The sequence below is a fragment of the Ailuropoda melanoleuca genome, chromosome 14 (assembly GCF_002007445.2).
Source record: "Ailuropoda melanoleuca isolate Jingjing chromosome 14, ASM200744v2, whole genome shotgun sequence".
In the NCBI taxonomy this organism is placed as follows: Eukaryota; Metazoa; Chordata; class Mammalia; order Carnivora; family Ursidae; genus Ailuropoda; species Ailuropoda melanoleuca.
In genome coordinates, this window is record NC_048231.1 from 101759014 (window position 1) to 101903192 (window position 144179).

At 44.7% G+C, this 144179-nt stretch overlaps 2 protein-coding genes across 3 annotated transcripts; one reads left to right on the forward strand and one right to left on the reverse strand.

Moving 5' to 3' along the window:
* Positions 1 to 44973: 44973 nt before the first annotated feature.
* Positions 44974 to 96626, reverse strand: FBXO15 (F-box protein 15). Of its 2 annotated transcripts, XM_019801800.2 has the most exons (10): positions 96376 to 96626; positions 89245 to 89352; positions 86449 to 86553; positions 82889 to 83131; positions 82142 to 82351; positions 78603 to 78729; positions 77098 to 77180; positions 76017 to 76159; positions 51333 to 51457; positions 44974 to 45343 (listed from the first exon to the last, which is right to left on the reverse strand). In XM_019801800.2, the coding sequence occupies exons 1-10, from the start codon at positions 96489 to 96491 to the stop codon at positions 45077 to 45079; spliced, it is 1527 nt and encodes a 508-aa protein (XP_019657359.2). In that variant the 5' UTR covers positions 96492 to 96626; the 3' UTR covers positions 44974 to 45076. The 2 variants fall into 2 exon arrangements, with proteins under 2 accessions (XP_019657359.2, XP_034498325.1); XM_034642434.1 differs by lacking the exon at positions 82889 to 83131.
* Positions 96627 to 96660: 34 nt separating this feature from the next.
* Positions 96661 to 103147, forward strand: TIMM21 (translocase of inner mitochondrial membrane 21). Its single transcript, XM_002921220.4, has 6 exons — positions 96661 to 97734; positions 100233 to 100295; positions 100396 to 100493; positions 102290 to 102363; positions 102450 to 102555; positions 102642 to 103147. The coding sequence occupies exons 1-6, from the start codon at positions 97437 to 97439 to the stop codon at positions 102735 to 102737; spliced, it is 735 nt and encodes a 244-aa protein (XP_002921266.1). The 5' UTR covers positions 96661 to 97436; the 3' UTR covers positions 102738 to 103147.
* The last annotated feature ends 41032 nt before the right edge of the window (positions 103148 to 144179 follow it).

Genomic DNA, 144179 nt, shown 5'->3' on the forward strand with positions numbered 1-144179 from the left:
TCCAACATTGTTCATTCCCAGTGACCCCCCAAAATGTTTGTTTCCATGTACAATTATAAGTTCAGAGTGGTCTCGGTGACAAGATGCAGACAAGAGCCGGAGACCCTGTGGAAACTACCACCATGCTGGTCTTTCTAGGTCCACGTAGTGAGCGTTGATTCACCTTTACAGCTATAATTTTTGGTTATTTTCCAGAGAAGTCTTCATTAACAGTAAAATATCATCTCCTGGCCATTAGAAATCTCATCTTTTTTTGGGAAAATGTCATTCTTTGGATACAGTCATCTCATAACAACCTCTTGAGTAAGAAGAAAAATTGCTCTTAGATCCATAAGGGAGGAAAGCACACAGATAGGATTTAATTTCCCAAGCGTCAACCTGCAGGTCAGTGGTAATATTTAAAATAGAGACTGAGTGTCCGACACCCCATTGCTGCCCCATCCATTAAATGATGCCAGTTCCCTTGGTAAGCATTAGCCTTCAGTTCTCACTCAGAAGAAGTGGAGCTTTTATACACTTCATCTAGTCTTCTTGACAGGAGCTTATACTGGTAGAATCAATATTTTAAAGCTGAAAGAAGCTTTAGAAATCACCTTCATCCAATCTCTCCCATCTTAAATATGTCAAAGACAAAACAGAGAAAATGGCATTCCTAAAACCACACACCTATTTAGCTGTAAAACAAAAGCAAGAATCCTGGGGGCACCTAGATGGCTCAGTCGGTTAAGCACCTGTAAGAGAACACGTTGGTTCTCTGGACCAGTCTGCAGACCTGAATAAGTAGCAGTTAATGAGGGAGATGGGGCATTCCAGGATTCCTCTCCAGTGGAGAAATACTACATGACCAAAGAAAAGAAATATGAGTTTGTATTACTGATATGAATAAAATGATGTGCAAAATCAACAAAGCTCAGAAAAAACAAAAACAAAAAATATGAACATGGTGATGCTATGCCAGTTGCATATAAAAACTTAAAAAAAAAAGATGCCACGTAGAGAAAATAAGGAACTATTATTTATTGGGCACTTTCTAGGTGGGCATCATACTGGCCACTTTATAGACCTTGTCTTACTTCTCATAAGGTCTTACTAGTCTTTTTCTTTTCAAGTTTTTATTTAAATTCTAGCTAGTTGACATACAGTACAATGTTGGTTTCAGGAGTAGAATTCAGTGATTCATCACTTACATACAACACCCAGTGTTCATCCTAACAAGTGCCCACCTTAATACCCTTCACCCATGTATCCCATCCCCCCCACTCACCTCCTTCCATCAACCCTCAGTTTGTTCTCATGAGTCTCTTATGGTTTGTTCCCTCCCTCTTTTCTCTTTTTCCTCCCTTCCCATATATTCATCCGTTTTGTTTCTTAAATTCCATGTATGAGTGAGATCATATGATAATTGCCTTTCTCTGGGTTGTTTTGCTTCGCATAATACTGTCTAGTTCCATCCATGTCATTGCAGATGGTAAGATTTCATTTTTTGATGGCTGAGTAATATTCCATTATGTATATATATACCACATTTTCTTTATCCATTCATCCGTTGATGGACATTTGGGCTCTTTCCATAGTTTGGTTATTGTTGATAATGCTGCTATAAACATTGGGATGCATGTATCCCTTCAAATCTGTATTTTTGTATCCTTTGGGTAAATATCATAAGGTCGTGTTAATATCCTCACTCAGCATATGAAGTAACTGTGGCTTTGCAAACATAACTAACCAGCCCAAATAAAGTAAATAACAGCGTTGTGATTCAAACCCTATTATAACACCCTATACATGCAATTATAATTTGGTGTAGTGAGGGTTTTTGTTTTTTGTTTTTGATGACAATGTAGAAATTCAGTGTAAGTATGAAGGAGACAGAAAGTATACAGATATATATAGAGATATAGATATCTATAAATGTATAATCACACCACCTCCAGAAAACTGTTTTTTTTTTTAATTCGGTGTACGTTGCATTGGATAGTACCCAAAGATGGCTGCTATCATTCCTTTCACCCTGAAAGTGCATATGCTCCACCCTCCTCTCGAATTTGGCCTCGTGATGTGATTCCTCTTGACCAACAGAATGGGCAGAGGCCATGCAATATCAACTTTCAGTGTAGCCTTCAAAGATCTGGCAGTTTCTGCCTTATCCCTGAGGAGAAGCTGGCCGCCATGTAAAAAGCCCAACTACTCCAGATCCCCTTGCTGTAGGAAGCCGTAGCTAGGCACATGGATGGGCCCCATGGAGGAACACTGAAGCCCCAGGCCTGGGAGTGAAGCCTTCTTGGACCTACCAGCCAAGCCCAACCTCCAGAGAAATAGAGCATTGTGAGGGACCCCAGCCAAACCCAGAAGCAGAGGAACCCCAACCCAACCACCAGTGAAGCCTAGCCAAGCTACAGGATCATGAGAAATAATGGATTATTGCTATTTTACAGCAAAAGACAACTGGGACTTGATCCTTAGAGATAATTTCTGTATGCATGAAGGTACGTTTATATGCATATTCAAAACCTATTTTGTACTCTGCCTTTGTCACTTAGAAACACTTTCCATTTTCACTAAATAGTCACATTCTTCCGTAATGTGATTTTTTAATGGCTACACAGCATCTCCGTGTGTGGCTCTCTGTGGTTTGTGTGAGGATTCTTGTACTGCTGAGCAAGCAGGTGGCTTCTCCATTTTCACTAGTATATGCAACATCCAGAGTGAGAGGGCCTGTATACAAATCTGTGCCCAAATAGTTCACTTCCTTTGGATGAATTCTGGATATGGAATTAGAGCCTCCAAGAATTAAATGTTTTCTTACAGTTCTGGGCAAACTACCTTGAACAAAACTCATCCCAATTATACCAGTACCAGCTGTGAAAGAGGATGGCCATGTCTGTGCCTACGATCTCACACCACCAGGCACTCTGTTTATTACTCACTACCAATTCGGTAGATGAAAGACGGTCGGGCTCTCGTTTTAATTTCTTTCATTAATAGAGGGTCAGACCTTTCTTCCTGGGTGTGAGATGCCCATGCCTGGCGTGCTCTGCTGCCCCAACCGCGTGATAATGTCAAACACAATGTCTGACACTCAAGGGTAAATCGACAAGGCTACCAGGAAAAGTACATGATGGAAAGAATATTTTTAATACATGAATGACAGGAATAATTTTGTAGTAGGGCCTAAAGAGTCATAATCAATTTTTCTGACAGAAGAATTTCACAATCCATTGATTTAAAATCACATGGATGGATGAGGACATTTCTAAAGCATTTGTACCTGCCACTTGCACTCGTTACCTATGTTTATAGAAAACTGTAAATCACTTCTTGGGCAAGCCATTAATTGAGAAAATACATTTCAACCCGATAAAACCTCTAAAGCCATTATTTTATACGATAAACTTGCAGCAGTAGGAACTAATTCTCAAATTCCTCTTCTACACAAGTTAATTTTTAAGTAAATAAAATACTGCTAGCCTTCAGAAGTCATATGTGAAAAGTTTTATGTGAAACGTTACTCTTGGCACTGAAGATAAGCAAATATAATCAAATAAAAAGCAGATCTGAGCAAACATCCTTTATAACATGGCATGCTACATAAACAGAATTTTTCAAAATTACTTTGTCAAAATTTTCTTTAGCTTTACTTATTTGAAATACAATAAATAGAGAATAAAAAATTTAAAAAATCTAAATAATTAAATTTGACCTGAAGTTTAGGAGAATGCCACAAATACAACTTTAGAGTTATGCTGCATTTTCACATTATTATTAAAAAGAAAAGCAACTCGGTTTTTGCTAGCATCACTCCTATCTTTCTGTTTTTTCTCGGACACTCTCCCCCGCCCATTAAACATCACCCTGGGTTCCATTTCTTCCCTCCCATTCACAGCGTGTGTGCTGTGTGCTCATTATTGGCCTGAGCTCCAGGCAGGCGTCAGCTTTTACAGGTGTTTACTGGTCACAAGAGCTAGAGGCGAGGAGTAGTAGCCTCAGCTGACAAACGGGGAAACTCAAAGTTAGAGGTTAAGATACTTGCCCCAGTCACAAAAACATTGTCTCCCTGAGAATATTCTCTCAGTGTCATCAGCTCATTCCAGTACCACAGTGATGCCAGAGAGTTCCCAGGTCTGTATCTTTAGTCCCAAGTTCCCTGTGTGCCGAACCATCTAGCAAGCCTCTTGATCATCACATCCACCTCCATGTCCCCCAGGCAGCACTGCCCACATGACACATCGGACGCACGACCGTGGTCTTTCTTCCTGAGCCTGCTGCTCACTCTACATGCCCTCGTGCTGGGGGGCGGGGCATTACTGGCCACTCAGTGACCCCCCGGGAGCCCCGGAGCCCCCTGACCACCCAGCTGTCCTCCTGCACACTCGTGCCTACAATCACTCTGCACAGGGGCCTCCAGCCAGGCCCGGGGCAAGACCTTGAAGATAAAACAGTGGACAAGACTCTGCAATCACAGACTCTGCCACACTCACGTTCCAGTGGGAAGACAGAAGAGTCCAGTGAAATTCAAACGGAAGTCATTATCGCCATATTAAATGGCATAAAATGATAGGGCAGGATATGAACCGAGGTCAGCTGGGGCATGGTGGGAATATGAGGTGTCCAAGAAGGCAGGAACGGAGAGGTGTGGAAAGCCGGACTAGATGGAACAGAATGCGCAGGAGGGAAGGGCAGAGAGGAAGGCAGAGTGCATGCTTACAGGAGGGAGTGGCAGAAAGAAACAAGGGAGCAGAAGCCAGATTTTGAAACTCTGTCTACTCCACTTCCAAAATATCTCCCAAATCTTCTGTCCCCTCTCAGTCTGCAATATGGCCACAGCCTGCCCACTTGGTTCTCCCCTTCCATTCTCTCCTTTAATCACCCTCAACACTGCTGAAGGAGTCCTTTTCTTAAACAGCACATCTGATCATGCCAGTCCCTGATCAAGGCCTTCAGCAGCTCCCCATCCCCTTCAGCTCAGGGGTGACCTCCGCTGGCCCAGCCGCTGCTCCAGGCAAATGGGTCACACCAGCCCATTCCATCCTGGAATGCCCCTCCTGGCCCTTGAGGTTTTCCTTAGAGTTGCCCGCAGAGTCGTGCTGCCTTTCCACTCATCTTACTCCCCACCAGGAGCACTTCTCTCTAGTTACCGGTGACTTGGGCATGCGTCATTTCAGAAAAGAATACACGTAGTACCTAGTCTGTCAACAATCCTTGATGCCAAGAAGCCAGAGACCCTCCTTGGACCTGTTGGAAGCTGAAGGACCTACTGCGTGGGTGGAATGAAGAGAAGCCCCACCCAGGGCTTGGAGCCAGCCGCCAGCCACCTCTTGCCTTTGCAGCCAGTGCCTCCTGCTGGATGGTGAACACGCGGGCGGGGCACCCAGCAACCTGCCCCCCCCCCAGCGCCGGAAACCACAGAGGTTAAGTCTTCACCATCACAAAAAACTGATCATAACACAGGAGTTTTTAAATGGACAAGGATTTAAACCCTGCTCTCAGTGCCTGCCTGGGAGAGTGCATGTTGTAAAGGAACTTGATGCCCTGGTGCCCGCTTTAGAAACACAGCTGCCCAGGGGCAGGGCAGTCAGTCAGGTCATCCTTTCCCTGGACAATCCCGGGTAGATGCTGCGCACTTCTGGTGAGCTCGTCTCTTCTAGCCTCTCTTCCACTTATTCAGAAAGAGAGAAAGAGTGGGAACACAGCATGGCGCAGGAGAAGGGGCTCTATCCCAGCCCACCGCATTTCAATAGCAGTCCCTTGGCTCTCAGATGTGTCCTAAGAGGGCTTAAAGAGTGAGCACAGGTTTGGGGGTGGGGGAGATGCGGCCGCACACCTGCTCAAGCAGAGCAGCTGCAGGGAGATCTGATCCCGGGGAAGAGGAGGAGTGGTTGTTGCCTTTCCATGGTGCTCCCTGGCCAGCCACCTCGCAGACCCCCGTACCCCCTCCGGGTGCTGCAGGCCATGGGACACTCAGTCCCCCATGGTATCCAGAGTTTGCCAGCACCCTCCTTCTCTCCTTCTCCCGTCTCTGGGTCAGTAAAGGAAGGCAGGGCTTTACCATCTCCCTGCTCATGGAGAACAGGGTCTTGCTACCACCAGAGGCTTCTCCCAGCATCTTCTGGAACCATGATACCATGACTCCTCGAAGGCTGATGTTAGTCTCCCCTTTGAGGTGGGGTGTCACAAGATGTGAGAACAGGTCTGTATGCCCCCCTGTCACAGGAAAGATGCCCCAAACTGTGCTGGAAGAGGCAGGTTTTGTTACTAGGATAAGGGCAATTTCAAAGGAAAAGTACAGCATAGCAGGGACGTTGGCACTCATACAAAAAGGACACAGAATAGAGGCTTCTTTGGAACACTCGTGCTCACACACACACACACACACAGATATGACTCACCTGCCCACAGATTTTTGCACAAATGCTTAAAGCCCCCATTACCTGTCCCCCAGGAAGAGATCCCACTCCGAGACCCTTCCCAAGTCCTGTGCCATGGAGTGCTTCAGCCCCAGCTCCTTCGGGTGTTTGTGGCCTGTCTCTGCTCCTGCTAGGTGAGCCATAAGGGGATGGAAGGTGGATTCCGGGCCCGCAGGCAACTCTGGCGCAGCGTCTTCTGCATGGGAGCCCCTATTCTGTGTTCTCACCAGTGAACCGTTTCTGCAGACCCTTCACTGGCTCACCCCCAACGTCAGCATGAGGAGGGGAGAGTGCTGCCTAACTACTGTGGCCTGGGTTCTGTCCCAGCGCCGCATGCAGCCTCACGGCTACACCGAGTCCTGCAATGTCCCTGAAGGGCTCCACTAGCTGCTAACGTCTAGAGGCTGCTTTGTTACAGGAGAGGCTCGCAGCTCAGGTTAGGTCTTTCTAAGAAGGAGAGGGTTTGGGATTGGGGGTGCAGAATGCCCACACCGCCTGTCCTGTCTGTTTTACACCATACTTTGTGTACTGGTGTGAGAGCACGTGTTGACCTAAGTGAGACTGCAATTCCTTAGTGACTAATTATAACTGTAAGGGGCAGAGGCAGAGGAATGTTCCAGAAGGCAGAGGCTGGCCTCTGGTGTCAGATCACCTGAGTGTCACACACGCTCTGTCATTATCAGCCATGTGACCTTCAGTTGTCTCATTAGTAAAAGTGGGAAGAGCGGTACCTACTTTCCAGGGGTGCTGTGAGGACAAACCGCATAATCTGAACACATCTACCCAGGGCCTGGCATGCAATCCACGGTGCCTTCTGTTCTTCCCTAAGCCTAACGATTGGGTCAATAACAAAGAGAATTCTAAAGTCACTCAGTCATTCCAAAAAGCAAGTTGTTGTAAAAACCTTCAAAAAGAGGCAGTTTTAACTCCCATATAATTTAAAGCAGACTGGGGGTGGGGAGAAGCAGGCACATTTTCAAAAGCATCCAATATGCCCGCAATGGGAGGAAACACTGAATCATCTCTAGACCGTAGACTTTCATACAGTTCTTATGTGTTCTAATAACTCACTTTTACAGAGAGATCAAGTTACCGTTGAAGGAAATGATATCCTGTTAATGTCTTATTAATAACAATTACATTCTTCAGAAATTGATACCGAAGACAGAATTCAGTTGGTTCAAAAGGATACAACTTCAACTGTATCATTTGGTTGGAAGTGTTCCGGTCACAAAATGTCCATAATTACTGTTATTCTTTTCATTATTTGGGCCTGAAATTACAGTGCTGACATCCCCTTAGTGACAAAAGCACTTTTCACAGCCAAGAAATTTAGCTCTGGCTTGTAAGTCTCTTTTGATGGGAACTCTGTTGGATGCAGCTGCAGTATTTCTGAGTTAAGCTACGTTCGTATGTTCTCGTTCCGGCTGGAACATTTCAGCCTCTGTTGTTTTGATTGCAGTATTGTCCAGCAGGCTGGGCTTATGAATGATTCACGTTATTAAGATGACTAATGCTCCTTTCAGACGGCAGTTGAGAATCCACCGCAGGAAGAGCTGAAACACCGATTTGACTACAGATTCAGGAGGGGTGGAGGTTACGTTTTTTTCTCCTTCTGTAGTTCAGCAATATTTAAGCAGGATGCACTTAACATCTTATAGGCCTCTGTGGTTTCTTGAGGACCGTAAGTGGACAGCAAGTGGAGCCCTAATTGTGGAGTTCCCAGGGGGAGCAGGATGAATGCCCAAACACAATCAGTCACTGCTGAGATAAGTATCCTGGGGTCCCAGGAGGAAGTCAGAGGTAGGACTTTTGTAAAAACACATCGGAGATGCCGGGTTAGCCCATCCCTTCTTTAAAATACCACCTGCATTCTGTATTGGGGGTGGCTCTAGGAGATAGGTAGCATCGTGCCAGAATGGGCACCTGACCCAGGGGGTGCTAACGGGATTTTATTGTCACCTGAACAGTTTGAATTGAAAGTTAAAAAGCATCCATCCGGAGTGGATCATGCTGGGCATTGACCACGTAAGCTCACATAGAGGTGGGGACACATCTTCTCTCAAAAGCCGCTTGCTTATTGATGTTATGAACGGGCAAGAGCTAAAAGTCCCCAGGGAAACCAGTCTACAGAAACAGCATAAAGCAGATGTACATGAGAAACGAACCCTTGGGGGAGAGAGGGCACAGAACACTTACCAACACCCCCAAAGGCCTCCTGCTGGGAGGAGGAGCCCCCTAGCTGGGAGCTATAAGACTCTGTTATATCACCACCATAGGTCCTCACCTACCACCAAATCAGGACACGTGGGAAACCCCAAGTACCAAAGCCCAGGCCCACCACTGCCCCTCCCACAACCAGCACAGGGACAGGGCTGATGGGCACAGGGGTGGGGTGTGCGGGGAAGGGAGACCTGTCCTACTATGACTCTAATAGGACCTTCACAAATCCCTCTGGCAGCTTAGGGTATAACTGAACCAAGATCTGAATCATGATTCTTTTTTTTAAGTTGGGTGTTCTTGCTCTATCTTAAAATATAATTCTTTCTCCAACTTGCTTACTCTACATAACGCAAAAATATGAAATTGGAATCAGAACACGCGGGCTCAACTCCTGGCTTTATTACCTCCTGTCTGTGTATGGTGGGAAATTATTTAATCTCCCTGAATCTATCTTTTCTCCTTTAAAAAACAGAGATGATAGTAGTATCTGTCAACTATTTCTATTTCACTTCCTTTACAAAGCTTCTCTAATTGCCCAAGAAGGAATTCATTGGGATGGAACCTGGCTTACATCTCTATAACAACAGTGGACACTGTGATAGCTAACTTTATATGTCACCTGGACTGCGTCAGGAGGTGCAAAGACACTTGGTCAAATGTGATTCTGGTGTGTCTGTAGGGCTATTTCTGGATAAGATGCACATTAAAATCAGTACACTCAGTAAAGTAGACTGCCCTTCCCACATGGGTGGGCCTCATCCAATCAGTTGAAGTCCTGAAAACAACAAAAAGAATGACTCTGGAGAGAACTCCCCCTGCCTGCATGCCTTCAAACTGAGACACTGGTTTTTTCCTGCCTTCAGACTCAAACTAAAACATGGCTATTCCTAAGTCTCGAGCCTGTTGGACTCAGACTAGAACCACATCATCAGCCCTTCTGGGTCTCCAGTTTGCTGACAGCAGATCTTGGGATATCTCAGCCTCCATAATCGTGTGAGTCAATTCCTTGTAATAAATCTCCTTCTATATAGATGCACATCTTATCGGTTCTGTTTCTCTGGAGAACTTACTAACATAGACATATTATATCACAGTTCTCTGTGTATATTGTTTTCTCCATCATACTTTGACACCTTTGGTTGCGCAACACATAGCACAACATCGGACAGAGTAAGTGCTCAATAAATGTTGAGTGAAAGAATGTCTGCCTTTGAGACTGGCTTTTGTGACTGTTAAGAGACATAAATAAAATGTGTGAGTACTTGAAAATGACCCAACTCCATACAGAAATTAGGTATTTCTCCATAGTCATCCCCAAACCCAATCATATGGGAGAAAATCAAATCAAACTAGGACTCGAGTGTTTCTAACCTCTCCGTTTTCCATGAACCGTGATTAGCTTTAAATGTAATCAAGCATTGTCTCTTGTGTGTGTGGCACCGTTCTTGGCCCTGAGGACAAACGACATAGACAGGTCCCCAAGCTTCCATTCTAGTGGAGGTGGGGGCAAACTTTGAACAAGTAAATGCATAACAAGCAAGCTGATCACCATTAATGATGAAAACAGAGAGGAGAACCAAGCAGGGTCATCCTGGAGCAGGGGCTACATTAAATTGCACCACCTTCCCCACTAGGAGATTGCCCCACTCTTGTCTTTTTCCAGTATCTTCTTCAGTCATTTTCAGTCTCTCCCACCTTAGGAAGGAGCTGTAAACAAACTCTGAATTCATTTAAATTAATTTTCTTAAAACAGAATTTTATCACATCATTTTCTTGCTTAAAAGACTGTGTTGTTTTCTAACTTCCTACAAAGTAATGTCCAAAGGACCTCCTGGTGCCCAGGGCCTCTGGGGTCGGCTCTCAACCCGTACACATCTTCCCATCTTGTTAATCCACGGCTGTGCCTGCTCACTCCCCAGTTCACCAGCAGGCCGTGCCCCACCTCCACCCCTGCCTTCTTCCACTCCGCCCCCCTGGGAAGTCCCCTCTTCACGTCCTCTGACCATCATATGTGCACAGCCCATCCAGTACACGGAGAAAGGATTGGGGCTCATGGTACCTGCTTAATAAATATTAGTTCCTTCCTTCCTCGCTAGAAGAAAATGCTTGCTCCCCCAAGTCTTACAGCGCTTGGTCCAAAACTCCCGTCAGCCACCGATCTGGCTCCGCCTCGTGTTTTCATTCTTTAGGAACGTGTCACATCTCCATCTGGGTTATTATTTCCTTAGGAGAAGAAAGTGTCTCACTCAAGTACATTTTTCCTATAGCCCAGTGCAAAACAGTGTTTGATAACTGTTTGCCAAGTGGGTGAGTTTGGTGAATAAACAAATGGCCCAGCAAGTAAAATAAGGAGGAAGCCCAAATTTTTCAGTTTCTACCTGGACGACTAGTGTCATATTCACAGTAAATCTCATAGAGATACATTCGTCATTCCTTATGGACTTGGGTGATACCAGTCACCACAAAAGTTTGGAAAGTGAGAAAAATTTCTTTTTACCAAGAGTGACCATCTTGGTGACAAATCAGAAAATCACATGCTAGGTATAATTATGAACTATTTCCAACAATTGAAAAATAAGTAATTTTTAACTTTTCTTTTACAGAAAATTCTAAGGTTTTGAGTCAGTTGACTCTAGTACACAATCATGGTGACAATTCTGGCGGCAGGACACCCACGGACGGGCCCTCACAGTAGCGTCAGGGCTTGGAAATCCTGCTGGAACATGCAGCCCAGTGGATGGTCGGCATAATCGTGAGGCTGCCTTATACCATCCAGCCCCAGGGGAGCCACAGATGACGCGGCCACACAAGGGGCCCTCGGTGAGACCAGACTGCTCAGTCAGAGGCCTGTCCCACAGAATCGTGAGCAAGTAAAACAGCTGTTGTAAGGCACAAACTTCCAAGCGTTTTGTCACGTAACGTAATTGATGTGCTGTCTATCACTGGGGGAATAAATAAGAAATATGTGGGAAAATACATATTTGTGGATCATGACACTCTAGTTAAAAGCAACAAACTAGGTAAATATTCAGTAGTATGAACAGATGACCAAAAAAAGTGGAGAGAAAACAAGTAAGAAAGAGAGTGAGGTTTATAGATCTGCACCATGTCGGGAAATCAACAGCACTGACCATCACTATCACCGTGCATCTGACAAGGGTGTATGTACCCAGGGGTAATCTACACACACGGGTATCCGTGGCGGAGGCAACAGGAGTGGCCGCTGGTATTGTACCATACCCCACGATGTAGCATGGTTCCCACAACCGCCCCGCAGAGTGAAACCAAAGGGCCCTGCAGAGACCGTGACGAGTCAGTTACAACCTGGGGTGTTAAGTGAATCTAAGGCTCTGCAACTAATCAAAAGTCGTGTTGTTCTTTGAGGGACTCTGAGCTCAGATTCCTTTGCAAGTGTCTTTAATTCTCGATCCACATTAAACAAATCAAAACTAAAACTCATAGATGGTGAAACACATTTGTGGTTTGTGCAAGAAAGATGACACAGCATAATAAGCTATACTCAAAGAATAGACTGACCCGATATCAAAGGACTGGCAGGGCACCTGGGCCACGCAGCTGGGTGAGCGTCCGACTCTTGGTTTCGGCTCAGGTTGTGCTCAGGGTGGTGGGGTCGCGACCTGGTTTGGGCTCCACGCTGAGTGCAGAGTCTAAGACTCTCTCTCCCTGTCCCTCTGCCCCTCCCTCTCTGCCCTCGATCTCTCTCTCTCCTCAAATAAAAAAATCTTTTTTTAAAAAAGTCTTAAAAAAGACTAGCAACTGAAAGTACATATTGCTTTAAAATAAAATATTTAGAATATGCATGCAAACATGTCTTACAATTCCCCCCATTTAACTGATTTTTTTCAATTCCCTATCCAAATCTGGGGTTACTTCAGATTGCAGGCTGCTTCTGTATGTGACATTATACTGCTCAGACTTATTTCTGTCACGGGAGCCAGTCTCCAACATGCAGAAACGGGTATCCCTACTCTCAGTCATCCTGAAGTGGGAGAAGGAAGTTGACCGTACACAGGCTGGGTCTGCAGGAAACAGGGTGGCAGGCGTCCCACTGGAAGCCGGTCTGCCCAAGAACCAGAGCTGGAGCAGCCATGTGATGCCCCAGGAGTGCTGAGGACAGACACTGGGGGCTGTGATCTGAATGTGTGCCCCCCTCCCAAATTCATATATCGGAATCCCAGCCCGCAAGGGTGATGGTGTTAGGAGGTGGGGCCTTTGGGAGGTGATTGGTCATGGGGATGGAGCCCTCGTGATAGCATTAATAGTATCCTTATAAAAGAGATGCTACACAGCTCCCTAGTTCCTTCCCCTTGTGAGGCCACGAGAAGCAGGACCCAGAAGGGGACCCTCACTGGACCACGCTGGCCCCCTGTTCTCGGACTTCCAGCCCGCAGAACCGTGAACAGATTTCCGCAGCTCTGTGTCACAGCCTCCCCGGAGGCACTGAGACGCTGCGCCGCATGCCCGGTGAATGTGAGCCCTTCCGGAGTGGGACAGTTTCAGAGGCAAACAGGCAGAGCGTGTGCCCAGGGACCCTCGCCCACTGGCCAAGAAGGGGAAGAAGAGCACAGAGAGTAGACAAAGGAACAGGTATGTGTATGATTGTTGCCGGGATTCAGGTTACACAGGTGACTGAGTGACAACATGGACAGCTTAATGACACTGGAAGAAGTTTTAGGACTTCAAGTTCCCAGAGGGGGGCACGCTGCACCCCACGGGGGCGCCTGGGAAGCACCAGGGGCAGTCAGGAGGCAGAAGGAGCGAAGGAGGAAGCACAGACCGGAGTGTTCACCGTGCTTTCCAGAGGAAGAACTGGGCCAGGCAGGGTAGGTAAGTTTAGGATTGGATGGTTTGAATAATGCTGGCAGGCTTTGAGCTATGGGGGTGGTCTCCAGTTGTCCAGAACCTGGTCCTGGGGGAGGCAGGGGCAGGGGAAGTACTGGCGAGGGTGTGAGAGGTCACAGGTGGTTGGGGTGTGGGATTCTCGAGAAATCAGGAGCCCTGGGAAGGGGCGGTCTCTCCACATCTAGCAAGGCTCCCACGACCTCAAAGCACCATAAAATACAGAAAACAAAAATGTGACTAATAACAGTATGGAAGTCTATCAAATGTGTCCTCAGAGTTTATTCACGTGATTACCTGGGTATGTGTGGGTTTTCCTTTCACTAACTGATATGACACAACATGCAAACATATTTCTTAATACTTAAAAAAAAAGTTCATTCTCAAAAATAAAAGTGAAAATAAAACATGTCCTGCTTCATGTACGTAATGTCTTCAGGCATGCCCTCCTGTTCTAAGCTCTAAATGTCACCGTGCCACTACCCTACTTAAATCTCTCACGTGGCACCCCCAGAAGCCAAATTCCTTCAGAGGACTCACCCCGGCCCCCCAGCACCCGGCCCAGTGCAGATATCCAGCTCCCAGACCCGCGACTAAGAAGGCCAAACCGTTCACATTTTATCTACATACGACAGCATTAAAAAGCCTTCACACTATCACTTAGTGTGTCCCAGGCACTCCACTAAGCATTTGCATGTATGATTTATTTAATCCAACAATATCCCCATTTTATACACTAGCAAGTTGAACCTCACAGCTTAAGTAACTTGGCCCAGGTCAGGCATTTAGGAAGCGGTGGAGGAGAAAGTGAAGAGAACCTGTGGCTTTCAGGTTCCTCTGGGCCTTTGTGCCTCATGGTTCTTCTCATGGCTGTCCTTCCCTGCCCTCCCCACTGTCACCGACAGTCCCCTCCACCCAGTTAAATTCTGACAGTTTTCCTCCCAACTCTAGCCCCTGACCTCCCTTTCCTGAGAGCATTTACTGCAGAAAACTTGTCATTGTAAATTCTTCGTCTGCCCCTCTGAGAAGTAAATCTTCTCCCAGCCACAGTCCAGGAATGTCTTTCTCAAGGACCTGGTAGCCAGCTCTTTGANTAAATTCTGACAGTTTTCCTCCCAACTCTAGCCCCTGACCTCCCTTTCCTGAGAGCATTTACTGCAGAAAACTTGTCATTGTAAATTCTTCGTCTGCCCCTCTGAGAAGTAAATCTTCTCCCAGCCACAGTCCAGGAATGTCTTTCTCAAGGACCTGGTAGCCAGCTCTTTGAAATGTGACCTCCAGGAGCCTACCTTCCTGGAAGTGCCGATTACCAAGTGAAAATGGCCTGATCGTTTCGGCCACCTTCCCCCAGAACCTTCCACCGCTTAAAAGCCTTCAGTCTCTCTCCTCCACGGCAACAGTCTCCAAGTCTTCCTGGCCATTTTCAACAAGCCCTGCTGCCACTTCTCTCTCCCGTAGAGCTCCCCACCAGCAGGGGCAGAAGACCCTCCTTGGGGCGCCTGGGTGGCACAGCGGTTAAGCGTCTGCCTTCGGCTCAGGGCGTGATCCCGGCGTTATGGGATCGAGCCCCACGTCAGGCTCCTCTGCTATGAGCCTGCTCCTTCCTCTCCCACTCCCCCTGCTCGTGTTCCCTCTCTCGCTGGCTGTCTCTATCTCTGTCGAATAAATAATAAAATCTTTAAAAAAAAAAAAAAANCTGTGAGCTCCCCACCAGCAGGGGCAGAACCCTCCTTGTCATGGAGTCCCTCTCACTCCACACTGAGATCACATGCAGATCACATGCTTCCGTGAGTGCATCCCCGTCCATCAGGGCACCTCCAGAGGCCAGGGTTTTGCCTTGTTCATCTTGGTATTTCTCCTCCTCTTTTTTCCAGGCCTCTGGTGTCCAGAACACAGCACGCTACTCAGGAAGCACTCAGTAAGTGCTAGTGGAAATAACCAAATGAATGAAGCAAACAAATTTTTAAATGATGACTTATTTTAAATCAGAAGGCATGCAAAATAAGAGAAAAGCATGCATTTTATATGGATCACACCAGCAGTTGCCAAATTTTAGAATGAGGTTGCTTTCAGCTTCCCAAGCCTCTGTTATCCGAATTTTCCCAATTCTGCTCACTGTCTGCATTCTAGCCTGTGTCAATGTGGTGCACAGCCAAGTCATGATCCACAGACACAATTCACTGTGATACGACGCCCCGTGTAACGCAAATAATAACTGTATTAGTCAGACATTTATTACGGGCCAGGTTCTTCCCATCTCATTGAATGCAGCAATCCTGTGAAGAATCTGTTGTCATTATACAGATGACATTTTACAAATGACAAAAGTGAGACTCAGAGAATTAAATCACATGCACAAGGTTGCTCAGTGAAGGGTAGGCAGAGCGGAGATGCCAAAACCAATGCTTCGACCATTCCACCAGCCTGCTTGCCTCCATGTCGAAGGTCACTTGCAATGAAAACCAAACTTGAATAACTATTGGTGATTTCTCCCAAACGTGACAGATATTCCTTAACTTTATCTTTTTTATTTTTTTTAAAGATTTTATTTATTTATTCGACAGAGATAGAGACAGCCAGCGAGAGAGGGAACACAAGCAGAGGAGCCTGATGCGGGGCTCGATCCCACAACGCCGGGATCACGCCCTGAGCCGAAGGCAGATGCTTAACCGCTGTGCCACCCAGGCGCCCCAATATTCCTCAACTTTAAAACTTATCTGATCTCTATTACAATTTTTTCTCCATTCTGTTCTATTTAGATCAGTATACCAAGACCCCAAAATAAACAGGTATCTTTAAAAAATTAAATTAAAAAAACCTCTTTTCTAAAAACTTAGGGAGAAAATGTTTGGTGAGAAGACCACAGAATGTTTTCAATTTTATCACGTTGCCTTTTCTCGGATTTATATACCCGCTTCTCGTCTCCAAAGTCATCAGTGTGTCCCCTATCACACACGCGCACACAGAGTTATCCTTCCTCCTTGTCGTCACTGTATGTCTTCTCCTTCATTAGCGCAATAGATGTCTCCATATTTTCCCTTTCTTATCTTGTAAGAAGAAATAAGAAGCACTACACCAGACAATGATAGGCAGACCACTCTAAACACCCCCATATAAGCAGCAGTCATAATATGTATTTTAAGAAATGCAGTCTCATGAAATATGCCTCCTACAATCCTCAGTGTGCTCATTACAGAGTGTGGTGTCACTAGGCTGTTGTGTGATGCAGCCCCACAAAGGCACAGGACCCCCAGCATGCCCGGAGCCTGGGGGCCCACAGGAGTCATGGCTGCCTCCTGCACCTGTCCTGACCCAGGCAGACTGGCTGTGGCATCCACACCACACAGCAGAGACAGAACCTACACGTCCAGCACAGAGAAAAAAAATCACAGCGCCATCAGCTTCCGTTTCAATATAACTGAGAAAGCCAAAGTAAACTTTAAAAGTGCACCCCTCCACTCTTCCATCACAGAAACGCACACAACTCATCCGAATGGGAAGCCGTCCACCCAACCCTGGGTAGTCAGCAGGTCAAAAGGGCCTTAGCTCCCCCTTTACGTTGCCTTTTGGCCTCACATCCATTCGGATTTCCTAATGTCCCCGTGGAAGAGCAGAGGAACAGCTGGAGAGCAGGCACCTCCCACAGGTGCCTTACTCACATGCCACATGCCGGCAGGACAGTGATTCACGCCCATGCGGCAGGGGTTGTCTCCATTTGGTAGATGATGACCCCGGGATGGGAGAAGCGAAGGATGTGGCCCCGATCACACCCAGGGACCTGACAAGGTTATGATTTGACCCCGGATTTGTTGAACTCCACGGTGTTCCCACTTTCCACTTCATCCTCCTAGTTTTATGTGTTTATAAAGTGCACTTTCTTAATGAAATGCAGATTTTTAAAGTGACTTATTTCAATATACGCAACAGACATAGGTAAAATGCAAAGGCTGGGGGGTGGGGGTGGTGAAGACCGTTTCCTTTGAGGTGCAAAGTTTCTCAATTTGGACCCTTCAGTTGTAATCTTTCCCTTCTGTCCCTGCTTCCAGCTGACCCCCCCGCCCCACTCCATGTCTGGCCCCAGTGGAAGGCCCTTCTCTTCCCCATGCCTGCCATTTGCAGGGCTTGGTAACCAAAAGCAAATGATGGTGATTCTCCATTTCGTGCAGCTACTAATAAAATGCGTGACCCAAATTATAAAGCTAAAAACTTTCACTTATAAAATGTCTTCATCTTCTCCAAAGCACCTGCCCGTTAGAGACATCATTGTATTTATTCTTTCCAGGTTCTTTAGGGCCTTCTGATGGACACTGAGCAAAACCATGGTCAGCCTAAAAGGACAAGTCAAAGAATAAAATGGGGACATGGGATAATAAGGCTATAAATGCAAAGCCTCAGACTGTCCTCCACTATCCATGACATCTATTTGCTTTTCAAATATTAAATAGCAATTACCTCCTTGATCTCCACAAAGCATAAGAGTGTTACAGAACTTGCCGAGCTTCGTAAAACAGGCCGCAGTGTGTTCAGAAATAAAAGCCACTAACGTGTTACTCACTGAACCAAGTCAGGCTGATGGCAGACTAATAATGGATTTGCATTCATCATTAAGTAAATTACATTTGTATTGGGTATTGACTGTGTGCCAGGCACTGTGGTTTATCAGTGCTCTAGGAAGGAAAGGAGCCCAAACAGCCTGCGTGCCTCCACTTGTCAGCATCACCCTTCATCCAAGAGGACCGAACCTCCCAGCTGTACCCAGAAATAGATGTGGTGAACACCTCTCCCTGGGGGGCCGGCCAGTATCAGCTTGTGCTGTGTTTGCAGTGGGATGCACTGGTGACTCAGAGAAGAATCTTTGGGAGCTTTAGAAAGCTAGTAGCAGATATTAGGTTCGGTGTGTTCCAACATTTTCACCTGAATTTCCATCTTTCTGCTGCAAGGTGGCACAGTCCTATTTTCAGGTGTCTTTTTTGAGAGTCCAAAGTTGACGCTAGTGCCCTTGAAGAACATTTCCGACAAGAGAGCAGCAGGACATGAGCCATGGTGCAGGGTTCACCACAAGCCCACTTGACTTGCCCATCACCTAAAATGACTTTGCAAATTGGTACATAATCACGATCAGCCCCACGGTGACTCAAGGGCCGTAATTGTCGTAATAAGATTTTGCAGTTCCTCCCAGTCAAATCTGGAAGGGACAGCACAGCTCTGATGACGAGAATTAAGGACTCCGCGGTGCTTCCCTGGTTCCTTGCTCAGAGCAGAGCCTGCTTCTTGCTTTGTGGCGGATCAAAGGTACACAGAGTAGTTCTCTTCAAAGCAAGGAATAAGTGACTACTAACTAGTATAGCCTCATGTGTGGTAATCCAATGTACGAAGAAACAGACGTCAAAGCAAGTGATGGAAATGTTTGCAACCCCACTGTTCTCTCCTTGGTCTGATAAATATGTATCTTAAAACTCAAATCACACTTTCTCAACCCAGTTTTTACAGTGATACCTCGTTTTATTGCACTTCACTTCCTTGCATTTCACAGATACTGCACTTTTTTTTTTACAAACTGAATGTTTGTGGCAGCCCTGCCTCGAGCAAGTCAATTAGCACCATCTTTCCAACAGCATTTGCTCACCTCACGTCTCTGGGTCACAGTTTGGTAATTCTAGCAACACTCCAAACTTGTTTGTTATTATCATCTTTGTTACGGTGATCTGTGATCACTGACCTCTGATGTTGCTATTGTAATGGTCTGGGGGCGCCATGAACCAAACCCACGTAAGATGAAGAACTTGACGAATCTTGTGTGTGTTCTGACTGCTCTATCAACCCGTCGTTCCCACTGTCTGTCTCCCTCTGCTCAGGCCTCCCTATTCCCTGAGACACAACAATACTGAAGTTAGAACAATCAATAACTCTACAATGGCCACCGAGTGTTCAAGTGAAAGGAAGAGTCACACATCTCTCACTTTAAATCAAAGCTAGAAATCAGTAAGCTTGGTGAGGAAGGCATGTTAGAAGCTGAGACAGGCTGAAAGCCAGGCCCCTTGCACCAAAAGTAACCCAGGTGTGAACGCAAAGGCAAAGTTCTTGAAAGAAACTAAAAGTGCTACTCCAGGGAGCAGAGGAATGGGAAAGGCAAACAGCTTTATTGCTGAGAGGGAGAAAGTTGGATAGAAGATCAAACCAGCCACGACAGTCCCTTAAGCCAGAGCCTAATCCAGAGAGAGGCCCTGACTCTCTTCAGTTCTGTGAGGGCTGAGAGGTGCAGAAGCCGCAGCAGAAAAGTTGGAAGCTAGCAGAGGTTGGTTCCTGAGGCTTAAAAACTGTCTCCATAACATAAAAAAGTACAAGGGGAAGCATCAAGTGCCGCTGTAGAAGCTGCCGCGAGCTCTCCCAAGACCGAGCTGAGGTCATTACGGAAGGTGACTACAGCAAACAGATTTTCAACGTAGATGAAAACAGCCTTCTGCTGGAAGAAGATGCCACCTAGGAATTTCCTAGATGAAGAGGAGAAGTCAACACTTGGCTTCAAACTTCAAAGGACAGGCTGACTTGTTAGGGGTTAATGCAGCTGTGACTTTAAACTGAAGCCAAAGCTCATTTACCATTCCAAAAATCCTAGGGCCCTAAGAATTATGCTAGACCTACTCTGCCTGTGCTCTGTAAATGGGAAAACAAAGCCTGGATGATGGCACATCTGCTTACAATATGGTTTACTGATTATTTTAAGCCCACTGTTGAGCACTATTGCTCAGAAAAAAAAGATTCCTTTCGAAATTTTACTGCTCATTGACAGTGCACCTGCTTACTTAAGAGCTCTGATGGAAACGTACAACAAGATGAATGCCGTGTCCACGCTGCTAGCACGACATTCATTCGGGAGCCCATTGATCAAGGAGTAATTTCGATTTTCAAGTCTTATTATTTAAGAAAAACATTTCAGGGGGTGCCTGGGTGGCACAGCAGTTAAGCGTCTGCCTTCGGCTCAGGGCGTGATCCCGGCATTATGGGATCGAGCCCCACATCAGGCTCCTCCGCTATGAGCCTGCTTCTTCCTCTCCCACTCCCCCTGCTTGTGTTCCCTCTCTCGCTGGCTGTCTCTATCTCTGTCAAATAAATAAATAAAATCTTCAAAAAAAAAAAAAAAGAAAGCAAAACATTTCAGAAGGCTACAACTGCCATAGATGGTGAGTCCTCTGATGGATTTGGGCAAAGTAAATGGAAAAATTTCTGGAAAGGATTCACCAGTCTAGATGCCTTTAAGAACATTTGTGATTGGGGCACCTGGGTGGCTCAGTCAGTTAAGGATCCAACTCTTGATTTTGGCTCAGGTCATGATCTCAGGGTCAAGAGAATGAGCCCCATGTCAGGCTCCTTGTTGAGCGTGGAGCCTGCTTATGATTCTCTCTCTCCCTCTCCCTCTGCCCCTTCGCCCACCCCCACCACCCCAAGAAACTCATGCTTTCTCTCTCTCTCTTAAAAAAAAAAAATTGTGATTCATGGGAAGAGGTCAAACTGTCAACATCAATGAGAGTTTGGAAGAAGTTGATTCCTACCCTCATGGATGACCTTGAGGGGTTCAAGACTTGAGTGGAGGAAGTCACTGCAGATGTGGTGGAAGCAGCAAGAGAACTAGAATTAGAAGCGGAGCCTGAAGCTGGGACTGAATTGCTGCAAGTTCATGATAAAACTTGAACGGGTGAGGAATTGCTTCATTTGGATGAGCAAAGAAAGTGATTTCTTGAAACGGAATCTACTCCTGGTGAAGGTGCTGTGAAGATTGTTGAAATGACAACAAAGGATTTAGAATATCCCTTAAACTTAGTTGATAAAGCAGCAGGGTTTGAGAGGATTGACTCCAATTCTGAAAGAAGTAATATGGATAAAATGCTATCAAAGAGCACCACCTGCTACAGAGAAATTGTTCATGAAACGAAGAGCTGATCAAAACAGCAAACTTAATGGCTATTTTAAGAAATTGCCACTGTCACCCAACCTTCACTAACCCCCACCCTGATCAGTCAGCAGCCATCAACTTGAGGCAAGACCCTCCACCAGCAAAAACATTACAACCCACTGAAAACTCAGATAATGGTTAGCAATTTTTAGCAATAAATATTTTTAAATTAAGGTAGGTACATTGGTTTTTTAGATATACTTCTATTGCATACTTAACTAGACTCTAGTGTAAACATAACTTTTTTATGTACTGGAAAGCCAAAAAATTCATTTGACTCATTTTGTCATGATGCCCAACTTATTAAGGTGGTCTGGAACTGAACCGCAACATCTCTGAGGTGTGCCTGTATATTTGAGGGTTCATTTAGGCCCAACAATCCTCTGTACAGACCTTCAGGTATGGGGAATTGGCATGAAAGGGCTGGGTTAGGAAGAGATTGTATGCAAGTCAGAGGTAGCAACCTCCACCCACTTTTTGTTCTTTCCTGGTGTTCTTGAGAATTGCTAACCGATGCAGTGAAAGAGATTGTAGGTGTATCTATATGTGTATATTACAAAGATTTCTAAAAATTTAAATAAAACCAAACTTTAGATACATTAAAGTATAATTGGGAAATCACTTTTTAATACAAGTCTATGAATATGTAATGTCCTTACTCAGGAACACTAAAGATCTTAAAATGTAACATAGATGATAGATAGATAGATAGATAGATAGATAGATAGATAGATAGATAGATAGATGATAGATAGATAGATAGAGATGGATAGATAGGTGGATGGTGGGTGGATGGGTGCATGGGTAGATGGATGTATAGATGGAGATATAACACATACTGATGACGACTTCAACTTCCGTACAAAATATTTCAAACATACCTTTACATATCACTTAGTCACTTAATATTTTGCCAATATTGGCTTCATATCAGTTAAGTATTCTTAGTCCCTTTACCTTCTCTTCTTCCCGCTCTAACCACTCACCTGAATTGAAGGGTATCTTTCCCATGAATATTTTTAATGTCTTAAATATACTTTCTGTAAATGTATATTTCCATAAAATATATGGGAGTTGGCTTGGAAGGTGTTAAACCTTATACAAACTGTATCATACTATAATACTAGGTTTTTGAGATTTATCCACATTCACGCGTGTACCTCTGGTTCGTTCATTTAAACTGCTGTATAATATTAATGTTTCATAAATATTCCACAACTTTAAAATTCATTTTCTTGTTGATGAACATACAAGAATTTTCCAATTTCTTGCTATCACCAACAACAGTGTTAAAACATATCTCTCCTTGTACACATGTGCACATATCTCTCCCTGATACACACTTAGAAATAAAATTGCTAGATTGTGGAGTATGCCAATTTTCACCTTATTGGAGAACACAAATTTGTTTTCCAAAGTGACTATACCAATTTTTACCCAAACCAGCAGGACAAATGAGTTTCTAGGCTCCACATTCTGACCAAAACTTGGAATTGTCAGATCTTTACATTTTTTCCAGTTGAAGAGTGGGAAATGGTATTTCAGGTTTTAATCTGCTCTTCTCTGATGACCACTGAGGTAGACTGTTTAGTGCCCATCCATCCGTCCTGTCCTGAGCCTTGTCTGTTCATATCCTGCGTCATTTTCCTAGCAAGTTTCTAGTCTTCAGCTTATTGCTTTCAAGGAGTTTTAATATATTCTAGATATTAATCATCCACCAGTTATATGTTTTACAAACATCTCTCAGTCCATGGTTTGTCTTTTCACTTGTTTAAGAATTTCCTTTACATCTAGTCAACTTGATGTGCATTTTCTTCTGTTGTTTTGTCTTTTTATTTAAAATCCCACCCTACGCTGAGGTTAGATATTCTCTGATGTTTTCATTTCAAATGTGAGATTTTGTTTATGTCTTTGTCTACCTAGAATGTATTTTTGTGCATGTGTGAAGTAGGGGGTCTAATTTTATTTTATTTTATAAAAATTTTTTTACTTAAATTTGATTTAGTTAACATAAATAATGTATTATTCGTTTCAGAGGTAGAATTTAGTGATTCTTCAGTTACATATAACACGCAGTGTTCATTACTCCAGTGCCCTCCTTAATGCTCATCACCTAATTACCCCATCCCTCCACCCACCCCCTCCAGCAACCCTCAGTTTGTTTCCTATAGTTGAGTCTCTTATGGTTTGCCTCCCTCTCTTTACTTATTTTATTTTTCCTTCCCTTCCCCTATGTTCTTCTGTTTTGTTTCTTAAATTCCACATATGAGTGAAATTATATGGTATTTGTCTTTCTCTGACTTATTTGGCTTAGCATAATACCCTCTAGTTCCATTCACATTATTGCAAATGGCAAGATTTCATTCTTTATTGATGGCTGAATAATATTCCATGGTATGTATGGAATTTATCCATTCATTAGTTGATGGGCATCTGGACGCTTTTCATATTTTGGCTATCGTGGACATTGCTGTTATAAACATTGGGGTGTATGTGCCCCTTCAAATCACCATTTTTGTGTCCTTTGGATAAATACTTAGTAGTGCAATTGCTGGGTCATGGGGTAGTTCTATTTTTAACTTTTTGAGGAACCTCCATATTGTTTTCCAGAGTGGCTGTACCAGTTTCCATTCCCACCAACAGTGTAAGAGGGTTCCCCTTTCTCTGCATCCTTGCCAACATCTGTTGTTTCCTGACTTGTTCATTTCAGCCATTCCGACTGGTGTCAGGTGGTATCTCATTGTGGTTTTGATTTGTATTTCCCTGATACCAAGTGATGTTGAGCATATTTTCATGTGTCATCTGTATGTTAGCCATCTGTATGTCTTCTTTGGAGAAATGTCTGTTCATGTCTTCTGCCCAGTTCTTAACTGGATATTTTCGTTGTTGGGTGTTGAGTTTGATAAGTTCCTTATAGATTTTGGATACTAGTCTTTATCTGATAAGACATTTGCAAATATCTTCTCCCATTCCATAGGTTATCTTTTGGTTTTGTCGACTATTTCCTTTGCTGTGCAAAAGCTTTTTATCCTGATGAACTCCCAATAGTTTATTTTTACTTTTGTTTCCCTTGTCTCTGGAGACATGTCAAACGAAAATTTGCTAACAGCCAAGGTCAAAGGGGTTGCTGCTTGTGTTCTCCTCTAGGATTTTGATGGATTCCTGCCTCATATTTAGGTCTTTCATCCATTTTGAGGTAATTTTTGTATATGGTGTAAGAAAATGGTCCAGTTTCAAGCCCCACATCGGGCTCTCTGCTCAGTGGGGAGCCTACTTCTCCTTCTTCCTCTGCCTTCCACTCCCCCTGCTTGTGCTCTCTCTGTGTATACCATCTTAGAAAAGAAAAGAAAAGAAAAGAAAAGAAAAGAAAAGAAAAGAAAAGAAAAGAAAAAGAAAAGAAAATGGTCCAGTTTCATTTTTCTTCATGTAGCTGTCCAGTTTTCCCACCATCATTTGTTGAAGAGACTGTCTTTTTTTTTCCATTGGATATTCTTTCCTGCTTTGTCAAAGTTAGTTGACCATAGAGCTGAGGGTCCATTTCTGGGGTCTCGATACTGTTCCATTGATCTATGTCTGCTTTTGTGCCAGTACCATACTCTCTGGATGATTACAGCTTTGTAATACAGCTTGAAGTCCAGAATTGTGATGGCTTCAGCTTTGGTTTTCTTTTTCAACATTACTTTGACCATTTGGGGTCTTTTCTGGTTCCATACAAATTTTAGAATTGTTTGTTCCAGCTCTGTGAAAAATGCCAGTGTTATTTTGATAGGGATCTCATTGAATGTGTAGACTGCTTTGGGTAGTATAGACATGCTTCCAACCCATGACCATGGAATGTTTTTCCATTTCTTTGTGTCTTCCTCAATTTCTTTCATAAGTGTTCTATAGTTTTCAGAGTACAGATCTTTTACCTCTTTGGTTAGCTTTATATCTAGGTATCCTATGGTTTTTGCTGCAATTGTTAGCAGGATCAATTTCTTGATTTCTCTTTCTGCAGCTTCATTGTTAGTGTATAGAAATGAAACCGATTTCTGTGCATTGATTTCATATCCTGCAACTTTGCCAAATTCCTGTACCAGTTCTAGCAATTTTTTGGTAGAGTCTCTCAGGTTTTCTACATAGAATATAATGTCATCTGCGAAGAACGAAAGTTTGACTTCTTTGCTAATTCGGATGCCTTTTGTTTCTTTTTGTTGTCTCATTGCTGAGGCTAGGACTTCCAGGACTATGTTGAACAAGAGCGGTGAGAATGGACATCTCTGTCATGTTCCTGACCTTAGGGGAAGAGCTCTCAATTTTTCCCTGTTGAGGATGATATTTGCTGTGGGTGTTTCATATATGGCTTTTATGATGTTGAGGTGTGTTCCCTCTATCCCTACATTGTGGAGGGTTTTTATCAAGAAAGGATGTTGTATTTTGTCAAATGCTTTTTCTGCATCTATTGAGAGGATCATATGGTTCTTATCCTTTCTTTTATTAATGTGGTGTATCATGTTGATTGATTTGCGGATGTTGAACCATCCTTGCAGCCCAGAAATAAATCCCACTTGGTCATTGTGAATAATCCTTCTAATGTACTGTTGGATCATATTAGCTAGTATCTTGGTGGGAATTTTTGCATTCATATTCATCAGGGATATTGGTCTGTAATTCTCCTTCTGAGTGGGGTTTTTGTTTGGTTTTGGGATCAAGGTAATGTTGGCCTCATAGAATGAGTTTGGAAGTTTTCCTTCCATTTCTATTTTTTTGGAACAGTTTCAGAAGAATAGGTACTAATTCTTTAAAAGTTTGGTAGAACTCCCCTGGAAAGCCATCTGGCCCTGGACTCTTGTTTGTTGGGAGATTTTTGACTACTGATTCCTTTCTTTGCTAGTTGTGGGTCTGTTCAGGTTTTCTATTTCTTCCTGTTCCAGTTTGGTAGTTTACATGTTTCTAGGAATTTATCCATTTCTTACAGATTGCCTAATTTGTTGGCATATAATTATATTATTGTAATTGTATTTCTTTGGTGTTGGTTGTAACCTTTCCTCTTTCATTCACGATTTTATTTGGATCCTTTCTCCCAAATAGGGAGTCTAATTTTAATCTTTTGCATAAAGGTCTCCAATGGTCCTAACACCATTTATTGAAGAGTCCATCATTTCCCATCTGAATTACAATTCTACCTTACCATAAATTGTTTCCATTATGCATGATTTTGTTTCTGGGTTCCCAACTTTGTGTGTTTGTAAATCAATATTCTACCTTTGAGCTAATTTAACACTCTTTTAATTACTTTGGCTACAAAATAAGTCTTAAAAGTATGTCTGCTAGTTTCTTCCTCAAAATTGTCTTCTCCATTCTTAGTCCTACAGATTTCCATATGTCTTTTTAATGTCTTATTAAGTATGAAATATTTTTGCAATGAGGTTGCATTTAGATTGCATCTGTAGATTAACTTACTGGGAACTGACATTGTTAGAGTAAGTCTTTCCATCTACAAAAATGGAAAAATCTAATTATTTACAGGTTTTAATGTCTTTTGAGAAAGTTGTATGTTTTCTCCATAAAGGTCTTATATATCCTTTGTTGAGTTTGTTCCCAAGGGCCATAGAGTTGTTTGTTTTGGTTTTGGGTGGATTTTTTTTGACAATTACAAATAATACATTATTTAATTAAACTTCACACATGGATATTTTATCCAGAAGCTTTGATGAAGTCTCTAATTTTAATACTCTTCCAATGGGTTAGTTTGGGGGTTTGATGTAGAAAATCATATCATCTGCAAATAACAGTTTGAGTATTCCTTTCTAGTCTTTTGTTCCCCTTTTTCCAGCTTTCCCGCACTACCTTAGACTTTTGTCTAAAACAGTTATACAAAGTTCACTAATGGACAAAATTAAGGCATTTAGGAATGCATACTTAGATTATTAAAGTATGGAGAAAAATAAGGATGTGATAATCTAAAAGTCAGGGTAGTGGTAGTCTTTAGAGAAAAGACAGAGAGTTTTTATTGGGAAGGAACCTGGGGACCTGTGGGGTGAGGGCAGTACTGGGTGGGGGTTATGCAGGGTTTTGAATCATAGTAGTTCATCAGTCTGTACCCTTTTCCTTCATGCAATTTTTCTATATGTGTTATAATTTACAATTTTAAGAAGATTTTTAAATTGTTTAAAAATGAATTGGAGAACATTCTGTTTTCACATGCTCCAGAACAGTTGGCAAAATGTTGGTATTATCTGGTCCTTACTGAACATAAAGTGAAAAATCAGTTTTAAATTCTTTAAACTTAGTGAGGGTTTTTTAATATATGGGTTTTTGAGTATTGAATCTCTTTAATGATTTTATTTCATTACATGTTCCATTTCTTATTAAATAAATTTTTGTTCTAAAAAATCATTAGTTTTCTTTGTTTTCCATTGAATAAATTTGTTCATAATCTTCGCATATTTTTAATCTCTGCCACATCAGTACTTTTGTCCTTTTTTGTTCATTGTTAATATCATTTATATATACACCCTTTGAAGGTAATTTTTATTTTCCCGGTTGTACTTCGTTTTGTACTTACAAGAAACATGCATTGCTTTTATACTCCATGACAATCTAAGAAGTCTATTTCAATTTGGGGAGGAAAAAATAAGGCCTCTAGGCATTCTTTCATAAGGTGAAGTGGCACTGGATGGGGCAGCAGTCTCTCCCTCATGTCCTAACTAACTGTCAAGCATGTCGCAAGTCAAGCTTGCTAACATGTATGTCAGTACAAGAAAATGGATGTCACACAGCACTTTTTAAAATAAAAACAATGCTTATATAGGGATAATTATCAGAGCAAACAGATTCGCCTTCGCATGTGCACTTTGCCCTAGGGAAGCCCCAATCCTATGTTGTCTCCAGTTTGGGAAGGGAAGTGCATTTATGCCAAATCCTTGCTCTCATAGTCTCCTGAAAGCAGGTGTTTCATTGTTTCCGTGACCACTGGCTATTGGAATGAAATTTTTGCCAACAGCCACAGAAAGGTCACTTCCCTCAACAGGAAGAAAGTAGACAAAGCTATTTTCACCAAACCCTAAAATTCTAAGAGAATGCAGGAATACAACGCATTAGGGAAATTATCTCATTAGCTTTCCAAGCAGGAGTCATTTATCAATTACTTGACTTCATATTTGTCATGCCCCTTAGCTGCTTCTTAGCTTTTGTTTTAAATAGTAGCACTGCATAATCTCAATTTATCTTTATCTTTTATCTTAAGCTATGGACTGTAATAAGTGAAAAGGTCATCCTCATAGGTCAGTGTTTAACTACCCATTTCTTTTTTACTTCTCAGAGACAGACAAACTCTCCCAACTTCTAATCTCATCCTCCCTATGCCACAAGGTCTGCAGAGCTGGTAGGCTAAGAGGTAATTCTGCAAATGACAGGGGCAGTGATTTATCATTTGTAGGGTTCACAGATTGCTAAAGGAGGACTTATCCCAATGTTTCTTAGGTGAATTCCATCCCAATCACGTGTACCTCCCAGAGGCTGACTCTGGCTGAAGAATTTCACAAAAGCTACATTTCTAAAACTGTAGCTATTAACTTCTCCGGACACACAACCATAAAATGTGCTGTGAGCAGAGACTTGGGCACAATTTCCAGTATTCATTTCCCTCTAAAAATAACTTCCCTGATCACATAAAGAAAGCACCATTTCTCTAACGGATATTAGCAGCTCAATTATTTGCATCAAGTCAGGAAGACACGCATAATTGCACTCACTTCGATGAACTAACTCACTGGGGTTGGACATTTGTTGACTGCCTACCATGTGAAGGATGACATCAGTTGGTTACTGTCATCTCTTTGGCAAACTTTAATGAAGAATGAAGCTTCATCAATTCAACAAGTCCCCTCTGTGGGCTTTATTTAGCATGCTATCTCGGTCAGCAAGATTCCCTTCTAAAGGACATCCTAGAGGTCACTGAGAAAGTGAACCACAGAGTGAGGACCCAGGCGCATCCACGCCTTAGATGCCCAGATGGTTATGGTAAGCGCTCTAACCTCGGCGCAATCTCAATGCTCCTCACTTTCTAAAATTGAACGTTTTCAGCTGCATCCTGCCTTCCTCATCCACACATTAATGTCTTCCTTCAGAGGCGCTCACAGTTTAGCTGCTGAGGAGGAGGGAGAGAACTGCGCCGCAGCCGTCCAGACCATCTGCAGCTGGCTGCTATATATACCGGATTTCCGATCCCAGGATGGGCACAACTGACTTCCTTTCATATGGAACAAATTCTCTAAGATTCCAATACCGCAAGTGGAAACCAGAGTTATGAACCCATTTTTAATTCAAGGGGACTTTCAATTTCCTCACTGACAGGTGTCCAGGAACTTTAACTTGAACTCTGAAATTTTAGGCGTATCTTCAAGTTAAACCGACACTGAAGGTTGAAAACAGGGCAATTACTGTTGAATCATAGACAAATTTTATTACAGACTTTGGTAGAGTAAATGTTGTAGAGACAGGTAATAATTTGTACCTGCTATGTACTCAGTAAATATTTGTCATACTGGATTTAATAACCTGAGAAGGAGCCCGAATCCAATAGGCTCCCTTCCCTCTATCATAGCCCGTAGCCGTGGCTTCTCCTGTGTTGCTCCGAATCGGACCCTGTCCTCTACTCGACTTTCTGAGGGCATCCATGAGCTCCACAAGGAATTTCTCCTCTCATTACCATGTGATTTTTCATACTCCACATTGCACCAGTGGGACAGTAAGATCGCAGCTATCTACCTGAGGCTGAATTCCTGGTGGCCTTGATTTATGATTCACAACTCTGAGGGAATATTTTCACGGGAAACGAATGCTGTTAATGTGTCTGGTGGAAAGGGAGGGGAGAGGGAGGGTGCGGTAAGAGCTGCATTATGTGTTTGTCATTGCGAGCCACTGACTCCACACCTACCTCAGCCTCCCATCAAATTTACACAGGGACGACGTCTGTCACATTGCATTGTGCCTGGACTACACCAGATGCTTTGACTTCCAGCACTCAGCTACTGCTTTGGAGAACCCCATTCTGATTATACACGGCATGCTGATTCTCACCAACCCGAACGTGTACAATGGCCCACTCAAAGAACAATGTATATTCATTATGGGATGACTGAGAGAACAGCTTTAACCTCTTGGCATCAAGCACCATGGATGTTTACTTCCAGCCTCTGCCCCCCAATGAGACAGCACATTCCCTACTCCGGGATGGCCCGCGAGGGTAGCCAGTGCTGCTCTATCAAACTGTAAACAGGTAAGCAGACTTCTTGGCTCAGCTAGAGCACCGACTCTCCCTCCTTTGAGATTACAGATCCCAAGAGATGCCCTGGCTAGGCTGTGCATGTTTTGAAGACAAGGACGGACAGGAATATCCCCTGCATATACAGAATGATGTCTCCCATGTGCTAGGAGCTTATTGAGTGAATGAATGAGTGAATGAATGAATGAATGAATGAATGAATGAATACCTCTGAGCTTCCTTCTGCTAGCAGCAGTTTCTCAGGGAGAAATGTACAAATATCACCTGATAGATTCAGGGCAGATACGAGAAGGAAAATTCTTTCTTCCCTAACCGGATATTATTACATAGGAGTCTGACATCTGGTCATGACTTTTGAGAGGGACCTTGTATGTCTATTCAGTGTGCACTTACTGAGTCCTGATGAGCTAGAATAATGAACAAAAAGACGCACCGGCCCTGCCCCAGAGGGAAAATCAGCTATTCCAAGGCTCTACTTCTCTTTTCTTAGGCCTTCCTAGCATTGCCCCATGCTAGGTCTCCCCCATCGCTCCCTCACCCCCCATCTTCTTGACCATCACCCTCTCCACCCCCTCACTCTATCCCTGAATGAAGAAAGAGTTCTTTCCTGTCCTCTGCTGTGGTTCCTGTCCTCTCGTGACATGGTCAGCTATGTGTGGCTGACTGGAGACTGGCCAGGGGTTCTCCAAGTGGGGTCCTGGGAGCAGCAGCCTTGGTCTCACCTGGGAGCCCATTAGAAATGCAGATTCATGGCCCCCACTCCAGGTGTTGTGAATCAGAAACTCTGGGAGTGAGGCCCAGAAACTGGAGTTTTAATGAGTCTCCCCTGATTCAGACGTGAGCTACACTGTGTGTGCCCCCATTTGCATCTAATCCTGAGGCCCTCCTGGGTAGGAAATGTGATTCTAAACAAGAAGGGCAGCTCCAGGGCCCAGGACTAGCCCTCGGGAGGCTGTATGTCTGAGTGGGGGGCTGCAGTGGGGCTGACAGCATGGGGGACACGTGATGGGCATCAAGCAGCAAGAGGAAGAAAGGATGACAGAGAAAGGAGAAGCCCCAGCCAGTGGGTAGTGGGGATGGTGTGTCAGTCAGGGATCACCAGAGAAACAGAACCAATAGGAGATAGGCCTATTTGTGACTGAACTTAAGAAATGGCTCACTCCTCTGTGAGGGCTGGCCCGCAGACGGGAAAGTCAGACAGGGTCTGTGGATGTGCAGTCTTGAGGCCGAATTCCTTCTCCTCTGGGGACCCTCAGTTTTTACTTGCAAGTGACATATGAGGCCCACAGAGACAATGGAGGGCAACCTCCTTTACTCAGAGTCCAATGACCATAGGTGTTGACCACCTCTACAAAATCCCTTCACGGCGGCACCAAGCTTAGCGTTCCAGCCTGGCCAGTGTGACGGGTAAGACGCCCCACCACGGACCCCAAGGAGACATCTCACTTGTACGGAGATTTTCCAAGGACCATTAGGAGATGAGATAGTGCCATCGAAGACTGCAGTTCCCAGGGGACCAGAGTCCCAGCGGAGGCAGAAAACCTGCCCTTTCAGCGTAAGATCCCAGCCCAGAGATCACACAGCTAGACGGTAATGTCAGGTAAGATCGATTCTGCCACCCACACTTGTAATTGAGGTCAACAAATACTTACTGAGCAGCTCCTAAAGACACAAAATTAGGCATCTTTTCCACTAGCGGCCAGACCTCATCTCCCAGCCCTTCCTGGCTTGGAGCCAGGCCTGGGCGAGCTGTGCGATCAGCTTTATCAGGTAGTGAGCGTATCTTGTCATCTTGGTAACCACAGCACCCAGGTCCGGGCCCTGCGCTGAGCCGGTGCACAATACGTGTTTGGATCATTGGTCATTGCTGAGGGGGGAAAAGCTTCCTATCTGTGGCTTAGAATGAGTGCCATAAAGTATGAGCAAGAACTCGCCCCTTAAATGTGACATACTCGCTGGAGCTCAAGCAGAACTGACACGTCGAAACTCCGCAGGGCTCACACTGAAGTCTGAAACATGGAGTTTACATTCATCTGCTACACAATAATCTCGCCGCTTTCACAGAGTCCAACACGTTTTAAAGAACTGAAGGCAACCCTCAGTATTCCGTCCAAGTTTCAAGCCCTTACAGAATGTTAAGGGAACGATTTCCTCACCTAGCTCAGCATCTACAGATTGGAGGGAAGGATGCCATACACAGAAGTAATGCTCTCTGTTGCTATTCGGTTTTTAACATCAATCATAGTGATTAAAATGCATGCCTACACTTCCAAATTTAATAATACCCTTGAGGAATAAATGTGAATGGTAACATAAATCCATGAGATTACATTACACTCTCTGCCTCTGGAATGAAACTTTTAACCTTTTCCTATTACCGTGTGGAAGGTTTTCCATTTTGCTCCCCTGCCCCCCTCCCGATGAAACAAAGTTTTGCCATCTGGGGACTTTTTCCTGTGGAGAGCTTTGAGGATCTCTGTAAAAAATAGTTATAAATGGACCATAATTATCTCCTTGTGAAAGAAGAGAAGAGTCTACAATTTATGGTCGGGCATCACGCGGGCCTATTTTAGCTGCACACAGAGCGCGTAGTAAATAGAAACATCAGCATAGCCATTTTAGAGAGCCGCTTCAGAAACAGATCTCTCTTGCATGACCACTCATTGCACTTGAGCAGAACAAATAATAGGGCAAATTAGCAATTTAGTTGTGGAACAGTGGCCAACAGAATCTTATTACAGAAAGAAAGTATCGTGTTCTGGGAAAATGGGTGGCCAGGGTTTATAAATCTGTAAGAGATACCACTTAGCATCTCATTCCATGACAACTGCAATTTCTTGTGCCCTAATCAAAGGCCAGAAATCAGTCTGTATTGGAAAAGCACGAGAACCAGGGGCAACAGAGGACTCCCGGGGTGTCGGCCGGATGTGAATAAAAGATCAAATAATTTCTATTGCAGGCTCCAGAGTCTAGTTACATCAGAATTTAACAGAGTTCATGCAGCCGCAAACTAAATTTCAGATTTTATAAATATTTTATTACATTACAGCGACATTAATAGAATTACACATAAAATGTACTCATAATTCCATGACTTCAACAAATCGAATTGCATATATTTGTCCATTTTTCCATCTAGTCCCTGTTACAAAAAAATATATAATTTTTGCTGAGCTTAAAGCACACTGCAGCTAAGAAGTCCTTGACGTTTTAAATCAATACAGAAGGTCTTTAACCCCACCATTTCGACCCTGAGGATGTTTAGTCTCTATTTATCAATAAAAACATTTTCCTCAGAAGTACAGCAACAATAAAGGCCATTAAACCAACAGAGCCCTTTGCTGGGCTCTCCAGACCACGTAAGTGAACTGTGCACACCAGTCCCTCTTCATAGCGCCAAACCCTTTCCGTGTACAGTTCACAACACAAATCTGACTCACTGGTTTGTTTTTTTTGTTTTTTTGTTTTTTTTTTTTGGCGGTCCCTATCAAATTTTACAAATTAACATTTTTGCCACTAAGCATTTTCTTAAGTGCTCATTACTTCTTCCAGGTGCGCTATTTTTATGTGAAGTTTCGGCGACCGTTTGGGCTTACTGTTTGCACCAAGGCCAACTTTCCCTAAGAATGTACGCAACCGAAACATCCCTGCAGCTAAAATCGTAGAGTCCACACATCCTGCTTTATTTACACAGGCATAGTAAGACTTTCTTTTGTTTTTCGTAGGCACAACCGTCCATGACTGACTAAAATCCCCTAAACAGACCTGACAGAGATCATTCCACCCGCTCTGCTGATGTTTTAGGACCTGCCTCAGCTTCCGTTTAACAACAATGGAGGTGGAGCCAAGTGGGATCGGAGTACACGAGGCACCGCCCAGTCAGGGGAACCATGGCCCAGGAGTCACATTTTGTTTTGACAGTTATTTAGTCACAGGTGTTGGCACAACATGGAGAGGAATACTCAGCAAGAGTTATTAAAATGGGGGTGGGGGCACCTGGGTGACCCAGTCAATTAACCACCAGACTCTTGGTTTGGTTTCACCTCAGGTCGTGATCTCAGGATCATGAGATCAAGCCCCATGTCAGGCTCTGGGTTCAGCGGGGAGCCTGCTTGAGATTCTCTCTCCCTCTCCCTCTGCCCCACCTGTTCATGCTCTAAGATAAATAAATCAATCTTTAAAAAAAAAAAAAAAAGAGTTACCAAGAGAGCACGACTTTTCCTAACAAGAGAAGATCCTGTTTCTAAAAGAATAAAAGAATAGTGTCTGGGGCACCTGGGTGGCTCAGTTGGTTAAGTGGCCAACTCTAGATTTTGGCTCAGGTCAAGATCTCAGGGTCCTGGGGTCACACCCCGGGTCAGGCTCCACACTTAGCAGGGAGTCTGCTTGAGGATTTTCCTCTCTCTCTCCATCCCTCTGACCTTCCCCCTGCTCACATGTACTCTCTCTAAAATAAATAAAAATAAATCTTAAAAAAAAAAAGAACAGTGCCTGAATTGAGTGCCTATCAGAGATGCTGCCACATGGAAATACTACCCATGTTGTCTTTTTTTCAATTGTGGTGAGAACACTTAACATAAGATCTACCCTCTTAACAAATGTTTAAGTATACAATATTGTAAAATATAGACACCATGTTGTACAGATCTCTCAAGTTTATTCGTCTTGTATAACTAGAATTTCATACCCACTGAACATCTCCCCCATCTCCCTCTCCCCCAGCTCCTGACAGCTGCTCCACTCTCTTCTCTGAGCTTGACTATTTTAGACACTTCATATAAGTGGAATCATCAGTATTTGTCCTTTTAGGACTTGCTTACTTCACTTAACATAATGTCTCGAACATTCTTCCACGTATAGCAGGATTTCCTTCTGTTTTAACGCTGAAAAATATTCCATTTTCTGTATACACCACATTTTCTCTATCCATTCATCTGTCTATGGAGAGATAGCATCCATATCTTGGCTGTTGTAATGAACATGGGGGTGCAGAAACCTCTTTGAGATCTTTATTTCAATGCCTTTGCATATATACCCAGAAGTGGGATTATGATAGCTCTGAATCATATGGTAGTTCTATTTTTAATTCCTTCAGGAGCCTCCATCCTGTCTTCCCCAGTGGCTGCACCGTGTTACAGTCCCGCCAACAGAGCACGCGGGCTCCCGTTTCTCTGCAGATTCACCAACACTTGCTATTTTGTTGGTTTTTTATTTCAGCCATCCTTCCAGGTGTGAGGTGGTCCCTCACTGTGGCTTTGACTCGCATTTCCCTAGTGATTGGGGATACTGACCACCTTTTCATATACCTGTTGGCCATATGCCTATCAAGTCTTTTGCACATTTTTAAAAATTTTTAAAGTTATTTTTGCTATTGAGTTGTAAGACACTTTATTGTCTTCCAGGAACCTTATTTTGCTTTTCCCAAAGTAAGTGCCACAGACGTGCAGCTGTCCTCAGCAACAGTTAGGCACGGGCTTCCAAGATAGGAGAATCCTAGCTCTGTTACCACATGTGCACCTCTGGGCATTTAACCCCTCTGAACCTCAGCTCCTCATCCTACAATGTTGTTAGCACACCACTTACCCCACAGGGGTTTTGAGGATTTCTTTTTTTTAAATAGGCTCCATGCCCAGTGTGGAGCCCAATGTGGGGCTCAAACTCATGACCCTGAGATCAAGACCTGAACTGAGATTAAGAGTCAGATGCTTAACCGATGAGCCACCCAGGCGCCCCGGGTTTCTAAGGATTTTAAAGATACAGGTAAGTCTTGTTACACAGCGCCTGGCACACAGTAAGCTCTCAATTTTTAAAAATGAAAGTTATTATTTCATGGTGAATTTCTCACTTTCTCCCCAACCAACAGCAAGTCAGTATGAGATCATAGGTATTTCATCTCAAGTGTATGGGTACTTTTCTGAATTAGACACATAAAAATGAATGTACTTTTTATACCCATTTCGCTGTGATTCAATCATATGACTATATGTCAACCAGTTAACAAACATCTGCCTTTGGGGCAATTTCCAGAGCTCAGTTTATAACCCCCAAGAGGCCAGAAGGTAAATGAGAGGGTTAACTAAGGTCAGCTGTCCAGGCTGGGGCTGAACCAGTTTGGTAAGACTCTAAAATCTGACTACAGGTAAATGTGACTGTGACACATTTCTCAGAGCACAAACGCATTCCTGTGCATCATTTTCAGGAACAAAACATAATTTTACGTACACCTGAAATGATGGGTGTGTGAGGCTGAGTCCCTGCCGAAGTCCCCTTGTTTCTCCTGTTCTGCTGAAGGCGGCCCACCGCTATTTGGAGCTGTGCCCAACCAGCCCTTTCCTCCCCGACCTTGCCCAGAGGTGCCTTCAGCTGCTCCTCCTTTCTCCAGGCCCCCTGCTGTCCCCTTTTCTTTCCCTGTGCTTAATCCTACTGAGCTGCGCTCAGCTCAGATGGCTTTCAGCCCCAGGGGCTTCTGCAGCCCAGCTCTTGCCTCTCAGAAGCTCAAGGAAAATCCAGATGTTACTCCATGAAGCCGCAGGAGGCTACAAAAGACATCCTATGCTGAAGTTGATGTGATGTTCCACATGCAAAATGTACCCCGGTGTGTAGGCCCCACACCTTTACGTCGGTTCTTTAAAGGCACATTCTCTACACTACAGGCGTTAGAAAACATTTTGCAGAATGATTTTCTCATGTGAGCGTTTTCTTTCTGCAGTAGTTACTATCAGACTTATCAGAGGTTAATGACAATGAGACAACAGTTAGGTCACATGTAAAAATCATCTTTAAGAAGGCTGGTCAGACCTTTGGTCTGCTTTCAAGTCAGGCAAGAGTTTGCATCTGGAGTACACCTGAAATACAAAGATGTCCCTTTTATTCTCCACTAGTGGTAGGTATGCTTTCCTGGGTGTAGCTCACACTTGTTTCCTTTGCCAACTGCATAATTAAGAGTTTGCACCTGTTACTTTTCTTGAATTGATTTAACTCCGTGAGCCTCCATCCTCATTGTATTTAAGACAACCAGCATAATTCCTCTTGCTTTATAGTCAAAAGGCTTCCTCTCAAAGGAGTATGATGAGTAAAGAATTTTATCTTATGTGTCTGACAACTTAATGTCACAACATATGATACTAAGATGTCCAGCCCCCTAAAAGGTTTATTATTTAGGTTGGGCATAATGTGTGAGCATTTATGACACACACTAATATATCTTAACCCTTGAGCAACGTCTGCCCTTCCCCCACTGTTGATTCCTACAGCCATGAAGTCGGGTCCAACGAGGTGGGCACCTGCAGTGGGTGGGGTGGGGGATCCACACTCTTCAGGCAGGATGCGGAGGCCTCCTCACTTGAAGCAGCCCGGTGAGGGAGAACAGGCTAAGGAGGGCAGTGAGGACATCCATGCAGAGGAGTGGCTGTAATATGGTTGGCTTTGATTTGGTTTGGGGCTTCTCTTACTGCTGGCCCGAGCCAGTCTTGAGGCTGGAAGCAGGTCAGTCCCCTTCCTAAGTGGCTAAGTCCACACCCCACCCAGCTCCCCTCCCTGTCCCTGGGCACAACTCCTTGCATGGCCCTGCCTCCCTTATATGGAGCTGCCTTTCATCTATCCGAGCATTGGTATGTTGTGTCCCAGCATCAAAAGATTCTTGAAATCTTATAAAATGGTGGCCCTACTGTGATGTTTCTGGGCCCACATGGGGAGAGGAGGCTGCAGATGCAGGAGTGGAGGACACCAAGACATGATTTGTTGGGGCCCTGGCAGGGTGAGAAGGGTCTCCTCATGGCAGAGTGTGCAATCACGGTGTGCCAAGGTGAGGAGGTGGCATCTGGCCAGAAGGGAGCAGTGGAAGAATGCGCTGTCTCCCCAGGTCCCTCCACTGTGAACACACTATTCTGTCCTCTGTGACAGCAAGTACCTTGTGGCAACACACTCTGGGGCTGTGTCCCTATCTTGTTTCTTTTTTTTTTTTTAATGATTTTTTATTATATTATGTTAGTCACCATACAGTACATCCCCGGCTTCTGATGTAAAGCTCGATGATTTCATTAGTTGCGTATAACACCCACTGCACCATGCAATACGTGCCCTCCTTACTACCCATCACCCGGTCTATCCCATTCCCCCACCCCTCTCACTTCTGAGGCCCCCAGTTGGTTTCTCATAGTCCATAGTCTCTCATGTTTCATTCCCCCTTCTGATTACCCCCCCCTTTCTTTATCCCTTTGGATACAACCTTTAAGAATAATATAGTGCCCTTCTGTGTCCCTAACTATAATCCTTAGTTTAAAATCCAAACTATCTGATATAAGAATTGCCACCCCAGCTTTCTTTTGAGGTCCATTTGCATGAAAGATGGTACCCCATCCCTTTACTGGCAGTCTGAATGTATCTTTGGGTTCAAAATGAGTCTCTTGTAGGCAGCAAATGGATGGGTCGTTTCTTCTTATCCAATCTGCAATCCTGTGGCGTTTTATGGGAGCATTCAAGCCATTTAGATTGATAGAGATTATTGAGAGATATGATTTTAATGATGCCATGTTGCCAGTAAAGTCTTTGTATCGGTTGTGACTTTCTGCTCTGTATCACTCTTGGGGCCTTTTTGCCTTCATAGAACCCCCCTTAATATCTCCTGTAGGGCTGGTTTCGTGGTTGCGAAATTGGTTAATGACTGGCAATTCTGGAACGTCTTTATTTCTCCATCAATTCTGAATGACAGTTTTGCTGGATGAAGGATTGTTGGCTGCATGTTTTTCTCTGAAAGATCTTTAAAAATGCCCCCCCCCCAACACTTTCTCTCATTCCAGGTCTGTGTAGACAGGTCTGACGTGATTTTGATACCTTTGCCTTGGTACATGAGAAATTTCTTTTCCCTGGCCGCTTTCAATACTGTATCCTTGGATCTAATATTTGCAAATTGCACTATGACATGACGTGGCGTAGGTTTGTCATGGTTGAGCTTGGGTGGGGTCCTCTCTGCCTCTGGACATGAATGTTTGTTTCCCTTGCTAGATTAGGGAAGTTTTCAGCTACAATTTGTTCAAATATCTCTTCTAGACCTCTGTTTTTCTCCACCCCCTCAGGGATGCCGATGATTCTGACATTGGATCGTTTCATAGTCAGTAATCTCCTGTAATCTACATTCGTGGGCGTGGATTTTTTTAAGACCAGCTTCTATTTTCGTTTTTTCTTCTATAACCCATCCTCCAACTCGCTAATGCGTTCCTCTGTCTCGGTGACCCTGGCCGTCAGAGCCTCTAGTTTTGACTGCATTTGGCTCATAGAATTTTTAATTTCTGTCAGATTCACTCTCATTTCCACCCTTAGGGATTCTATATTCTCAGTAACATTTTCGTTAATACTTTTTTCAAGTCTACTCATCATCTTGACCTTTGTTACTCTGAATTCCATTTCTGATAATTTGGTTGCATCCATATCTATTATTTCTATGGCAGAGGCCACAGACTCATTGTCTTTTCTTTGCTGGGGGGACTTCTTCTCGTCATTCTGATGAGGAGAGATTGCGGGGTTGTCCAGAGCCCAAATTATTGACTGGGACCCAGGCCATGCGCCCTTGTTTTATAGAGATCTTAGGGATGTGGGCTTCTTCTTTAAAGATTTTATTTATTTGAGAGAGACAGTAAGAAAGGGAACCCAAGCAGGGGAGTGGGAGAGGAAGAAGCAGGCTCCCAGCATAGAAGCCCGATGAGGGACTCCTTTCCGGAACGCTGTGATCATGCCCTAAGCCGAAGACAGGCGCTTAATGACTGTGCCACCTAGGCGCCCCGGGTTTTGGGCTTCTTGATTTTTCAGCCTGCTTTCTGGGGGAGGTGCCTGCCGCGCCGATACTCAGGAAACCCTGTTTGGGTAGAGTCTCCGTGTCCCCTGCGAAGGGGGGTGGTGATGGGCACGCTGTGAGCCAGTATTTCCAGGCTTTTGTTCTTTGGCGGCTTTCCCTAGCGGTCTGCTGTACCTCTTCTGAGCGACAGAGCAGCAGCGGCCGAAATTCAGCCTCTGCCTCAGAACAGAGGGATCGCGGACCGTTCCCTACTGATGTTATGGCCACTTTAACTCTATTAATGTTGGTGCTGCTCAACCCTGCAGCATCCCGGGATGTGTGCCCCACACCTGGCATCCCAGCCCTCACTTCCAGGGCCGGCGCGTCTCTGTCCTTTGTGTTTCTAACACCACCATCCGCCAGCTGCCCCCGCGCACTCCCAGAGCTCCCAGTCTCAATCTGTCTCGCGGGTGCCATCCGCAAGTCCACCCACTCCCCCGTGCAGGTGGCCCGCCAGCCGCCAGCCGCCCAGCGCACGCTTCCAGAGCTCCCAGTCTCAGTCTGTTTCCAGTGAGCACACCGGAATTCCTGAGTTCCTTGAGATGCTTGGTGACGCGCACTCCCGGCTCACGGTCTCAGTCGGCTGTCTCAAGGGTGCGGGTCCGCGAGTCCACCTGCTCCGCCATGCAGGTGGCTACCACTTCCCGGCCCCCGGACATGGTGGCTCCCTCCCACTTCCGTTTATCTTCTGATATCTGTGTGCAGTTTCACGGCTCCCCGCTTCGTACCTCAATACTCAGCACTGGAGATGTTCGTTTGTAGAGATCCAGATGTATCTTCCTGCATCTCATGAACATCCGTGGATGTTCATGCTGGTCTGGTACCTATCCAGCTCGACTCAGGGGACTGGCTGAAAAAGGGGTCCCCTACTCCTCTGCCATCTTAACTCCTCCCTCGAGAAGGAGATTTTCTTTAGCCCCTATCTTGTTTCTTATCATATTTTCACCCACGAATTTTCACATCCATTGAGAATTCTTGCCTATAAGTTTTGCCAAATGGTGAGAAAAGTTTGTTGAAAACTAAAAAAAACCTCAGAGGCTTTTGTGCTGGACTTGCAAACTATGGCTTGGGGCCATATTCAGTCCCCTGCCCATTTTAGTAAATAAAGGTTTCTGGAACAAAGGCAGGCCCATTCACTTGTACACCCTCTGTAGCTGACTTCGTGCTGCGGGGACCCGGACAAGGAGATGGAACAGACACCACACGTCCCCCAGAAAGGCTGAACTACACTCGGGCCCTTCAGAGTAAAGGTCTGCCAGGCCCTGTGTTTAGGGACATACTGCATTTAGGAGACAGGTATAAAATGTTTAATAAGGAACTAGAAAAATCATTCTTATAAATTAAAAACCTGACCAAATCATCAAAATAAAAAAAGGAATTTCAACAGAAAGATTGAAAAACAAAATTGAGACAATATTCCAGAAGCACAACAAAAGACTAAGATGGAAAAGATGAATCAATTCAAAAAGGGTGACAGTTGATTGATGCATAAAAGCTACAGAAAAAAATACTTTTTTAACATCTAGGATTGAAGCACAAAAATTCTTTAAACAACCCATAATGAATGAAAAGGATTAACTCCAAGCATTATCTTGAAATTTTAAAATAACAAGAAGAGTAAATTCTAAAAGCTTCCAGAGAGAGAAGAGAAAGAGAACAGGTGACATACAACGAAAGAACACTCAAAATGGCACGATCTCCATCAACAGCAATGCTAGAATATGCACACAGGTTAAAACTGTCTTCACATTCTAAGAGAAAACATTTGTCATCCTACAGTGTGTACCCAATTAAACTATCCATCAGACGTTTTCAGGAATTCATGGACCAAAATGTGTTTTCCCATGTCACTTTTCTTAGAAAGGTGCAGGAGAATGTGCACCACCAAAAAAAAAAAAAAAGAGAGAGAGAGAGAGAGAGAGAAAAGATATAAATCAAGAAAGAGGAAGACAAGAGACCATAAAATAAGATTCCCACAGGAACTTCCCAGGATGACAGCTGTCCAGCAGGGCAAAGAAGAAGTTTAAAGCAAACAGAGGCAGAACTCTGGAAATGAAATAGCCTGGGGAAAAAATAGAATTTGTAGATTATTTGATATGATTGACTTAGAAAAAAATACTAAAAAAATTGACCAACATATGAAATATTGAACTTCTTGGAAAATTTAAGATTCACTAAATCCATGCCCGAAAAAAGGGAGGACAATTATTCATCCAAGAAAAATAAGAAGTGCCCTATTACTCTCTGTGACCCTGCAGAAAATATCACAGTTGTAATTAAACCATAACAACTTATATAAAATTGCTGTATTTGGTATGATGCAAGAGAGGAGGTGGCTGGAATAGAAAAGCTATATTTTATCCCCCTTAAATCAATAGATGTCCAAAATTGACAAATCCAGAAACAGCCACAGAAAAAATGTTATTTAGAAATATGGGGGCAAATCTGAGAAGAAACAGCTTTTAACAGCTGAACGTTATCTCAGACCCACAAAAGGGCAGGTGAGGGCAGGGCTGCATCTTCTGGCACCATTTGGTGACGTGTGGTGCGCACAGGGTGCTCTGATAAGACACTCACAAACGCCATGACTCTGTGAATGCCCTTCCTCGGCCTCGCTCACCCTTCCGCCAGCACTGCCCAGAGGTTAACTCAGATGTGAAGGGCTCCCAGGCTTGTCAAGTCAGAATTTATGCCTGCCTCCTTCATGCTCCCATAGCTGCTGGTATATTCCTTATAATAATTTCTGTTGATTCAACAAATTGTGAGTATTAAGAGACTGGCATCCTGTTCGATGCTGGAGATAGAGTAGTAAACAAGACAGCAGAGTCCTGCTCACAGGGCTAGCAGTCTGGCAGGCAGACATTACACACATACTTGATTCAGTATGGACAAGAGTTTAACAAGACGCCCGGGCCGAGTTTCCCCACTGTACCACGATCACGGAAGAACCTGGCTGCCCGTTCCATCCAGATATTGTTCCCCTGGGGGTAAAGAGAACCATGCTCTGTCTCTGGCTCTGCCTCACTCCGACATCTCCATGACATCTACACCCTCCACAGTTTAACTTAATGAGTTCCAGGTGTCACCACATGCTGTTTAGTGGTTGTTTTCCAATTCTTACCTGCAGGTGACACGTGGCATCCACCACCTGCCTTTCCTGACGTCTGGTCCTCTTCATGAGTCAAGCCACTGCCTCTCCATCACCCAATGCTCACCCAGGTGGGGCAGGTGCTCTGCACTGTTCTGGCGGTAGCACAAAATAACATGGTCCCCTGCTCTCCACTCTGACCCAGATTTCAGAGTTCTCCCTTCCCAGCGCTCCAGCCCGAGGCCCCAGAGGTCAGGACAGCAGGGACGGCATCAGGGCAGGAGTCCTTTGTACTGTCACATTTATTTGGCAAAGAACCTAATATCTGTCCCAGATCTTTTATTGCTGTCTTCAAGCAGCTCTCACACACATACCCCTCAAGAGGGAGCTGATCAGATAGCTCAGGATGAGAAAGGAAAATAGAGAGGAGGCGATGCACCCCTGTAGGAGCAACACAGTATTTCAGAAATCACTTCTGAGAGTAACCTTAAGTAGGAGATAAAAACATGACCAAAAAATAATCTATACAATCTAAAACTAATTTAGAACCAAATCCCTAAAAAAAAAAAAAAAAAAAAAAAAAAAAAAAAAAAACCAACAAAAATTTCAACCAAAACATTCCGTTTACATTTTAGACNTTTGCCACCCTAGCGTCTGTCAGCTCTCTGTTAAAACATTCTGCAGAGGAAGTGCTCGCCACTCATTCATCCATCTGGGTCTCCACTAATGGCCAGCTGGGGGTCTTCACTGCTTTTGTATCACACTTTGCTCTTTTAAGCAATAACAGTTTCTTCTGATAATTTCAGATACATCTTACCTTGTGAGGTAGGCACTTTTAGTTTCATTAAATAGTTTCAAAAAGGCTGCTGAATGCCACGAATAGAGCACTTTCTCATTTTAATGGACACCATGAAGTTGATATTTAAATATACTCTTTCATTTTGGGTTCTAGCCAATAAAGAAAAAAAGCCTCTATCTCTACAACACATGCACATGTGTACAGACATATATACACACAGGCATGTGCACACACACATACACACACCTGCAGTGATCACACACACACGGACACATATACACACGTATGTGCACACACGTGTACAGAGTGATCAGATGCACACACCATACACACACATTGATCACACACAAAGTGATCACATGATCACATGCTTAAGCAGAATTCCTTGTCTTTTAAACTGTAAGGACAAAAGTTAGGTAGTATCTTTTTCCTTATTTTAAATGAATTTTCATTGGACGTGTTTTTATGTTTTTAAAATTTAACTTAATTCTCTAAACATTAACTTTAAAATGACCCAGGAATCATAATTTCTAATGTGAAAGAAGAAGGCATCAAACAGACTACTGCTTTATTTCAACTTCCAACACCAATAACACAACTCGTGAGTCCAAAATAAATAAACAGCAACAGTAATTCGCCACCTCCTGCCAATACTCAGTATGTTGTCCCAAACCAGTGGTTTATTTTTGCTACCCTCAGGTAAAGGACCAGGCTGACGATGAAGTATTCTTCTGTCTCTTTGATCCACACCAGCTCCACGTGCACTCTTCCTTCCGAGTCCACATAGTCAACATAGTAAGTCTGTCCCAAGAAGTTAGGCCCATCAGAGGGCCCGGAAGATCTCATGCAAACAGGGGAACTGAAACACCAAAAGGGTTTCCCATATTCATCCAAAAGGGTTACGTCCATTATAGAACAACTCTACAAAATAAAAATAAATACTCATGAGTGTAAGGACAAAATGGCCAATTGGACCTGATTTCCAGGTCTAAATAATATATGTACAAATGTATAAATGAAGCCTTGTCATGAAGGATGAAGTGAAAGGGGCGGGAGGGGAGAAAACAGAACAGTACTACAGACGACATCAGGGCCACACCAGGACCGTGAGAGAGCAAGAAGCGTTGAAGGAACCAGGGGCGCTGGGGGCCGACGGGGTCATGAGGGCGGCAGGGTGGCTATCTGTCATCACCTCCACCATCGCAAGCAGCCACCAGTGCCAGTAAATGGTAAATGCATCTCCGATAAACACAAGAGCAATGAAACAGGGGTGGGGGCAGCAAGAACAGCACAGGCATGTGGCTGATGGTTACACGCCTGCGAAGAGACGGTAAACCAAGCCCTCAGCTGTCGGTGGTAGTAACTCACAGGAAAGAGATGGAAGAAGTATTTACAAGACACACTGAGCAGAATCTGGTATTTGGAGGTGAGGGTAGGGGAGAAGGGGGCACTAACTCCTACTCTCTCTCCCATTGCTGCAGAAGAGCAGGTCTGGGGGGAAGAAATGTGACTATTTCAGACGTGCTGCGTCTACAGGGCCCCGTGAAGAGTCACAGCTATACGGGCACTTGAGTCGGGGGAGATGCTAATAATTATTATTAACGAACTATAGTTTTACCTTTATTTTTTAATTGTGGTAAAACACAAGCAACAAAACTTTACCATCATAACCATTTTTTTTAAAGATTTTATTTATTTATTTGACAGAGATAGAGACAGCCAGCGAGAGAGGGAACACAAGCAGGGGGAGTGGGAGAGGAAGAAGCAGGCTCATAGCAGAGGAGCCTGATGTGGGGCTCGATCCCATAACGCCGGGATCATGCCCTGAGCCGAAGGCAGACGCTTAACCGCTGTGCCACCCAGGCGCCCCTACCATCATAACCATTTTTAAGCGGCATTTAGTGGCATTAAGCACACGCACTCTGTTCTGCGGCCATCAGCACCCTCTACCTCCAGAGCTCTTTTCATCTTGCAAGCCCGACACTCTGGACCCATTAGATGATAACTCCCCCCCACCCCCGCAGCCCCTGGGAAGCACCATTGTACTCAATGTCTCTGTGAACTGGACCACTCTCGATTCCTCATGTAAGTGGAATCCTACAGTATTTGATCTTTTGTGTCTGGCTTATTTCACTTAAGATAATGCCCTCAAGGTTCACCCATGTTGTAGCATGTGCCAGAATTCCCTTCCTTTGTAAGGTGGGACAACTGTCCGTCGTATGTGTACAGCACACTGTGTGTATCCATCCAGCTGCTGGTGGACAGCGTGTTTCTTCCACCTTTTGGTTCCTGTGAATAATGCTGCTATGAAATGAACATGAGTGTGTAATGTTAGCTGTATTTTTTAGTGTGTTCTATCTATCAGACACTAACTCAAGCAGTTTACATCCACTATTTAATTCTCAAGAATTATTCTTCTCAAGAACTATGAAGTAGTATCAAGGCTAAAATCTTCCAACACTTCCCTTTGTAGAAATGGCTCATTATTTGCCACGACTTGTGCCCTGTGTTAGTGTTTTATTAATTGGAATATAAATGCTTACTCTTGGATATCTGCATAAAATGAACATTGATATCAACCTTATTATAGACACACAGATATTACAGATACCTACATAGGGAGATATATAAAGATATTCTAGATGTCAGCATAAACGCTGCTTTCAGAGATCTATACACGATTAAATGTGGCCAACAGCACTAACCATTTGGACCTGAGTATGAGTCCTGACTCAAAAAAGTGTTTCTCAGAGAGAAATTAAAGGAACACAAACATTCCAAAAGTTAAACGAGAGAGAGAGAGTGCGATGGTCTAGTTAAGTGAGCAATGAGAAGTGGTTCCTGCCTCTGGAGGAGACTGGAGTGAAGAGCCAGCCGACATGAATCATCCCCTGCCCCTGACAGCAGAGAGTACAGACCAGAGCCAAAAGTCCCTGCCCCACGAGGTGGGGGCTGCTAAGCGAGACAGCCTGCGGAGCCCTACACCAGACCTTGGTCCTGATGCCCTTCTAGGTCCTGGAACAGCACACGTCCATCCATCACACCCTCTGCTTCTGGCAGAACAGGGACCGCAGTTCACAGACCACAGAGAAGGGCACACTGGGGCTGAGAACAGGGGGGACCAAAGCCGACCCTGAGAGCTAGAATGTGTCTCTGTCTGTGCTCAGGCAGCCAGAGCCCTTCTGGAATAAACAGCTATCATCACGGCCATTTGATGAAGGAAGCTCCATGGCCATGTCAATGCCCAAGATAATACAGCTGGTCGGGTGGTCACGCGGACCCAAGCCTTTCTTTACTCCATCACCCTTCATTATCTGCACGACTGGGTTAGCAGGCTCTCAGTTTTGTTACTTAAAACCTCATCAAAATCCAGCAGCACAGACACAGTGGCTAGAACTATGAGCAAGGAGGAGAGCATGGAGGAGAAGGTGACATTCTGGGCTGCCCCAACATTTCAGAGGAAGGTGGAGAAGGAAATCAAGGAGGAACGGTCAAGAGGTGTAAGAACTCTTTGACACGGATGCCTCTCACGAGCCCCGCGCCCTTCAGTAACCGGCTTCCTCTGTCTGCTTTTGGCCCCTCAGCTGCCAGACAGAGCTGGGAGCTATCTCCCGAAGCTCTCCTGGTTCTAAAAGCCTAGCATTTTCCAATTCCTTCATATCCTACGGAACACCCGGCACACAGTGGCACATAAAACCCTTTAACAGCTTCCCAGGACACAAACTCAATGCCAAATTCTTTACCGTGGGTTGTGAGGCCCTTTGTGAGCTCCCCAGCCCTCCCTTCCACCCGCCTCCTGCCATTCCCTCCCTCCTCTGGTGCTGGTGCATTCTTTGCTGAGCAGGGAGCCGGGTCACACGGGGGAAGCTCTTCCACCCCTTTCCAGTCTCAGCGCATGACCCGAACCCTGCTTCACAGAGCACAGAGGCCGCCTCCTCCTTCGTGCACCGGGGTGTCGGGTTCCTCCCAAGGTGCCAACGCCTTCGGTCACCCGGCACTGCAGCAAGCCCGCCATGGCATCTTTCTTGGGGGCTGCAGTGTGGGCACAACCACTTTCACACACCAAACCCGTGACACGCCCATTGGCAGGCTTCACTATTCTTGCATAAAGCACAACCACAGTTATACTGAGAAAGCTAGCTTCAATTACAACGGATGCTGAGCTCCATAGAGATCTAGAAGTAACATTAAAATAACATAAAAAGTGCCGAGGCAGGAAAGGATAAATTACAAAAAACGGACATAAGAAGAGCCTTACCAAAGGAAACTCCATCCACCAGCACTCCTGCTAGGAACAGAGAGAAGGCAGGGCAGGAGAGTGTTTGCGTTTGAATTATACCGACTTCTACTGAAGCCAGCAGCGGGCCAACCACCCCAGCTATTCACACCGCGTTTGTAAGACAGCACAGCAGCCAGCCAGGGGGCAGCGGGCCTGTGTGGACTCAGGACTAACAGCAGCCCCGGCAGGCAGCTCTACAATGTATTGGGAATCATAATCCGACTTCAAAAAAGAAAAAGAAAAACTCATCAGCTTTTAAGGTGATGTTTTTAAATGTTTACAGTTAATCCCCATATAAAATGAAGCGTTGCTGACATTGGGCTCAAGGCACTCAGGTGAGAGGGAGGTTGGGTTTGAATGACCTCCGGGGCAGCCTCACACTCCCGTGCCCCTCTGACGAGAAGATTCCTCTGGAAGCAGTAAAGCAGGAGGAGCTCCGAGAGCCCATCCGTGACCACACACCACTTCAACAGGCAGCTCCTCCATCTGTCAGTATCGTGGTCATGAACATCCGTCCCGGGCCTGGAGCCACTGCCCTGGGTGACACTCCCAAACTACCTGCGCCTGGATGGCGTGCTGAGCACATCCCGGAGGCCGTTTCCACAATTTCCACCATAAGGGTGCCACTCTGTTTTTGGGATTTTAGTAGCTACATGTATCCACGAAACTTTCTACAGTTTACCCTTGTTTATAAAATGTTTTTAACTCCTTGAGAGCAATTTCTTTTTTTTTTTCTTTTTTTTTTTTTTAAAGATTTTATTTATTTATTCGACAGAGAAAGAGACAGCCAGCGAAAGAGGGAACACAAGCAGGGGGAGTGGGAGAGGAAGAAGCAGGCTCATAGCAGAGGAGTGATGTGGGGCTCGATCCCACAACGCCAGGATCACACCCTGAGCCGAAGGCAGATGCTTAACCGCTGTGCCACCCAGGCGCCCCTTGAGAGCAATTTCTTAAAACATGTTTTATAGTTACACTGATCAGATGCCTGAGGGAAATTCCTGATCTGGGTGGTGAACACAAGGGACAGGACATCACTTAACTCGACTTTTCTTCTTTAGGAACTCTGAGGACATCTTAGTCCCAGTACCAAACCCAAATTACGAATAGCAAAATACAGATGGACCTTGCCCAGCTGCAGCAGGCCCACGGGAGAGGGGACAGCTGTGGAGCCCCGCTCCACCTCCCCCCAGAGCCCAGCTGGGAGAAGGACCTGCGGGGGAAAGTGTGCGAGGACACGCGGTCCATGCCTGACCTCAAGGACTCCAAACCCCATTTTCAGATAGAGCTATTTTGCTGGAAACATGCATTCCCAAGTCACGTCGGTCTAGCGACCTACAGAATCACCACCCGGAGCTCATTTTGAAGCTACACCTTCGGCTTCTGGCTGCTGTAAAAAATCTGTCCCCGCATTTGCAGCTAAAATGCTATTTAGGATAGTCTTTTCCACAGCTTAGTCTGCCCTACATAAAGTTCCCCCAGAGACTGTGTGTGTAACAACGAGAGTGGGGACAGAGCTTTGTTTCTTTGTAGAATTCTCCACTTCCCTCCCTCAGCTCTCATCCTGCTCCAGATACCAGAAAACACAGAACAAATTACACCATTTTTAAAATCACACAGACATGTTAAGTCTTCCATATCTGAATTCTGCCTTTCTTGGACCTCAAGGTCTACTCCGACTTAAATATTTTATTTTAGTACATATTTTTATAAGACCCATTAAAAAAAAAAGTCTGTGCTCTTAAAAGACGTGAAACAATATTTTTTTGTATATAAAAATAATCTGTACCAAAGTTTAGATATTTGTTTACAAATAAAGAGGATTAATAAAGCAGTTCATTTTATCAAATAGCAAGTGGCTCAAGAGATAATACTTAATGATAACTGTTTTTAACACTCGATGATAACACTGCTCTTGTCACTACCGGTAATTGTTCTAACAAGGTGTCCACACTTGTATGGCAGCATAAAGGCATGTTACTGAACATAGATCCCACCGGCTCACCAGGAATACGTAAATCCTGTTCAACCCACAAAACAAAAATGCAGAACAATGAGAACCGGGGGCAGCCATGGGCGCAAGAGCACAGAAGAAAACGAAACTACCTCTCAAGGGCTCCCATCCTCATCCGCCTCCTCTCCTTCCCTCCTTCCCTGCCGACGCCCAACCACTAAATAAACTCCCCATCCACGTGGCTAATTTTTGATGAGGCGCAAATTGATGTAACTGTTCAAGGAAGGGTATTCAAGGAACTATCTGTATCCTGGCTTAGAACTTGGGGCAAGAGCAATTAAGACTTTGAATAAATGCTACTTGCCTGGTCCAGCCTAGAACTCCACTTTTTCTCCACAAGACAGACAGAGGGGCTTCAAGGGAGGGCAGGGGTACAAAAACGTTGCTGCATGCTACTCACCACTCCTGCTCCCCCACACTCAACAAAAAACACAAGGTATTCAATAAGCATTTGCTGAATGAATCAACTGGCTGTCAATAGCTAAGAGAAAGTGCGCATATCTTCAGACATTAGAACAGTAAAACTAGGACTTTAAAAGCAGTATCACAGATATACATCGACAGACTTTTTTTATTATACAGAAACCAGGTTACATTAAGAAAATAAAACAACAAATTACCTTTATACAGCCATCGAAAATATCAGTTCTCCAAGAGAGGCCAACTTTTCCAATAAGAGGTAGGTGTTCTGTGTTATTTTTAAAACTTATAACAACAAGCTTCACATATCCATTTTCAATGGATCCTGAAAAGATTTAAGATTTTTCAAATTACGACATACCCATGCAGGACAAGTCAACACTCTTTAGGCATGCTATTTCCTAAAGAATGCCTCATCTAGCCACATCTTGGATGCAAGCATCTGGCTTGAGGCTGGCGGCATACCTGCACCCCAGCGACAGAGACACGAGCGCATACTCTGGAAACACCATCTCAAAGTGGGGCAGGGGGACATGCCGGAGGTGAACCTGGATCTCACCTGTCACTCATGAGAGACTGCTAAGAGGGCCGACGTTCTTCTGATTTGATTAAGCTAACAGCAGTACGAACAGTACACAAGAACTGTGGAGCTTCCCGGAAAGCAGATGGCAGAGTGGTCCAGGCAGGGAATGTGGGGGAGCAAGGAGGGCAACGTCCAGAGGACTGAGGAGCTTGAGAGCAGGGCAATATGGAAGAGATGAGAAGCCCCGTGCACATAAAAGGAAAAAACATCTCTCGCGTGCTTACTGGTAAGTAAAAATCCTTGTGCTTGCTACCAACAGCTTGAGACCAGAGGCCCTGCCCTTCCTCTGACTAGCAAAATGCTGACTAAGAGCCACCTGGCCACTAGCAAGAGCCCATCACACCCAGGCACACAAGTTCCACTCTTCAAGGCCCTGAAGCTCAGAGAGCCTCCAGTACTGCTGAGCTTCCTGCGACGAGGAGCTCCACACTCTCATTTAATGTGCCCCGAAAAGTGACCAGCACGCAGGACAACGTAGCAGCTCCTACACGTGCACACAAGCTTTCCTCAGAGAAAGACACCTCGGCAAGGGCAAGATGTGAGTCACAGGGCAAAGCACACAGTAGAATGGGGAAGAACAAAAGTTCTTTGACCTTAGGGGGGTTATTTCAGGGGACAAAACAAAGCCAAAGCTAGGCTGCCTCGCCCCTAGAAATTCTGCAGTGTTGTCACTTAAGCCGAGCCTTAGTGTCGCTCTGCCAGGAGCCCCTTCTGTGACACGGGAATGGCTCTAAGTGAGAGAACCCCTTGGAGCAGAGTTTCCAGCCCTGTAGGAGGGCACTGGGAGCCCTTCTGTACCAAGGGCAGAGGCAGCCCACGACGTCGTCCCCTCGCTGCTGAGTAATTAGCAAGAACCATGCAGCTTCTCTCCTCTCCCCCGGTGCGGGAGCCAATGCCAAACGACACTGACCCTTCCCAGGCAACAGCTCTACTGTCACCTCAGCAGGGCTCGACGGAAGCGGGAGGAAATCTGTGAAAAGCGAAGCCCCAGAGGAGACGTGGTAATGACTTTCTGAATGGACCAGATGTGGCTCTGCCCTGCTCTATATTACTGCACAGCCATGTGCAAAATCGAGAGACCTCCGACCGGCTGGCATGTGTGCCGGCAGCCAGACGATGCCGTATGGAAAATCGCGAGTTCATTTTCCATGTGGCTTGTCCTCAGGACACTGCAGAAAATGGACCCCAAAGTACGACAGCCAATAACATCTCAATGGCAATTGTCTAAGCTAATAAACATGAAATCTCTGTGGAAGCAAGGACCATTGTTACTTTATTACCAAATATTCTCCCACTTTAGAACAACTTTAGCATTTGCAGCATCTTGAAAGGTCAGAGCTCTCTCTGCACACTCTGTAAGTGCTTGTATCTAAGAGAAAAAGGTTAAGCTCACCCTACATTTGAACAATCTACACACAGAATGCACATGTAAAAAAGTGTATATATAAAAAAGGCAGTATTTTTTGAGAATTTGCTGTACACCAGCCACTGTATTAATAAGCACTTCATGTACAGTAGCTTAAAAGACTACTTTAAAATATCTTAAACTCCTACTATTAGGTATCACAGGTTTCTGAATTCACAGGTGAAAGAAGGACACACAGAGAGATTAAGAGTATCTCACCCAAGGTCATACCACTGGTAAGTGGTAGACACATGATTCAAACATTATGTGTCTATTATAAGATGGATCTTAAAATAGATTAAAACATATACAAAAGGGGGGACATAATCACCTATTTGCTTAAACACTAGCTGAGAATTTATAATGTAGATTTAAATTTTCATGAAGTTTTGCTTTTGTATTTCTGCCAGTAGAGAAAAATCTACAAATTAAAGGAGTTAAAATGGCAGAGGAGTAGGGGACCCCATTTTCAGCTGGTCCCCTGAGTCGAGCTGGATAGGTACCAGACCATCCTGAACGTCCACGGAATCAGCCTGAGACGCAGGAAGATACATCTGGATCTGTACAAATGAACATCTCCAGCGATGAGTATTGAGGTACGAAGCGGGGAGCCGTGAAATCGCGCACAGATATCAGAAGATAAACGGAAGGGGGAGGGAGCTGCCGCGTTCGGGCGCCAAGACGCGGTAGCCACCTGCACGGGGGAGGTGGCGGACTCGCAGACCGGCACCCGCGAGAGAGCAGACTGAGACCGTGAGCCGGAACGCACGCCACCAGACTGAAACGGAGCTCCGGTGTGCTCACTGGAACCAGACTGAGACCAGGAGCTCCGGGAGCGCATGGGGGCAGCTGGCAGCTGGCAGTGTTAGAAACACAGGGACAGAGATGCGCCGGCCCTGGAAGTGAGGGCTGGGATGCCGGGTGTGGGGCACACATCCCGGGATGCTGCAGGGTTGAGCAGCACCAACAGAAACAGAGTTAAAGTGGCCAGAATATCAGTGGAGAATGGTCTGCAATCCCTTTGTTCTGAGACAAAGGCTGAGATTCGGCTACTGCTGCTCTGACTCTCAGAAGAGGCACAGCAAACTGCCAGGGAAAGCTGCCAGAGAACAAAAGCCTGGAAATACCGGCTCACAGCGTGCCCATCATCATCCCCCTTCGCAGGGGACACGGAGACTCTACCCAAACAGGGTTGCCTGAATATCAGCGCGGCAGGCCCCTCCCACAGAAGGCAGGCTGAAAAATCAAGAAGCCCACATCCCTAAGGTCCCTATAAAACAAGTGCGCACTGCCTGGGTCCCAGTCAATAATTTGGGCTCTGGACAACCCCGCAACTTCTCCTCATCAGAATGATGAGAAGGAGAAATCCCCCCCAGCTAAGAAAAGACAATGAGTCTGTAGCCTCTGCCACAGAACTAATGATATGGATATAACCAAATTATCAGAAATGGAGTTCAGAGTAACAATGGTCAAGATGATGTGTAGACTGGAAAAAAGTATTAACGAAAATGTTAATGAGAATATAGAATCTCTAAGGATGGAAATGAGAGCGAATCTGGCAGAAATTAAAAATTCTATGAATCAAATGCAGTCAAAACTAGAGGCTCCGACGGCCATGGTGAATGAGGCAGAAGATTGTATCAGCGAATTGGAGGATGGGTTAGTAGAAGAGAAAGCTAAAATAGAAGCTGGGCTCAAAAAAATCCAATCTCAAGAATGTAAGTTACAGGAGATTACTGACTCAATGAAACGTTCCAATGTCAGAATCATCGGCATCCCCGAGGGGGTGGAGAAAAACAGAGGTCTAGAAGAGATATTTGAACAAATTGTAGCTGAAAACTTCCCTAATCTAGCAAAGGAAACAAGCTTTCATGTCCAAGAGGCAGAGAGGACCCCTCCCAAGCTCAACCACGACAAACCTACGCCAGGTCACATCATAGTGCAATTCACAAATATTAGATCCAAGGATACAGTATTGAAAGTGGCCAGGGCAAAGAAATTTCTCACGTACCAAGGCAAAGGTATCAGAATCACGTCAGACCTGTCTACACAGACCTGGAATGAGAGAAAGGGTTGGGGGGGGGGCATTTTTAAAGATCTTTCAGAGAAAAACATGCAGCCAACGATCCTTCATCCAGCAAGGCTGTCATTCAGAATTGATGGAGAGATAAAGACCTTCCAGAATCGCCAGTCATTGACCAATTTCGCAACCACGAAACCAGACCTACAGGAGATATTAAGGGGGGGTTCTATAAAAGTAAAAAGGCCACAAGAGTAGTAAAGTACAGAAAGTCACAATCTATAGAAACAAAGACTTACAGGCAACATGGCATCATTAAAATCATCTCTCTCAATAATCAGTCTCAATGTAAATGGCCTAATGCTCCCATAAAGCGACACAGGGTTGCAGATTGGATAAAAAGACATGACCCATCCATTTGCTGTCTCCAAGAGACTCATTTTGAACCCAAAGATACATTCAGACTGTCAGGTACCAACTTTCACGCAAATGGATCTCAAAAGAAAGCTGGGGTGGCAATTCTCATATCAGATAGTTTGGATTTTAAACTAAAAACTATAGTTAGGCACACAGAAGGGCACTATATTATTCTTAAAGGTTGTATCNTCCTTGCTAATAGAATCCAACAGTACATTAAAAGGATTATCCATCATGACCAAGTGGGATTCATACCTGGGATGCAAGCATGGTTCAACACTCGCAAATCAATCAATGTGATACATCATATCAACAAGAAAAGACTCAAGAACCATATGATCCTCTCAATTGATGCAGAAAAAGCATTTGACAAAATACAGCATCCTTTCCTGATTAAAACCCTTCAGAGTGTAGGAATAGAGGGTACATTTCTCAATCTCATAAAAGCCATCTATGAAAAGCCTACTGCAAGCATTATTCTCAATGGGGAAAAGCTGGAAGCCTTTCCCTTAAGATCAGGAACACGACAAGGATGCCCACTCTCGCCACTATTATTCAACATAGTACTAGAAGTCCTTGCAACAGCAATCAGAAGACAAAAAGGGATCAAAGGTATCCAAATCGGCAAAGAAGAAGTCAAACTGTCTCTCTTTGCAGATGACATGATACTCTATATGGAAAACCCAAAGGAATCCACTCCCAAACTATTAGAAGTTATAGAACAATTCAGTAAGGTGGCAGGATACAAAATCAATGCCCAGAAATCAGTTGCATTTCTATACACGAATAACGAGACTGAAGAAAGAGAAATTAGGGAATCCATCCCATTTACAATAACACCAAAAACCATACGTTACCTTGGAATTAACTTAACCAGAGACGTAAAGGACCTATATCCTAGAAACTATAGATCACTTTTGAAAGATATTGAGGAAGACATAAAAAGATGGAAAAATATTCCATGCTCATGGATTGGAAGAATTAACATAGTTAAAATGTCCATACTACCCAGAGCAATCTACACTTTCAATGCTATCCCGATCAAAATACCGAGGACATTTTTCAAAGAACTGGAACAAATAGTCCTTAAATTTGTATGGAACCAGAAAAGGCCCCGAATCTCCAAGGAACTGTTGAAAAGGAAAAACAAAGCTGGGGGCATCACAATGCCGGATTTCGAGCTGTACTACAAAGCTGTGATCACAAAGACAGCATGGTACTGGCACAAAAACAGACACATCGACCAATGGAACAGAATAGAGAACCCAGAAATGGACCCTCGGCTCTTTGGGCAACTAATCTTTGATAAAGCAGGAAAAAACATCCGGTGGAAAAAAGACAGTCTCTTCAATAAATGGTGCTGGGAAAATTGGACAGCTACATGCAAAAGAATGAAACTTGACCACTCTCTCACACCATACACAAAAATAAACTCCAAATGGATGAAAGACCTCAATGTGAGACAGGAATCCATCAAAATTCTAGAGGAGAACATAGGCAACAACTTCTATGACATCGGCCAGAGCAACCTTTTTCACGACACATCTCCAAAGGCAAGAGAAATAAAAGATAAAATGAACTTATGGGACTTTATCAGGATAAAGAGCTTCTGCACAGCCAAGGAAACAGTCAAAAAAACTAAGAGACAGCCCACGGAATGGGAGAATATATTTGCAAAGGACACCACAGATAAAGGACTGGTATCCAAGATCTACAAAGAACTTCTCAAACTCAATACACGAGAAACAAATAAACAAATCATAAAATGGGCAGAAGATATGAACAGACACTTTTCCAATGAAGACATACAAATGGCTAACAGACACATGAAAAAATGTTCAAAATCATTAGCCATCAGGGAAATTCAAATCAAAACCACACTGAGATACCACCTTACACCAGTTAGAATGACAAAAATAGACAAGGCAAGAAACAACAATTGTTGGAGAGGATGTGGAGAAAAGGGGGTCCTTCCTACATTGTTGGTGGGAATGCAAGTTGGTACAGCCACTCTGGAAAACAGTGTGGAGGTCCCTTAAAAAGTCAAAAANTTGAGCTACCCTATGACCCAGCCATTGCACTACTGGGTGTTTACCCCAAAGATACAGACGTAGTGAAGAGATCATGGGGGCCATATGCACCCCAATGTTCATAGCAGCTCTGTCCACAATAGCTAAATCGTGGAAGGAGCCGAGATGCCCTTCAACAGATGACTAGATTAAGAAGTTGTGGTCCATATATATAATGGAATATTACTCAGCCATCAGAAAGAACGAATTCTCAACATTTGCTGCAACATGGACGGCACTGGAGGAGATAATGCCAAGAAATAAGTCAAGCAGAGAAAGACAATTATCATATGGTTTCTCTCATCTGTGGAACATAAGAACTAGGATGATCGGTAGGAGAAGAAAGGGATAAAGAAAGGGGGAGTAATCAGAAGGGGAGTGAAGCATGAGAGACTATGGACTCTGAGAAACAAAGTGAGGGCTTCGGAGGGGAGGGGTGAGGGAATGGGATAGACTGGTGATGGGTAGTAAGGTGGGCATGTATTGCATGGTGCACTGGGTGTTATATGCAACTAATGAATCATCGAACTTTACATCAAAAACCAGGGATGTACTGTATGGTGACTTACATAATATAATAAAAAAATATTTTTAAAAAATCTACAAATTAGCTGACAATATTTGCCGAGGAATCACTTCTGGCTCCCCCAGATTTATGGCAATTCCTGCATCTGTGTGTTCCAGGCTCACCCACTGCCCTCCCCTCAACAGACCTTCCTATAACTATGTCATAAGTGGCCTGGCTTCCCTCACTTGAGCTAACATACCTTTAGTGAATTCCCGTGTTGCTTAAACCAGTCAGAATAAATTCTGTTGTTAGAAACTCCAATTCTAACCTACCAAAGCATAAGATCATCCCCAAAATACAGAGAAATTAAATTCAAGGCTCACTGCCCCTGGCTTCCAGTAACATTCACTTACAAGCATGGCTTTTAGAGTCATGAAGGCCTCATTCCAAACCCTGCCCAGCCATTTACTAGCTGCGTAATCATGGTCAAGCTCTAAGCTAGCAAAATAAGGACACAGATAGAAAGTATTTTATCAGGCTTTGTGAAGATTAATGGAACTAATAATACATATTAACATTACTGGGTAGATTATTATATATCCCAGGCTAAATGTGCTAAGTACCTTACATGCATTTTATCAACAATACTCCTCTATCTAAAGAGCCAAGCCTACTGCCAGGCAGAAAGTAGATATGTACCACGTACACAGATTACAAGACTCAATAATTATAAACGCTTCTATTTACCCAGATGATCTACAGATTTAATGCAATCACAATCATAAACCCAGCAGGCATTTTAATAAATAATTTATAAGGAATCGATATAGAAAAACAAGTAAATAATAAAATTTGACAATCTGATTCTAAAATTCATATGGAAATACTAAGAACCTAAAATAGCCACACAATCTTAGGAAGAAGAAAAAGACAGTGTGGCATCACTGTAAGACACACAAATAGATGAATAGAAAAGAAGAGATGGGTCCAAATATAGACCAACACTTCTACAAGCAATTGACTTTTGACAAAGACATCAAAATAATTCAGTGAGAAAGTCTTTTCACAAATGGTGCCAAGAAGCTTATTATCCACATGGAAAAACAGAATGAACCTCAACCCTTACCTTATACTTAACACAAAAATTAATCAGAGATGGATCATAGACCTAAATGTAAAGGTTAAAACCATAATACAACTGGAGGAAAGAATATCTCCATAACTTGGAGTAGGAAAAGTTTTTAACTCCCCCCCAAAAAAATTACAAAATAAAAAAAAAACTGATAAATTATATTTCATCAAAATGAGAAACTCCTGATCATTAAAAGATATCATTAAGAGGCAAGAAAACACAGTGGGGAAAGGATAGTCTCTTCGATGAATGGTGTTGGGAAAACTGGACAGCCACATGTAAAAATAAAAACAAAATGGACCACTAACTTACACAATATACAAAACTTAACTCAAAATGGATTAAGACTTGAATGAAAAATCAGAAACCATAAAACTCCTAGAAAAAAACATAAGCACCTTGATACAGGTCTTGGCAATACATTTTTGGATCTGACTCCAAGAGCAAAGTCAACAAAAGCAAAAGTAAATAAATGGGACTGCATCAAACTAAAAAGCTTCCACACAGCAAAGGAAACAATCAACAAAGTGAAAACCTACTGAATGGGAGAAAATATTTGCAAATAATATGGCCAATAGGGGTTGATATGCCAAATATATAAAGAACTCATAAAACTCAATATCAAAAGAAAATCAAATATAAAAAGGGACAGAGAATCTAAATAGATCTTTTCCCAGAGAAGACATATATGTCTTCTGATGGCCAACAGACACATGAAAAGGTATTTGACATCACTCATCATCAGAGAATGCAAATCAAAACCACCCTGAGATATCTCCTCACACCTGTCAGATTGGCTATTATTAAAAAACAAAAAAACAAAAAAAACAAGAAATAACAAGTATTGGTGAGGATGTGGAGAAAAGGGAACCCTCATGCACTGTCAGTGGTAAGTAGCTACACTAAGTTACACTTTGCACTATGGAAAACGGTACAGATGTTCCTCAAAAATGTTTTTAAAAAACTACTATATGATCCAGCAACTCCACTTCTGGGTATTTGTCCAAAGGAAATATAATCAATATGTCAAAAAAAAACACAAAAAAAAAAAACCTTTGCATCGCCATGTTCACTGCAGCATTATTTATAATAGCCAAAGCATGGAAACAACCTAAGTGCCCATCAACAGATGAATGGAAAAAAATATGTAATACACATATAAAAAACCATATCAAAAAAACATGCAACACACAGACACACACAAACACACTAAATGGAATATTATTCAGCCACAAAAAGAAGGAAATCCTTCATATTCATTCAATGGAATATTACTCATCAATAAATACGAATGACTATCAATACTCGCAACAGTATAAATGAAACTCAAAAGAATTTTGTTGAAAGAAAGAATCTGGACACAAAAGAGTACATCCTGTGGGATCCCACTGACATAAAGTTCTAGAATAAGCAAAACTAATCTATGGTGAAAAAAAATCAGAAAAATGTACGTGGGATTTCTTGTACTATTCCTGTAACTTTTTCTAGGTTGGAAATTACACCAAAACAAAAAGTTACCAAAAAATAGCACTCAATAAAGGTGAGCTGTTAGCAGCTCTATCAGCCTTCCTCTGAAGGCCTCCTTCTGCTTATGACAACTAGCTGCTCTTTTCCTATCCAACTGATAACTCTAGGAATGCCCAAATCTGTGTCCTCAGATCTTCTTCCTCTTCCCTTAGGGAGTTTAGTCCCTCAAACTTCAACATGCACCTCCATAGCTAATAGCACCTTTCGGCCTACACTAATCTCTTCCTTTTCTAAACCCTGTTGCACATACACCTGAACATTTAATTATACTGGATTGTTTCTGCATGTTAGATGTTTCCTAAAATAACCTACAGTCTTTGGGAATAAAGGTTATGTCTTCTATGGCGTGATTAATGGCACTACTAACAACATTTCTCATTTCTCAGCTATGATTAGAATTCATTTTTTGCCCCATAAATAGAACATAGAAAAGGCAGGAAGTAAAGAATGTTGGGAGGAGAAACTGACTGTTTGGTTTGACTGAATGATTTTCCTAAGGCAAATAGGCAGAAGAGGGAAGGGGGTTAAATCAGAGTAGTACTGCCTGAGGCAGGAAAAGCAACACAGGCTCACTAAACGTGACAACCCGAGGAGCGGGCACTGAATACAGTGGGGCCCTAGAGCGCCATCTGAGAGACCAACGTAGTAAGATGAATTAATGCCTGGACATCAGGAAGCAACTCTTAGGTGGGTGTGTAAATCTTGGGTAAAGAGGCAGGAAGACCCTACAAACTCAAAAATATTTGCCATTGAGTATTAACAATTTAAAGCTGCAGAGACACCAACGTTACAAAGGAGTAATTAATAGCAATACGGAAAAGTCATTAGACTCTAATGATCAAATAGAATAGGCCCTCGCTCTTTAGGTGAGAAAATCTTGAATATTTCCCCCTTTCCGTGTTAAGCATCTAACATAAATCTTCTCAAGGCAAACACATAGTTTCTCTCTTTTTCTCAGCTAATTATTTTCAGATACCTCTGATGTTTTCCAAACCCCTAATACACATGCAATTTAAGGAGCTAAATACAGTCACAGATCATGGACTATGAGAAGAGAGGAGGTCTCTGAACATGATGAGGATCAGACTTTCTCCCCCAGTTTCACTTGCTGTACGGGCTGCAAGAGTGAAATAAATTGGAGCTATGTTGGAAGGAGACTGGAAAAGTAGAACTCTCAAGTCCGTAGGACAATTTCCCTCCCAAGTCCAGAATTGGTGAATGTGACGTCAGCAAAATCTCCTAGGTCTTTGAGCCACAGAGTCTCTACTTCTTTCATACTAGTGAGAACCCTAACAGGCTACATTTGCTGCTAGTATTGTTCCTGGTAGTGGTGACAATAAACTTGATCTTCAACAGGATAAAGTGTGTACTTAGACTCTTTAAAAGCTCAGTGCTCATTAATTCAATAATGTTTCAAAATGGCTTTTTCTATTGATGTAAAAATTCAGACTGGGATTTTCACAAGACCCAGTTCTATTTTCCATGCCTGTGGACCAATTTTCTACGATCCAATCAATTTGAGTATGCGTTATTTTTTCTAGGCTAGTCTTTCCAAAGATGTTTAAGGAGAAGGTATATGGATATTTGTTTTGGGCTCTCCAACATCTGTTCTGCCGTTCTCACTAAGCATGTCCTAGTATTCCTCTGAGACACGCCCAGGTCAGTCCCCATATTTCAGATGGTAGCAGCCAGGCTCAGAAATGGAGCATCCATTCACCTGGCATATGACTGAGTCAGGAGTGAGTTTGTAAGCCGACTAGAGCCAAGGAGATACAATGAGACTCTTGGGAAGGGGGTGCTGGAAAGGAGAACCTCACACTAGGACATGAGATCTAGAGCTAGCCGGAGCTGCCTTGAAAGGAGGAAGTGTAACTCAGAATACAGTGAAGCAGGAAGACTCAGAATGGGAGAGACGAGGAGGGACAGACAGGCCATCTAGACATATCCAGTCCCACTGACAGGCAATAGGCCCTCACACCAAACTGTCTGAAATAAAACCTCCCCCTGGATTTTTCAACAACATGAATCCTTTTTGCTAAGCCAGTTTTAGGTTAGGTTTTCCATAGTTTTTAACCAATTTTTTTTTTATCAGAAGTTGTTTTTTTTTTCCTTTTAAAATAATTTTTGAATCAGAAAACATGAATATAAGTGAAAAAAAAAAGATGATGGGAAAACAGGTTTGAGATGATGCTGAGACACAAATGGCTAAATACAGGCCCCAGAGGAGGCAGGAGCAGATGTATTTAGGAAGAGAAATTGCAATATACTTTTTGGAAAGAAATGGGACATCTTTTTCGCTGAAACAAGAAAGAACCCAAGAATACAACGAGATTGGAATATAGTGACAATGTGACAGCAGAGGATAGAGGACGATCAGGAAGCACAGAGGTGACAGTGTTTCTTAGCACAGCAGGTAGTGAGCCTAAGGACAAGGAACAGAGCTCATGAGGAAGTGATCAGATCTAAACAGCCCCCATATGACATATAAAGGGGACTTAAGGAGAGCTGATTAAGGGACTTCTGAGTTGCAACAATGGGTAAGTCAGAGTCTGACAACACCAACAGACACAAGGAACCAGAGCGCATTCAAGTTAGGAAAGTGGTGTCATGGTGAGTGGTGTTTTAGTTATCGATGCAGGGAGGCCACAGGGCAACAACGGGTTCTGAGATGACTGACACCGAACATGTAACCCAGGCTGTGTGCCCCGAAAATCATGCCAGAAAGGGAACAAAGAACCAGAAGAATAAGAAGAACCCCAAAGAGGTCTGTGGAAGGCACAGGAATCATGGAGGGTAACATGTTTGTGATCTGAGAAGTGGCTCTAAGCTCAACATCCTGACAGTCTAAGGTTCTAACAACAACTACATTCACACCAGGGGAAAAATTAGGAAACCCATTTCTTATGTTTCTTATTAGACGTAACTTCCTCAAACTGCTTAAGAGATTCTCTTTTTCACAACTGCCTTAATAAATATCCATGAAAAAAACACACTGTATTATTTCAACAATATCCTTGAAAGTGAAAATACAAACAAAACAAAGACCTCATAATCCTTTCTTTTAAATTATTTTAAAAATTCATATCTCCAGAGAAAAAGAAAAAATCAAAATCTGAGGTCGAATGTCACACAGACGTCAGAGTCCAGAACAGCAAGAGAAGGGAAGAAGGACCTGCACAGAGGCCTCCCCCCACACACCCTGTGTTTCTGCAGGGCCAGCTTCAGAGACACAGCCCGTGCTCTGCTGCCACCATTTTGAAATCCTTACATTTCTAACAAGGAACCCTGCAGTTTCATTTTGCACTGGGTCCCACAAATCACATGGCCTGTCTTACTTCCAGGCAGAGTACTTCAAATCTTGATGAGCTCCGGCATAAAAGGTATGGAGATGTGGGTTCTCCTGTTCTGTGAACGGTGATCTGCAATGCTGATTTTTCATCATGGCTCACCAGATGGACAAAATAGGAAAAATGTACTAACAACCACTAACGAAGACGCTGTAAAGGATTATCTGTTCTTATTTTCATAGGTAATCACCACCCAGACAGGACTGTACTATTTCTAACGTCTTCCTGTTATGATAAATGCTTAGAGAGAATAATCTGACCTAGAAACATGGAGAGTAATTAGTATCAACGGAGGGAACAAAACAAGTCGTTTATTTTTGGAATCACAACAGTAAAAATGAGATAACATGCTACATATGAAAAATATCTGAAACAAACTATTAAAACTTTAAAAGTAGAATTTCTTTAAAGAGAGGTTATCTGGGATTATCGGGTTCTGCTGCTGAACAGCTGAAACTCCACTTTTCTGGAGGAAAGAGAAGTTTCTGAAACCCATACCTTCTTTTTCTCCCCTCAACATTTTCTGTTGTGTCTTACAGAGTTAAGTACTGAACATGTTATTATTTAATCAGTATTTTAATGAAGAGCATATTGCAGAAACGCTGTAGGATATAGCCTGAATCTAACAGATCACAGAAACATAAGCTGAAAGAATTTACTCACAATGACTACACAAAAATGAAGCATCAGTGAGTGGAGCGTCCACACAGAGAACACTTTTCCCAAGAGCAGTGATAGAGTCTGAAACCCTAAACAGAGATCAATACCTTCAAATTAACATACACATTTAATGCAAATCTGATCAAAATCCAAATGAGATATTTTTAAATCTGGCTGAATGATTATTAAATACATCTAAAAGAATAACTGGATTTAAATAATAGAAAAAACTTAGATAAAAATTCATTAGTAAGAAATTTCATATTGGGGGAGGGACATGTAATTCCATAAGAAAACACACAAAGGGTGCAGGGCTGGCTCAGTCAAATGAGCATGTGACTTCATCTCAGGGTTGTAAGTTCGAGCCCACACTGAGTGCAGAGATGACTTAAATAAATAAGCAAATAAACTTTAAAAAAAATATACAAGTAAAGTTTGAAATATCTTCTTGCCTGGTGGGGATATAAGAAGAAGGGGCGTTGATTCTCAAGGAAAGAATCCTAGGAGGGAAGGGTTTGGGAATCCCTAGGCTTCATACATTTTATGTAAATCAAAAGGAAGTGTGGATTTACATACAACTGAAAACCTTTGAGAGATCCAAAAAACAATATACACTAAATTAAAAGGCTAAAGACAAAATGGAGAAAATATTTTCAATGAATACAATTCCTATAAATAGCAGAAACAAAGGAACTAATTAAACAAGCACACGGAGATTCAATCAGAAGAGAAATGTAAAAACAGATCTCATAGGCAGCAGCACAGGCCGAGCATCCTGGAGGCGCCCCTAGTACCTCCCTGGCCCTCAGACACCTGGGAAGGCAGGTTCTGACATGGCCACACTTTGCAGTCAAGGACACTGACAACTGGCCATGGCCACGTGCCTGTGAGAAGCGGCAGCGAGGTGGCTTCTGTGACTATGACCCCCCTACACACAGCCTACCCAGCAGCCACTACAACCACCACCCATCTCTACTGTAGTCAATGGCTTCTGTAAATAGTCAAACTAATATTTAAAACACATGCAGATATAAAACAACCAGCTGTCACTCTCACCTGTCAAATCATCCAATATTTTTCAAAATAACACTCGTCACAACAGCGCTACAATCATGAAAAACTGAGATGGAAAGGCCCATTAGGAGAATGGGTCAATACATCATGATAAAACCAAACAATGGGAGGTCATACATCTTTTCAAGATAAATTTGCTAAAACAATTTAGTGACATGGGAAAATGCCCACAATGTAATGGTAAGGGGAAAAGGCAGAGTATGCCATTGTTCATGTAATGTGGTCTACAGATAGAAATATAGCTGTATATTTGAAAATGGGCCAAAATATAAACAATAGTTGTCCTTTGTGATTTTTGTGTCTTTATAAACTTATATATACTCAGAATTTTCAAATCCTATAATAAAAAGACAGTAGTTTTTAAAATGCATTTTTCTAACAATTCGAAAAGTCAAATTTTGACAAAAGCAGCATACTTTAAAAATCCTTTCCCTTTGCTTCTTTTCTATCACTCTCCCTCTCAATCCTGACAAAAAGGCTACAACACGCTGTCCTGGGCAAAACGCTTTTCCTTCAGCTTCTGAAAACTGGTAATAATTAGCTTGATACAAAGATCAAAAAATGAACGTTCCTTCATACTTCGCATTGCAGATCATGCCTTTTTTCAAGCTCTATTTACACTTCAAAAATGCAGCTGCAGTATTTCCTGCCTGCTCTTTCCAGAGGCTGGACCACACTCCCATGGAAGTGCTCAGGACAGTTGTGCGGAGCTGAGTCAACACAGCAGCCCTGGGACTGTCTGCGCCCAGGGAGGCCTGCTGCAAAGCTGGCCCATGGCTGTCCAGGCATTTGGATTCCGGAAGTGTTTCCACCTCATCTTTCCTAACCCATACGAGTAGCTTATTGTGTCCTGGAACAGCTTGTATCAACCATGTGGTTTATGCTGAGTGTCCCTCCCTCTGAGGGTCTGGAATGGTGGTAGTGATGAGGGAATAGAAGGCAAGCTGAGGACAAAGCAGAAGCTGACACCCTGCAACTGCCACCACCCCCCCGCCCCCCAGATGTATGCAACATTCCTCAGCACTCCTGGCTGCCCAAAAGCTAAGGAAAAGAAAAACAAATGATTAACTGACAGAGATCACAATCCTGGGAGGCCTGGGTCTCCCTCAGCTTACACATGTCCTAGTGATTTACAAGGAAGCTTTCTTATCAATAGCCTAACTTCCAGAGACCCATAATTCAGTTTCCTGAAGCCCTAACATTACCATCCCCTCCATAAAATTGAGGGAAGCTAAGGCAGAAGGAAAAGTAAATAAAATCTGCAGCCATTGTTAAGGACACGTGATAGGAGGAAATTAACATTCTCCAGGGATCTCCCAACTATCTCACTGTTAACACCTTCTAGAGGGGTCAATGACCTTAGCTTGATGATAGTAAGGCCTCCAGTGTCCTGCGAGTCTTCTTTGACAAATGAAAGTGCTTTCTCAGCCTCCCTTTTTCCTTACCTCCCCCAGCCCCATGGTATATAATCAGCCACCTCTCACAGCCCGGGGCAGCAGCTCTTTCTGCCCACGGGTCCTGTCCCTGTGCTTTAATAAACCATTTTGCACCAAAGACGTCTCAAGAATTCTTTCTTGGTGGTCAGCTCCGGACTCCACCCCACTGAAGCTCACCTATATTCTACGACCTCATCAGTAGTGCCAGGCAGAGGGAGCCTACAGGACCAGTCCCCAGTAAGAAACCTGGGCGCTGAGTCTTTAAACGAAATTCTCAGGCAGACAACCTTCACATGTGTTTTCACAACTCATTCTGGGAGAAAATAAGCACCTCCCAGGTGACTCCCCTATTGAGCGCTTTCCTCTGCACATCCCCACGCACACCTTCTCCCCTTTGCTGATTTTGTTCTATACCCTTTCACCGTAATAAACCTTAGCCATTAATACTACTATATCCTAAGCCCTGAAGTCCCCCCACAAATCACTGAACCTGGGGTTGGTCCTGGGGACCCAATACCAGCAGTCCACCCACATTTCCGAAAGAACACAACACAGAATGCAAAGAAACATATTGAGGCACTTCTACAAGCTTAACTCACAGTTTCACAAACCCCTCTTTCATTATTTCTTTCACTGTTTATCCTTCCAACCCCTTGCCTCTCATAAATCCACTTCAGGTGACAAAGTATTTCTTTTTTTTTTTTTTTTTAAGATTTTATTTATTTATTTGACAGAGATAGAGACAGCCAGTGAGAGAGGGAACACAAGCAGGGGGAGTGGGAGAGGAAGAAGCAGGCTCCCAGCAGAGGAGCCTGACGTGGGGCTCGACCGCAACGCCGGGATCACGCCCTGAGCCGAAGGCAGACGCCCAACCGCTGTGCCACCCAGGCGCCCCGACAAAGTATTTCTTTTCCTAAACTGCCTTTCAGCTTGATTTGAGGGACAATACACAAGAAGCAGGTAGCAAGTATGGCAGGTACAAGGATCATATACTTTTCTTTGAAGAAGAGAGATAATATGGATCCTTTTAGATAACTCTGAATCCAGCCATGACTTGTCAAAGTGGCAGAACACATAAAAACACAGAGAGAAAACTTCCCAGGTTCCTTGGGGGAGGAATATGACAGAGTTCCAAAGGGGAGTCAAACCTTTAGGGAAAGAAGAAAGGACACGGATCCTTTTATTCACTAGGAAGTAGTGCTGAGAGGTGGAGACTCCTACCCCTCAATACAGTGTCTGACTGAGGGAAATAATGTTTGGAAGCTTGAGCAATATCTTATACAACAAGGCTGTAGGCTACCCCTGAGCGCTCCAGAATAGAGCCCACTCCGATCTGAAAGGGAGAAGGCCAGTGAAGAATACAGCAGGGCGGGGTGGCCACCAGCCTGGGAACTCAGCCCACCAGACCAGTGTTGGGATCCAGAGCCAAGGAGCATTAGCTACGGCTTCAAATGGATGAGGACAGCCCTGCTGAACCCAGGGGACTTGCTGGGGGGCCACGGAGGTACTGCTCACCCTGGGGATCTCCCGCGGAACGAGCTCAGGCCTGATCTCTTCTGTGTGTCAGGAATCTCACTCCAGGCACCAAGAACTAACCAGGGTCTTCTGTTTTATTTGCAGTAACATGTATGGTAAAAAAGAAAAAAAAAATCTAAAGGACCTTGGAGCAAAGTTCATGAGACAGAATTAAGAAAACAGAACAAAGGGATATCGTGTTCAGAGAAGATACTGTGATGGAGAGGAGGAGCGTCTCAACTGGCCAGAGCTCACTCTACTGTTTCACTGGGCTTGTGCCCATCTGAATATGAACCTGATATGAATCCTCTGATTGTGTGTGTTCCCTGCAGAGTCCATTCTAAAGAGCCTCTCAGCCAATCTTAGGCAAATGGTTCTATACAATGCATGCTACACTACCACTCTAGACAAACACACACACATCCTCTAAAAGATGAAGGTATGCTCAGATACACCGGGATACCATGGTACAACTCATTAAAACATCTAGTAATTGCTGTGCTCTGCGCCCCACATTTGTGAGAATAATCTGATAAAAGACTCTGGAGCCACAGAAGATGTGCATACGGGGACTCTGCTCCACCTCAGTGACACCACAAACTCTTGGTTAGTGGGTTTAACATGAGGTAAGGCCAGTCCTCTGTATCCATTTTCAAAATTTAATCAAGACCTGGGTGGTGATCACACAGGTGTTTGCTTTACGATAATGTTTTATGCATTTCTCTGTGTCAGTGCATAATACAAAGAGTTTAATTACAAAAAAGAGAAAAGCAAGGGAACAATTAATACAGAGAACAGTGGTTAACACAATATATAAAACCAGTAGGAAGGGACACACAGGTAGGTTCAAAGTTACTTACTGGTAATGGTCGATTTCCTACTCTGTGTGGTGGCTACATGGGTTTTACTGGTTTTTTTTTCCATAGCCTGTACACACATCATATGTAGGAAAGAATATATTATCTCACAATTAAAATTTAAAAAAAAAATTTTGTCAGCCATTCCATATGCATATGAGTATGTCTAAATAGATTTTAGATTCAACTTTGCAAGTTGCATCGTAAATTCCCACTGGGGTTTTTTTAATAAAACTGCAGTGAATTTGTGGACTAAATTGATATGTCCTCAGAATTCTTATTTAAAGATGGAATGCTGGAAACGACCCTACACAATCATGAAATTCAGACTCCGTTTATAAGTTATGTCATATTTAAAGCTGTGCCCTTTCTATGCCCCATGACTCCCGCTAACTGGCCTGGACCCATTACCCTGTCTGAACACTGCACTGGTCATTTGGTCTGCCCTTCGGAGGACCCCCAGGAATCCCTAGCGCCCCGCATGTGCCTTTCTCCAGGCTCAGCAGGCTTCTCTGTACAACCCAAGAACGGCAGGCACCGTGTCTGATACATCTGTGCCCTATGCCTGGCACACGTGCATTCACTAACTGTTTGCTGACGAATGAATCAGATAAATCCTACCTTGCCCCCTTTACTTCCTCCACTCCCTACAGACAGCCTCATTAGAATCAGGCCAGGTTTCTCAGGTCTCACTGATAACACACAGTGGGTAGAGCCTCCTCAAAGTTAGGGACATGATGATAGAACATTTTATCCTTGATAGGGACAGAAAGTGTTCTTAAAACGCAGAGCAAAGTGCCATCATCCCCAACTGCAATGGCATAGGCTGAATTTACTAAATATACCACATGGTACCACAAGAGAGTTTCTCAAAAACAGTAGAGGACATTCCAGTTTGTACTTTCCTAAAATGTGAGAGGACACCGATGGCAGCAGCGCCCTCTGCTGACTCCTGAGCGCAGAACCACACGCAGAGGAAATGCCTCTCGCTTGTGCAGGCTTCTCAAGGAGGAAATCCATTTTCTAATTATCCCCATCTCAGCTTCCCAACCTCCTCCATCTCTCTCAGTCCTGGGTCTTGTATAATCACCTGGCCTCCCCAGCGGGCTACCAGCATTAACAGAAAAGTGGCTACAAGCTGCCCCCACAGGTCCGCAGAGAAGGCCCCTTCCTGACTGCCCTTAGGACGCCAACACTTTGAAAAGACAGACCGAGTCACACACAGAACAACAAGTATTCTAGAAGCATGCCACTGAAAGTACAAATACACGGAAGACAGCGCAGCCCAGTGTTTAAGACCCACACTCTGGAGACTGGCCCATGCAGGTGCAGAAAGCACTCTGCCAGGCATAAGCTGCGTAACATTAGAGAACTGACCTACACTACCAGCTCCAGCCACTTCACCAATAACACGGGAGAGAAAATAGTACCCAACTCACAGGCTTGCTATGAAGATTAAGTTGAATAATTAATATAAACATAAAACATTCAGCAAGAACCTGTAATGAGCGCCCACAAGTCTTCCCCGTGCTATCGTCCTCCTTATTAAGGGCACAGCTCAGGTATAAGCAATGCATACAACGCTTAATTGAGGTTATGCTGTATTTGTTCAGAACTAGGAGAGGGTGAGTCCTCTCCTGAAGTTCTACATACTTCCCTAAAACAGATCTGACCTAAGAGCCCTAATCCCTGGAGGACACAGCACAGGCTCTCAAGGAGAGCAAAGATCATGTTAGATAAGAAAGACTGGAAGTGAGAGGGCACTTGAGGACATCCTCCCAGAGAGAGAACAAGCTCTCCACTAACACGGCCCAGAAGGCACCCGCACTTGCACCCTGAGGCTAGACCACCAACACGTTAGTGGCCCCCTCAACAGTATATACCAGAAAGAGGGATGAGATTTTATTCTCTATTTCAAATAACAGAATAAAGTTAAAAGGGTTGAAGTACAAAGAAGAAAGGCAGAATTGTCACACCTTCATAAAGCGGGGCAGGTTGTTCCCAGGCAGGGCCCTGAGCAGAGGCTGCAGAGCACACTCAAGCCCAAGACTCGTTCTCTACATCACCTTTCAGTTCCTCCCCGATTCAGACACCAAGATTCTGGGCATAGCAGGAAGGCGCCGAAGAAAAACAAGAAACCCTGAAAATTAAACAAGCAGCCAACAGAAAAAGCCAGAAAAAGATCAAAATAAACCTGAAGAAAACAGATGACTTTCTAGGAAATCATAGAAATACTAAAAACTGATTCAATGAAAAGTGGAAAACCTGATTATAACCAGATCAGAAACAGATTTAAAAAATGAAACTATAAATAATCTGTGAGCGTAAATGGAAAAACACTAAATGCCAACAGTAGCTTAAAAATGAGCATCCATATGACATGAGAAGCTTCTGTCAAAGGTTCCAGGGTGTTTATCATTGGAAGATACACTGAGGAAATTTGCTACATTAATAGCATAAAGGAGACTGAATCATGATCATCAATAGTTGCCTAAAGATGTATTGACAACATCTAACAACCATTCCCAATATTTTTTTTTAATCTAACTACTTTAGGAATAGAAAGTTCCTTAACTAAACTGCCTTGTATGAATACATAATACAAACCTAGAACAAACATCCCCAGTAATAAAACATTTTATTAATTTCCTATCCCTATCGGGTTAGAAATCCCCCCGTGTTGGGGCGCCTGAGTGGCTCAGTCGTTAAGCGTCTGCCTTTGGCTCAGGGCGTGATCCCGGCGTTCTGGGATGGAGCCCTACATCAGGCTCCTCCTCCGGGAGCCTGTTTCTTCCTCTCCCACTCCCCCTGCTTGTGTTCCCTCTCTTGCTAGCTCTCTCTCTCTCTCTCTCTGTGTCAAATAAATAAATAAATAAATCTTAAAAAAAAAAAATCCCCCCGCGTAAAAGGAACTCGACAGTCTCTTTCAAAATTATATGAGCATTTGCCCTTTGACCTAGCAATCCTATTCCAATGAAAGTATTCCAAAGACAAACTGGCAAAATATAAAAAGATGTATGAAAAAGGCCATTTATTTAGTATACCACTATGTGTAATAGCAAAGACTGGAAACCACAGAAAGAAACCATTAACAAACCAGCCACCTATAGCTGGTTTAAAAATAGAGAACAAGAAAAATCTCTATGTCATTCTAAAAAGTATCTCCAGAAAATATTACCAACTGGAAAAAAGCAAGAAACTTTTAAAAAGGAGTATAGTATGCCCTCTTTAGAAAAACTGGGAGAAATATAAACACACTGATGTATAGCATTATATATTCAGAAAAGAGCATTTAAAGACTAAACCAAAGGCCAATACACAGGGTCACCTTTGGAGGAAGGGATGAAGGACAAGGGTAGAAGTAAACTTCCTTGTTTTATAGTTTCAACTATAAACCATGTAAATGTGGAATGTAAATGTTTTCAATGTAAATATAGAAGGAAAGCAATCCTGAAAAATAAAAAATCAACTGAAACAAATCACTCTGATTGTATGTCAAAGTGGTAGCATAACCACACAGAGAATTACTTTAGGTGATTTAACTCTCTGGCATGATGTATCTTAAGCCCATAAAGAGCCACAGGAAAATCTTAATTAAAAGAACATTCAGTGAGTTCATTATTAGTAACAATATCAATATTGCTATTTTTAAATTATTATATATTTTGGTGTTGTTTGGGACAAAGACTTTCAGCATGAGAAAGAGATACAAGTATATAGTCGGGGAAGTTAATTAAAAACCTTAAAATCTTTCGTTTAAATGTATGCATGATTTATTTCTTCACATTATAAAATTTACAAACTTCTTAGCACTGCCTCCTGAAAATGCTAGAAGGAATGAAAACTCAAGAGCAACATGCATCTCCAGGATCCAGAGCCTGGTTTCTAAATACCTTAGTGTAGTAGAACTAAAAGGAACCAGAGCTCCTATGGAAAATGGATAATTTCAAATCTGCGCAAGAAACAGACAAGATCAGCTTGAGGTATCTGGTCATGTTAGAGTACAGGCAAGCTACCAAAGATGACTAGAGTCATGTCAAAAGAACACAGGAGAAGATGACAATTTGAGCATCTCAATAACTATAAAAAGAATAATGACTAAAAATAGACTAAAATACATTAGCTACATTTTTTAATCTATTAGTTCATAATAATACTCTCCCCCCCAAAAAAAACCCTCTAAGTCATCTTTGAAGACTGTTAGAACGTTAATCACTATTCTGTAAGTAAAGAGAAAGACTCAAGCATGTACCCTGCCCTTCCTGTACTAATCATATTTCAGTTAACTACATAGTTGACAAGAGAAAACTTTTCTTTACAGAAGGATCCTAGATAATGCACACTGAGGGAATGACTGAACTAGGGAAACATCATTTTTGCAATCTCTAATAAAATAATGGATACAGGTGCCATTATTTGGTGAACATTCATGGAGAAATCTATAATAGGAGCAAGCCAAAAAACTCCTTAACCCACTGATCAATCTTAACATAATTAATATTTAGATAAATGTCTTAAAAGACACAAATAACAAAGCTCACTCAAGAAGAAACAGATTAACTTAAGTAGCCCTGTATTGATAAAAGAAATTGAAGCTGTAGTTAAAATCCTTCCCACAAAGAAAGCTCCAGGCCTTGAGGCTTCACAGGTGAATTCCACCAACAATTTAATGAGAACTACCAATTCTGTGTAAAAGCCTCCAAAAAATCCAAGAGGTAAGAATACTTCCCAACTTACCCTATGAAGTGGCCTGAGACCAAAACCACATAAAACATACAACTGGAAGATACAATGAAAGAGAAGTAACAAAGATAAAATACTAAAGATCTTAACAAGAAATGTGCAAAACTAGTACGAAGAAAATTCTGACACACCCTGAAAGACATGTAAGTATTTTTGAACAGAATGAAAGACATACCACATTCTTGGGCAGGACAATTCAACAACAAAGATGTCAATTCACCTCAGGGCAACATATACATTTGACATAATTCTAATAAAAATGCCAACAAGTATAGAAAAACCTAGAATTCCTGAGTCAAAAAACAAAGACTCAAAGACTAATGGGGGGGGTGTATCAAAAGGGCACAGAAGCCAGCTTGAAGTAGCTCCCACTGATCAAACTACGGGACAATTTTAGCTTCAAAAAGAATAATGTCGGTAATTATCAATAAATTATTGAATAAATAAAAAACCAAGAGTCCACAATGACACTAAACAACAAAGACAGAAGAGAGAGTGTGCACTCAAAATAATTTCCACCACAGGAGGTGAGATAACATCAATTCCTTAATCTGAGCACTGGTGGTCAAAAGAGAAAGGTCATTTACCCTGCCACTACAGGAGTTCACCAGCTGATGTGGGGAATTTCCTTAGAAAATCCCAGCTAATAAATGTAGAAATATTAGAAAATCACCATTAATGAGAAAATCACCAAAAATTAGAAAATCACCATTTTTTAAACTCTAAAAGAAACTGATTCAGGCAAGGATTAGTAATGGATGTCAAATCTATTAAAGAATTCCGGGGATCAGGATATTCAGAAATGAAGTATAAAATTTCCCCTATAAAATATTATTACCAAAAATGTTTAACTTGAAGACCGACTGGGTGGCTCAGTCAGTTAAGCATCTGCCTTCAGCACAGGTCATGATCCCGGGGTCCTGGGATAGAGCCCCACTTCGGGCTCCCTGCTCAGTGGGGAGCCTGCTTCTCCCTCTCCCTCTGCTGCTCCCCCTGCTTATGCTCTCTCCCTTTCTCAACTCTCAAGTAAAATCTTTAAGGGGGGGGGGGAAGGAGGAAACAATGAGACAAAGCAGAACAGGGGGCATTCTATGTTCCTTCCTCCCTTTCACTCAACTGAGGTCTCCTCCCTCTTAGCCTACTCCCGTCTCTGTCTCAGCTTTGGTGAGCATGATAAATATGATTGCAGTATATACAGAAGGGTGGTTTCTCTTTATTGTTATCCTCGACAGATACCACACTGGCCCTGTGGGCAAGTTTACTGAATTTCTTTGAGAAAGAAGGGAAGAAGTTTTGGGTAGGGGGATGAGGCACAACAGAGCAAAACAGTAAGGAAAGTATCAGCAGAAAAGATGAGTAGAGAATATTCCAGAAGGTAGAGCGATGGTAATGAAGGAGACGGAACCCAAGGCTAAAGAGACTAAATCCAGCCATGGGATTTTACAAGTCCTACGATGAGGTATGGGTATGGGAAGACAGTGCCAACAGATGATCAGTGAAGAGACAATTCTTAACTCAGATAGAAAAACTGGTCCCCTGTTGTCTCCAACCTTTTAATTTCATACTGAAACAAAAACTCAATTAGTTTCACCTTTCTTGGTAAAGAGATTGCGAAATGTACCACACAGGCAGAAAATCCCACTGCTGTGCATATCAACATGGAGCTGGTAGCCATGCAGTCCATACTCTGGGCTGTCATCCAAAAGAGGGGTATGAGGAGGTAGCTCATAGGGGCTAAAAAGCAAAACAAAACATACACACAAGTTTGTCAACACCAGAGATAAAATGTTTTAACTGAAAATACTCTTTAAAAAAATTAACATCCATCCAAACATCAGCTCCCATCAATCTTCTGCAGGGCTCCCAATAATGTCCCACACCAGGAACTCAAGAGAACCACTTTGTGTTCCTTTCACCAACTTCTATAAAAACAGGCAAAGGAAGTATCCACAAGAGGACCACGGATGAATATGTCTCTGGGATCTGTCCTGGGACAGCAGCTCTGCGAAGACAGCTCTGCTCCTCGGAGGTCTCAGTGACCAGAGGATGGAGCTGCTCAGCAGGGAAGTGCACCACACAGCAGACCTACAGATCGGGAGCCCAGGCAGAAGACCCAGAGTGATGACGAATGAAGTTCTGTTCAGTAAGAAAAACCTTACTATGTAAGGTAACAAACTCAAAAGCATTCAGGAACTTTTCAGATAATTTTAAAAAATGAGAATGAGAGCAGTCGAGAAATGAAAAGCATATTCCCCATCTGAAGACCCTCAAATTCACTGAATGACACACACTGTAGTGACCAAGCAAAGTACATCTACAGACCCGACTCAGCCATGGGTCTGCGTGCCTTGCAAGATACGAAAACTCACATTAGTGCAAAGAATGGGAAGCATCTTGATGCACTGGCATCTTGCAGTAATGACATTATCCTGCCCCCATAAATAACATTCTACTGAGGACATAATCCTTAACCCAGAACAAATAAAGCAAATATGCAGTCATGAATAATCCAATTATTTTAACAACAGCTAAGTAATTATGCCTGTTGGCTTGTGCCTACTGATTAAAAACAGAATATCTTTGTAGCTATTCTCAGGATATTAAGATGGTATCAACTTCTAATCCTTTACACTGACTACAAAAATTTAATACACCCACATATAAATACATACACAGTGGCGGAGCCTAATGTGCTCTTCTCCACAAGGTGATGGAAATGAAGATTTGCCATAACAAAAGCCAATTCTTCCTCCCCCTGAAAAGTTAATTAGAAAGAATACATTTTCAACTGAAATATTTTAATTTTTCAAAAGTTGTTGTGAAGATCATAGCACATTCATCTTACAGATAGATGCAGTTTCTTACAACTGTAAGATTACCACAGTACTAATGCATTATTACTGCTAATACATTATTACTATCCCGTAAGACTTACATGTCGTATTGACAGCAGGACCACAATTCACCCAAATACAGAGCATGCAGTACCAAAACGTTAACATCCTAGCACTTGTGAAATATCAAAATACTCTATTATACACAACTGTGAAAATACACATTGTTAGTAACAGGTTCTCTCAAACTCTTTCCCAAGATAAGGCAAATACTGGTTAAGACTTCACATATACAAGATTAATTCCACAAATACTTAACGTTAGTGGCATAGGTCCCTCTCTTGAGTACCTGCTTGACTTGGCAAAGCCAGTGGGAATGTGACTGTAGAGGAACAGACATCCATTTCTCCCCAAATTCACAGCTGACACTGACTGGTGGAGGTAACCCAGAATGGTCGGTCTGAGGCACCATGCTCCAGAAGCCAGCCAGAGGACAGTCGGACTGACCAGGGTCCTCATAACTACGTGGGCTAACACAGACTGATGAACTCAAGGAAATGCCCAGCAAGCCAGCTGCTGCCTGGGCCACAAGTCAACCTCACGCAGAGAGCGAGGGAGGGATAGACAAACTGACTGCTTCAGCAGGTTGAGAAAGACAAAGGCATGACGAGAGGATGATGCTGCAGATCTTGGTTCTGTCTAGCATCATTCAGACTCGCGGACTGTTCTCAGCATCACATTTGTGAACTTCTATCTTAAAACCCCCACAGACCAAGGTCAACAGATCTCCACACACATGTGGTGTACAGACAAACATCACACTGTCAACGCTCTTCACTGAAGTGATGGCCCAGAAAGTAACCCCAGAGGAGGGAGCGAGCCAACAGCCTCACCCCATGAAAAGAAACCTCATCTAGTGGAAAAGGAGAACTCTTTAGGCACTGTCCCCTGAAGGGCAGATTACACTCAAGGCCACACGTACAGGATCAGAAACCCATGTGGAGACTGGGTAAACACGTGGTAAGAGACACTCTGGCAGACATGGGATGGGAAAGGAGGAGGAAGGAGCATGGACTGCCGGGAAGGACAAAGGGGAAGACTCCCATGAAGTGAGAGGGAGAGCGCGAACAAAACCATGCAGGCAGGACAGGTCGCCTGTCATCTGTGACACCAGAACAGCAAAGTGGCCTCCACAGAACAGGGGTCATTTAGCTAGAAAAGTGAAGTTGTGAGAGCGTAAACCAGAATGTGGTTAGTGGGAAGTTGGAGGGACCTCACATTTGGTGAGTCAGCATGGAGCTGAGAGGGAGATGGCGCAGTACAGGCAGGGATTCGAACCTTACCTTCCACAGGCCCACCAGGAGGCCTGGGTGTAGACAGAAGATCCGAATGAGTCTGTCCCAGCCAATCATGGTGGATTCAGTTAAGTTACTCAGATTGTACTTTGCAATTAAAGAATGCCACCGAGGTCTTTGAACATCCATGCCAAAGAAAGGAAAGAGAGAAATGAGCTTTCACATCTGGAGTGTTATCAATTCTGTCTAGTGTATCTAAAAATACTTTCGAAGAAGAGCGTGCTAATAATGTGCACCTTGCTAATAAATGGTGCATGGAGGGTCAGGGGACATAAACAACTCCTATAAATCAAAGGGAAATGGACACACTCAAATTTCTCGCCCAACTCTGTTTTCCTTCTCTTCCTCCTCGCTCCTACTGTCAACTCAACGGCCCAGTCAGAAGTAAGTAAAAGAATCATAAGGGTGAGAAAGAACCATCTTTTCTCCTCTTCCCCTCAGAGCCCAGCACAATGCTATCATCAAAAGTAGACTCTCATATGTATTCCTAATCAAGGGAAATAATACCTAAGCAAAGATGAAATATTTTAAATGACAAAAAAAAGCAGGTGGTCTCAGTAGGCTGTCTGAAAGCAGATATACATACCTTTCAAAGTTACTATCAAGAATAACTCAGGGTGAAAATTTTAATATTAGAAAATGAATTTAAACCAAAATCCTGAGTATTGTCATGAAGGAGATCCACGGTGAACTCTGTATTAGAATTAGTGTCTAAGAGTAAGTAACAACTCAGATGTGTAAGGAAACACAACTCTGTTATTCATCATAAGAGGTAAAAACAAAACAAAACAAAAAAACCAGAAGCAAACATTCTATAAGCACTATAATGGCAAACATAGATGTCTGTCATTTCCAGGGATCTAGAGATAGTTCAGGAAATTATAAGGGAGATGAGATCTCAATGGTGAATTAACATAGCTCAGCATTAAAGGCAAGTCCCTAAGGAGCTGGGGCCACATGGTATTCAAGCATTCTCCTCCAGCACCTAAGACAGCGCTGTCAGGAGACAGGTATTCAAATGTTCACTAGGTAAAAGAATCAGAAAACTAAGGAGTTCTGCAGTGGCACTGTTTCCAAGTGAGAGCGTGAGAGGGGGAGGCTTTAAGCAACAGAAGCAGATCTGCAGCTTCCACATGACCCTGGTATCCCCCCCAATTTTCAAAGGACTTTTTGTGCTGAAAACCACAGCAGTTAGGAAGAGGTAGTCAGCGAGCATGTGTGTGATGTGTGACCTAAAAACATACCCCGCATAGTATGCGGGGAGGAAGCCAAACACAGGGTTAGGAACCTAAGTCTACCATCAAGTAAACCTTAGATCCAACCCTAAGGCGCTCAGAAATGGTAGCCACTGCATCTACGATTATCAGTGTGGACAGACGAGGCCAGGCAGAGCGTGAAAACCCTCCTCTCCCACTCCTCAGTGGGCCCGAAAGGAGAATACTCATCACCCTGGCTCCAGAGCAGTTTAAACAGAGAACCAGCTAAGACCTCACGTGCCTTGGCCTCACAGGCCATACAGAGAGAAACAAAGGCTGATATCTACTCAACATTCTTCCCAAATCTGGAGAAGTATAGCATAAATCACAGAATGGAGAACACTTGCAGAGGAGAAAATTTAATGAGTCTGACTAGAACGGTATAAATTACAGGAAAATTCAAATTGCAAATTACATAAATAAGGCTTTCACTGCTCTTGAAAAACTTCTCATGGAGGAAACAAAAGGGACCCAAATAACATCACCAAGTTTCTCCTTTGCTGTCACACAGATGCATATGAGGATTTGTACTTCTGACTGATAAAGGCATTTGCTCTCCAACTTGCAATAAAAGAGCCCATCAAAAGAGATTCCTAAAAAACACTTCAGTGTCTGTTCTCCACAGCATATAAAATGCTAGCTGAAGTCCACTGAGCTTTAATGGAAATAAATTACACCAAATCAATTTTCCCAATGAATTCTAGCACCTCACTCACTGTGCAGTCTAGTACTTCTGACCCAGATGGCAGTTTTCAGGAGCGCAGTATCTTTAACTGAGCTTTACAATTCTACACTATCCACTTCGCCTTCCATGACCATCTTAATGGATGTTAATAATGTTGTCCTAATGCCTATCAATAATATTTCATGATATGTCAAGTCATATATCGTTCAGTGAGATTAGTACAAAGATGGTGGACTGATTCTCCAAACATCACTTCATAGTGCATAAAACCTAAATACTACATTTAAAAAATCCGGTGTCTATCATGATACCATAAGAAATTTCAGAGATTTATCCAAATAAAGGTACCATTTAAAAAAAGTAAGCATGCTTTCAAAATATCTTCAGTAGTATAATCAGGGAAAATCATTCACATCTTATTCTTCGTAGCATTAAGGTTATTTTTAGAACATGATAAGACCTGGCTTTGTCATCACTAAGAAGCCCAATGCTCTCGTGTTCCCAGCACAAAAAGTAGAAAACTAATCACTGAAACAATCCTCAAAGAATCAGCACCAGAGAGCAGAAGCTAAAACAAGGTTCTGGGTTACAAAGCTGCCAAAATGTGTACGTGTCCAGGGAAGCCATGAATGCTGTCCCAGCATGCCAACACTTCCCATCCCAAGGACACATGTGACGTGTGAGAGAAACCAGGGGTGGAACACAGCACACAGGCTGGTAGGAACAATGACGCGGTAGATGCCATAACAACGTCAAAGGATGCTGGGCAGTAAAGGAGGCAGTCGAGGGCAGGAAACTGACCCTGGAGAAGGCAGCTAGGACCTCTGTACCTCCATGTTCACTGTGCCTTTTATGCAGGTGCACTTGCTTGCTCAGGAGGTCAGGATGCTACAGAAGGCAGCATCTGGCTTTTAGGAGAAAGTGACTAATGACCAGAAGAGTGAGCAGGAGAGACTAGTAATGCATGTGGACGCAGCACAGAGCCCCTAAGTATGGACCCCATGCACATCAGCAAGGTGACACACACGGATCTGACTGATGCACTTGACAGTGAAACCTTCTGATCTTCTTCACGGCAGCTGTGCATGCTAAATACTCCTCGCCATCATCATCACCCCATTCCACACACGGGAAAGCTGAGGCACACAGAGACTAAGCTATTTGCACAAGGTCACACATCCAGTCAGTTCAACAGAAAGGAACATAAAAATAAGAATAATTATCTTATAACCTAATGTTTAAACTATGATTACAGTACTATTTACTAAAGAAAAAAGATATATCTTTGTGTTAAAATGGTTAAAACTAAAAAGCTCAAAAGGTTAGCCATCAATCACCTAGGAATTTTGTTAACTAGAATACTATTCTGTTATAGACAACCAAGGTATGAGGAACCTAAATTTAGATCTAATCATAAATGCTATAAATCCATTCTTTTTCTGCTCTATAGTGATCCAGAATGCAAGTCTTTAAGATGCAATCGAACTAAAATACACTGACGGTATTTTTAAATTACAAGAATGATGGCAACTAGTATTTACAGATAAGATGTTCTCACCCAAAGGTTCTATTGAATTAGTACTTACCCATTTTTGGAGGGGGTTTTAGATCGGTCCATGAAAAGTGGCGTCACACCACACAAATCTAAGGTTGACAATGTGGCTAGCTGTGGCCAAGTTTTGCCATACCACATAATCGTCACTGATGAATCATTTATGGAAAGGTCAATGTGCTCCATGATGTACTCTCTTCCATTTTTTTCTTTCAATATAATTACCCAACCTAAACCAGATATTCTGGAGAAAGAAAAGCTAAAAATGATTGCCTCATTGCAGAAAAAAAATGCTAAAGTCAATTTCACATATCATCTCTAAAGTTGCTAGTTCCTGAAAAGTCCAAGCTGAAGTTCTCAGAAAGTACCTGACATAAATTTTCAGTTCATCAATGGTCCTCTCTCCAGAGCTTTTCTCCTCACCCCACAAACATTCACTGAACATCAACCATGTTCTCAGAACTAGCATACACAGACAAGATCCCATTCTGCCCAGAAGGAAGGATGCTCTGGACGCCATTGCTTTACTACAGCAGATTACTAGGTTATTTCTGCTTTTCATAAAAACTGCAGACCATGTATATGGAATAGGGAAATGGTATACAGCTAACAGACCCATAGGAACACACGAATACATCAAAAGACAGTCCCTCACAGCATAAACCGTACATTTGTCCTTATACACTCAATACCCTGAGCTTACGCCATCCTTCTTTTTACACCGACATGCATGGAAGTGTTAAATGGGAACACGCCCATGGCTCAAGAGGGTGCTGGGTACCTGAGGGCCTCTTTGGTTTGAACTGGGAGGCCCGTGTAAGGGTTGACAGGTTTGAGAACCTGAGCTAGTGCTGCTTTCACAGATGCTCTTTGTTTGGTAATATATTCTTTCTTCCAATATCCAGGTTCTTTATCCTCAACCGACAGTGAGTTCATAGATACAGCGGTCTTCTCTGCTGAGTTAACTTTCCAATTAGATCTTTTAGGTGAAAATGCAGTTGAATAGATTCTGATCCAAATAAAACTGGGGGAGAAGAGGAACTACATTAACTAAGAGACATTGTCATGCCCCTGCAGTAGCAATGCATTAGCTTAGAGATGTATGATCGTTTTTAAATAGTCCGAGTCCATGAATAAATCAAACTGAACATTTACAGTTGCTCATGTGTTAAAGTGAACTGCAGTTTGAGGTAAGTGTTTCAGATTCACCAACCCCAGAAACACGTACTAAAAGGAAGAGCTTATTTCCCAGGATCAAGTTAAAATGAGTGATCTCATGGTATTTGGCACCATCCAAACCATCCATCCTACGGCAATAATGGAACAGACTATAGAAAAATAACAGGAAACATACAAGGTGATTCCTATTGTGTTAAGTATATACATTTTTAAAAGATTGGAAAGGAACCATATATACATACACACACAGAGAAATGTCAGCAGCAATGGAACTGTATGTTATTTTTGATTTCTACGTCTTAATTTTTCCACAAGGAACACATTATGCTTGCACAAAGAGAAGTGAAAAAATTCACTGCATAATGAATGAAAAAAATGAAGAAAAAAACAACAACAGTTAGTATTTTTTGAGCACTGTGTTAAGCATTATTTGAGTACTTTGTAAATGTTAACTACCAACAAACCGATGAAGTAGCTACTATTATTGTCCCCACTGAACAGACAATGCAGTGAGGCCCCGATGCAAAGATCTGGCCCCAGCCAGTCTGTGTATGTTGAGGAAACGGTAGACCCAGGATTGTACACACGCAGCCTCAACCAGAGCTCACACACCCATCCCCTGTGCTTCTCAGCCTCTTTAGTTAACAGAGAAATGAACTTGAGGAAACCAAATAATTTCTCCAAATGCAGAGAGCCAATCAGCCACAAGGTTGAATCCAAATTCACCTCTGAGTCACAGCCTGTGCCCCTCCCACCCATCACACCCAGAGGCCTAGGAGAAGTCACAGGAGCAGTGGCAGCTAGCAGGGGCTGAAGGGAGCCCAAGGCACCTCTCTCCCGGCCAATGCTCTCCTTCAGGGACAGAAAGAAACTTCTCTTGGGGGAAACTGAGGCAGGGTTAAAATCAATTTCCTACAGTGAAAGGTGAGCCTTATATAAATAAATGTAATGACATGCTAATTTATGTCTCCACATTTCTGTTTTGGTATGGGATGAACTGGCCAGTGGCCAGCAGGAGAAGGCATGCCCCACACTGGCGGAGACCCACTGGTGATGCCCCGCGCTCCAGAGCCTAGCCCGTGCTTGGTCAGCCAGTCACCACCGCAGCAGCAAGGAGCACTCGCAGACATTCCACGGGCACACGCATCTCCTTGATGCAGGCAGTACACAGACTTCCCAGCCAGCTCACCCAGAATCAATGCCTACCCTACCAACGCCCTTTCTAGTCTGCACTTTCAAATCATTTCTCACCCCACGAATTCTTTCCCACCCCACGAATTCTTCCCCACCAAGTTTTCTGACCTCAGGTATTCATTTTCTCAGTTCAGAAATGTCTGGCCTTTCATATGTGAGCTAAGAGTTGCAAAATGATGATGATTTGAGTCTATCAAGGTAAATCTAAAACTGTTTCGCCAAAATCCCTTGAGTAGGCACTTTTAAAAACTCCCTTTACATAAAAGCTTGTTCATATTATCTTCAAATTTATTTTACTCATCATTTTACTCCACGTAAGTGTTCCCAGATCTCTCACACTGGCACCACACGAACAGCAGCCAACTCTATTCCTGTGCACACCCAGCACTCCCAACTACCAGAGCAAACGCTGCGGCAGAGGGGAGCAGAGCGTGAGCCCCAAACTCCACACACCTTCGGTTATGACCACACCTAACGTCTGCATGAGAACCACTTTCACACACCTCAGCTTCCCGTATTCACCATAAGTGAAGCCTAAAAAGAACATTTCATAGAACAAAAATCCTGTGCAGACTGTTCCGCTTGATTATTTATAAAATACAAACGTCAAGTACAAGATGCTTCTAACAAGTACTCAAAACCCAAACACATTCATTTCTTGATCAGCCATCCTGCTAAAAACTTAGGTGGATTTGAGGACACAAGCATATTTAGCTTTCCGACTACCAGCCAGGCACACACAAACTTCAGTCAAACAAGTTGTGGACAGAATGGGGCCAATTTAATGTTCTGATAAACAGTGTTTATATGCCTCTTTTGAAGTCTAACTATAAAATCAGACAATGACTCTTAAAAATGAAATTCAACATATGTAGGGGCACCTGGGTGGCTCAGTCAGTTGAGCACCTAACTCCTATTTTTTTTTTTTTTTAGATTTTATTTATTTACTTGACAGAGAGAGAGAGAGCACGTGCACAAACAGGAGGAGTAGCAGGAGTGCCTGACTCTCGATTTTGGCTCCAGTCATGGTCTTAGGGGAGTGGGATTGAGGCCCCTGTCAGGCTCCATGTTCAGGGCAGAGTCTGCTTGAGATTCTCTCCTCCTCCCCCCTCCCCTGCTCCTACTTGTACCCACATTTGCTCTCTCTCTTTAAAATAAATAAAATTTTTTAAAAATAAAATAAAATTCAATGTGTGCAATTAAGATATTTCCTATAACAAGAAAACAAACATAAGGGTAATTTCATCAGAAACTCAGATTTTTAAAGGACTACTCCCAAGAAGGTGGGATGGGCACATAATAGTAAACATATGTAAGGAACATTACTGGAGGTATGGCCCCAAATCCAGTGGAAGGCCCAGCGCCTGCATCATCTGGACCTGTGAAGGTCAGTGAGGAGAGGTGATATTTACGGAAACTAAGCAATTTATAAGTTATCGGCTTACTGAGTACTTGGAGCTCTATCCTTAAAGTAAGAACCCTCCAAAAAGCTATAGTTTGGGATATTTAATTGACCTCTTTCATGAAAAATGCCTTACTGCTCTTTGCTTTAGTGAATGTCTTCACCTCTTATTAAGAGTCATAAAAAAGAGACACAAAAATTGCTCTACATCCATTCTAGAACTACTGTCAAGAACAGGCTTATTTCCCTTGAATCCACACTGAACCTTCTTGTGTGTTTACTGACACAGACAGAAACATATTCTTCCATACAGGAGACAACAGCTATGCCAATAGTAAGTTTGATCTCTTTCAGTTCATGCAAAGAGATTCCTTCTCTTTAAGCATATAAATACAAATCACTGAAAATATCATTTGACCATTAGACATATTACTTCTGTGTCCAAAAACACTTTCAAAATTAATTCTTCTAAATTTAAAAAAATGGTTAAAATGGTCTTACGAGTTTTCATGACTGCCACCAAAACACCATGAAAAGACGACAGAGAGACTTGGTTTTCTCCTTACTTGTCATTGGCCAGATGATAAAAGTGCCTATTCACACATCCAGTACACAGCAGGGTCACGGCGTCCAAGTAGGAAAAGATCTTCAGCAAGATTTCTGAAGGTATACTGAGAGAGGGGAAGAAATCAGAGAAGCGGGCAAGTATTTGAGCTAAAAGTTACCCAGAAAACAATGGCTGTTCACCTCCAAACCGAAGGTGACCAGCACCCCTCCTGTCCAAGAGGCAAACTGAGCTGTTATCGTCCAGTGGTTTCTCAACTGAAACACCCTGCTATCACAAGCCTCATGACCTAAAGGAATCCAGAGACCCAAGGGCATGGGAAGCTAACCTCCTTGGCACGTTACCCATATTCACATACTGTGAATCCACAGGCAGGATTTCCCTACCTCCCTCATGAAAGTATGCATCATTCTTCGGTGAGATAAAGAAAGTAAGAAAAAAGAATGCATTCTTAGCTCTTAATTAAAAAATAACACAGAATCTTCCTCCTCCTCAAAAAAAAGGAACTGGGATAGGAAATATCCACTTATTTTCCACCTAACCCATACCACCCTCACACACCCTCTTCCTGCACGTCCTCACATTTGAAACCTTCCTCTGGGACTTTAAGGAGACACCAAGCCCTCTAAGATTGTCTGAACTCTCTTTTCCTTTCTCATTTATTGCCTAAATAATGACATTGAGCTGTATTCTCAACACCCCATGTATTTCTACGACCTTACACTTTTACAAAACAACTATCAGAATGTGAATGTGTCCAGAAAGCCTCCCCAATGTTAGGAAGTCAGGGATGGGCACGTTTGAACCTGAGGCTGGAAGAAAGCAAGCCAGAGAAGACTTGGGGGGGGGGGCTGGGGATAGAGAACTGAGACAGTAAAAGTCCTTTGGCCAATTTAAAATAGCTTGTCCCTACTCTCCATTTGTGATCTCAACTATGTTAAATTTTTAAATTATGATGAAAATCAGGTTATCAAATGTTTCATAGGGAAATAATCAGTCCTAAGATTCTGATAATACTGAGAAAGAATGAAGTGTCTCCTCAGAGAAAAGATGATGAATGCAAGACATGCCTGATCCCTGTCACTAGTCAGAGCTACCCCTACTCAAAAACTTTGAGATATTTTTATTTTAAGACTTTATTTTACAGAGAGAGAGGGAACACAAGCAAGGGGAGTGTGAGAGGGAGAAGCAGGCTCCCCACCAAGCAGGGAGCCTCAGGGAGCCCCAGGGAGCTCCATGTGGGCTTGATCCCAGGACCCTGGAATCATGACCTGAGCCAAAGGCAGATCCTTAATGGCTGAGCCACCCAGGCGCCCCAGCTTTGGAGAGATTTAGCCAGGGACTCCCTGATTGTTAAACAAACGGTTTTGCTTAGGGATTAAATTCCTCCTGCCAAATGAAATTCCTTACACTCAGAGTCAATAAATTAGACACTTTTAGTGACAAAAGTTGCTAATGTAGATGGCAAAGTTGCAAGAAAACACATTTTGTGAGCATTTGGATTACCCGTTGCACACAGTCTTCATATTTTGACTCAACTGTTTCACAAAAATTCAGTTGTTATTTTTTAAATCATTATAATCCAAAAAAATGTAGAGCTGGGCTTAAAGAAAACATTTCAGAAAGGTATCTGGCAAATCTTATCCAGGAAGAATTAATTAATTGGACTAAAATCCTATTCAAAGGCCATTAGACAGGTTCACCCTCCTACCCAGCAGACTAACATAATGAAGGGGGGTGCTCTCCCTGTACTTCTAGCAAAAGCAGAAAACTCCCACTTTATAGCTAGAACAGCAGAGATCAAAGACATTCTTAATAATTGTTCATGAGGTTTCCTCAAGGCCAGTACAATCACTATCCACACCCATATTGGGTCACTCTGTGTGGGATTCTAATTATTTCATACTGCAGTGGATGGAGTGGGGGAGGATGGGCAAGGACGAGAGGCAGGACAGTCCAAGAAGCTCAAAGTGTCAGAGCACAGTGTCTGGTACAGAGAAGGTCCTCGAATATTTGATGGATGTATGAATCGAATGAGTATTCGTTCTATTTCCCGTATCAGATTATTGTATGACAGCTCGAGTTCTCAGAGTATAGGGTTTAAAGCTTAAATTGCTGTCCTTAATTCTTTCTTTTTTAGTTTTCATTTCTTTTTAAAAACACACTGAAAGTATGTACTCTGTTAGCAGAGTTATAGTATCAAAAGCCCGAAACTTGAAACCAGGTAACTTAGGTTTGAATCTGGATTTTGTGATACTCAGACTATGTGTGCCCTACTTCCCCCGCTGTAAATGTCTGCGGGCACCATACAATGCTTAGCAGAGAGTTGGGGCCCCAGAAGCGTCAGTACAGCACAAACCCACAGGCATTGAAGCATCAATTTCAAGTAATTAGTTCAAAAAAAAAGATTCTGCAGAACCTTGCCAGGGCAAAATGGGCTCCCAAAGCACTGGAAGCTATGAGACCCAGAGACCTCTGGAGCTTTTAGAAGAATACACTTCAATCTCCTTTCCACTGTTTCAAGGGTCTTTATCAACTAGAACGTGAATAGTTTTGAAGCACATTTTTTAAAAAGGAAAATTTACTTGTCACTTTCAGAAGTTCGCTTCATAAACCTAGTCTAATAATGACAGTGCTGACAGGCTGATGACTCACAGCAAACTCTCCGTGTTGTACTTTCTTCCCACGCAATTCTATTCTCAGCTCAGAACAGCAGCTTGGTATGTACAGCATTGGAACTTTCTCTAAGAACTCCACCCCAGAGCCCCCCAGAAGAGCACCAACTACTGCGACTCACCTCTCCAGAGACACAGGACTCCTAGTGGAGGGCAGCTCACAGCACTTTCCCCGCCCAGCACACTGTCTCAGGGCAGTGTTTCCAGCACACCAGGCACCCAGCCCCTTTCTGAAAATAAGATGGAAAAGTCAAGTTATAATGACAAGTGACCTGTCCAGGCCCCTCTACAAAACCGTAAAGGGTTCATAAACTCCAAGAATGACTCATCGTGAAATTTCATCTCAGGAAAGGGGAAGTGGAAGAAATGAAGGAGAAGGGAGGGAGTGAGGGAGGGAGGGAAGGGGGAAAGAAGGGAGAAAGAAGGAAGGAAAGAAAGAAAGAAGGAAGTGGGGAGGGACAGGCAAGGGACTGTGAAACATTCCATGTGTCCTGAGTAAGTAAACCTGAAAACTGGACTTATTCTGATGTGCTTTAAACATAAGATTAATCACTTCTGGCCTTTTAGCTAAGCTCAAGTGTAGTAAACCAGAAGACTGAATATTCGCTTTTATAGGCTGTCAGCATATCAAAGAGGTGCTATAAAACTTATTTAACGGAATAAAAGGATAAAAATAAAATGTTATCAACTGGCCAGCTTCAACCATACAATAGCAGAAACCTAACAAAAAAACAGCATCAATCAAGTACGAAAAACTTGAGATTTGTGAACCAGAACTGCCCACATCATCTACAACCTTGCTGGTCTTTGAGGGATGATAACTGGCTCCAACGCTAGCTCTGGCCATCACAACCACAGAAACACCAATCCTCCAATTTTTTTCACATTTTAAGTATCTTACGTTCAATGGAATATATTTTAACTGGCCATCTATTATTATTTTAGTGGTACAAAAAATAGTAAATCTTACAATCGACGGCTTTTAAGTTAATGAAATAAGGTTTAATATTTTATGCAGTTAGCTCTTTTCAGAAGTTCCTAAAATAAATTTTTACTAAAATCAGCCCTCAAAACCACCACTGCTCCACGGCAGCTTGGTAGGGACTGAAACCTACCCAGAAACCCAGGAAGCCACGGGGCCCACAGCCTTCCGTTTCTAGGCAGCAGCCCCCAGACAGGGCTACTGGAGGATGTGCTGGTTCTCTTGGACAGGTTTGGAAGCTGCTTCTCTACCACACACATCAGTTACTGACCCGCCTCCCACCCAGCGTGGGACTAAAATCTAGAGTAGAACTTCCACGTGCTGCGTTCACCAATATGCCACTGCTGAGTGTGTAGTTGTTCACCAAGAGTTTAGCACCCCCCATTTTTCCTACCAAACCGATTGCCTGGATATATTTGGACTAACAATCAAAAAGGATATGGGCAACAATTGGGGGCAAACTGAGGGTCACGAGAAGTTGGAAGGAAGGGCAAGAGTCTCTCTGGAAGTGGAAGAACAAAAGATCCATCCCCAGGGATGGATCTGAACAGTGGATGGTGCTCGATCCCCAGCACGCCCGCCCCAGGGGACCCAGGGAACGTGTGGTCCACAACCCCGCACAGCCCGAAACCCGCTGTGGAAATGGGCCCACGACGTGCACATCCGCAAACACTCAAACTGCCTGGTGATGCCCCATGTGCTTCTGAGCAGCCAGAGAATAGTCTGTGCTCCTTTTATAGCTTTTTCTCTTCAAAAGCAGCATAACGGCTGGTCATGGCAAGCCCACCACAAACATTAGCTAGCAGCTGCATGAGGACACCTCAACCTGGGAGAGGCGGACGCAGGAAACCTTTCCAGATCCTGGGAAGTAACAAATCCACCGCGTAAGAAACACTGGCTACCCAGGCCTCTGCATGCCAGCTCCAGCAAATGACATTCAATGTGCCAGTGAGTTCTTGGGAATGCAAAGAAGTCAGGCAGAACCAGGGGTACCCAATCTGTGCTCTGCAGGACAGGAAGGGAGGGAGAGTGGGCAGAAGAGGCCCTCATTTGGAAAGCTCTGCAGTGCCTCCCCCTTTATTCAGAGAATTCTACCTATGCAACAGATCTTTGAATTTCTGTTCAAAGTATTATTTAAGCAAAGATTTCCACAACAGAAAAGCTTCAACTCCACTGACCTGGCTCTAACACAGTAATAAGAAGTGAAACACAATTTCCTAATTGTATTAGTGTCCTAGGGCTGCCTTAACAACCTGACTCAAACTAGTGGCTTAAAACAACAGAAATTTATTGTCTCAGTCCTAGAGGTCAGAAGTCCAAAGTCAAGGTGTTGGGAGGGCCATGCTCCCTGCACAGTCTCTAGGGAAGAATCCTCCCTTGCCCCTTCCAGCTTCTGGTGGTTGCTGACCATCCTTGGTGTTCCTTAGCTTGTGGCGACTAAGGTGACCAACTCCAACCTCTGCCCGCTCTTTACCCAACCATCTTCCCTGTGTGTGTCTCCATCTCTTCTTATAAGGACGCCAGTCACATCTGATTAAGGATCCATCCGAACCCAGTGTGGCCTCATCATAACTAACGACATCTGCGAAGACCCTATTTCCAAATAAAATCACATCCTAGGGTTCTGGGTGAACGTGAATTTGGGCGGCATCATTCAACACAATACACAAATTTTAAACATATACATTTTTAAATGATTTAAAAGCACTCCTCCTTTTAAGTGGTTAACTTCTTGCAAATTCTGTACCAATCTGTATCGCATATTCAAAGATCAAATATCTTTAGTTGACAGGTTTCTAACACATAAGCTTTAAGTAAAAGGCATTTCTATTACCACCCCTTCAAATAATACTATCTGCCCGGATTTCCCAGCCAGGGACACTTAGACCCTGCCAGCATGAATGGTCATGCCAAGAAGTCTGGGGGTCCGTATATAGACATTGCATGTGAAGACTGAGGAAAGCTTCCTTAACTTAAATGAATACTGCTGGGGTCCTCAAATACCAATTTGTTTAAAAGCATTAGTAAATTGGGACACCTGGGTGGCTCAGTTGGTTAAGCATCTGCCTTTGGCTCAGGTCATGATCTCAGGGTCCTGGAATGAGCCCGGCATCAGCCTCCCTGCTCAACAGGGAGCCTGCTTCTCCTTCTGCCTGCTACTCCCCCTGCTTGCGCGCACATGCTCTCTCTCTGACAAATAAATACAATCTTTTTTTTAAAAAAAAAGGATTAATAAATTGATAATATCTTTTTGCCAAACATATTTCTGCAATCAAAAAGTATCAAAAAAAATCTATTACACCCTAAGTCCTTTCCAAGGGAATCGAAGAAAAGTAAATTAATATGCTGTATTGATCCATTTCAATCTAGCAAACTGGCAAAGACCAAATAAAGAACATCTCATTCACTGCTGGGAGCATAAACTGGTATAAACAGTATGGAAAGCCAAATCTGGTAGTGTTTACCAAGAGCCTTAAAAGGCACATGTATTTTTTTAAGCCAGGAATTTCACTTAGACAAAATGTATCCCAAAGCAAGAAAATGAGCCCAAAAATGTGACTCAAGAAAATCTACCTCAGAGTTGTCTGCACTGACGATCTTCCAGAGCCACTACAGGGATTGGTTCGACAGCCTGGCTCCAAATAGTGAACAATATTCAGCCAATTAAAGGGACAGTTTCAACACAGGTAAAAAGTGTCTGAGATAGAAACAAGCTCATGATGTCTTCCAGATGTCTGCATGGCTTGGTCCCTCACCTCATTCAGGTATTCATGCAAGTATCACCATCTCACTGACAACTCCTTTGGCCGTTCTCTCTCAAACTCTAATCCAACTACACACACACACACACACACACACACCGCATGTGCACACACGCACTTCAGGCCCCCTCCTATTTTTTCCTTAGCACGTATCACCATCCATCACTACACATCTTACTTATCTACTTTGCTCACATCACTGGAATTGTAAGCTCCACATCCGCAGGTCTTTTGCACTCCTCATTCTTCACCCACATGCCTGGCATACAGTCAATAAATACCTGCTACATTATTAACGCATCAGTTGAAAACAGCAGGCTGTATCAGGATATACTACATAATCGTATTTTTGAATTTATCTCTTAAGAGAAAAAGTAAACACAAAGGAAAAAGGTCTGGAAGGAAAGACAAGGTATTAACCAGTAATACGTCTGATTCACAGAATTACAAGGTTACAAAGTTTTTTGGGTGGTGGTTCTTTTTAAATGGGGGCTGGAGAATTGAAGGGACAGAACTCCATGCACTTTCTATTATTTCTTAATATGTTGAATATGCAATAAACAGTGGGATTTTTGTTGTTTTAATTTCAAAACTGAGAATCCCATATATGAGAAGGTTTGGACTCACAGTTTGATAGCACAATCCTTCAGGCAGGAGCAGTGGTTCCAAAGGCATTCACACCATTCTGGAGTACCAGCTGCCCTGAAATCTGGGGGCACAGCTGGCAGAAAGTCCAAAAGGTCTTTGAAGTCTCTTACTTGTCTTAAAAAGTAATGCAAATGTTGCATTCTACTGGATAACTTATCTGTGGTTGTCTTACAATACAAATGTATTATATTACTTACCAGTTAAATTACTTAACATTTTCCCCCAAAGCCACTGCATTAATTTTACATGTCAGGAGGATGTTCCATGCATTCCCTTCCCACTGGCACCTATCTGTTTGAGCAGTGCAGCCTACCTGTTGCTGTTTTTACTTTTCCATAATTAAAATAGATCTCATGAGTCCCTATTTCACAAATCAGAAGGCTATAGTTTCAATGAGTCTAATAGTGACTCATTTAAGGTCCCAAGCTAGAGACCAAGAACTTCAGAGACTCTCATCTCCTGACTGTCCTTCCAGAGCTCTTCCAACCGTATTATATTCTATATCTTATCAGTATGATTTTTGGTATTATTGAAAGTACATCTCCATTTCTCCATAAAATAAACCAACTGCACATTTTCAATGGCCACACAGTTAACAAATCAGTAAGTTCCATGCATGTCCTCATGTAGATTTGTGTGTCGACAAAATTAAGTGCATTCTTAGCTGACATAATTAGTAAGATGACATTTAGCTTAAAAACACTGTTTTTAAGTAATAGATTTCACCTAATAGCTTTGAATAAATTCAATATTTAAAAAATTAACCTTAAAAAAAGAAAAAAATTATATTCTGAGCCTGATTTTTGATATTTGATAAACCAAAGAAATTAGATCAAGTAGAAATTAAGCCAACCTGATAGCCTTCTGCTATTTTTCTCACAGTTTATGACATTTACACATGTTCACATTTTTTCGTTAAAAAGGGAGCTACTGATTCCTTATTAAAATCTAATTTTTCTGCAGTGAGACAATAAAAATCACCACCTACTTAGACCATCTGCAATCATTCTTGGAAGCTGATTTTTCTTTCCCATAAAGAATGCAGACCTCGCCACCAAATCACAGGCTGACATGCAGGCTCCCATGCCAGGCACTCTAATTACGTCATCACCAGGAAGTTCACTCAACTTATAAAATAATAGAAGATTCATCACATAAAAATCATTCTGCTCCCCACTTGCAGAGCTCTAGATATAAAGACTAATTTTAGTAATCATGGCAAATTGATTTAAAATTCGAGGCTCCAATTTAAATGCCACTGTTGCTCTCCTACAGAAGTTTTGAAGGCACTGTCACCGTTTTGGTTGTCACAAGGCTTGTGGTATGTCTAGCATTGCAGCTATTCTCAAGAACCAACTATGACCGTAATACTAAGGTGCAGAGCACCACTTCTGAAACCAGGGTAAGAGGATAACGGACCCTAGGACGAACGTGGGACAACATCCTGGAGATTTGGAAAAACAAAAAGTAATTTAAGGTATTGAACTGCTAAATAACAGAATCATTTTTTATATGTAAACATAGACGTTTGGTTTATTAGAAGGCATAATAAGCATGAGTTTTTTGTATCTTACAAATCATGAGGACTTGCAGCAAAAAGAATCCTCAAGAATGCAAATTGTTCTTTGTACTGTCCTTGCACCTGGCAAACCAATTGAGATGATGGGTGTAAAGCTAGGAACCACTCACCATAAAATGAGAAGCATCTAATAAGGTACCATGACAGCACACTGATACCTCTAACAGACTGGATCATTCACTGTGAAATGAACCATTACCCTTAGAGTCAAGCTAAAGATCTTTTGGGATGGCAGCCTCCTGCCTCCCGCCCTTTCCGCATCTCCTCAAAGCTGCCTTCTCTCCCTGTAGAAGAGGACCACCCTTCAGAACCAAGGTGCCCAAGAGAAATGTAGGGACAGGGCTCTAGATACCAGGACGAGAACACAAGCCCAGCACTTTGTCAGGAAGACAGGCAGAAGGGGATTAGGGGCTGAACGTCAATGGGTGGCTATCATTAGGCATCCCTTCAGAGTTTGCTTAGAAACACAGACCCACCGAGCGCCTGGGTGGTTCAGCTGCTAAGCAGCCAACTCTTGGTTTCGGCTTGAGTCATAACTTCAGGATTGTGAGCTTGAGCTCCGTGGTGGGACTGGTGGGACTCTGCCCTGGGCGCAAACCCTGCTTAAGATTCTCTCTCCCTCTCCACCTCTCTCTCTCTGAGAGAGGCCAGGCCAGGGCAGGGCAGGGGAGGGGAGGGGAGGAACGCAGAGGAGGCCTCGAAGTTATAAGTGCAGAAACTGCCCCAGGAAAACACGCTTCCAGACCATCCCACCCACCTCAACTATCTGCTTAGGGGTTGTGTCCATTGGGCGGGAAACCATGGGCGGGAAAGAATATGGGTAACGTTTTGACGAGTAGATTCTACTTCCCTAACTTACAAACTCATAAAGAGGACAAAAGGGGATTTCCGGCCCCAGAAGAAGCAAGCAGCTTGGGGGACTCGCTCTGAACAGGTGCCCTCTCCACCACCTGCAAGTGCATAACAGTGACGAGCACGTGCCTTCGCAGGTGGAGCGCATCCGCGGCGGCGGAAGGCGGCGAGGCGCTGCTCCAGGATTCCCAGTTCCCCCCACCGTCTAGAACTGAATGAAGGGAAGGAGGAAGGCTGTTCCCCGTGGAAGCTACTCTACTTGTATCAGGACTTGAGGTAACCGCACGTTTCCAGTTGAGGAAATTTCCTCCCGTGGTTCTTCAGACCTCTCCCACACTAAGAGCCGCGAGCGCCGCGCCATGCCGACGAATGAAACTAGAGGGAGAAGGGTGGCGGGGTACTGACCCGACCGCGGCCCCCAGACAGTCACCTGAACTCGGCCGGCCAAGCAGTCCCCGGGGCCGCGCCCACGCCGCCGGGCGGCCTACGCAGCGCCTGGAGCCCGAGCCAGTGCTGCTGCAGGAGCCTGCCGCGTCCCGTCGCCATGGACACCCGGAGGGAGCGCCTGAGGCGGAGCGGCGGCCCGGGGGAGGAGCGCACGGCCCGCGCCACGCCCACTCGACGCTGACTCGCTCTCCGGCGCGTGTGCGTAGGGGCGGGGCGAAGGGCGACACCGCCTTTCCGCCGGCCCCAGGAGCGGTTCTAGAAATTTCTGGGGCCCTGCTTCTTCCCACGCCCCACGGCCTGATGCCGAGGACGCCGCGTAGCAAGCTGACCGCTGAATTTCGGCTACTGGCCTTGGGCACTGCGCCGGCCTCGTCCCTCCCCACCTGTTGGCTCTGGGGAAGTCTGTACTGTTTCCTGTCCGGTTTCCTTGGGGAGAAACTGAAACGCAAAGGCTACATCATTTGCCCGTAAGGAACGGCAAAGCTACAATAAGACTGAGAATTTCCCAGCTTACGGTCCTCTAAGGCTTACAAGAACACCCAGTTTGTAATCGCTAATTCGATTTCTGCCTGTTGCGCGATCACTCCTACCCCACCAGTGCGGCGCCAAATACGTGCAGCGCATGCGTAGGGAGCCTAGAAGGAAGCGGAAGGGCCACGTGCCCTCTGGCCGCCTTGCACTGTGGGAGATGTAGTCCTTATGCCTTTCCCGCTGCGGTAACTCTGGGAGGAGTGAGGGCCTCAAACTACTATTCCCAAGACTCCTCAAGGTTTCCCAGGTTACTTTGCAGAGGCATGGCGGGTAGTGTGTGAATGTCAGTACGGACGGTAATTAAAGCACTTTAATTTGAGTGAAAAGAGCACGGAAGGGAAGAGGTGGACACAGCTGCTTTCGGGAGCTAACGTTTTTGCCGAACACGCCGTGCAGAATCACCCGTGTGAATGTGTAGCACTGAGTACACTCCGGCTGCGCGTGTGTATTGCGTAGTGAAGCTTTGCTGTTCCAAATTGGCACCTTTCCAAAGCGGAGCAGTTTTCCGTGATCATGATTTGTACTTTTTTACGAGCTGCACAGTGTGCGGAGAAGCTGCGCAGGTCGTCGGGGAAGCGGCTGTTCCCGCCACACTTAGTGCTTAACAAAGCTTGCTTGAAGACTGCGCCCAGCTTGAGCTGGGGTCTGCAAGAGCGAAAGAAAGCGGTGCCACCCAAGTGTATCCTTGGAGTCACCCAGAAAACCATCTGGACGCAGGGGCAGAGCGCCCAGAGGGCAGGGAGCGACAGCAGCAAACAAGTGACTGTGCACGGTCAGAGAGGGGAAACCGTCGTCTCAACGTCACAGAAAGGTAATGGGAGTGATCAATCTTTGAACAAACGTGACGAGAGCTACCACTGTCCTTTCACACAGGTTCAGTGCTAAAGACAGAAAAACAGTTCACATAAATTAAAAGGTAGGACCCTTCAACACAGTTCAGAATTTGAGAATATAGACCTACAATTTTCTTCACAGACTTGAGCTCAGATTTCAAAGTTGATTTTTACATAACTTTGTTGAATTAATGTCTAGAAAATTTTTCTCAACTTTTTTTAGTTTAAGTGTGGAACTGTATAAAACTTAACCATTGTTTAGAAGTTTATAATAAGTTAGATTTCAGAGATGTCATTTCATCTCAGTTGAATTAACTATTCACTCCGTCAGACATTAAAACTCATATGTATGAGGCACACTTACCCAGTTTCACACAACTGAAAATTAAAACCACATTTTCCTAATCTTAATTTCCTGATAGCCAGGTCAGTGCTCTTTAGAACAACCATTCATGAGTATTCTTGAGCTTCCATTTTCTCTATGCTTAACACTTGAACAGATGCTAATGGGTGTGCCAGGGACTTCTGCACACAAATAGGTTAGCATTTAGTGAGGAAGGAAGTAGATACAGAGTCTGAAACAGTGAAAACACAGTAATTGTGCTGCAGAGAGAGTACCAGGGAGTGTAAAATAGATACAGAGTAATTGGATGGAATAAATAGGTATTATTGAGGCATAGTCCGTAGGGAGTAGTTCGTGTAGGTCAACTCAGCACTGCTTTTGAATGACTACTGTGCCCAGATGTTGAGATAGATTCTTCATGCTACAGAATTAAAGATGTTCAAAGCATCGTCTACCTCCGGGGGACACGGGCAGCAATAGAAAGAACATAGATAATAGGAAAGGCAAAATGTAATTCTGTCAGGGAAAGTCAGAGAAGTTTTCATAGATGAGCTAACGAATTTAGTGTTTATTGTTTATTTCTTCATTTCACAAGTAACCTGTAGAAAAAATAAGTAAAAGGAAACAAATGGTTGAGACATCCATGATTATACCATGCAAAGATGACTATTGTTAATATTTTACTCTATGTCATTTCGTACATACAGTTTTTGACAACATTAACAAAAAACTGTACCCTATCAATTGTTTTGTAATCTGCTGAATACGTAAAAAATGTAAAAAATAGCCTGAACAGGGGGGTGAGGGATGATTCAAAGTTAAGCTCGAATGAACAGCCTGTATGCAGAGGACAAAGGCACAGACTGTCAAACAGCGTCTGTCAGGTCTTCAGGCTCCAGCAGCAGTGCTGCTTATACTGCACGTGGGTCCTGCTGCAGAGTCTTGTCCTCATCTGGACCCCATTCAAAGGCGACAGAGTCCAGAGGGACCTATCACACATCGTGGTAGGATGTACGGGATGCAGGAGTTCTTTTATTAGGGATGGGTGTCTTGGCATGCCCCATGCACTGTACCCCTACAAGTTTTGCGTATGTGTTCGATGAGCCCTGGATCTGTTTTCTGGGCTCATCCCCCACACTTGGAGTACATGTGTTTACCAAGCTATCCAACACACATGCCCCTTGTTACTTTTGCCGCCGACTAATATGATGGCCTAAATAGAATGGACAAATGTGATGTTTTGCAGAATGTCCACAACAGCATTGTCCAAATAAAACGATGCAGTGATGGAAATGTTCTATCTGTATGCGGTCTCAGTATGGTAGCCACTAGCCACATGTGGCTGTTCAGCACTTGAAGTGTTGCTAGTGTGACTGAGGAACAGCTTATTTAATTTAAAGTTAACTTAATTGTAAACGTAAACTCAAATAGCCATGTGTGGTGTGTACAGGACAGCCAAAATCCAGAAGGTCCAGGTCCCTTAAAATGAGGTGATAACATGTGGGAGACCTAACAAACCCTAATCGAGGCCGTACACATACACTGTTGTCCGTGTCACGTTCCTACAAAGCACTGCAGCTCCTTCTCAGTTAAGAAGCCAGATCTGGGCAGGTTCTTCATTTTCTAAGTTCATTCGCTTCACAAGTCTGTCTGGCCAAGCAAATTCCTGTTCCAAGTTCCATTCTGTTTGTACTGTGTGCACAGCCAGTGGGGGCGGCAGGGTGGGAAAGTGTCAGAGTCGAGGCCTGTTTCGATCCCTTGGACGGAAGTTGACAAAGCAAACATTTCATCTGTGAGCAGCAGAATGTGTCCGGTGCTGCTCAGTCTGTATTGTGTTTTCACGCCAAGGGCCTGGATCGCTCGTTCAAGTGTTTCTTTGTCTTAGAAAGTAAAGAGGTATTAAAATATAATACTAAATACAAATATCCCTGGACAAGAGTTCTGAGGTTCTTTTGAAAACTTTCTTCGGGTGGTTCTGATTCACAGAGAGGCTTGAGATCAGCCGCCCCGGAACACACGAAGACCCCCGCGTGGGGTCTCGAGTCCACGTGTCCCCCCGCTAGAAGTGCTGAAGCCGTGAGCGTTCCCGCCTGTCGGGCACACGTCTGACTCAGCCATGCTTTCTCTCTACAGTGAAAGAAGCTGGAAGAGATGTTACCTATTTGATAGTGGTGCTTTTTGGAATCACCATCACAGGTTGATCACAGCAAGTATAATAGCTACCCCGGAAGTCTTTTTTAACTTAACATTTGTCTTGCTCTTGCTTTGCTTGATCTTCTTTTTCTGTAATTTGCAGGTGGCTTGTTTTACACAATTTTCAAAGAACTTTTTTCTTCATCGAGTCCTAATAAGATCTATGGGAAAGCCTTAGAAAAATGCAGAACACACCCCGAGGTTAGTCCTCCAGATGGAGTCACACACACTGAATATTGGGGGAAAATGCCAGCCAGGGTGGAGGTGGGGGCAGAACATACATACTGGTCATGAGGCTGGTGATGCTTCTGTGATAAAGTCATAACGGTTGGATTGTGATTGTTCTTAGCTCTCGGTTCTGTACTTGAAATGCTTTAGGACCATCCAAGGTCTTTGTAGCGGTGTTTTCATCCTAATTATGCAAGAGAGTCACTTATTGTCATAGATAGTAAATGCCTAGACCTTGCCAGAGTGTTAAACTCCTGCAGTAAGTTCCTAGCCCTGTGAAACACCTGATTCATGACCTCGCGATCATGATAGTAGTCAGTGACACTCACTAAAGGCACATTGTGACCAGGCGCTACACTCAGTGCCTCGTCATTCTTGGCTCTCACAGAAGCCATTTGTGTTCAATGCTATGACTCTCCCGTTCACAGAAGGAGACACTGACACTTCAGAGATGGGGGACCTCAACCACAATTGCTGAGCTGTAAGTGGGACAGCCAGGACCTGAGCCCAAGTTTGTGTGACTCCAAAGCTTATGCTCTTAAGCACAGCCTGCCCAGAGCATTCCCCGGGAGGAGGCTGCCATGTGGAACAGCTGCTCACATCTCTTAGGGGTCCTGCCAGAAGGAAGGCTTTCCGGTCATAGAAAGCCAGCACAGCCACTGTAGCGCCAGACTTCCTACGCCCTGGGTGGAGGGCTTCAGCATGGGGAAATAGTGCTCATTGAAATCTTAATCCTCATGCCTGGAAGGAAAACAGCAGATAGCACCAGAACTATCAGGGCGGCTTCTCACACAGACCCAGGTGCGTGAGAAACACACAGCACCCTGTGAGGGGAGAGGTGTGAAGCCACAGGTGTCCTCAGAGCAGGTGCCCTGACTGGGTTCCCTGGGGCCCCATCTCCGCTTGGTCCTCCCGAGTCTCCAGTCCTGTCCGCAGGCTAACGGTCTGCGGCACCTTGTGCTTTAACTCTGTTGATTTCTTATCGTGGGACTCTGGGCCGTCCGTGAGACCCATGGAGGAGGAAGCAGGGAGACACATCTCTGAGTAAGTGGGAAATGAGCAGGAAACAAGGAAGGTTCCAGTTACAGGTTTTTTTTGGAAAGGCTCCAAAGTATTTGCATTTCAAACTCAAGAAGAACTCCGTTTCCCTGTCGTGAGTTTTCCTGTTAGGAATCATGGTTCCATACCTCTGGATCTGAGGTGATTATTGCAGGCTTCCCCCGGCATCTGAAAGGGGCGCGCTCCTTCGAAAGCTCTCAGAAGTCAAGGGCATGAAGCGAGGGCGCAGCCACCATTTCCTGAAAGCAAGAAGCCTTGGGTTGTGTTCAGTTGGCAAACACAGGTACTAGCGTAGTTTCTTTACAGTGAAGTGGTGAAGCCTGTGCTCGTTTTCTTTCATCGTCTTTAGCGGCTCCGAGAATTGTCTTGTCCTTGTAGCTTTGAGTATTAGACCCCATGAGATACATCTCACTGAAAACATTCCAGCGTGTGTTTAACGTTTGCCCGCTTTGTTGTGCCGGGTGTTTGTGAGGGAAGTAGGAACACCTGTCGTGAAGCCGTGGGTCACAGCACGGAGTCACCGACTTCGGTGTCTGCAGGAAAGCCGTCTTTAGGGGAGCAGTTTTTTCATCGTTGGAGTTGTCATTTTGAAAGGGTCCCAGGCTTAATGATTTGTTTGCTTAAAAAATCACTTGGTTTGTCAAAATCTTTCCCCGGGAAGCTTGAAAGGCAGAGGCCTTACCAAGTCCCACGCTGCGTCTGTCCCGCAGGTCATCAGTGTCTTCGGCGAGCCCGTGAAGGGCTACGGGGAGGTGACACGCCGCGGGCGGAGGCAGCACGTCAGGTACCACGCTTCACCCGCCTTCTGGAAGCTCGGGGTCATTTTTAAATGACAGGAAATGAGGCTGTGCTCTTTGGCTTTCTTGACAGTTTCATCGAATATGTAAAGGATGGGCTGAAACACATGCGCGTGAAGTTCTATATCCAGGGCTCCGAGCCTGGAAAGCAAGGAACTGTGCATCTCGAAGTGAAGGAGGTGGGGCATCGTGTGGGGACCGGGTGGACCGAGGGCTCTGGGGCAGCGGGACAAAAGCTACACCTGGAAATATGTTTGTTTTTCAGAACCCAGAAAATGGCGAGTATGAATTTCGATATATATTTGTTGAACTTGAGCCCTACCCTAGAAGAACTATTGTCATCGAAGATAATCGATCCTGAGATGATTGCAGGACCCCGGCAAGCACGGCTTCCGGGCGGATGTGGTGTGGGGCGGACCCCCAGCTCTGCTCTTCCCCGCTGCTCCCGAGTCTGTAGAATGAGTCAGGACAGAGTGTGTAGCACAGAAAAGTGAATGGAAGTGGGCAGTCGCTGCATTTAGATGAGCTGGAGATTCTCTTGTAGAGGGCAAAATCACGAAATAGAACACAGTTTATGCTATCTCTGAATCAATCATGGACTGTATTTCTGCTCTAGTTAATATCCTCTTTCATGATACGAAATCTTTGTTATTAAAAACTTTACACCATGTAAATAAAAGAGTTGAATATTTTATGCTTTTATGTTGTATAACTATATAAAATCTGTGAAATAAAGTCAAAACTAACAAAAAGATGTCAGAAGCAGCTTGCTTCCGTAGACCGGAGTCTGACTTGAACACATAAAAACATTTGAGGACGGGACGTTCGAATGACAAGTGCAAACGGTAAGCATTCTCTACACAATGCCTGTAGAAAGGCTGTAGTACTGCCGTGTGTCTCGTACTTCGTCCTCAGTGAGTGGGGACGCTGTGTGCAGTGGGAGGAGCCCACACCCGCTGGTCGGGGGAACTGGGCCCTCAGCAGGTGCGTGTCAGACCTCGCCGTCCTGGCTGGTTAGGACGACAACGAGAGGACAGGTGCAAGCATCCGACCACAGATGGCATCATGGAATGTCCCCACATCCTTTAGAACAGACGTCCCTCCCAACTCCCAGAGGAGTGTGGAGACCAGTGGGCCTGGTGCAGGCGTATGTAGAGCGTCTTTCTGGGCGATGACAGCTCTCTTTTACCTCAAGTATTTATGGGCAACCTAGAAAAGTGATCCTCACTTACAAGAGTGTAATCACGTGACTGTGAAGTAACTGTGCGCTGGGAGAAATCTAGAAATGCCCTTTATCTGTGGGGCACGTGGGTGTGGGGGGCCTGGTCCATCCTGTGACAACAGGGTTAAGGCTTTTTTCAGTAGCAGTGGACAACATCAGAAATGAGCAGGAGTGGAAGGTACTGTGTCTATAGTTGAGAAAGAGAACCAGTAGCTGCCTGAAGAATGAGAGCCGGGGAAGAGGCCCGCAGGACGGTTATTATGACAGCACACAGGGGCAGAGTGGGGAGGGCGCACCACCTCGCAATCCCCCCACCCCCTATCATGGTTAACAGACACTAAGGAACGGATTCGTGTTTCTGCTTTGAATTTTGAACTTGTTTTGTCTTTTATTTTTCTTGGGTTGTTAAAGAGGAAAGAAATTTTGGGACATGCAAAAGAAAAGGAAGCAAGGGAGGAGACACAAATGCAGGGAAGAAGGGACAACGATAGAGCAAAGTCCCAGGGGACTGGATTTGGCGCAGACCTGGAGGGAGGCGGGCGTCTGTGCGGGGGACAAGTTTGGAGGCATCCCCAGCTGGCTAGCCTGAGTGTGTCATCAGCTGAGAAAATGCTCAGGGTGGGACTGGGGCTTGGAGAGGGGGAGGAGGTTTGCCATAGCCTCCAAAGGATAAGAGAGGGACTGACCAGGGAGTGGTGGCCAGGGTGAGACCAGCCCCAGAAAGCGTGTAAAATGGCAGCAGGCCAAACGTGCAACCACAGTCACAGGGACGGAACGGACGAGGCAGACGGGTGGGTGGGTGTGATGTCACAGCGCTGCAGGAGAGCAGGCCTGTTTCTCCTGCAGATGGCGAGCCCTTATGAAGATCGGGGAGGGCCTGGCCTGCCAGAGGCAGTGCTCCCGGGAAGGGGGCAGTGAGCAGTGCAGTGAGGCTTTCGTGCAGCCACGGGCCCATTCACACCTACAGCATGTGGAAGCCGGTAACGCGCCAGAAAGGATGTGCTTCAACCAACCGTGCCGGGGCATCCGGTACCCGGGTGGGAAGAAAGGCAGTGGGATCCCTGCCCCACACCACACAAGCCTCCATTCCACATAGATGAACACCCTACGACTTACATCATCTGGGACATTTGTGGGAAGAACTTCGTGAGACAAAATCAGAAACCATGAAGAAAAGATTGATCTTAAGATTCAGAACTTAGGGGAGCACCTGGGTGGCTCAGTTGGTTGAGCGTCTGACTCCTGATTTTGGCTCAGGTTGTGATCTCAGGGCCCGGGATCAAGCCCCACGTCAGGTTCTGTGCTTAACATGGAGTCTGCTTGTCCCTCTCCCTCTGTTCCTCCCCCAACTTGCGCTCTATGTCTAAAAAAAAAAAAAAAAAAAAAAAGAACCTAATCAGGAAAAAAAGCCGCTAATGAGAACACTTTACAGCCCTTATAGCAAAGAAAGGATTACTTACAACGAACCCCAAAACAACCAGTGGACAAGCAGCAGCCTAGCGTGAAAGTGGGCGCCAGCCCAGAACAGTCTGCAGTGGAGCTAACGAGCTTCTGGGGTCACCTTCAGCCTCACCCAAATCAAGAACATGCCGCATAGGTTCCTGTTTTCCATCTGCCAGATTGGTAAACACTCCGAAATCAGTAAAGAAGTGAATGGAGGGCAGGAGCTCTTCCCTGCTGCTGGGGAGCGCGCTCTGCACTGCTCAGAAAAGTGGAAAACGCAGACCATCCCGCACTCAGGCCTTCCTCCCCCTGGGCGTCTAGACACCTCGGGCACACACACCCGTAACAGTAAGAGCAAAAGACGGGCACGTTTGGACCGAAGCCTGAAGAAAGACACTGATACACAACTTCAGTCGCCCTGTGTTATGGTCTGAATGCTCGTGTGCCCCAGACTTCATATGTTGACATCGTAACCCCCCGAGGTGATGGTGTTAGGCCGTGGGGCTTTTGGGAGGCAACTAGGCAGGGAGGGTTAGTGTTCTTACAAAAGCCCCCAGAGAGCCTCCTAAAGCCTTCCACCCACTGTGTGAGGTCACAGTGAGAAGTCTGCGGCCGGGAAGACAGCCTCCCTGGGCCCTGCGGCTCCCTGATCTCAGACTCCCAGCCTGCAGAGAGGCAGGCAATGAACATCTGCCGTTTCTGCGCCGCCAGTCTGTGGCATCTTGTTCGAGCAGGGCCGACCGGCCAAGGCACCTCGGGCCCCCGGAGCGGAGGAGGCCGTGCCTGTCACGCATTTCCGGATGGAAACATGAGACCACTTCCCCCACCAGGCTTGTGTTCCAGGCCTGAGTGGGTCCTTCAGCCTAGTCTCAGCCCTTGATTCGATTTACCTTGTTAGCCGAATCCTGGAGTCTCCCCAAACCCCAGGCACTGGCGGGTACACGAAAACCCTGTTTTCTGTTCTTCCCCACCGTAATAGCTTTATAGCTGTTTCTTTCGCTGTTGTCCTCTCTGTATCCTGAATTGTATCTGCTGTTACAAGTTCAGCGACATATCTGTTCTTCCTCCTTAGTGTTTTTGTTTATTAAAGGTTTTTATTAATTTGAGAGAGAGAGTGTGTGGGTGTGAGCAGGGGGAAGGACAGAGGGAGAGGGGGAGAATCTCAAGCAGATGCCACAGAGCAGGGAGCATGACACGGGGCTCGATCCCAGGACCCGGGGATCACGACCTGAGCCGAAATCAAGAGTCAGCTGCTTCACCGACTGAGCCACCCAGGAACCCCTTCCTCCTTAGTGTTAATCCACTTCCTACCCCTTGTCCCCACGGCCCCCTTGCCGTGGTAGGTGCTCCTAGCAGCCGTCAGCTGGGCGGTCAGAATCATCTCCTCAATGTCTGTGCCCCTAGTTCCTGCCCTCCTCGAAAACCAGCTCGGCCTGAGTCTCCCCAGCTCCCCACATGGCTCCTTCCCCTGGACCAGCTGATTGGCTATTGTGTTCATGCCGCGTCTGTTCCAGCCCCTCCTCCGCGGGCTCACTGCTTCACGCCCTTACATTCAAGCTTCGCTGACAGGTTGTTTTAAGACGTGTGTGTGTGTGTGTGTGTGTGTGTGTGTTACTAGTAAATATTCTCGGCTACTCAGAATTTTCTTAATGCTCAACAGCGGGCCATGTGCACATCCCTTTCTTACCAAAGAGGTCACGGAAGCTATGTTTTTACTGGGTAAGATGTCTCCTTCCTCGGGGGCATTTTCAAAAGCCACCTACAGAATTCCATAAAATTCCACAAAAAACGGGGGCCACAAGGCATATTTTATGGCCATGCCTTTACAGCGCAGAAAAGGCCAAATCCCCCACGGCTGCAGGCCCTAGTTTTGTGGAGCAGAAAACATCTCCTACCCGCATTACCTCATTTGGGCCTCACAGCCATGTGGGCTGACCACGAGCTCCCATGGAACTGGTGGGGGGGGACGGGGTTAGCAGGGGGCTTTAGTCCCAGGAGCCAGAAACAGGATTTCTCACTCAATTCACTCTTCCTGCACCTCCTAGGTCCACCTGTGTGGAGCAAGGGAGCGAGGCTGCTACCCTCTAGGGGTTTGGAACCAACCTCCAGGGATTCTCATCATGGTTCACCTCCCTCTGCATCTCCCAGCCCTCGTCACGTACAGACGCGGCATATAGACAATACGCCCGAAAATAGGAGTGGGTGACAGACTGAGGAGAACCGCTTAAGGAAATAATGCTTTCCTTCCTGCTCCATGTGATCGCCATGAAGCTGGTCAACGCCGGGCCCCTCGCGTGCGAGAGGTCATGACCAAACCCCCACAGCAGGTGCGTGAAGCCCGGGGCTGGCGGTGCTCGCTCCCACGGGGGCCCACCGCAGAGAGTCCTCGGTGCTGCCCATTCAAGGCTGAACCGAATAATCCGCTGCTTCAAGATCCTTAACTTATCACGTCTTTTGTCAGATAGGACGACACTCACAGGTCCTGGGGATCAGAACGTGGACATATCTTTTGGGACCCACCATTCCGGAGGCAACCAAAAGCGTCGGCCAGAGTCATCGGCTGTGTGTGACCTTGGGACCAGGGATTTGAACTTGGTGTTCAAGCATTACTTCATGCTGCCGCTCATGCACCTTTACCTCTGGAGTCCAGCTACCTCGTCTCTCAGATGGAGACAACACAACTGCCTACGGGGTTTGTGAGGATTCTAAAGGTGTTTCAACAATATTGCAGCTGCCGGTGTGTCTCTCGTCTTCCCTTTAGACTCCAGTTAGAGAAGGCATCACTGCCATTCTTGGACCTCCTGTTCTTGGGCTATTTGGAAATAGTAGGTTCTTGAAAAATGTTTGTTAAATTGAAGCCTTAGAAACATCCATAGCTCGAGGGCACCTGAATGGCTCAGTCAGTTAATCACCTACCTTCAGCTCAGGTTATGATCCTGGAGTCCCAGGATCAAGCCCTGCATCAGGATCCTTGCTCAGTGGGGAGCCTGCTTCTCCCTGTGCCCCTCCCCCGGCTCATGCACATGCACGCTCTCTCTCTCTAAAAATTAAATTTAAAAAAAATCTTAAAAAAAAAAAAGAAACATCCATAGTTCTAATGCAACACATTACTCAGAAGGCAGCTGAAAAGTTGCAGAATTCCTGGTAAGCCAACTGTAACAAAGAGAAAACCACAAAACCTGCAGATGCTGTCTGCTAATGTCCACAAGCAACCCTGCATCAGAAAACACAGTAACAATCAAAATAACATCAACCTGATGCCTCTAGAAGGTTAATATGCCTCCAGGAGCAGGATTGGCAGAAGGAAGACACACCGCTCTTCAGGGTATATATCTATATATGGCAGCAAAAATGGTTTATGGGACAAGCAACTTGTAAGACATCTTACTTCACAACATGACAGGACAAAAATGCAAAAAAAAGAAAGTACTATTCTGATCAATACTAGAATACTGGAATCACAGTAAATGGCTGCATTCCTATCTACTGATTTGACCCGAGAGAGTTCTGTTATTTTCATGGTAAAACATTTCTTTGACTGCAGTGCAAATGCTGTGACCGTCTACTTGAAAACTCTTGCAGAAGCAGCTCAGAAGAGCCATTTGTATTTGTCAGATGTGATGGAGATTCTGCAATTACCCACTGACTGTCCAGAGCGGCATCCTGACCCCACGTGGGGACCCCACATTTCCCCTGAGGCTACCAGCGGTCAGTTATTTATGTGTAGCTTGTAGGGAAGGTTCCCCCAAAATTTCCCTGACCCCCAGATGACTTGCTGGGGCACTGTGTCCCCTTTTCCACCAATATCCTATTTACAGATTCCCCACCCGAGAAAAATATTAGTCAGCGCTTCTCTGGTTTATTATCATAATACTAAGATCTCTGATAAATTATAAAATGCCTCTTTCTCCTCCTTCTTCCATCCTTTCCCCTTATTCCCAGAATCTGTGAAAAGCTTTTATCAAAAACAGTTAACAGAAATGCAAATAAATGAAACAATGTTTAACATGTATCAATTCCATTTATTACTTTGAAATCTGAGGGATTAAAAAGTAATAAAGTTGGGGCACCTGGGTGGCACAGTTGGTTAAGCATCTGACTCTCTTGGTTTCAGCTCAGGTCATGATCTCAGGGTGGTGGGATCGAGCCCTCGGTTGGGCTCCACACTCAGCTTGGAGTCTGCTTGAGAGTCTCTCTCCCTCTCCCTCTGCGCTTGTGCACTCGTACACTCTCTCTCAAGTAAATAAAATCTTTAAAAAAAAAAAAAAAGTAAAGCTGAAAAGGTCAAATTCATCAAATAGAGAACCCAGACTTCATTCCCTGCCCTGGGTATCCAGGCCTGCACTGACTGCACACTGACTGTCATCTGGCGTGAGCTGTGGCATCGAGTCATGGGAGTGGCGTGATTAGTGAAGAGAAGGATCATAATGGTTTTTGTCAGTAATGATGCTCTAGTCCCAAGAGGGGTCTCATTTATGAGAACTCATTGTTCATGTTCACTTACTGTTCCCATCACACGAGAATGCAGCAGTGGGAATGCTCGTTTATTTCACCAAAATTGTCAGTATTATTCTGGAGATAAGTAAATGCTATCAACAAGTAAATGCTGAGTGAGGCATATGGCTTTCTGTCTGCAGAGGAGACTAAAGGAAGATATTGATTTCTCGATGAACCAAACAGGACCCCTTGTCTTTGGCCCAGATGATGAAAATCAACTGTTCTTCCTGGAAGCTGTGAGCTGCTGTCGTGACGGACCGCCAGTAAATGCTGTTAATCTTCCTCAGCAACAGTTCAGATAAAAACGATAAACGTAATTAAGCTCAATGTCACAGTCATTGCTATAAATTTGTATTTAGCCTATAGATATATGAAATGGACATAAATACATAAAAATAATGTATGCCATTTCAGTAGTTTCAAATAATATACATCTATAATAGGCTCATTATTTTTCATTTCAAAGCATTATAAAAATGTTCATGTTTGTCCTTACCAAATGCAATTGCATCATTATTTGTGTTATTAATATTGACTAGCTTCATTGCTATTTTACTTAATCCAGGAATGCCGGTGTGTTTGCTAAGGACCTGTGCAGAAGTTTCTCGTTAATTGTGCCACCTGGAGGCTGTGGCTTTCGGCGCTCACGTGAGGGAATACCAGTGGGGGCATCTGACCACAGGAGCAAGTGCAGTGCTTGGCTTGACTGCATCCGTCTTTGAAGTGTTCTTGATTTTGTTCCTGTGGTTGCAACCCTGCGGACACTTCTCAAGTGGGCTGCGGGACTCCTGCTATACAAAGGGCACCTGCAGACTTACTGAGTTTCAACGAGAGATTCAGGATTCCGGTGCGTACAGAGCTCTGAAGAATAGTTAAACAGGAGCCAAATACCTCATTATCCAGGTGACTTCAAACAGAAGCTCATCCCCCAAGGAAACAGCAGGATGCGACTGCTCTCGTTTAAAATCCATCAAGCCCCAGGTCCCACGTTTTCTCCTCTGTTGCGTCCCCTTCTCTCCATCACTACCTCTGACCCTCTCCTTCTCTTCTCTCTCCTCTCCTGCTCCTTTACCTCCTCGTATTCTCCCTGTTCTCTCCTTAACAGACTATAATAAAGACTTATGTCAAGCCACAGACCCTCTCGACAAACATTTATGTTCCTTCTTGTCGATTTAAATCAGGCAAGCTCAATTTTGTGGGTCTCACTGGATCAGGAGAGGTGAGGATTCATCTTGCCAGTTGGAAGAGGCACAGAATTCCTGAAGTCAGCTAAGGGATCCAGAGCACCCCACGATGCTCTAATGCCAACACCAGGACCCCATCTCATTCTCAGACCAGCTCCTTAAATGTTTATTTTCTATTCAATATAATAGGACCAGGGACTCGGTCTAGTTTTCTTAAGAGAAGCAATGCAGCTCTACCATCAAACATCTTAGGGGTGGGACTGGGGAAGGCTTCACATTGTTTCCATGTGGAAATGAAGTGATGGGGCTCTATGCCATTGGTGGGCTGGACCACAAGCTCAGGGGAGGGAAGCAGCTGCAGGTGGGGGCAGGAATGTCTGCCTGGTCACCACCGTCAGAGTCTGCACGCAGGAGCGCCCAGCAAAGCCCAGCTCATCTTCAGTCACCGCCTTGTCTCAGCCCTTGCAGGAGCCGCTTCTCCACCCAGCTCCGCCCAGCTCCTCCCTCCTTCCTACCCTGTCCTTGCATAGCCCTCATCCTCCTGTTCTCTCTGTACCTGGTGGTGGTTCTAGTCTCAGGCTGTACTGTCCTTTCTCCCCTCAACCCTGTGCTCCCAAGGCTGCTCTGCCAGGCACAAACCCCACCCCATTGTCCTGCCCAACTCACCCCTACCCTGAAACCTGTGGCCCCACTTGCTTTCCCTCCAAAGCCCCCCACTCAGCCCATAACAGCCTGGGGATGGAGCTTGGATAAAAGATGCGAGGGCTGCCAATGAAGGAAGAGTAGTTGCTCCTTGGCCGAGGACACTAGGTTTCCTTCTCCAGGTAAGGGTAACCACTGAAAGCTTTTAAGAAACACAATGGTGTTGAAGATTATTCTGGCAGCCAAGGGAAGACTGGATTCAAGAGGCAAGACATTAAAAGAGGGGAGGTCCTTGCTCAGAGGCTGTGTGATGGTCATAAGAAGTGATGGAAATGGGGATACTGAGGCAGAAACAGAGCTGGGAGATACTAGAAAGTAGAATTTATGAGGACTGGAACATAGTAGGAGATTAGCCAAAGATAGTCCTATGGTAATATTTCTCAAAATTCGCTCCATGGATTTTATTAGATTTTCTATTTATTTTTTTAAAAAATTGGTCAGATTTTGACCCAAATTATTGGTCAAATAATTTTGAAAAATGCTGAATGATATTTTAACTTTTAAACAAAGTTAAAAAAGACTTCTCGACTGCGGAACTTCTAAGGGCATTTATGTGGCAATTTATAATGGTCAGCATCTAAGGGAAAGTTAGAATGAAGAGCGTCAAACGTATTCGAGGATACAACCTCTCCCGACAGATGCACACACACCAGCCCCCACGCACCAAATATACACATGTTTACAACTCAAGGAGCAGTCACAAGGAACACGGTCTGCAAAGTACTGCCTTAAAGTGTCTAATGTTACATTTGAGAAGGATGGTGTCAGAGTGGATACAAAAGCTGTAACACAAAGATTAAAAGGTTTGGGGAGTACAATTTTAAGTTCAGTTTTGGAATTTGAAATGCTGCTGATACACAGATATCTAGCATTCTGCCACAAATTCAGACCTCAGAAGAAAGGTCAGGGTTGGAGACAGAGCTCTGGGACTGGTTAGCACAGAGATGATTCTCTAAAGACGGAAAATTAGAGACCCAGAAGGAGAGACCTGAACAGGGGAAGGAATGAAAATACTTGAAGACACAATAGCCAAAAACAATTCTGAATTTAGTGAAAAGCAGCAGCCCGCACATCCAAGAAGCTCAGGGAGAGACAAAAGACCAAAAAAACTACACATGGGGGGCGCCTGGTGGCTCGGTAGGTTAAGCAGTGGACTCTTGAGTTCAGCTCAGGTCATGATCTCAGGTCACCGGATGGAGCCCCGAGTTGGGTTCACTGCTGGGGGCAGAGTCCGCTTGAAATTCTCCCTCTCCTTCTGTCCCTCCCCACCGCTCTCTCTTTCTCTCTAAAGTAAGTCAATAAAATACTTTTTAAAAGAAGCTACACGTGGGTATGTCAGGCTCAAATCGATGGAAACCAAGCAAAGGGAACGGTTTAAAATAGGCAGGGAAAAGACACATTACAGGAGGGGAACACACACAACGAACGTGTACTGATAGAGATCTTAGCACTCTTCACTTGTCTGATGGGAGAAGTGACCGGAAGGGGATCCAGAACATTCTGGGGTAATGATTGCATAGATAATTCGCAACTGTAAAACTCAAGGATTCTTACCAACTGCTCGTTCTGTATGTAAATGGTACCTCCGTGTAAAGGGGTAAGTGGAGGGAGAAAGGGCAGGAAACAGCGGGTAAGCAAAGTGGTCGGAACCGGGGAGACCCAGCACTGGGCGGTTTCCCAGGTCGGCTGGGGCAGGGCTGCGGTCAAAGTCCAGCGGGAACCCGGGGCTCCACCTCAAGGACACATACACCTGCAGCGGCCCGGCAGCCGGAAGCTCCCATCACAGAGTAGTGCGTGTCATAGTCACGGGGGGGCTCAGGTCCACGCCAGGCCACCCGAATCAGTGTCTGGGGTGTGGCCGGGCATCCCTGATTTTAGGGTCTCCGGGGATTCAATGTACAATAGGTGTTAACGTCTGAGCCAGACCAATGACCCCGAGGGTATTTCTCAAAACCACCAGATCATCAGAAGAGCTTTAGCGCTTTCTGAAACCGGAAGGCTTCCAGGGGGCCGAGGGTGGCGCCGCACTGTCCGCTGCGGCTGCTGAAACTTATCCGCACAACCTGGCCTGCGGCGGCGGAAACGGAGCCCAGCGGTGCGAGATCCAGGCCGGGCTGTACCGCTTGCAGGCGCCGAGGGAAACCCTACCTTGTCTCCTTCCGCCACGGGCGGTGGTCCGCGTGCTTGAGTTCATTCCCACGGCACCCGTCCAGTCTCTGCCTCCCTTGTCACATGGCCTCCTCTCTGTGTGTCTGAAGGACACCGTTACTGGATTTAGAGCCCATCTCTATCATGTAGGAGGGACCCATCTCAAGATCCTTAACTTAATTGCACCTGCAGAAGAGTTCTTCCAAATAAAGTCACAATTGCATAGTCCAGACATTAGAACACAGACATCTTTTTTGAGGGGTTAATCAAACATTACAGGGCCCAAGAATCTGTCATTTTTACTGGATTCCCTCGGTAATACGGCTGAATTAGAAACAACTGGCGAAGGGCACGCCCACCACCGGCTCTACGGCCTTAGCAAGCTCTTTGGCTCTGGGTTTCCCTGTTGGTTTTGTCTCTCCAACTGGCCGGTCTTCTTCCTGGGGACAAGGACTTTGGCTAGGATTGCAGGAGCTCCCCATGGCGGGATGCACATCTCTGAGAGAGGCGGCCCAGGGTCTCTGCGGCTTCTCCAGAACGCCGCCGGGCACCTGCTCAGGGGTCTGCGCCCCTCTGCTCACACCACATCAGCGGTAATTGAATAAAAACCGGCGCGCAGAAGGTAACTCCGTTTCCGAAGGACATTTACCTGCCGCAGAGGTAAATTATTGCGCTACACCTGGTGAGAGCAAAACAAGTTGCCATAAACGCAGCTTCCGCGGAGCGCCGGGTACGCGATTAGGGAAATTGCGCGCTGTGCGCCAGGAGAGGTTTCCAGAGCCACTTTCCGCCCGCTGAGCCTCGCTGAGCTCCAGGCGCTGGAAAAGCCACTCAGAGCCAAGGGTCAAAAAGTGATAGTGTGTAATGAACTATATAACTCACAAGTTACCCCCCAAAAACTCGACTTTAATAGAGCTGCCTCTTTTCTCGCCTGAAAACCCTTAAACCACAGATGATATCACTCCACAATTACCGTGCTGGACCAGGACGGAGCCCACGAGGGAGAAACCACCAAAGACGGTTTTGGTCAGAAACCACCAAAGACGGTTTGGTGACAGCCAGCGTCACGCATCTGCTCAAGGTTAAAACGCAGTGGAATTTTCGAGTTCAAAAACACAATCCAGGCCTTTGTCCACCTTAATGCCTTTTACAGATGTGGCCATGAAGACCCCGCAACATGACTGCCAGAGGGATATCCCATGTGTGATTTTTCTGCTTACCTGCGATGGACTTTAGAAACGCCCTTGGCTTTTATGGAAATTGCGACATTATTAAGTTGTATTCGTAGAAACCAACAGTACGTTACAATTCATGGGAGACCAGCCTTCGGATTTGAGCATATTTGCAGAATGAGAAGGAAGACTGACTAGTTTAATGTGCATAAAGGCTTTAGCTTAATTAGATTCTTTTGGTCAAAATAATTTACATAGCAGAAAGGAAGTAAGTCCTTAGCTCTGAAGCATTTTTAATATGCCATTCAAAGCCCTCCTTTGAGATTATAATGCGCACAACGATTTGGAGAAGTACTAAAGTCGTTTAGCACGTCTGCTTTAAAGCCTTGTCATAGGGTTCAAGTACGTTCCAAGACTTACTGCCTGAATGGGAGGAAGGTTTTTTCTGGAGTAAAATTCATCCTCACACTCAGCACTCTGCATATAACATTTCTCTTGCCATCATTCTCTTCTCCTATGACTCTCGTGCATGATTGCGATTTAAGTCCTGTTTTCCTGCCCTGTGATTGTCTGCACGTGTGAGAGGACACGAGCTGCTTCCCAGGAGCATGAGGAGTGGGGGACAGGGTCCCGACCTCACCCTCCCACTCAGAAAGCAGGATGAGGCCAGGAGAACAGGGCCATCCAGTGGACAAAGAAAAACGGCTCTCGGTGTGACTTCCCTTCTAGGCATAGCTGCAGGAACATTGTAGAAATCAATTATCAGACAACCTACACTCCCACTCTCTAGGGAAAGAAGCCTTCTGAGAAATCTTGACAGTATTATAAAAATCAAGATAGTATTAAACTACGATTTGGACATTACTAAATTAATTAATTAAATTAATTATAGTCAAGTAGTTAGGGGTATGGGCTTTAGAGCCAGCCAGACTCAGGAATGAAATCCTTGTTCTGCCACTCACGGGGTTGAGATAATGTCACTCAATCTGTTTGAGTGACCTGTTTACCTCCAGGTGACATGAGGACCAAGAAGTGTGAGGGTCAGAGGCAAAATACACATGTCCAGCTGAGCATGGGGTCTGGAATATGGGAAGTTCATGACTCGAACATAATCTTCAATTACTGCTTCTAGCTACATACATGACTTTGCTCAAAAATAACTATTCACATTGACTAGGACTAGAAGTTTATTTTAAAGATTTTATCTATTTATTTATTTGAGAGTGAGTGTGAATGGGAGGAGGAGCCGGGGGGGGGGGGACAAGCAGATTCTGCACTGAGTGTACAGCTCAACACGCGGCTCGATCTCACGACCCTGAGGTAATGACCTGAGCCGAATCAAGAGTTGGACACTTAACTGACTGAGCCACCCAGGTGCCCCTAGGACTACAAGTTTTAAAACCAGTGTCACATTTTTCTATACAATAGGAATGTGTGAGAACAAGAATTCAATTTTATTTTCCAAGGACCAGTTTAATGCATGTAACCCAGATATGCAATGTCAAAATGCAAAATAATACCGTAGAAATGAAAAAATGGGAGAAATCTCAACACCACCACAATAATATGTAACTATTTTTAAAGAAAAAGTGGGCCCTTCATCCGCCTCCTGCTTTGTCAAACAGCATTTTTAAAAAGCCATCTTGTTTTCTTATTATTTGCCCTGTGTAAATGACCTTCCCTCTAGTTAGTGATAGCCATGTGTCCAGAGTTTTCAATACTTGGAAAGTAAAAAAAAAAAATTATTTTTCTGTGAACAACATAATAATTTACAATAATACATTATTTAGTTACTCTGGTCTAACTTTGTAATTTACCCAAAAGGAATATACCTTAAAAGGAAAGGATCCCCTGGAATGTCCTTCCTCAATCAACCTATAATAGAATGCAGCTTCTCTTTTATTGCCATAAATTCTCAAATTGCTACACCATAGATGAGCCTAAGAATTTCAGCCTCCACAATTACAAAACTCACATGCATCTGACACCCCAGAGGAGATGGGAAGTGGACTTGAATGGCGGTGATGGACAGAGGGACAGAGTAAGAATGAGTTCGTACTAGACACGCTGGATTTCAGTGTCAGCCGTGCTGCGATAGAGGTCAGCCAGCTGAACCTGCTGGGCTTTTGCCCAACTCAGGCCTGGAGACTAGAACTATAGGCCATTCATATGCACACACCAAGTATCTGCTGAGCCCTGAGTGCAGAATGAACATGGCCATCTTTCTGAGGGTTGTCTGTGGGTGGAGAACAATGGCCTGATAGACACCATGATCAGGATGGATGTTGGGAAGCAAAGACAAGCCTCAATACTGACCCTGTAGTGAGTTAGAGGGTGTCCTCCAAAGTTCACATTCATGTAGAACCCCAGAATGTTACCTTAATTGGAAATAGGGTCTTTGCAGGTGTAATTAAGGTAAGGATTGAGATGATGTCCTACTGGGTTAGGGTGGACCCGAGGTCCAATGAGAGCATCCTTATAAGGGACACAAAAGGACACATGGAAGAAGGAGGGCCATGTGAAGTGAAGGCAGAGATTGGAGGGACAGAGCTGCAAGGCCAGGGGCGCCTGGAGCCACCAGAAACTGCGAGGGGCAAGGGAGGACCCTCCCCTGGGCCTGTGGAGGGAGGGCAACCCTGCCGGCACCTTGGTTTGGGACGTCCTATCTCCAGCGCTGAGAGAGAATGCACGTGATGTGTCAAGCCACGGTTTGTAGGGATTTGTGATGAGAGCCCCAGGAAATGAATCCAGAAGCCCAAATAGGGGTGCTCTCTCCAAACAGTGAATGGGGAGCAGTGGCAGGTCCTTCAGGCGTGTGAACAAGAGAAGCACGGAGAGGAACGTTACTGGAGACCTTCAAGGAAGCACGTGAAAGGAGAGCAGAGGGAGTAAACAACGGGATGATGGGCAGTGAGTTCAAATCAACTGAGATGGGACCACAGGCCGACACATGAGGCAGCAAAAGGAGGAGCTACCATGACAGAACACAGAAGGGGGAGGGGGGAAATTGAGTATGAGGGAGAGAAGACCTGCTCTGTTGGACTGCTGCGAAGGGTATCTGTGGTCGTCGCTCTAAGAATGGTAGCAATCCTGAAAATTGGGGTGAGGGAGGCCGCGACTTCAAGGAAGCAAGAATCCATTTGCACTGGATCAATGCTGTATCTCATGGAACCAGGAGCTCAGCCCACAAAGGGCACCCGAGCTTCAGCTCCCTGAAGGGCCGTGGACCGGCTGCTCACCTCTTGTGAAGACCGGGCTGCCCAGGAAGGGTTAGTGCCTCCTGGTTTCATCTGTGGTTGAAGGAGGGCAAGGAAGTTAGAGGTGCGTGTCAGTCCTGGGGCCGCAGGTAGGAGCCCTGGAAGGCAGCATAGCTCCACCATGTCTTATGCAAGTGTAACACAGTCACAGGATTCTGGAGACTGCGGGTTTGAAGGAGACGTGACAAGGTAAAATGACATGAGGCCAGCATGGAATTCTTATTCAAGGAAACATGGCCCCATTGCTGCAGAAACAAATCAACGTGAAGAAAAAGCCATTTGTTGTGACCAAACACGATAGGTGTCTCCCTAAATCGGGGTGGGAGTGGGGGTGGGGGAGGAGAATGGGGGGCCCAGGGCAGAGTGATGGGGAGCAGGATGCCTACAGTGGCACTGTGCCCGGCGTGGGGGGCCAGTCCCTGAGCACAGCGAGAAGAGTGTCTAGGGGGGGTGAGGATGTCAAAGCTCAAGGCCGGAGAAGGACGTCAGTACAGGGGCAGTGCTGCCTCGGGGGCTGGAGTGCAGACGGGGAGGAAGGAGGCTGCGGCTCCACTGGCCTGTTGGGAGAGGTGTTGGAGCTCCGGTGGGTCAGGGTGGCTGTGCGAGGAGGCAGCTAGAGACTGGTCACCTGTGGGGAAGTGATCCAAGTGTCACATACATAAGGGAGGGGAGCCAAGTTCTCACTGCTGGAGAGAGAGCGGCAGGTATGGAAAGGAAGGAGCCGGGAGTGAGCCTGTGCTGTTGGACCAGGGCAGAGGCAGCAAGGAGAACCATGGCTGCTAATTCACAGGATGGATGGAGAAACCAATATGGATGTAAGCGTGTGTGTGTGTGTGTGTGTGTGTGTGTGTGTGTGTGTGTCTGTGTGTCTGTGTATACACATCTATTGCCTAACTCACCTCCCAGGGTCTGGTTCCCACTAAAAGGAACCAGGTTCTCTGGAGAATTGGGTGATTCCAGGACTGGGCCAGGATGCATGCAAGAGACCTACATCATCTTATGCCAAAACACGAGAACGTGCTCACACACGGACTGATGGGGATGCATGAGAAGAACACAGCAGCAGCTGGAAGGGGCCCCCACTAGCCAGATCTGGAACCGTGTGCACAACAAAGTGAAGAGGAGTGGGGGACAGTCCACTGAGTAAACTGGGAACTCTGGTCCACACTGCTACAGATCAATACATGAAGCAACGGAAAGCTTCATGCGGAACGGAACATGTACGTGGTCCGAAGTACCCCCTGCACACAGACACACAATTCAGTATTATTCTGTGGGCGTGGGAAGGAGTGGCTTTCCGCGGAGAAGCCTGGCAGACACCACCTGAGCACAGGGCTGCAGGGGACAGCGCCAAGAACCACAAATCCCGCATCCCTGAGAGGAGGCCTGAGAGCACAGTGCCCTTTCTGCGACCTTGCTGCCACTGCTGTGTGTGGTGGGACACACCCAGACTAAGACACACCTCACTCCTTAACTGGCCTGTGATGTTCCAGGTTGTGAGAGGCAGGGAAAACAGAGCTCGGAGAACCTGTTCCAGCTGGAAGGACAGTGAAGAGAGGAGACTGCCGCGTGCAGCCCGAGTCCCACCGGTGTTCCCATCCTGATGGACAGCAGGATGTACTGGGACCTGGGAGGCTGAGGACCACGCGGCAGCGACACATCCGTGCTGGAGCTCTGCTTCTGGTGGCTCTCCTGGGCTGTGCAGGTGGGCGACGGGGCCACGGCTGCCATAACCACGTACCACACACAGTAACTTGCACGACAGACGTCCACCTTCTCATGGTCCTTGAGGCTAGAACTCCACAATCCGGTGTCGGCGGGATCAGTTCCTTCTGAGGCCTCTGTCCTAGGCTGGCTGATGGCCGTCCTCCCCGTCTTCACGTGGTTGTCCCTCTGTGTGTGTCTATGTCCTGACCTCCTCTTCTCCTAGGGACACCAGTACATTGGATTAAGGCTCACCCCTGTGACCTCATTTCAACTTAATTACCTCATCAAGGACCCTCTCTTCAAATAAGGTCACCTTCTGAGGTTCTGGGGGTTGGGACTTCAATATGTGAATTTTGAGGGGACACAATTCAGCCCGTAAAAGTAGGAGAGTGTACACTGAAGAATTTGGAAGTAAGATGACATCTGGACAGCAACTTATTCTCAGAAAATGTGTTTAAAAAAAAAAGAGTTTTTTGCAACTGCACTTACTTGCAACTTCTCTGTAAGTTGGACTGTTTCAAAAAAATATTAAAGAAAAACAGTCACAAGGGGCATTTAAAGTTCTGTTAATAAGTAGCAATTCTCTGAAAATGACATGAGGCCGTAGCACTTTGAAATCTCAGCTCTGCATTTATTCAACCTTTCTTCCTCTCCTTCACCAAGATAAATGTTTGACTAAGCAGAGCATCTTCAGATAACCCATTATCAACTGTTGGCATGAATTGTTACTATTCTGGAAGAGAATGATCCTGGAAAGTGTAGCATGTGTACAGCCTGCTGTCTGTTCTCCGTACTTGGGGAACAGGCTCAGCCGTACACAAATGCTCTTCTGCTTTTGGGAGCAGATGGTGCGGAGTAATAAAGACCGAAACAGTAGAAGGCAGAAATTGGAGCGCGAAACCCAGCAGAGGGAGACCAGCGCCCGTGCAGAGCAAGTGCCTCTACGTTCTTGAGATAAAGAACTTGAACTGGTATTGTTGTTTTAGTCCGTCAGATTCTGCCAGTTACACCTCGTAATTTTATACAAATCTCCCCTCTGTGCCCCAAAGATGTGTTACTACACAGGACAATGCCTGACTGCATGCTAATATTATCATTCCACAGGGCCACCAAGCAGGGGCGCTCTGTGGAGACATCATGAATCCCTTGCCTGCAGGACAGGACAGGAAGGAAGACTCATCCGCCTAGAATATCACCACCTGCTTCGCTCACCTTTGTCCTTCTAGGAACTGCCGGCAGCCCTCACACTAAAACCTCCCCCTTCCTTTCTTCAGGTCCCTCTGACCCAATAACAATATTGTACTCCTAATTGAAATGTGCCGTCAAGAGATCCCACCATCCCATAGTAAGCTATGTTTAGGACTTCACTGATTCATTCACCGAGGCCATGCCCAAGAACACACCTGTACGTCATAAATACACGCGGACCTAAAAGAACGACCACATGCGTACGTACACAAACATTCCCTACGTTTTAAGACCACTGGAAACCAAGCATGCCCTGTTACATTCATAGTTTTTGGTGTATTTCATATTGACTTTTCCTTTCTGAGCATCATTATAAATTCACAAAACTTCAAATTCTATTTTATTGAAACTTAAGGATGTCATTTTCTCTTTGCTGTCCACATGGTTGTAGTTAGATTAGCAGAAAGCCCTTTGTGCTACTTTTGTCTTGATACCACTGACCCCATCAGTGGAATACAGTACTTCCAGGAACACTGGTTGTGGGGGAATAATATTACAGGCTAGAATCTGGGCAGTGGGTGACACTGGGTGGCAGAAGCGATGGTCCCGCTGCCCTTCCTGGGCCACATTTTATGATGAAGCTGGAGAAAATATTTCTTTCAAGTTGTAATTTTATTTGATTTATCTGGGGGGGAGGAGGGGTGGTGGGAGAGGGAGAATCTCAAGCAGACTCCACACCCAGCACGAAGCCCGACATGGAGCTCGATCTCACCACCCTGTGACCTGAGCCGGGACCAAGACTCGGACACTTAACTGACTGAGCCACCCAGGTGCCCTTCAAGTCATAATTTTAAATTAAATTAATTTAAATGTCATTCAATTTTAATCAAATCAATTAAAATTGAACTTAAATTAATTTAGTTTAATTAAACATTTTAAATTTAAAAATTTTCGGTTTCTATTTTATTTCTTCAAAAACCATCTATTTTAATTTTTAAACCTCTCTCCGGAACTATATTCATATTATCCCCCTACAGCTGCCATTTTCAGAACACCTTGTTCCCCCCCCCAACTCCATGAGACCAACCCACAAGGTATTTTCTGTTTCATGGAAATACAGTAGAGCAAGACGCTTTCCTTTGGTTTCTGCAAAGCCAATGTAGCCGGTCTCACTGCTCTTATGTTTTAACGAAAAGAAATGGCTTCAAATGTTTACAACTTCTTGGTAACAATAATGTGTTGTATTTCACGAGTATTTTGGAAGATCTTTTTCAGCTTGCCTCATTACTCTTTAACACATACCTATAAATAAATGAGACTTGATTCTTAGAAGAATAAGAGGAAATCGCTCTTCTCAAGGTGTGACAGCTGGCAGACTTGAAAGGGACAATTTGCTTTATGTTATTGACTTCTTTTATTGGCTGTTCCTCTCTGAAGAAATACAAATTGCCAATTAGGGAGGGATGATATGCAACACGGAAGGACTCTTCTGTTTACCAAACATTCGAACTTAGCTCCTTTTAAAAAGCAAGACCCTGGACTAAACTTAGAGATGATTTCTATACTTTGGAATATTATTAATAACCATACAGATGTGCAACATTAATTTTAAAAGGCCTGATAGCACAAAAAGATAGAGAATGCAGGTCTCACCTCTTCCATTAGCTGATGTCATCCCAGGTGGAGCTGGTGCTTCTGCCCAGTCCCTCAGAACATTCTAGAAGGGTCCGGAGCACTGTTGAGTAGGGTACGTTTCAGGCCCGTGAGAACAGGGTGACGCAGGAAAGGTAAAAACGTGTGCCTTCCCATGTGACACATTAAATGTAGACAATTTGGGAGTTTCGAGGTTGCATAGGGCACCGAGGACCTCTTTGCAATATTTAAACACCTGTGGGCTCACCCTGGCTTGGGGAGGGAAGCTGAAATGAGAAGGCACAGGAACAGTTCAGGAGCAACTCTGAGTGAGGCATGGGCCAGAATGGTTTCCATGGCAGACTGGTTTCCAGGTAAAGGTAACAAAACTAATCCCCTAAGATTTGGCCAGGCAGGCAAATAGGGTCTGTTGATTTTACAATAATAAATGGCATATATCCGGGATGCCTGGGTGGCTCAGATGGTTAAGTGTCTGCCTTCGACTCAGGTCATGATTCCAGGGTCGTGGGGTTGAGCCCCGCATCGGGCTCCTGCTCATCGGGGAGTCGGCTTCTCCTTTTGCCTCTGCCTGCTGCCCCCACCCCCGCTTATGCTCTCTCTCTCTCTCTCAAACAAATAACTTGTTTCTTATTAATTATCTCATAGAATACATAAAAAATAAGTGATGTAGGTGCCATTATCATCCTCCCCTTACAAACAAGAAACCAAGGCACAGAGCGATGAACTTGCAGAAAGTCCCAGGGACAGCAAGAGAAATTCTGGGCATGGAGGCTGGGACCAATCCTTGGAGCTCTGACAACTGATAAAAATGATAAGTAAGGCCCCAGCGCTGATAGCATTGTTCAGATCGTCTACGTACATCTTTGCTGGATTTGTGTCCAGTGGCTCCATCAAATGTTTGACAGAGAAGTGTTAAAAACTCAGATTACATTATGGAACTGTCTACTTCTGTGAACTCTGTCAGTTCTCCCTCATGGATTTTGAAGCTCTGCTACTGAGCATATGCACATGTATGACTGGTGTGTCTTCCTGTTGAATTGACCCTTTTAGCACTATGAGGTACCCTTATTTATCTCTAGGAATACATTTTGCTTTGAAATTTACGTTTTCTTTCTTTTTTTTAAAGATTTTATTTATTTGAGAGAGAGAACAAGCAGGGGGAGGGGGTGAGGGAGAAGCAGATTCCCCGCTGAACAGGGAGCCTGATGCAGGACTCGATCCCAGGACCCTGAGACCATGACCTGAGCCAAAGGCAGATGCTTAATGGACTGAGTCACCCAGGTGCCCTGAAATTTACTTTTTCATATTAATACATCCATTCCAACCTTTTTTGTCTTGTCTGTTTTTCATTCCTATGTTTTTGCTTTTTCATTCCTATGTTGCTTCTTTTCTGCCTCTCTGGGATTATTTTGATTTTTTTAAAGAATTCACTGAAGGCTGTCAAAGGTGTATGACAAAAGAGATAAAACAGTTCTCTGCAAATGAGAATCACAACTGACACTTCGAGAAAGAAAATCTGGTTATACGCATCAAAACCCTTCATGAGATACCCGTTCTTCAGCCTAGCTATTCTACCTGTCTTCTCATGCACTGCACACAACTCCAAAAAATAAAAATATATTTTGTACATTCAGGCTAGGCCCTTGACTTATTTTTCTGCTCCCAGAGTTGACAATACCTGCTGTTATTATAGCAATACTCTTATGGAACAATACCATAAAATACATAACGATAACCGTTGACATTCCTGCTCTGCTCTCCCTCTCTCCACCTTGCCCCTCCCACCGCATTCCCTCTGCAACTCACCCTAATGTCTCATTGGTAAAAACTTACAGCATACCTTTAAATTAATTTTAGCTTTTAGAATTTTGCAAGTTAAGAAAAAAAATTTTAGAATAAGTGACATATCCTTCATCTTCAAACGATTTCATTATGAAGTTCTCCAGGCATACAAGGGCATGTTTTACAGACACCGATGTGCCCATCATCCAGCACAAGTAATAAAATGACCCCTCAGCTCCGTCTCACCTTGACCTACTCCATTCCTTTTTCTTTCCTCGTCATTCCCCAAACTGCTCTCGTGAAGGTCACCAACACCCTCCCTGTGGCTAATCCAGTCACCCCCTGTCTGCTGGCATTATAGCTGATCTACCAGCAGCCATAATGGCCAGTGACGACTTCTCTTCTGTTCCACCATGCTGTTCTCGCAGGCTGGGCTTTCCTTCAACCCCTTCATCCCCTCTGCTGGTTTATTCTCTTTTCTTCAACCTTTATAGGTGGAAAATCTCATGCCTTGGTCCACAGCCCTCATCTGCACACTCTCTCCTTAGTTGACTGCGTCTGGTCCCATGACTTTTAGTAACATTGATATACGAATTTTGTTTATCTTCTGCACTGAGGATGCCTTTAGCAACCAATTCTATGGCCTCTCCTCCTGGGTGTCTAATGGGCGTCTTGAATTTTACATGTCCAAAGCAGAGCACTGAATTGTTACCACTCAAAAAATCTTCTTCAGCCTTCTCCATCTTGGTAACAGGCATCACCATCTTCCTTGTTTGTACCTCCATCTAACTTTTCAGTAAGTGTGACCAGCTGTTCCTTACAGATACCCCGAGTATCTTTCCTTCTGTCCATCTCGACTGTGTCCTCTCTGATCCACACCACCAATGCACTTTGCCTGCAGCTCGACCACTGGCTTCTGTCCCTCCCCTCTCTCCCATCTGTTCTCCACCCTACATGGAGTGGGGGAACTTCTAAAGTGCAAATCAGGTCACCCCCCCCACCTTAAAACACTGAAATAAGACAGAAGAAACTAAAGCAATCATGGCGTATATGCCCCCCTGGTGAGCCTCTGGTGAGAATTTTAAATCCTTGGACAGAAGCCCTTGAGTGACGAGTAACAGCCACGTGTTCTAACTGCCAGTGCAGGTACCTGCCCAAGAGCCTCCTTTCAAATTGACAGTTTGTCTCCTTCTCTTTATGAGGAGTCCCTAACAGACTTTTGTTGGGTAAAAATTAAGTTGGTGCAGCCCTGACTCTCACTGCAGCCACCGGCAAGTCAAATTTAAGGCTGGGTTCCGGAAATTCTATGTAATATTTTATTTCCCAGTGTTAGACCAACTCCTGAGTTTGTGTGTAGCTGACAAAACAAAATCTTTCCTGTAAATAAAGATTTACCTTAAGCAGATACTCTTGGATTCAGTCATTTTTTTTTTTATCGAGCCTAAGGAACTGAAAACTTTCAGAATGGTTGGACTTGAATCTCTAAAATTATTTTTTTCCAGTAGTTTCTAAAATATATATATATAAAAAAACTTGCTTATTGTCCTTCTGAGTATGTCATTACTGTAGTCAGAAATATGCTGTGGTTCCAAATTGCCTCTCGACGTCAAATGTCAAAGCTTTATCTCGTACTTTATTTCGTATCTCTAACTCCTCCTCTCGTGTCCACTTCCCACATTGCCCTGTCCCAGAGTCGGCTACACTCAAACCACTACAGCCACGCACGTCCCTGTCCCTTCCCACAATGCTGTCTTCTCATGCACTGCACACAACTCGAACCACACTGACCACCTTCTTTGTATTTAAAAAATAAAAGTCATTCTCCAACCTTTAAGTCTTTGTTTTAAAAAGTGCCTTCCCTGTTTGATCCCTCCTGCTAGGAATGTTCTAATCACCCCAGCAAGAATTTTAGCTTACACACTTGCAAGAATTTCCTCTCTCTCTCTCTCACACACACACACACACACACACATACACGAAACAAACACACACACTACTACAAAGACTGAATCATAAATCATCCTAAACTGAGGGAAACATAACACTTCTCCAAGATCACTGAATTTTTAACGTGGCAACAATTACTAAGTAATCATTCAACGTTACTTAACTCATCGTCATGATGGGGTAGGAGCCGCACAAACACCACAGTAACTTAGAGCATCTCTATCCCCACGGGGACCCGTGACACGGCGTTATCGATGTCTCCGTCTTACAGAAGAGGCTTCTGGTCTCAGCGGTAGTGCAGTCCTGGCTCCCCATATCCCATGCTCTCTCTCGCACACTATGTATGTCTTTAAATTGAAAAAAAAAAGTATATTCACAGAGGATATAGTAAAAATATCTCATGGTTTGATTCATCTTGCTCAAGTGACTTAAAAAAAAAACTATAGTTTCTGTTCTAACAAAACTATGGAAAACACCTCAAAATCAAAGCAGACTAAGAGGCTAAACACCACGATCCAAAATAAAGTGAAAATAGTCGATAATAAGAGTCATTACGGTGAGAAAGGGAAGACTTCCGTAGTGAAGACGTAGACTAAAATCCCCTTTCATTCAGTCCACACAGACTCACTACTTCACGCCACAGTTTGGGCAAAACCCTGGGACTAGAGAGATGAGAAGAAATCCATGTCTGTCCAGGAGGAAACTGCACACTCCAGGGGGGAAGACCTTCCAGAAAATGGCCATCACCAGCGTAGAAACATTGCTTCCATCGGGGCAGGAAGATATCAACCTGAGGGCACTGTCACATAAACTGTGGACAAAAGAACGATGGGGCCATGTGGGGTGGGTGGGAAGAGGGCATTTGGGACGGGAGGTACAGGTGCAGCCCGTGCACAGGCCCTGGTGGAGGGGAGCTGGGTGCCAGTTGCTCAGGGCGGCCGCAGCGCAGGGCGCAGGAGTCCCGCTGTGAGCTCCACAAGGCTGCCACACCAGCGGCCACCATTCCCATCGTGGACACCTTCATTATTTGAAATTTCTTACAACTTTGTTATAATTTTGTTAATGCAAAATGGGCATGTTTTATATTTCTAACTATTCTCTGGAAGATAGCAGTAAAATGTCTTATTCTAACAAAAATTAATGCATTATGACGGCTTTCTTTTTTTTTTTTTTTTTTTTTATTCGACAGAGATAGAGACAGCCAGCTAGAGAGGGAACACAAGCAGGGGGAGTGGGAGAGGAAGAAGCAGGCTCATAGCCGAAGAGCCTGATGTGGGGCTCGATCCCATAACGCCAAGATCACGCCCTGAGCCGAAGGCAGACGCTTAACCGCTGTGCCACCCAGGCGCCCCTATGACAGCTTTCTGATGATGGAAATAAAGTATCTTATTCTAACACTATATATATGTATACAGTTATATATATATATATATATATATATATATTCTGCTTCATTTTACAGAAGAGAACTACATTGATCATCAAAAGATTTTTTTTGACAAACAAGAGTGCTATTCTTGCCGATACACTGATTAGTGAACATTTAAGATTAAAAATCACCTTCTATTGATATGAGATGGATGGATAGATGCATCGTACTTCTTATGAGTATTTACCAGAATGGCATCACTGAGATGCCAACTTCAGTTTTCTATTAGCTTCCTTGTGATGCATGTTACTACGCAGTAACATTCCTGTCTGCTGTGACAACCCACACAGCAAGGATTATATACAAGTCAGATACATAATAATGCACTAAATATGGCAATTGTCTATTGTTATGGAAATTTCATCAAGATGATAATTAAGTGCTGCTAGAATTTAGAAGCGTGTTGCCTATTTTTATATCATCACGATTCCAAAGATAAAATACTTGCCAGGTGTCGGAAGACAAAACTCAGGAACACAAAATGAAAAACTGAAAGCTACTAGAGAAGAAAAGGAAAAAATGCTATTGAATATACATTTGGGGATAATAAACGAAGTGTTAGGAAAAGCACATGTCACATCGTTATCACAACAGCAAAGCATTAGGTTGAATTGACTATGAGCTACTTTCTTGTCCACTGTGACGTAGACATTTCATGAGATGTTGGAAAAGAAAAAAAGAAACAAAAATACATCAGGGTACTTATTGTATCCTAGTGACTTTGAGTTCCTAATTATTTTGATAAATTTTTTCAACTTTTAATTAGGTTCAACAATGTGATTTCTATCACTGGCATAGAATGATTTCATGTTTTCAATTGTTACTGTTGAGAAATTGTAGTATTTCAAATTAAACTTTTAAAATTGGAGAACAGTCTTTTTTTTCTCACTCTCACAGACGTGCCTTGCGGCCTGGGGGTGGCCCGAGGCTGACACACGGGCCCCTGGGGGCCACAGAACGGAGCAGGCTGAGGCCATCACAGATTTCTAAGTGTGCAAACAACTGTTAAGTTAGCTTTTAACAGGCATATGAAATAAACTGAAGGCTTTATTTTCTTTAGCTCTTCACAAAGAAGAAAAAAATCTTAACACATGGGGATAGCAAAAGAAAAAGCACCAGCTGTTCATTAAATGAATATTACGTATCCACATTGGTTATGGCATTTTATGCCAAATGTGTATGCAATAAAAATGTAAAAAGCAGAGAGTGGCATTAAAAAGCTTTTAATTTTTCAGCAACTGTGAATCTTCTGCTGCCTTGATAGCATATAAGGACACACGGGGCGGAGAGCAAGGGCCCCAAGTTGGGCTGGGAGGTGGGGGTGGGCACAGAGCCCCCCCACAGCGCCGTCCTGCATTTCCTCCCTATCCTCTGGAGGTGTTCTCCGCAAAGGCAAGCACACATGTATTGCTTCTCCCTCTTTACTGTGCCCACTGTTGCCCCTTCCTCGTTTCTCTTGACCACTACTGGTAATAGTCCCACGTGAGTACACACGAGGCTCTTTCCTTTGGCTCACGAGCTGCACAAGAGACCTTTGTCTGAATCGTTCAACGTGTGCATCTTCGGGTCCCATCAGAGGCGTGTGCCAGTCTTTTGCTGTTCCAACAAGGCTATGTGGGTTGTCTTAGCTTTGATTTCTCCCCGAAAGGCAAGGCTGTTCATGGTTCCAGTCTCTCTACTTGACCCCACCCACCAATGGCTACCTCCTCCAAAGCCTGGTCCTTCAGCACTGCTGACCCCCCCCCCCAGGCCACCCGCTTAATACCAGACAAGGAATTGCCGAGACGGGACGGGGCTGCCCTCTCTGCTGCCATCAGATGACTGAGAATCTCTAGGTACACCCCATACCCCTCCCACAGCTGAAAACCACCAATCTAAAATCATTTATTTTTAGAAGGTTAAAAAAAAAAAAAGTAAGAAGAAATAATAATGTTCTTCAAAATATAAAGGGAATAATTCCTAAAGTAGATCTTTCTGGGGCTCTTGCAGTATCTGCATTTCCTGTATGGGAAGGGATACGGGTCTGAGCTGTGAGGCTCTTGCCCAGGGTGGGAAATTGTCGGCTGCTGTGTGACCTGGAAGCTATTTCCTAAGGGACAACGAGAGTGAAGTCTGTGACCCCCTATCCCAACTTAGACGAAAGTGGGGCACAAACCAGACACAGAGATGCAGAGAGCAGACTACACACACAAAAATGGGAGAGAGAAAGAGGGAGACCGTTCTCAAGAATATCGTTTTTCTGAGAAACACCTCACAGTCCAACAGGGCAGGGATCCCCACGGGAGCAGATTAGGAACAGAATAGGGAGTGACAAAGTCCTGTGTGACTAGATGAAAGTGCTATTCCAGGGACATACCCATCCTCTGTGGTCAGTCCCCAGAGGTTCGGAGAACAGGGAGGAATTCAGTGAGGCTGGGGCTAGAGAGGAGGGGGAGTGTGCTCGGCAGGGCAGGCGTTGAAGACAGCTGGTGAATGCCCTTACCTACCAGGGTAAGGGTTAGATTTTGTCTTCTGGGAAATGGAGGACTTGTTAGCAGAGGAAATACATGATTACATTTATTTTAGGGGGGTCATTAGTCCTCGTAATGGGAAATCTAGTCTGTCATGGCCCACAGAGTCCCAGTTTGGGGACCTTAAAATCCCCCCATGTCTGCTTGGGCAGCATGACTGCTAGGATACTTTCTATTGTGAGTAATTTAAAGTCTGAATCAAACTGGCTTAATAAAGGGAAATTCTTGGCTCACACAACAGAAAAGCCCAGGGATAGATCAGGGGGCAGGTGGGGTGACCAGTGACCCAGTGTTTTCCAATCTCTCCCCTCGGCCTCCCAAAGTGTCTGCCTGATCCCAGTCTGATCTTCTCTAGCTTGGAAGACATCTATCAACAGTACCAGAGACGCCTCCCTCCTAATTTACAGACAGAGGGGAAAAAAACATCTCTTTCCCCAACCCTCAAAGCTGCATTCCTGCAGCCCCATTCAGATCATTCACCCTCCTGAACCCCCTGCGGCCCCAGGAAAGGCATCGCACAGAATAGTTCAGGGAGAGATTCTTACTGCTTCCTGCACCAATCACTGTGTGATTCGTGCTCGCAACTAGAGCTGGGTACGAGCTCAAACAGCATGGTCACCAAGTCCCGGGGAGGGTGAAATGGACCTCAGTGAGGCGACCACATTTGCCAATTTTCTCCTCTAGTTATGTTTCCACTGAATATTGGAAATAGAGGGGATAGGCAGGGTCTGCAGTCTTCTATCCCGCCTCGGTGGGGAACAGTCAAAAAGTTGGAGACAAACAGAGTTTGATGCGGTATTTGCAGTGGGTTGGTGTCTTCCAAAAATTCACGTCCACTCAGAACCTCAGCATGTGATCTAATTTTGGAAAAAGGTTTTTGCAGATACAATTAATTAAGATGAGGTCACAGTGGATTAGGGTGGGCCCTAAATCTAATACGACTGTTGTCCTTGTAAGAAGGGGAGAAGACTCCTGACACACAGAGAGAAATGGCCACGTGAAGCTGGAGCCAGGGACTGGAGTTAAGGAGCTACAAGCCACGGACACCAAGGGAAGCCTGGCATGACCAGGAGCTGGGTGAGGCAAGGAAGGATTCTCCCCTAGAGACCTCAGCAGAAGCAGCACGGCCACCAATGCTTTGGCCTCAGACTTCTTGCCTCCAGAACCATGAGAGAACAAATATCTTTTGTCTTAAGCCACCAAATTTGTGGTGATTTGTTGTGGTAAACCTGGGGAATTAACACAGTATTTATCATGGGGATATTCTATCGATTAGGATTATGGTCAGCTGCAAGTACCAGAAACCCTTAAAAAAAATGTGGCTTAAAATTATGGAGAGAGCCCAGATGTCCATCGATGGATGAATGGATAAAGAAGATGTGGTGTATATATACAACGGAATATTACTCAGCCGTCAGAGAGGATGAAATCTTGCCATTTGCAACAACATGGATGGAACTAGAGGATATTATGTTAAGTGAAATTAGTCAGAGAAAGCCAATTATCATATGATTTCACTCATAAGTGGAATTTAAGAAATAAAACAGATGAACATATGGGAAAGGAAGGAAAAATAAAATAAGATGAAAATAGAGAGAAGCAAGCCATAAAAGACTCTTAACTATACAGAACAAACTGATGGGCTAGATGGGGGATGGGTATTAAGGAGGGGACTTGTGATGAGTGCTGGGTGTTGTATGTAAGTGACGAATCACTCAATTCTACTCCGGAAACCAATACTACACTACATGTTAACTAACTTGAATTTAAATAAAAACTTGGTGGTGCGGATGTGGCTTAAACAAGGTTATTTTCACATGTAATAAGGAAGTTTAAAGTCAACAATCAGGGACAATCACAGTGTTTCTAGTTGCCTTTGCAGACCTAGGCTCCTTCTAGCTTCCTGCTCTGTCATCTTGACCATGAGGCCCAACATGGCAGCAAGCAGGGGAGATACAGCTGTGCTTTCTCCTTAAAAAACATCATCTTTTTATTGGGAAAGAGATGCCTTCAACAGGACCTTCTGCCTATATCTCATTAACCTGTATCTACCTATGACACATTAACCAGTGGCAGATGGTCACTCTGGTTGCAAAAGGGTCTAGGAAATTGAATGTTTTAACAAATGAGGGTCAAGGACAGCACTAGCCACAGTACAAAGGCTCTCCTTGTGTGGTGAAATTTCGCTCAGATTGCAGCTGGAAACTGTGCTGGAAATTGAGTTAGTTGCGATCTTGTGCAGCTAATGGGTCTTGTAGCTGAATGTGGTTCCAGATTCTCTTTGGCCAGTAGGAAGCTAACAGTTTAATCTGAGACCCACTTACCATTTTAAAGGAACAATTAATTTATTGTTTCTGGGCTCATCTTACCTGCTGGCTTTTCATATTTCTCCTTTGGCCAGACCACATTCAAGTGTTTATTTTGATCTTTGATATTGTCATGTATTTTTATAAACTAACTCAAGTCCTTCATCACAGGATAGAAAGGAGAGACTGAGAGTGTGTGAGAGAGAATGAGAGCTAAGTTTAACAGGATTTTTGGGCGGGGGATAAAGAAGTCTCTTTTGGATGTATGAAGTTTTGAGATAACTATGGGATATTGATTAAAAATAATACAAAGATTGGGTGAAGATTTGAAAAAGGCAAATAAATATTAAGGTCATGGGAGTGGCTATCAAGGGAAATGGTAGAATGAAAAGAGAAAAAAGATCAAAAAGAAAAGGAGGACAAGGTGCTGTAAATAGGGGCATGAGATACTTAATTACTTGAAGCTTCTTTCTGGGTTCAGGAAGCACCCACTCACCCTGCCTGTGCTCCTAGAAGTTTTCTTTCCAAGTAGACAGTCTGGCACCACCTGTCTCATGTTTGTTAGAACTTTTTGCTCTTCTATCTTTCATCAGTTTCATTTAACTTCTTAAAATAGATCCAACTCCCCAGCTAAAGACAGAAAGGAAGAAATCATGATGAAATCAGTTATTGTCACTATGCATGTCCTTTATCAGTGACTATTTGAAATTTGGTCCAAACAAAAGTGTAAGACTGTGTCCATAAGACAACCCATTTCGATCTGCTACTGAAACAGCCCTCGTAACACATCCTGGGGTTTGGACAAGAAGTCCAGTTTATGTTATTCGTTCGTGAATCCTGCAATCAAGCCTAGTTGTTTTCCAAAATGAAGACTGTATCTGGTTGTTGCTGTCTTGTCCCTCCGCACTTCGCGTGTGCTCGTGTGCATGTGTTCCAATTTCATTGAGAACACGGGGCAGACAATATTGGTGCCTGCCCATATGCCCTCACTCCCACCAACTCAGCGCCATTACCTGGTATTAACTGCCCACACCTGTGGTTGTTGGCAAGCCACAGGTCACAGTTTCCGAGCACCCCCCTAGCTTCCACCATGTGGAAACCGTATTTGTTTTCTATGCCTGCCATAACAAATTACCACAAACTTAATGGCTTAAGACAACACAAATCTATTACCTTACAGTTCTGTATACATCATTAGCCCAACATAGGTCTCACCAGGTTAAAAAGCAAGGGGTCGGCAGTGCTACAATCCTTCCTATACACTTTAGGGGGCGATCTGTTACCTTGCTCGGTTGATAGGGATTGCATTGAATGTGTAGATCGCTTTGGGTAGTATAGACATTTTAACAATATTTGTTCTTCCAATCCATGAGCATGGAATGTTTTCCCATTTCTTCGTGTCATCTTCGATTTCTTTCATAAGTGTTCTATACTTTTCAGAGTACAGATCTTTTTACCTCTTTGGTTACATCTTAGGGTGTTTGGTGCAATTGTAAGTGGGATTGATTCCTTGATTTCTCTTTCCACTGCTTCATTACTGGTGTATAGGTTTCTGGACATTGATTTTGTATCCTGTGACTTTACTGAATTCATGTATCAGTTCTAGCAGCTTTTTTGGTGGAGTCTTTCGGGTTTCCTATATAGAGTACCACCTGTGAATAGTGAAAATTTGATTTTTTCCTTTCTGATTTGGATGCCTTTTATTTCTTTTTGTTGTCTGACTGCTGAGGCCCTGCTCATTTGGAATGTAGGTAAATTCAGTTCCTTGCGGTTACAGGACCAAGGTCACGTCTCTCTTGCTGGTTATCATTTGGGCGCCATTCCTAGCTTCCTGGAGGTGCTCCCATTCCTTGGATCCCAGTCTCCATCCTCAAAACCAGCAATGGTGAGTCAAGATCCTCTCCCCCTTTGAATCTCGACTCCTTCCAACTCCTCAGTCTGACCCAGCTGGTAAGGATTCTCCACTTTCAAGGACTCACGTGATCAATGTTGCCCAGTGTCAGGCTCCTCGTAAGTAGGAGCACCTGCATTTCAGCTACCGAGGCCGGGCCCTTAACCACTCCAAGATAATGTTTCTCTAACAAAACTCATTTGGGGGGAAGAGAAAACAGTGCCATGTTGAGGCAATGGGAAAGTGAGGCAAAAAGGAAAATCAGTCTACTGATATTGCCTTTCCTTAAAATGGTTATATTTTGTTTATTATGGATATTTTCAATTAATTTTGATTTCTAAAAATATTTCATAGACATGTTATCTTGACCACCATGTTTTGAGCCCCCTCACTCTCCTCCCAGGGCCCAGAAAGAAAAGAGCACAGTGCCGGTTGCTCTCTAGGGAGACCTACGTATAGAAACACCTTTCCCAGATCCAAATGTATAAGCTGCTTAAAATAACAAAATGATTCCGTATGAAAGAAAGTGAGGAAAGGGAACTGCAGCTGTTCATAATATTCTGAAACATGGCGAGCAATAACTCTTTGTCTTTTCCATCGATTCGAGAAGAGATGAGTGATGAAGATGAGGAAGACAGGCCTCATTCTTTTCCCGAGGGCAAGCGTGCCTCTCTTTGCAGGAAATGTCACCAAACAGGTTCAGAACCTCATTGGGCCAGAAGGGGGAGCTCTTGGTTTTAGCTTCGTTTCACCAGCACCACAGGCTTTGGAGTTCCGTTTCTTTGTTTTGTAAACAGAGGAATAGCATTAAGGATTCTATAGGAAAGGCCAACTTCCTGTTTGAGCTGATTACACCATTGCTGCTGCAAGCATCTGTCTTTTGCATTGTTCTGTCCCTTCCCCAGGTGGTTTCACTCGGCTCGGACTCCAGCTGACTACATTTCTCTGGGGAGCGGATGGTCATTTTGGGAAAAGCTCAGTATTTCCTGAGCCTTAAAGTAATGCTTTAACCCTTTGGGGCCACTAGAGGGCCACGGACACCCACTATAACGAATTTCAGACTCCTGCAATGTAATAAATTGGTAATTATTTACTCTACAAAGACATTCTTTTAAGACAGTTTCTTTAGGAGAATCTTCTAAAGATATTCATTTCTTTAGTATTCATTTGTATAGGATTTATTTAAATGTCAAGATCGCCTAGTAAGTCCAATGAAATTTAAAGTAAAAAGCTGTTTACCCAGCTTTCACGTATGGAACAATCTTTGTTTCAGCCTGTATTCTGTTCTGTAAGAGACTGTGAGTCCAGCAAACTGAGAAAGGCTCAATCCTTGTCTCCAAGAATAGGCAAACTAGAAGCACGAATAGCTCGGGACAGTACCGGGTGGCCAGTATCACAGCAGACCTATGCACAGGGCAAGGGGGTGCTGGCAAGACTTTACTCAGCATTTCGGGGACAGAGGGGCTTCAGCTGAAGGCATGAAGCACAAGGGAGTAGGACCAGGACATACAGCATTTAATATGACAAGTGAGGCAATCCATATACTCCTTGAGTGTTTATTGCTTGAGACTTAGAAGTCCAAAATCATTCCCACACTCTCCTGAACAGAAGATGGTGCTCACTGCTGGATTCATCAGAGAAAACAAAGAAACGGGGGAATTCCCCCAAACCTGAGTACCTTAGAAATCTAAAGTTACCTACCGAACGCCACCGTGTTGTTTTTCCCCCATAAACAACTAATTTTTTTAAACCCTCTAAAAGGTATTTTTAAAATGATTTTATTTACTTATTTGAGAGAGAGAGAAAGAGCACGAACGGAGGGAGGTGCAGAGGGAGAAGTAGACCCCCTGCTGAGCAGGGAGTCAATCCTGGGCCTCACCCCAGGGCCCTGAGATCACGACCTGAGCTGAAGGCAGATGCTTAACCAATTGAACCATCCAGGTGCCCCTTTAAAAGATATTTTTAATTTTAAAAAGGGTTAAAAAAAATCTATCTTCTCCAAAAGCCATGCTGTGTAGCCTGGTCAGAGAACACGGCAGGCTTCCTGCTTGGAGGAGTCAGCACAAGCATGGTGTGGCCCTGGGACTCTTCCTACTTGGTGAAGGGGGCTATGTCTTTTCTGTTTTGCACAACGGGGAGCTGAAGAAGTCACCAAACAAGGGCAGTGTGAGCCTGGAAGCTCCTGCCAGTCCAAAGGTCTGAAGACTACCCTTTTTCCCACTTACCTGGGTCCTGGGCTCTGAGCCCGCTCTGATCAGAGGGCAAGCAGTTCAGGGACATCGGAGCCCCAAGGCCCTTGGGCCAGCCCCTTGGTCCCCAGGAGCTCCCAGGAGCTCCCGGATTGTAAACCAGTGGCATAAATCAACTGGGCATAGGCATCCACCTGAACAAATGTCTGACACCCAACTGACTCTCGAGGTCACCGGTCAGAGTGGGGGGCCGAGGAGGTGTGCCTGACAGAGTACACTGCGCAGCCCCAACTCCCTCCCCTGGGACAACGCGGATCCCCAGCAGAGGGAGAGGAGAACTGCAGGTCCAGGAGGGTAAAGGCAGGCAGCATGCTCAGGAAAGGCTGACGAAGCCTAGTGGGGCTAGGAGTGTGGGGGGCCAGATGGGCACTTTGCAGTCAGTACCCTGAACCAGGCAAATCCGGGCTCAGCACTTAGGCGGGAGGGGCCCGTGGTCAAAGCAGGAGGTACCCGTGGAACTGTACTCGGAAGAGGATGAGGAGGATGAGACAGGAGACAGCGGACGAGGGCCCACCCCCCCCCCGCCCCAAGGAGGACGGGCTTGGAGGACATATCTGGCTCAGTGGGCTGCCTCCAGCCCTCCCGGTGAGGCCCAAACCCGGGGTCTCAGGGAGCCGGGCCTGGGGTGGCACGTTTGCTCAGACAGATAAGCCGTGCAGCTTTGGTGCTCAGATAATGGCAGTGACACAGACGCGCAGGGATGTGCCCCCACCCCCTCGGAACCCAGCCCAGCTGCGGAGCACAGGCCCTCAGAGAACAGGCCGCGCCCCCCTGTCCCTGATGGTGGAGGGGAGAGAGCTGCCCCGGCCAGCAGCGGTGGCAGGAAGTGGCACCTGAGCAGGCGCTGGAGAGGCAGGTGGCCTTCTGCCCACAGACCCTGTCGAGAGGGGAGGGCACTGGAAAGGAGGTCAACAGCGGGCTCCCAGGCCATGCCCCAGACTGTCTCTGAGACCCTCCATGCCCACTGGGGCCTGCAGACAGAATTACAGGTGTTCTGACGGGAGCTGGAGTCCCCAAACGAATGGGGGGCAGGGGACAGGATGGGGGCCAGTAAGGCCACAGGGTAAAGGATGAGCGGACACCAAAAGTCCCTCAAAGGCGGTGCTCACGTGTGTTCAGTGTGTCCCTCTGACCCTCCACAGTCAGCGCAGGGCCTGGGGCAGAGGTGGGTCTGGGGCCGGCGGCTGGCTGGGACCCCGTTGCCGAGGTCCAGGTGAGGCGGCAGGTGCTAAGCTAGGGCCGCAGACTGGAGATCCGCCGCCGAGAGAAGCCGTGTTCGGGGAGTAAAATCCGTAGGCTGTGGCTTCAAATGACCAGGAGGGTTAAGGTGAAGCAGATCTGGAAATGTCAGCATGTTAGCAAACTGGTCTGACAAGGGGCCAGCTGTCACCGAAGAGCTGGATCTGGACGCGACTGAAGGCAGGGGGCTCAGGGACAAGCAAACATGACCTGTAAAAGGCTTGAAGATGATTCATGTCCAGCACACATGAGATGGGACGACCGCCGGCTGGACATGTCTAGATTAGGCTTTGCATTCCGGGGGGGCCGGCGGGAGGGCACTGGCTCTAACAAAGGACGGAACTGGCTTCAAGTCCTGGTTCTGCCGTCTTGCAAACTAAGACCTGAAAACTGACTTCACTGCTTACTCATTTGTAAAAAAGGTGATGGTAATTGTTAGGGGTTAGTTCTGTGGCCTCATTTGGGCATAGAGTCTTTGCAGATGTAATTAATGTGTAAAGTAAGACAGGCATGCTGGATTAGGTAGGACTCGTGTCCCTGTGAGGAGAGGACGCATAGAGAAGAAAAGGCAGAGGTTGGAGGGATGTGTCTACAAGCCAAGAAACACGCAGGGGCTCCAGCAACACCAGGAGCTCAAAGAAACAAGGAAGGTGCCTACCCCCCTCCCCCAGAGCCTTCAGAAGGAGCCGGGCCCTGCTAACACCCTGGTTTGGGAATTGTGTCCTCTGGACCTGTGAGAGAATGAATCCCTGCTGTTTTAAACAGCTATCTGGGACATTTTGTAATGGTGGCCTTGAGAAACTCATACAGTATTAAATCTGGTTCACGAGCTGGTGGTGGGGATTGAATGAGATTACGTAAGTAAGGGCTTATTAAGTGTTAGATATCATCCGTCCCTTTCCTTCCTCTTCCCTGGGGAGTGAGAATGTAAGTGCATTCAGGAAAGAGTTTGATAGCCTAGCCACGCCGTCATCTGAGAACCCAAAGGTGAGTGCTACTGGGTGTTGATCAACCTGATTTTAGATGCGCAGCCCAATTCCACAGGTTGCAGCCTGTGCCTTGCCTTACAGGGAAGCTTCTAGGTCTGAGCTGGGGACTGGATGCCTCCACTGGCCCAAGTCCTGACCAGCTTGACCCCAAAGTCTGGTGATGAGCAGAAGGTGGTGGCCCGCGGGGCGTCCCGATTGGGGATGGGAGGGACTTGCTGCCAGCCTCCTCCCAGTCATCCGATGACTCACACAGGCCAGACGATCTCCACAAACCCCCTGAGTTCTGGCATCCTACATTCCATGATGTGGGATTCAGGAACCCCAAAAGACCAGCCCAAGATGGTGGCACCTTCAGGGGTGTGCTGCTCCCACAAGAACATCTCAAAGTCACGTTTATATTGGACACCCAATTCTATTAAACCCTCTGTACTTGGGAGAATTCCCACCTGCTGAAAAACATTTACTCTGTTTGTCGAAGGTTCCTTGAGGCCCCGGTCCACCAGAAACGAAGTCAAGGTCTGAACAGACTGCAGGAGAAGGCCTTTCCAGAGCCTCCGTGTCCCCTCCTGTGAGCACTACAAGATGAGTGACCTGCCCATGTCCCGCCAGCTGAGAGCCCAGCTCCAGCACAGCCCTGGACTGGAATAGGGATCTGGCCGGAGGGGAAATGAGGAGCCTCCCGAGCACAGAAGTCCATCCTCAGAGAGGGAAGAGCAGAGGCAGTGAGATCAGCTCAAAGGGGACAGAAGCAGTGATTCTGAGCATGCCTCTGACCTCAGGTGGAGTCCCAGGGCCAGGAAACCTGTTAGGGCTTGGATTGTATGTCCCCCAAATTCATATGGGGGGGACCCAGAATGTGACTGTGTTTAGAAATCGGGTTGTTGCAGACCTAATGAACGAAGACAAGGTCATACTGCGGTGGGGTGGGCCCGGAATTCCATAGGACTGTCCTTATCAAGAGGAGACATTTGGACACAAACACACGCACACACAGGGAGAACACTGTGAACTTGAAGGCAGAGACCTGGTTGATGCCGGAGCCGAGGAACCAGAGACTGTCAGCAAAGCCCAGAGGCTGGAGAGAACTCTGGGACAGTGTCGCCACTAGGCCTCGGAAGGAACCAGTCCTGCTGACACCTTCCTCTCACAGTTCTGGCCTCCCGGACTAGGAGAGAAGAGATTCCTGTGGTTGGAGCTGCCCAGTCTGAGGTTCTTAGTCCCAGCAGCCCCAGGAAGCAGATGCGGGGTCATCCCAATCACGACGGCGCAAGAGCAGGAGCTCGGGCCGAGCGGGGCAGGGAAGACGGGAGAGTGGGGGGCACGGTGGCCAGTGGCTGGTGACTGGGACTTGGGGGAGGCCCTGACTTCTCCAGCAAGTCCTGGCAAGAGCCACACGGTTTGGTCCCAGCAGCAAAGCCAAGCTTGGGGCTTTAGCAGCCTCGGAAGGAACCCACAGGGCAAATAGGGCCGAAAAAGCAAGAGCAGGCCACCAGGGCGCTGAGCCATGTGCACCTGGCCACTGCGCACTCCCCGAGCCGCCCTCAAGCGGCTGGCTGCGCTGCTGGTGGGCATAAAGCACCTCCCACGATGCCCCGCGCCCCGAGTCAAGTCACGACAAAGGCTTTTCTCAGCAGTCAGCACTGGGGAAAGCCGGAGGCGCAGGAGAACCCCGCGCCAGAGCCACGTAACCTGTGCGCAGGACTGTGAGTCAGCAGACGGGGGCCCCTCTGTTCAAAAAGAGGGACTGAGAGTGTGGGAGGCAGAGCCCCAAGAAGAGCTGACCACCACCGGGCCCGGCTGGGCAAATGTGGGGTGCAGGGAGAGCCCCTCACTGCAAGCTTTGCTTCAAGACTCAGCGGGTAGCTTTCACTTGAAATCAATATTATTGCATGAATTTCAGTCATTCGATCGCAGGATACTCAAGAGCCACCTACATTGACCCCCTGAGTTCTGAGAGAAAAGTCCCCAACTTATTTTAAAATGCAAACATACCCAAATATAGACGGTACTAGTAAAAGCAAACTGATGTATCAGGAAATCATTGTTATAACTGAACAATTAAATCACTTATAATGGTGAAAGGCTCCCAAAAAGAATTGCTGTCATGAACAAGAGTCATGAGAATTGGCGCACGATTCAGTCATTGAAATTCAGGCAACAGACACATTCCTGAATAGGATGCCTTCGCTTTATGGATTCCATGCATTGCTGAGGGGAAAGAGCTCTTATATCGAGTTTTTATTAAAAAATAAAGTATACACCCAAATAAGCTAGAGTTTATGTCCCTCTAAGCTTTGAAAAACTGATGTGTGTGTCTGTGTATATATATATATGATTTTTTTTTTAAAGTAGGCTCTATACCCAATGTGGGGCTTGAACTCACAACCCTGAGATCAAGAGTTGCATGCTTTTCTGACTGAGTCAGCCAGGAGCCCCTCTAAGCTTTGAAATGGTTTAATCAAATATCAGTCTGAGAAGAATGTTAGCATGAATCTACATACCAGTAAAAGATCAAGTACATTCCGAGAATATTTCTAAAACTGAACTATTCAAGAAAGAGAAGTTTAAACTCCTTATGTAGCTTCAGAAAACAGTGTGTCTTAAAATGTAATTAAATAGTTGATGAATATAAAAATAAATGTTTTTGCCAATGGTGGGATTTCCTTCTTTCTCATGGCTGAATAATACTCCACTATATAGATAGATAGATAGATAGATATAGATAGATAGATAGATAGATAGATATAGATAGATAGATCTCACATTTTCCTTATCCACTCATCCGTGGATGGACATTAGGCTGTTTCCATGTCTTGGCTACTATGAATAATGCTGCATGAACATGGGGATACAGATGACCCTTCCATATCCTGATTTCATTTCCTTTGAGTATATATACCAGAAGTGGGATTGCTGGGTCATATTGTATTTCTAATTTTTAATGTTTTGAGTAAACTCCATACTGTTTTCCACAGTGGCTGTACCAATTTACATTCCCACCACTAGTGCCGAAGTCTTCTCTTTTCTCCACATCCTCACCAACACTTGTTGTTTCTTGTGTTTTTGAGTTTGGCCACTGTGACAGGTGTGAGGCGACAAGTCACAGAGGTTCTGATTTGCACTCCCCTGCTACTGAGTGATGTTGAGCACCTTTTCATGTATTGTGTTAGCAGTAATGTGGGTGGACATGGAAATTATTCCGCAGGGTGGAATAAGTCAGACAGAGAAAGACAAATACTGGGTGGTGTCACTTATATGTGGACTCTACAAAAAGTTAGACGAAAAGAACAGAGGGCAGTCAAGTGGTTGCCAGGGGCAATAGGGAGAGGGTGGTAAAAAGGTTCAAATTTCCTGCTGTAAGATGACGAAGGCCTGAGGATCTCATATACAACACGGTAACTATAGCTGATAATGCTGTATTGTATGATCGAAATGTGCTAAGAGTGGAACTTAAATGTTCTCTCCAAAAACACAGACGATGAACATGTGAGCTGATGCTTAGCTCGATGGGGGCCCCTTTCACAATGTGTGTACATCAGATCACCACAGTGGACACTGCAAATATCTTATAATTTTATATGTCGATTTTACCTTGATAAAGCTGAAATTGGAAAAACTTTGTTTTTAAAACATGTCTACGTGAAGAAGGATGTTGTTACATTAGGAAATGTGTTGGGGCAGGGGGACGGGGAGCAGCACCGACTCGAGAGGAAGGAAAACTGGCAGGTGAGGCTCCGTGGTCCGGTCCGTGTCCTGCAGGCACAAGAACCACGGTTCCCAGACGATGTGCCTTAGAAGCGTGGCTGCTCCCCCTCTGCCAGCACCCATGTCCCTTCTCACTGTCACCTACTCACCTTCTAGTGGCTGAGTCAAGAGGCTCTTTAGGAATTAACTGACCTTGTGCCTGAGAAATTAATCTTGTGTGGGTCAGGCCTTTATTGAGCACCCAGCGTCTGAAATCAGTGCAAGCCAGTTTAGACATAAAAGAAAAATTTAACAGGCCCTGGAATCCAAAAGATGTTTAAACAGCCAAATGTTAGGAAGGCCGCAGATGCAATGAGCCTCAAGGATATGCAGACAGGCCTTGACACCTCCGGCAATCTTCCCTCTGTAACTTGTCTCTGTTCTCCCTCAATGCAGCTGGCTCCCCTCCCGTCTCAGAAACAGCTGCAAGGCTCTGGCCTCTCAGCCCACGGCCTCGGTGCTCAGGGGAGAGCGCCTCCTCAGCTCTCCCGCAAAAAGTCCTTGGAGATAACCACCCCCCGATCATCAGCTGTGGTCTAAGTAGAAGTCCAGTGATCCCCCAGAGTCATGCAGCTGGAGCTGGGATTGCCAGGGGGAGGGGGAGCCATCCCCTACCTAAGTGGCAAGTTATTGGGTGGGCGGCAAAGAGGAGGGGTGATGGTTCTCACTGAGCAACATGCAGACATCCATCACACGGAGCAGGTGGCGGAGTCATTGTCCCAAGGCATGATCAGCTCCCAGCAGCCAGTTAGCGGAGCCACAGGCCTTGAGTCCTGAAACTTTAGACCCTGGATGAGGATAAAACTGCCAAGGAATCTTAACACCAAGTCTGCCTGAAACAGCTTTGAGTCTTGCCTGTGACATTATAACCAAAATGGGATCATGTTCTCCCAGTTTCACTTCAGCACCAAAAGTATGAGAAACTCAGCGTTTATTCAGTATCCAGTCAGTATCCAGATGACAAATAAGCTGATTTGGGAGGTTTGTGTTTTTTTAAGACATACGCAACTCCTTGCAATTTAATCGGGAGTACTCTAGCTTGAGACCGGCTATGCAGAGACACCTTTCCATCAACGGCTACTGATGGCGTGCCTCGCTACTTCTGGTGTTGTGACAGGTGCTGAGGACCCAGTGATCAGAAGGACCGGGTCCTTCCTCGGGAGCCTTCTTAGAACCTCAGTCTTGTCATCAGCACAACTGAGATAATTAACACCTACCATCCCCACAGATGTAAGAAGACACACAGTATAGCACCTACCATGCTCTACAACATCCAAGATTCATTATGGTCTATTAACTTTCTGATGCTAAACATGTATTACTCTGATTTATTTGCATTTCATAAATCCAATTACAGGAAATATTACTCTCAGTTTACTACAATATTAAGTTTATAATAGCAATAGTTGTTATCAATTCAAATAACATTTGAATTGTGTTTGACAGTTTGGGACAGTCTTAGTTCTAATTAAATTAGTTAATAGTTAATAAAAAATCCCATGCCTCAATCATTTTGAATAAGTAGAGGGTTCTAGTAAAAATAG

Bases quoted from the DNA above. Each gene is read 5' to 3' on its own strand.
- TIMM21 (XM_002921220.4), top strand. From the start codon at position 97,437: ATGATTTGTACTTTTTTACGAGCTGCACAGTGTGCGGAGAAGCTGCGC. The intron at 100,296-100,395 runs GTTGATCACAGC...TGTAATTTGCAG, and splicing joins TTTTGGAATCACCATCACAG to GTGGCTTGTTTTACACAATT. The intron at 102,556-102,641 runs GTGGGGCATCGT...TTTGTTTTTCAG, and splicing joins TGCATCTCGAAGTGAAGGAG to AACCCAGAAAATGGCGAGTA.
- FBXO15 (XM_019801800.2), bottom strand. From the start codon at position 96,491: ATGGCGACGGGACGCGGCAGGCTCCTGCAGCAGCACTGGCTCGGGCTC. The intron at 76,160-77,097 runs GTATGTATTTAT...TTTGCTTTTTAG, and splicing joins ACATTAGGCTCCGCCACTGT to CCCCTATGAGCTACCTCCTC. The intron at 51,458-76,016 runs GTGAAACTAATT...AAATCTTTTCAG, and splicing joins CAATCTCTTTACCAAGAAAG to GATCCATTGAAAATGGATAT.